The following is a 121,896-nucleotide window of genomic DNA, read 5'->3' on the forward strand; positions in this document are numbered from 1 at the left end:
GCAGAAAAAAAAAAAACAACCAAAGAAAAACACCTGTCTTGAATAAAAATAAATTCCAGGGAATTTTGTAACATCTATGGATGCTGCTCAACAATACACACCTAAATGGTCTGATTGTGTCCAAAATGTATGTACAAAAACACGCTGACTTTTGTAAGCTGATAACACAACAGTGTAAATACTCTATATAAAAAGGGCCAATCTGTTTAATTTTCCCAGTTGACTTAATCATACCAGGAAAACAATATAACTGAATGTATTTGTACCTGCTGCTTCATAAATGTTGCATATTCATTTGAATTAACAGTATAGCTATATTTCATCAAGCTTATTGGAATGAATTTCTGTTTTCAGTTAAGAGAAAAACTCTCTAAACTAATAAACAGGAGTTCCCAAATCAGTAAATGACTGTAGGAGTACAGGGGATGAAAAAAAAACCTGGTAGTAAGACATAAAAAAAAAAAATTACGTACCGGGAAAATAACTACAGGTACAGTGAGGGTTACAGCCATAAGAACAGCGAGACGCACAATAAGAAGGAGAACATCAGCACCCAGATAAGCAGAGTAGGTATGAAGCAGTTCTGGTTCGACTTTTCCTATAAAGAAAATAGTATTTTAATTAGATGTAGTTGATATACTTTTCAAACAACTGCTTCTGCTCTAAATTTTAAGTAAATTTTACAGTCACATCAATATGAATTGAAAGCCTTAAGAGCTCCTGTAAGCATGTCTCCATTTTACACAGGGAAGACTTGGAGGCATGGAATCTGTTTTAATCCAATTTTAATCCCGTGTCTCGGACCTAAGTCTACCACTGATCTCCTTTTGGGTGTGCCCTTACAGAAGCACTAAAAACACCCCCAACAAACAGTGTGTACTTAGAACCCATAGTAAATGCTTTCTTGTTCTATCTTTAAAATAATACTGTGGTTTTGCAGAACGTAAGTAATTTAACAGAAAGCAGAGTAGGCAATATTCACCATAAAATGTCAGGTATCCAAAGAGAGCAGCCAATAAATACATGAGGAACATGGCAAAAAAAGATACATAGGATACATTCATCATTCTTTTACGGCTTCGGCTGTAAGGAAAAGAAACATTGTTAGTTGTGAGAACATACTGTTTCATACTACTTTGTTTGTTTAGTGGAATTATAGATAAATCTCTAACATTTACCTTTTCAGTTCTTCATAAATAGGAAGAATTGCAGGATGGCAGACAAAAGAAAATGTTAGGATTGGGACAGCATAGACAGTCTGAAAAAAAAGTATATTTTGTAAGTATCTCAACAAACACTAAAAAATTAAGTTTAGAAATAATCATTTGTAGATTCTTCAGTTTTGACTTAGGCATTAGTTTATTTTTTGAAGAAAACTAGCTATTCTTTACACCAGAAACTTTAGAATAAATTAAAACAAGTTTGTGTTTTCTTAAACCCAGACCCTGAGGACCAAATCATCTCAAATGTCACTGAAGTCCATGCCGATCTGACTGTATCTGCATTCAAAATTATGTTCTGTAACTCACAGGCTTAAGCCACTACAGCCTGATCTTGGTATTAGGTATTACACATACTTCTCCATGTGTGGACATTCACCACTGCAATTGGGAGCATTCATGACTCAAGAATTTGTGACTGGGAACAAGTCTATCCCAAACCCTGGCAAACACTTCCTATTTGCATGCTTTTACAATTTTATTTCCTTCATCTTCTTCTGCAATCAACTTTTTAAAATGCTTCACTAGCTTACTCGACCAAGGTTGAGAAATGCCGTGCTGAAGAATGAAAGATATATTTTTTGCCACTCAAACAGGCACATCAAGCTCTGCTAATTTCTCTGTATTTGGAATGTGGAAACACCCAGTCCACATGAAGTAAACAGTGCCCAAGTCTACTGGAACAGAAAGTCTTAACACATCCCAAGTTTAGAACTGGGCAAATACTTGAAAGAAAAATGACCTAATTTATCTGCTATGTATTTAGTCTCAGTTATTTTCAACAGAGTGTTTGATTTCAGTCAGTTACCTGTGAATTGAAGATGAAATATTTTGGCTTGCACATATCATTTGTTATGTTTTCATTTACCAAAGGTGCTAGTGTTCCATTTAATAATGTCGCATTCATAATGTCACTGTCCATAGGACAAGGAATCTGAAACATCTTCCAAATTACCTAGAAATAAAGCCATGCATTTATTATTACTTTGACTAATGCAAGATGTGAAAATTTTCAGAAACTGTGTTTAATTTCACTTTGAAACACAGTTTTACAAGCACTGAATCTCAACAAGATTATACTTACAACAATCAGAAAGAAGACCATGCAAAGTAAGGAAAAGCCGCTGGTATAGCCCAAATACCCTGTGACCAAGAAAGATAAAAAAAAAAAAAATCTAAGGTACAATAAACAGAAACACCATTCAAGTCAAAACATCATGACAAAATATATTCTATCAGTGATAGTTTTAGATTGTGATTTTCTTAGCGTTACACACAGAACTACTTAATTATTCATTGACTTTCTGCTAATCTCAACCCAGATCTGAAAATTCTGAAAGACATATTAGGGTCTGTACATACAGTGAGTCTGTAGTATTAAATTTTTAATTTAACTTATAAGAAAAAAAATGCGAACTAAAAAAACCCACAGCAACAACTATATGAATTGTTTATTGTATAAGAAGAATGATTATACAGTTAATTCTTATAGCATGTGCTACTAGATAACTTAGCCTTTTCCCTTCTGTTTTCATTGATTTACTTAATTTCTAGAAATAGTAACTTGATAAATAAATTTGAGACACTCGATTATTAAGATTCTACTACAAGATTCTCTGTACAAATAAGTGTGTTAACTGAATTATTCACATATATAACTGAATTACAGCCATTTCAGAGAAAGCATCTGGTATGAATATTCTGCTGATGCTTGGGATCCAAAATGAAAAGACACTGCAATTTAACTGCCCAGGGTCATCCCTATTCTTTGGAGACTCTTATAGGACAGCTAATAACAATATTATATTATTTCACTACTGACCAAAAGAGGTCAAACTTTGTAATAAGAACAGAAAGTTACTGCTGACCTTGTTCTAAAGCCACCTATTTACTGTTCTTTCATTTTCCAAAAACGTATCTGTAATTTAGGATACTTGTATTGATTAATTTTTTTCTTTTTTTCAAGTAGACTGATAGCAATTACCTATACACTAATTAGTCCCAAGAAATGAGTTTGGGAACAGTTGTTACTTCACATAGCATGAAGACTCAAACATTGTATCAATCCACTTCCCCACAGTATTTTCAATGTTTTTTTAATTTTGATTGCACTCTCCTGCTTACCTAAATTTTTCAGTAAGGACAGGGGAAGAATGAGGATGACAGACACCAGCAGCACTAAATAGTCACCATTGAGATACCATTCTCTGTAGAAAAAAAAATAATATTTTTAAGTAATCAAGTATTTAAAAATTACATTTTCAGTTTAGTCTTCACTCATCTTTTATAACATATGGCTCCTCAAAAATATGCACTACCTGACGTCACAAAGGATTGGTGTTCAATTTCTTTTATGGGCCTAATGCTCTACAATAGCTTCTTATCTCACCCCAAACCTGCATTGTGCCTTTCCTTTAGTGTCCTTTTATAAAAATAATATGTATCTGGAAGTCAGAAGACAGAAAATTAAATGACTGATTAGAAAAAAAGTCAACTGGGATCAATCATGGAAAAAACAGTAATTTTCTTAAGTGTTGTCTCCCAACTCTCCAGATGTATTAGAATATTGGAGAGCCCCAACAGGGTTTCCACTTTAAACGGAAATAAAATTCTGTTGGGTGCCCTGCGGGAGTTAAAGAAAAACAGGTGAGGGCTGAAGGTAAGGCAGTAGCTCAAGCCCACTGGCTGAGAAAACTCCAACAAGCACTGGGAGTCTCTTGGAGGCACATTTAGTCCCTTTCAGTAGGGAAAGCATGGTAAGAACCTCAGAATTTTTTTCCTTCGGAACATTTTTGCCACTTATTCCATAAGAAGCAGCAGCTATTTTTTGACAAAACATTTTGGAGCATTAGGAGATTAACATATTTTTTGAAACACAGAAAAACAAAGTTCTACAGGGTCATCCTATATGCTTTAAGCAATTTAAGTAATATTAAGCATTTATTCCCAAATATTAATATTTTACATCCTGTTATGGTGTCATCTAACAGTATTTATTTTAAAATGCAATGTATACTATTGAGTTAAAAGAAAAATTATTTAATTGGAAATTTGTATATGCAAACATAATTGCTGAGATATAACCTTTTACATGGTAGTGGAAATACGAAATAATTAACTGACTTGCTCTGGATTTATGATGTAAATGCAAAAACAATTTGGTCATCTCTTTACTCAGTTTTATCTGGGATAACTAGATGTAGAAAGGACTATTTTAGAAACTTCAAATGTATAGGACACTAACATCATACACTTTTTTTAAATGTAGCAGTCTTGTGGTAAATTTAAAAGAAATCACAGCACAGAGACTTTGCATTTGAATTTGAATGTGAATGTCATAAGAATGTGCACTGTTATTGTGCATACCTCATAAAGAGGCTATCAGGGCTTTCAGATCAAGGACTTCAAAGATTTTCTGTGTTAAAGAGTAAGAATGGGATTGTGCAACTTTAAATACAGCTAATTATTTTAAAAGTTGCTAAACAAATTTTAATAATGGAGCTAGTATCTATGATATTGTCTCAGAATTTTCAGATCTTTTACAGTAAGCATTATTTTGGGACATTTAAACAGGTAAGTGCTTACATTTTAGGCACCAGGCTGCCAGAGTGGAATCCATGCCAATGGTAGCCACCCAGACTCCCCTAAGCAATGCATGGAGAGAGTCAGTTAAACGGGGTTCACAATTGCCAGAGCACTGAGAAAATATTTACTTTCAACCTGTGTACAGCTACCTAGTGCCAGCCAACAAGAAAACATTTAAAATACAGATCTTGATTTCTTAATTTTCTCTGCCAGATTTGCAAAGCAGCAGCTGTATCCAGTGAGATTCACAGCCTTTAACTTTCCTTCTTGAACAATTTTGAATTCTTTACTGAAGATGGGACAGTTAAAAATATTTGCCTCCAAGCCCCCTTCTAAGTACTGGTTACTCCAGGGACTTTCTTAAGAATTAAAAAATAAGGACTTGAATTCAGCCAAAGGAGAGAAATGAACCTTCCCAGCAAAGAATTTGTAAATATAACACTACTAAGTAGATGGGGTAGGTGCAGCATTTGAGTACATTTAAAAAAAAAAAAAAAAAAAAAAAAAAAAGATGGCTAGCGTTGTTACAACAGTATCTATCAGCAAGCTGTACGAACACCACCAAATGGCTTGAACAACCCTTGGGGAACACAGGCAGAAAAATGCCTACCTTCTGAACTCAGGCTTAGGTGTAAGTTGGAGTCTTGAGCTGCTCAGCCCTCTCAAGACTGGGACACTTCAGGACAAGGCACAGAAGTACAACTCTGAAGAGTGAGATTTATAGCACTTAACTCTATCCATCTGAACTCAGGCATCTTGTTTTTACACACCCTCTCAATACAGAGTGATATGATTAACTGTTCTGTGGAGATGCCCAAAACACGTGTCTAAGACAGGTACGCTGAACTGACCACTACAGAGGATCACTCTTCTCCACCGATTATACAATGACCAGAGTAATGATGAGCTCAAAATCTAACTTTCAGAGGGTATGGTTAGATAAAATTAACCTTATCTGGGGCACCTATACTTAAAGCCAAGGATGAAAGCCACTCTGGAGTTAAGGTGTCTCCAGGGCTAGATGGCAAGGCATCCACCAGTTTAGTCTTGGGCATGGAAACTCTGGTTTAGGTCCCAGATTTAGTCCCCCTGTCTTTTTGAGAACTTTTTTGTTGCTTAAGACATTCATTGCAAACTGCACCTTAATCTTATATTTAAACACTTCCCAAAATATTAACACTAGAAAACCAAATTAATCAGACCAAACCAGTTAGATGCAGTAAGAAAAAAAACAACAAAACAAAACCAAAACCAAAACGCCAACCATAACCACATTTATCTTTCCTTAGAGTATGTACTGACTGGTACATACATGAACTTACCTGATATTCTTTAGAGAACAGCTTTCTGTAATATGATGCGATACCTGTATTTTTCTACCTTTTTCCCAGGTCAGGCTGGATCTAAATAAAGTGAAGCACTCAGGGGAAGGGAAAACTTACTGTATCTCTGTCTGAGTAAGAAGCTACCCTACGGTGTACCGGTGGTCTTCATATAAAAATATATACAGTCTCCGTATTTGTTTCTCCTAATAGTTTCTCTGATGAGGAGTTCTAACACCTACCCTGTAGTCTCTTCGATGTTCATAAATGTCTTGATGACCAATGGTAACTCATATTTCACTATGAAGAGGTAGCTTGACATAGCTGTAGGTGAATAACATCATAGATCATTACAAATATAGAATATGCCACACGATGCAAGAATCACATAACATGTTTCATAACTTCACTTGAACACAAGCGGTTAATGAACACATGTTGCGTGAAAGTAAGTCTCCAAGAATAAGTAGGGAACAATTACTATTGACAGTACAGACATTTTAAGATCTTGTCCTCACCTCCAATGTTCTGCATCGTAATTGATCCAGAAGCAGCAAGTTTTCCAGCCATACCAAAAGCCTTCATTCCCAACTGTTCATACAACAAAGATCCTAAAAGAAAACAGAATATTCCATTGGAAGGGTGTGTTTCACCAAGATACCATATGAAACAAATACCATGCCTGTAATATAGTAATTTGCCATACCTCCTTCATTGGCAGTCTTCAAAAGAAGATGCACTGAATACAAAGAAAATATTGAGACAAACAGCAGGAGTATCCTGGGGAGAGAAAAACATGCAAATTTGTAATAGACATAAATGACTTATTGTAGCCCTATTAAATAAAGATGTATCAAACATAAGCATTATTCATATTAAAATATTACCTCGGAAAAAAATGTAAATTCTAAGGTCAGCTAAAAGCATTTTGAAAACCTAATTAATGCCTCATTTAGAAAGGATTTGATACTAAATTGCATTTCAGAAGCATACACAGAAATTCTAGTGCAAGATTAAACAACGCTTCTATTTAGTGTAAAGTGGCATTAGCATCGCCAAGCTGTCAGGCTATTATAATTGGCTACATTTGATATAAATAACAAAGTATCAACGGGAATGGTGGTTGGGTGGGGTTGTATCCTTGTAAGACACTGTATTTCTCCTGTCCTCCTATCCTTGTTCAACAGTGTGTCATGCACCCATTGAATACAGTTGTGACTAACTGCAAGTGAAGATTATCTCTTGTTCTTAAAAGAAACCAGCTTTTCAGCTTAAACATATTTTATGTCTTTTTTAATGTAAAGATGAAACTGCAAAAGCCTTAAAGAATTGTCTGAAAATTCAGGCACATTGAGAGCTGTGTTTTCAAATGGAAATATGTATCTATTGTCACTAAAAAAAAAATAAAAAAAAATTAAAAATTCTTTCCTCAAAAGTTAACTCTTCAGGTGTGCTTACATGGGAATTGCTAGTGGCTTATCTTTCCCACAGCTTTTACAGGCAATGCATGTTATTTCCAGAAGCACGTGTGAATCACCTAAAATGCAGATCTCTCAACAATTCTCTCCCTCAACAAATGCACCTTCTGGAGTGGCACGCTAGGGGGGACTTCTCAGCTGCTGAAGAACACAGTGGAAAATTACAATACATTCAAAAAACCCTCTGGTCCTTCTTATACCAGTACAAGCATTCTGCTTTACAAGAAACCTAAGAATCAGCATATCTGCTTAAAAATGGCAAGCTGCATTTAGCACTCCCAGAATACCCTTTACATTTCCTTTTGTGACATTTTTAATGTTGGTGAAATTAGTAAATGCAGCACAAAGAACCAGAAACCAGAAGATTTGAGAAAAACTCCACAGATCTGTACAGGGGATTCAGGAAACTTGTCTTACGGTGCTAATTCAAGACCAACACATGCACACAAATAAACCTATTTCTGACAGATAGAGGTTAACTAGGATTTTACTCAGCCATCAGCTAGGAACAGCACAGCTGAGATGCGCTGTTACTTTATTTTACTTTAATGTACTTTTACATTACTTTAAAACAGCAGAGATCCTGGACCCCTCAGTCCTAACCTGGAATGGCTGCCTACAGTGTTGACAAGATCAGTCAGCAAATTCATCCTGAAGCTCACTCTGATTCTGGCTTCCAGACCATACTATTTATTTATTTAGTGCTGACACAAGTGACAAGTCACAGCACTGACACAAGTGATTCCACAGTCTTCGAAGAATTTACCGCCTTAATCAACTGCATCTGGATCTGAATCTATAACCTAGTTATTAAAGCATGCCTGTAATGCCCTCACTGTCATCGTAAATCCTCAGTATCATCAGTGATCAACTGCTTCCCTGCCTCAGGACTATACAAACTATACTAATTTTTAAAAGGTAACAAGTTTGTCTTTGAAACAGTCCTAATGTAAGTAAATCTGAATGCAGTACCTGGACATGAAAGGCAACTGACGTCAGCACTCGATTGCTAAATTGACAGTTTTGAACATTTTTTCTGTAGAAAAAAAGGACCCATCAAGTCTGTTCAAATACCTTAAATTCTCTTTTTTCCTCTCCTCAGAGACATTCTAATGTGCATTATGCTGATTACATGTGCTGCAAAACATCTTTAGAGTATGAAACTGATGTGTTGAAATATAGAGTATCTATCTCTTCTGAATTCATGCTAAGTTGTTCATTCAGTTTATCATCATCTAAGTAAGTGAAAATCTTAGTAAAAGATCAACAAATCACCATATACTTTAAATAAAACCTTTCAGATCAGAACTTTATACCTTAGTATACCTTAGTTTCCTCAGAAAATTTGAATCCCACCCTGATACACTCTGAAACATCTGGAAGTAAATCTAAGTTACTTTCTAGAAATCTGGCAACAGAGTCAGAGAAATTTCGAACTAAACATTATTCTTCACATGTTCTTCAACATTCAGCACATTTATCCATTTCCAGGATAAAAGCACAAAGTTCCTTTAAACATATCCATGGATACTCATTTGCAGCCAAACCGCTGATGTTACATGTCATGTGTGCTGAACTGCCTTCGATACACGAAAAATGTAGTTTCCCAAGATGACTGAAAGCACTGTACATAATTTGTACAGTTTTCTCATGTAATTTCCAACTACATTACTACAGTCTATCTTACACCCGAAAGCTTTTGCCAATGTAGATATATCAATAAAGGTATGATGGTTATTCCACATTCCTCCCTGGCAGGCAGACAGCAATTTTTTGGCGTAACTGAAACCAGTTCCCCGAATTGAGTAAAAGCACAGCAGTAAAAAGGATTTCTTTATTGGTGTAAGTACATTGTAAGTCTGTAGGCACAATGATATCGGTTGAGAAGAAGGATATTACGTCCCTGACTGGGACTTGGATAACAGAACTTTCAAGGGAATTCTATCAGTTTTTCATGAAAAAACTACAACTAGTAGTAAAATATTTCTGTATAATACTGTAAAATATTTCTGTGGGTTGCAGAACTTGCAATGAAGCTGTTTAATTTTTGCAAATCCTTCTGAATGTATCACAGTCTTTAAATTTAAAACAAGTCATAAATCCTAAAATGCAATTCTGCACCTATGGAAACGACTGGATGTTTTCTAGAGCTCATATTCTTACACCAAGTATTTTTCCATTAGGAATTACACAGCAGAAAGATATTTTTTTTTTTTTTATGAACCAAAAGATACTTACACAAAAAGAGCAATTCCGGTGTTAGCCATGGCAAAAGAAAGACCAAGGATGCCACTACCCACAATAGCATTGCTCAGATTAAATACTGACATTCCAAAGGAAGTAGTACCCGGATGCTGAGAAAAGGGAGACAGGTAATAATTAATAGAAAGTTATTACTCATCTCAGAATTAAAACAAATATAATTTTGGCAATACATTTCTGTTTATTTATTTGAAACGTCATTGCTTATATACTTACATACTGAGTTTCATATTTCTTCTTTCCAAGATTGGAGTCGAGCAAGAAATTTTGATTTTCTGGATCAATATCTGCATAGTGGCTGCAAAACAACATTGCATCGTTAGTGACTGTCACGGGCAACTCGCATATTCACTTCCCATTCAGCACTTCCAATACATTTCAAAGGAAACGAGCAAACCGACGAACAGCCCCAAAAGAACCACCCCACCTGCCGCTCTGTCAGCGCACGGAGCGTCGCGCCCGTCTCCGCCCGCAGTCATTCCCGTGTTTCCGTGTGCCGACGAACACGGGGCACCACCGGGTGCCCGCCTGGGTGCCGCCCGTGGCCGGCGCCGCGGAGCCCGCTCACCTCTTCATGGCGGCCGGCTTGGTGGGGTACGGGTAGCTGAAGTCGTTGCTGTTGGAGCTGTAGCTGGAGCTGTCCTCGTCGGGGGAGATGTTGAACTTGCCCATCTCGGCGCTGCTCATGCTGGCGGGGCCGCTCTTTTGTCCTTGCCGGCGGGACTCGCCGCGCCTGCGGAGGGGGCGGGAGGCGACGTCAGTGCCGCAGCGGGCGCGCGCCCGTCACGTGGCCGCGCGGCCCCCGCCCGCCGCCGAGTGGAAAAGTACCAGGCGCGCGGGGCGGGGGGCGCGCGGACAAAGGTGAGAGCGCGCGGGGCGGGGGCGGCGCGGCCGGACCGCGCTGGGACCGGCCCGGGCAGCGGCACCGCCGCGCTGCGCTGTCCTCCTGCCCTCCCCGGAACACCCCGCCTCCCCGCCCCGACAGCGGAGCGCAGACTGATGCAACACCGACGGGTGATTGTCACATAGGCTGCCGGAGCCTCCCGCCCCGCGGCTGTCCCTGTGTTTACCTCCCTCCTCCCCGCGGCGACACCGCGCATCCCGGCGTTTTCAATGGAAAAACGCAAATCGGTCGCGGGACTGCGTCGCGCCGCAGTCGCTCTGCGGGTTTGCCACCTTTCCGGCATGCAGCGGCAGCGCGTCCCTATACTCGTCCCGGCGGAGCCCGGCGGGGTCTTGGCGACAAGCCGGGGCGCTGCCGCCGTACAAGGCGCGAAGGACGAGCCGCGCTCCGTCTGGAGAGTCCCCCCGTTCCTCCTGGCGGCCCGGTAACAGCCGGCCCCTGCCGTACCTTCTGCGCAAGAGCTTGAAAGCGAGTTTTTTCTCCCGAAGCCTCGAAATAAGGAGATGCTCTTCTCTCTGCTGCTGCTTCTTGCAAGGGAAAAAAAGCCCTTAACTATAAAACGTCAGCGAAAACAAACCCTAAATAAACAAAGGTAGAAAAAAATCACGTAAAAAACCCCAGCGGTATCAAAGGGAAAGAAAATATTGCGTCCGTGGGGCTCCGACGTCTCTCACGATCTGACGGCCCCCTCGGGGCGCCGCCGCTCTTCACGCAGGAATGTGGGCGTGTCATCCGAGGGGCGCGGCGTCCGCCCGCCGCCGCACCGCCCCCGCCCTGCCCGACTGACCCCCTGCCGCCGCCCGGGCAGGGGCTGGGGGGGGGCATCCGCGGCGGGGGGGGCGCCTCCGACTGAGGGGTGGGAGCCGGTCGCCGGTGTGTGCCCGGCGGGGGTCGGGAGCGGGGTCGTAGCACATATGAGCCGCGCAGCTCTCCCGTGTTTACACTGGGGGCACTGGTTTACACGGCGGAGACAGGACGCTGCGGTGCTTGTCAAGAGCGCCCTGCCTGAGAGGTGCTTCCACCGGCCCGGTGCAGCATCCGCAGCGTTACTGCAGCACCGGGTGGGTACCGGCTTCACCCAGGGCTGCCTCTCCGTTTCCCCCCCGCGCCTGCCTCTGGCGCGCTGCCGAGCTCCGGCGCTGGCGTTTCCCAGTGGCTGGGTGCGTGGCAGGAGACGAGGTGCTACCGACCCATCATAGTTCCTCGCTGCAGTCACTCCCTATTTTTAACACATGAGCAAGCAGCGGTGCATGTGCAAGCCTAGACCCCGGTGGCAGCCGACAGGCTTCCCGAACGTTTCCTCCGGGAATGACAGCCTCCCCCTGGTGATGCGATTTACGATATACCCCACTGTAAGGAAGAGAGGGGGTAACAACATCCTGCTTCCTCTTCCTCAGGTAACCGCTCCAGAAAACTTGGAAGGCTTTGCTACTTGGTCCTCCGTGGGCGGCGGCTCTTTACTGTCCGCCCCAGCCTCTCACACACACGCTGCAAGGCCACAGCCCCGGAGGAGTCTCGGCGCGGGTAGTGGGGGCCCATTTGGCTGCTGTCTCTAGAGGAGCCAGGAGTTGCAAGGCAGCCTCTCCCCTCCCCAGCTCCTGACCCCTCGGCAGCAATGCACTCCCACGCCAATCTGGTGCTGCCAGCCTCGAGCGTGTAGGATGTTCAGCCACTGAGTTGTTTGGCCCCTCTAGGTTATCGCCCTCCCTCCCTCCTTCGCTGCGAGAGCACGTGGAAGTTGCGTGCGGCGCTTCCTGGCTGCTGTCCCGGCGGCGGGGCGGCCGCAGGGACACGGGATCAGCTCACACCTTCGAGGGGCAGCGAGCCCTCACCACCCCTACCCGCTTCTGGCCCCACTGCAGTGCCTGCGGCTTTGCCGGGGGACAGGCGGGACCACCGGTGGCTCTGCCGCGGCCCGAGGCGGCGACACCCGCCCGTAACAGCCGCAGAACGTTCTGGAGCGCCCCCGCTGGGATGGGGGGCGGGCGGTGGAAGCGAGGAAGGGGCGGGGACCGGCGAGGGCACGCGCAGGAGATGCAGAAGCCGAAAATTTTCCATCACTGCAGTGGTACCCCCGCCCCCATCCGGCGCGGCGCGTCATGCTCCCCCCCCCGCTGCAGCCCGGCGGGGCGGAGCAGGAGCGGGCGGGATAGGTTGCGGCGCCTTCCCGCGCAGCCCCGGGGCGCGGAGGGGCGGCGGGGTCGCACCTGCTTCCGCGGTTGTCGGGGTTTGAATGACCTCGGAGCGCAGCTCGGGGCTTTCTGGGGCTGAGCTGCCTCCCGCCCTGCCCACCTGTCCTCGCAGGGCGTCCGTCTTTGCCCCGTGTGCGGGCGCGGCGGACCACGGCTTGGGGTGCCTGTGACCGTGACGGGTGGTGAAGGCGCCCCAGGAGTGCCAGGACACGGCGTTTTCGACCCTCTGAAAATCCGACTGCACAACGGGCAATTTGCCAAGGCTTCAGCACCCTGACGGGTTAAGGCGAAGGGCTGTGCCGCTACCCTTTCGCAACGCAATCACAGTGATATGTAAATAGCGCTGCTGCGGGGAAGGCAGGGCACGCTCCTTTTCCAAGGGGAACGGTGGCTTTTGCAGTCGGTCCCATTCTCCGGATGTCAGCAGTTCTGTGAAATTACAGTTTACGTGACAGAGGTCAAGGTGACCTGTTTGTTGTGGGTTTTGCCAGTGTAGCAACAACCGGAATGACGTATTCTTAACGTTTTAAGGACTGTATCATCCTTTTCAGGGCGAACACAGAGATTGGGTGCATAGTAAAGCGTCCCACATGCGTCTGATAAATACAGCAACCATCTTTATAGATGTGATCTGGTTCCCGTAGACGGTACAGCTTTTAAAAAAGTTAAAACTAGATTTTTTTAGCAAAATAAAAGTTTTACTCTACAAGTGCTTGATTTTTTTTTTTCCAGAACTGTCCTCATTTTATATGGAAAAAGATGATGAGGCTTTGTTCATCGTTTATGAGAAAAAAAATTGGTGAAATGCATTCAGGAAGAAAAATTGCTATTTTTCTAATGGCCCCATTATTGGAAGGTTCACTCTGCAACACGCTAGTGCAATCTGCACTGCTCCAGAACAGGGAGTCTTTAAAATTTTACCCATACAGTCTGTTTGCTGGTTCAAATGATCTGCTTTTTCAAGTGGTTTTAAGTAATGCCTCGCTGATTGAATTATAATTTTCCTGACTTCGCAACTGCCAAGAATGTCCTTGGCAAAACATACATACAATGTGTTTCGTCCAATTTTGAAATGTATTTTGTAATCGAAATAATAAAAGTTAATATTCATCAGTTCCTCCCACCATAGTTTCAACGATTCATCTGTTTTCATTGTCATGCTTTTCTTTCTTTTTTTAGTGTTCTTGTGTTCTTTTTTCCTTTCCTTTGTTTTCATCCTCCTTATCCCTAAGTCACCCTCATTTTTATACCTTCCATTTGTTTGCTTTTTATTTTGTTCTTTTGTGCGCCTTTACTTTTTGGAAGCTTCCTTACAAAGTCTGAGCATTTAGGATAGTTAAGAATTAACTTTTTTACTTTTAATCTGGAGATTCTGTTTCTGCTTTATATGCTCATAAGATACCCCAGTACAGTTCTGAACACTAAAGACTGCTAAAGATTATTTTTTTTAATACTGAAAAACAGGTTTCTGTGTTTTCTTTAATACATAGCTGTGGGTGATGTCTTGTTCTTAGTCAGGTTTCCCTTGCTGAAAGACTTTCTAATCATTTAGGGGGGCTTTATGCTTTCACAAGAAAACAAAACCAGACAAACAAAAAAAAAGTTATGCTGTTCTAAGGCTGTCATAAAACTATAAGTTAGTTGTTAGGTGTTGTAAAAATGGAGTTGTGTTCAGTTACACAGGTAGAAACTAGTTAGTTTTCAATATATTACATGGGAAGGTAATGGGGTTTTTGTAGCTGCAGAGCTGTCTTCTGAGTGCTTCTAAAGGTTGGTTTGGTTGGTTTGCAGCGAAGACTGCACTGTAGATTCACCCCTCCTGTAACATCGCCTGCCATTTTTCAGCCTGTGAATGGTTTCTTTTTAAATTTGATTAGTTGTTTTTATGTTTAGAAAAAGAAGTACCTGGCAAGAGCCCATGTTTTTTCTTTGCTCATGTTTTAGCAAATAAAGGTCTTTATAATATGGGAGGTTCTTGTTTCATGCTATTTCTTCCAACATACATAAACAAACCTTGTGGGATACCATAAAACTATCTGTAGCATATGCCCAGTAGAGCCATTTATGTTTATGGTATGCATGGAAAAGTTTTGTGTGCAGTAATACTGTCAAAGTCAAGTCCATCCACATGTTTTTTAGATGATACTTTCTAAATTGCCCAAAGGATATCTAATGAAATATGTAATATCTTATGTCAAAGCACTCTGTACTAATAGCTACATAACATTCATTTTGTCTGTGCCTAGTATGAATAATATAAAAATCCCAGCAGAGTAAGGATCTGCATCAGATGAAATCATCAGTACTGTCAAGAGTCTGGGGAAGGATGGTAATGTACACCTGAGAACTGTATTGTGTCCTGAATGAAACCTCTGCACAGTGATCTCCTCTGCATGACAGATGTGGTCTGTCACGAGGAAGAGCTGGAAGTGCGGATGAGTGGGAAAAATGAGGATTCCTGGTTTTGCTGTGTAGACTCAGCGGTCCACAAAGATGCAGGCAGGGCTAATGGGTTCTTACCGTTCTTCCAACCAGTTTGGTTCATGATTCTTACCTCACATGGACTGCCTGTGGCATGCAATTAATGAAATCATGGGTACTGATTATATGCTTTCTTAAACAAAACTTCCACTGAAGCCAAGAAGTATTACAAGTGCATAAGGAATGAAGGATTGCATATCCTGCCTCTTGGGCTTTGTGATGGTGCGTTGGAGTTACATATTAAACTTGGTTTAAGCCTTAATTTTTTCCCTCTGTGTTTATCCTAGTCTAGTTTCAGTTTTGCAATGTGAAAGCAACAAAATCACTATGTAAGAATATAAGCAGCAGCATTTTATCAAAAAATATTACATTCAATATAATTAGAACTTGGATTTAAGGCAAAAATAGGGAGAGATTTTGAGTCTGAGTTTTAAAGCCATCTGATTGTGCTGTTATACTGCAATAAACTCAAAACAGTGGGAGCTGCATGAGATATATAGTACTAATCATTTGCAAGAAATTGTCAGCCTTAAATGGACATTGTCAGCTGCTATAAAAATAACTTTTACTTTATATTTTGAACTCTGTAACATTTTTAGGGGTTTTAAAAATAGCATTTCTCACTAATCTTGGTTCATCTTTTCCGCTCAACAAACACTGATTTTTTTTCTCCTGTGTGAAAGTCTTTAAGGCTGGGTTTTGGTTATTTTTTTTTAATAATACAAATCTAGAAAAGCTTTGGAAATGGTATTTGTTAATTAGCTGAAACTCTTGTAGTTTTCTATAAGCCCTCCCACATATTTTTGTTTAGATCCTTACAGGAATAAGAACTATTATTTTTGTTCTTTTACCATTTGCTAGTGGCACAGAGTACAATTTAAGATATGCATTTGGATTTCCAGAGATGTTATTGCCATAATTACAGCAGTCTGTACATCAGTATCACTTATTATGTCAGCAGATCTTTGAGGATATTGTTTGTCAACTAACCTTTTAAAAGTTGCTTGCATTTTTGTGGCTCCCTTAAAAATTGTGTAAGTTTAAGAAATTAGGCTAAGTTCCCTAGTCAAGTCTCTATGCAAGAGCTCTATTCAAAAAGGGAATGAAACTGGAATAATTGTGTAGTTACCATGAGGTTTCTGTGCTTTACCAGTTAAAATAAGTGTGTGATGGGCAAAAAGGGGCAAATTAGGGCAGGAGATCAACAAGCACTATAGTTTGGTGGAAAACAAAGCCTCAGTGAACCAAGATCAGCTCCTCACTAAGTATTTCTTACCAAAAAATACCATGAAAACAGGTAGCAATAAAAAATGTATTATAATTGGATCTCCATCTATACATTTCTGGGTGTAAGTTAGTATACATTATCCAGTTTTTGGTAAAATTGCTGATATTCCTAAGCATTTTGAGGACTGGAAGACTTAAGGACTGGATCCCATTTTGTGGTAGACAACCATTATCTGCTGAACTTAAAATTCTGCTTTTCATCTCCAGTACATAAAGCACAAGAATAGCTGTCTACAGTATCACAATGATCTGATACTTTGACAGTGGCCAATAGACGATTGGTGGTACCAATTGGATTACCTCTGTGGTAAAGGATGGGAAAGAGCATAGGACCATGTATGTTTTATGTAGTTGTATGTTCGAGCAATCTGATGTTTAGGATTTACAGAACCAAAGGTTGTATCCACATGTATGTGTTTAATAGTTTCTGGTACTCATCTGCATGAAATTGTTGAATCACTTCTGAACCTGTGTTTTATCATAAGCAGTGATAAAGCTTACTGAGGCTTTTACAGAACCTTCTTCCATTTGTTAATTTTTTCCCCCAGACTTCTTTCTGATCAGTTTGAGATCTCTGTATTTTACACATCTTTTATTATACATTGTATAGTTATCTTTCTTGAAGCCAAGGAGACCTAGTCAATCTGATAGAAGTTTTTTCATATCTTTGGTTCCCCTGGATTCCTATACTAGAGAAAATGGAGATTGTTCAAGACGTTCGTTATAGGTGCTTTCTCCTTTGCTAGACAATGAAATTTAGACCTGGAGTCTCTCATAAAGTGGCAGCAAGCAGATTTTACCTTGATATTTTTTGCTGTTGTTCTGTGTTCAGGCTGATCTATGTTTATCTGCATGTTCTGAGGAAGGACTTTTCCCTCAGCTCTTTGGATTGAGTGTTTACTGTAGGTCTGAGTATTCTAAGTTGACTAGTGTCCAGTGTAGAAAACTTGTAGCCGTTTATTTTTTATTTTGGAAAGATGTTTTTTAGTTGTAAATAATTACGAGCCACATTTGTAAACTCATTGCTTGTGGGAAGAAAAATCACTCTCCTACTTTAGTGTGTATAGTTTTTAAGTGGGCAAAATGGACATCTTTAATTTAGTCAGAGAAATCTGCATGAATCAATTCCTGGAAAAATGAAGAATGGTTAAATAACCCAGTTTATACAGTCTTCCTTGTATGCAAAGAGAAGATTTGAAATAAAATAGTGAAAAAAATATTACATAAATTCAGTATAGTGGTAAGGACATTTTTGTTTATATACATACCAGAGAATTTGTGTGCTTGTAAAGACATCGCCCCTCCTGTTTATCTCCTACGTGCAGAGTACTTTTACAGAATAAGCAGCTGCTGAGTCACACTTTCACTGAATGATTGACAACCCCTGTTTCTACTAAGAATTGGTAGACTTTCTCTCCTGCATATCAGGCGAGCAGTGTTACGCCCCTTACTTAGGAAATGAAAGCATGACAGAGCATTACAGCTGACTTCACTGAAAATGCTGTAAGCAGGGGAATGGAAATGTGTTTAGGCAACCGTGTAAGGCAAATCAAAGTCTATCCACATTAAATTATTTATTGGCAGTAATGATTCGTTATTAAAGAAAATAATATAGTAGTGTTCATTTCAATGTGCTGAACTATCAGTTTTGCAGTGCAGTTATTCAGAGGAAATTTTACCTGAATATATGAGAAGTAATAGATCTGAGAGAGACATCAAGCTCTCTGTTGGCATTGTTTCCTGAACAAAGAAAGATATGTACATAACTAGAGTGATTAAGTCTAAACCTAGATAATCCACAACTTATTGTACCAATGTATAACCTATATTGAATAATTTGTGAGGCCAAAATAAATTATGAGAAGCTGTAAATGTTGTCTTCCTCTTCATAAATGTAGGAAGGTTTTATTATGGAACCATAAATATGTTCAATAAATCTATTTCCCCCTTAAATATGATATTTTAAATTGTTTTTTCCTTGAACATGTTAGTACATGCTTGGATTGTGACAAGCAGAATCCAGTTTACATTTACAGAAATATCTGCAGCTGTTACTTTCTTTAGAATCCTCTAAGTAGTTAGTTTACATTGCTATTAGAACCATAATTATTCCATAAAGAGCACAGCTCTTCGCGTTCCATTTAGCTTTTTTTTTGTTAAGTCTGTAGTTATAATCTTTGAACAGAGATAGAAATTTACCTTTGACCGATAAAGATTTTACTGTCATTTGTTGTGTAAATGCACATATTTTTGAAATTTATTGTACTCCTGTGGTATTCCATAAAAAGGTTTGTCAGTGCATTCAGCAGGGAAAGAGTGAGTGTATTTATTTGGTTGTTGCCGTGGAAGTGCTTATTACACCATTCTTCTGATGGCCTTTTTCAGATTGAAAAAAGATTATGGTATGAACTTCAGGTCATTTGGATTTTCTTGTAGCCCATGGGTACCTTGGTTGCCATAATACTGACTTCACTGTGTGGGAAAGTTACTAATCTGAATAGAGTCATATGGTCTTCATGTGCATGATTTTGTTCATGTACTAAAGCTTTTGCAGAACTGAATGTGATGGATTTCATGTCACTGTATTTCTGATGGAGTATATTGAAATAATGGCTCTGGAATTTGGTATGGGATTTTGTCATGCCATACTAAGAAACCTTATGCTCTTTGTGGTATGACATCAAAAAATAACTATAAATTGTACAACTTATCTGAAGAATTTTAAAATACAGACTGTTCTATAATTAACTAACATGTATAGAATACGTAATAATTTTTTTTAGTTTAACTCATGATTGGCACCCATGTGGAACAATATATATAACTCACAACTACCTCAGATTAAGAAACACGGAAATTCTCTATCATAAACTCTCGTTTTTATTCCACATACTGACATAAACGGGTACGCTCACACATACAAGCTTAAGAAGGTGATATTGCCTACTGTTAATGAACAAGGAAGCTACAGGAAGGATAGGATCCCTTCACCAGAAATTTAACATAATTTAAAATACAATCAGGTTAAAATTTTTTAAGTAGATTCACTAATAAATGTTAAAATAGGTAATATATTTAAAAAGAGAAACATGGTTTTAATAGAACTTTAGAGTCAATTGTGGCTAATGAATGCTGTCAGTATACACAATTTTTTCCTTTCTGTTCTGATTGCCAAGTTATTGTTACTGTCATGTTAGTTTACAGAACTCCTCAAGGTCATGATTTAGTTTGATATGATTTTCTAGTAAACAGTCTGAAATGGAAAAGTCTCACAGAGAAACCAAATTGTTGAGATAATAATATAAATTAAAATTTTGCTAGGGGATGAAGGAAACGTAGGCTAATTATTATGTCAGTGTACTAGACATACCTGTCATTTATACTTTTTCCCAAAACTTTACATTCTTTATTTTAACATTGTTGGAATTGTCTGTAACAAACACCATTTATTGTCAGATAGAAACTTGGTGACCTTGACTGTGGCCGAAGTGATCTTAGAAAGCACAACAATTTAGAAATTGTTTTTCCACTTACTGAAGATATATAGGACAGTCTCACAGTGAGAGAATAACTGACCTGGACAAAATCATGCAAACATGTAGAAAATTAATCAGAACTAACGGTCTTACTTTTCCACGCTTCTCCTTTTAGTTCCCCTAAGTGCTGGCAAGTCATCTTTTGTTCTATTTTTCTTTGTCTGCTTCACTTCTTTCTGCCTACCTCAGGTCCAGGACCCTTACTCCTCACGTCAGATTGGCACATTGTAAAACCTTAATGACACAGAAAAACTGCTCTGTAGTTTTTTATTTTTATGCAAAGTTTTGAAATGAACCTACAGGAAGGCTTGATAAAAAAAGTAAGAGAGAAGTGTAGGAAGGCTCATTAGGAGGAGTCACAAAGAGGCCAGAAAGTCATCAAGAGACCAGATCATCACTTTATTCACTAAATTTCCACTGAGATCTTCTCATGGCCCCTTACTGCAGTACTCCCTAGGTTGAGTTCTTTCCTGCATGTGTATAATTTTGTTGCCAGTCACTGATGAAAAATGATTCTACACCATGTTCCCAAACACTGAAGGACCATCGAGTGTAAGGCTATCTATGACTAGCACAGATCCCCTTTGGGCTCATTTTTCATGTATTCCCAATGTCCCTAAAGGTCTTTAACAACCCATAATGGACCATGCCTCTGCATACCCCTTGTCCTGGCAGTCTTTTGCTGTTGTAACAAAATCCTTTCAAGCTATGGGAGGAAGCACAGGGTGGGCCCTGGGTACTGACTGGCTGTGAGCTAGTGCCAGTGTTAGGATATTGGCCCTTTGCTTGAGAATTGCTCTAAGAAACCTCCCTCTGTAGGTAAATGAATGGTGAAATCTGTGTTTGTACAAGCTGTAGCTACTCTGTCCAGCCTCCCCAGACTCCCATCCACAACCTGCCCCTTTAAGCTCAGGTCTGGACATCCCGTTCTTGCTTGCGTGGTGGTGTAGTGAGCTGTGTACAGCTCTGTCTCTTGCAGTCCAGGTCTGCTGGCTGCCTTCTTGGCTGGCCCTTGAACCTACACTACAGATAACCTTGTATCCGGTCCTGTTCCCTGGATGGACCTTGAACTCACGTGGTGGTCAGCCTTGACGCTGATGCTTTCTTGCAGGAACATCTGGCTGCACCTCCTGGATCGACCATGGACCTAGTTCAATATCCATGTTTGGGTTTGTTGGTGAACTGTGACCCTACCACCACCCTGGCCCTGCTGGGCTGTGGGACTACCCTGTTGCTGGGGGTGCTGTTTGTCTCTCCCTGCCTGTCTTAGGGTTCACGTAGGCTTCTAGTTCATCCTCCCTTGTGGCAAAATGTATCTGTTTTGTTTCTTGGCACTACCTAACTTCACCAACCAGCTTGGTAAGAGCATACCTCAGACTCAGCTTCTATATACACCTTCATAGTATACTAACATTTTTCACTCCTGGAAAGATGATACAACTTCATGCAATCTAGCTATATCTCTCACGATGACTTCAATACATGCAGCAGAAATAAATGTTTTTCCAAAATATTACAGCTCTTCAAGATACCTTTTATTACTGTAGGGATTTTGTATTTACATAATATTATGTTGCTTGTAGTCGAAGACCTTCACTAAGGATTTGGCCCCAAACCCCATAGTTATTAACAGGAAGGTGTGGGAGTCTCTCTGTATAGAGTCACTACAAGCTTTTGTGGGTAAACAAAATACTTTCTTACTCAGTGCTACACCTAAAAAAAAAAATAGTTCAAGTCTGAAACTCCAGCTGCTTATGGCAAAGATGATATGGTATTAGATTATGATGATCTATTTTTGAATGCATACCTTAGTTAATAGGTTTCTATGTGAGCATCTAAATCCAGCATTCAGGGAACAGCCATTGCATTTTAAAGTATAGCATCTGAAAGTATAGGTTCATTCCTAACCAATATAAATCTACAAGCTAAGAGTATTGAAGAATAGTAGGGTCTTACATTAGTTTACGGAGTGCAAAACATGTCAGTACATTTATTGTAACATCTTCTCTCAAGGTTTTTTATTCCTCATTATTGAATGAATTAAACAGGGAGAATTCTACCCCAAAGAATTAACAGGACTATGCAAATACTTGTATTTTTAAAGCACATAGGGTTGTAGAACTTTACAACATTATCTTGTCAGGTTTCATGCTTCTGTACACACAAATACATACACAAACACTACCATACATTGATGATCATTGCTGTATGAGACTGCATAATTATTAAAAAAAATATTCCAGTGGTAGAAGTTACAAATATTCTTGCTTTTATGTGCCTGTAAAATGTATACAGCTGCAGTAACCAGTCTGTGATTCTTTTAAACATTATGAGAACTCATATGACTGATTCAGCCTTTTATCTATCTGTGGATAATCATGTAGAAGCTAGGCACATAGGAATGCCGAACAGATAATATAATTGGTAGTGTAAATCTGAGTGGGTAGGCAGCTGGATTTTCTTCAGTCAGTTCGTCCTAGCCACTGTCTTTGAAGCTGTAATCCTTCTGAGCCAAGCAGTGTCTTAGGTTCCAAACACGCATAAATGCCATGATAAGAAACTTGCTGCAGAAAGGTTGTGCTTCATTGGGATATTACTGCTCCCATGGCCAAACTGGCTGTGAAGTTTTCTCTCTTGTTTCAGTACAAAGTCAATGGCTTTCCATGATAATTTTTATGAACCCAAGCTATTTTGCATCAAATGCAAAAAGAAAGCTCACATCTTTCACCAGGTCAGCTCTGGACATAGTATCTTTCACTAAATTTGTGATCACAAGCTTCTGGTGACTGGTAACTGTTCTTGTACCTGGGCTGAGTTGGGATACGTGGTGTGTTCTGGGGTGCAGATGAAGAGCAGAGGAGAAGACACACAGGATGATGGGATCTGCTTTACTTTTGTTTATGATTTGGCTTCATTCAGTGGGGCATGTACGTCCTGGAGATCAGTGGAGATAGCAGGTTCCTCACAGGCACACAGACATTAGGATCAGGACCCTAGTTTGTATTTTTTCATGGCCAGGTTGTTTGTTTCTACTAATTTTCATTAATTTCTACAATCAGATATTGTTAATACCATGCCTAAATATACAGGCAAATAACCTCAAATCTCCTGAGATGAGCTCACATAGAGTTTCATAATGACATGTGCATTCTTAAGTGTAGTATTTCACAGTTCTCCAAGTCTAAAAATAATAAAAAAATGTGGGTAGGAAGTGATATTCTTGCTTTTCTCATTTTATAAATCTCCTATTTCCAGTGGAAATGAAGCATTAAATAAGTAACCTTTGGTATTCCTATACTTCTTCTGATCTTTATGATGTTATATTTTTAACAAAGATATTCTGTATTCCAGATGTAGTAAATATTTACTGTGAAATTTTAAATTTATTTACATTCTTCAAGTTACACAGAGGCTTGGTCAACCAGTTAGTTATATATTAATTTTTGGTTGCAAAATCTGAAATTCTAACTGTTGACTCTGTTTTTGTCCTTCCTTCCTTCCTCCCTCCCTCCTTCCCTCCCTTCTGTCTTTCCACCTGACTCTCAAATGTAGTATTTTTCATTGTATGTCTCACAGACTTTTGTTTCAATGCCTGGCTTTCTGATTTCAGTGCAAAGATAGCCACACTTGAATGTGTAGCAAAATCATATTGTAAAATTTATCCTTTGACAGTTGCAAAGCATGAAACTACTCTGATGGTGTTGTACTCTTGTCGGTGTAAGGCAACAGTCGTACGAATGAGGTGCAGATGTTGACTAATATCAAATACAAGTGCAAGGCAGAGTCCATATTGAGGCAGATTCTCTGCTAATAGACTCTTATTGCCTGGAGCTAATCACAGAATTTATTCCAGACTATCTGTACAATCGTTCCTCTAAACTAAAAAGGCCAGATTATGACTTTTTGTCTGTTTACACTTGTGAATGAAATCAGTGACAGAAATGTTATTTCTGTACAGGAGAAGTATTTGGCACAAGGCTTTACCTTCTTTTCTTCTGTCAGCTTTGACAATACCAGGAAATATGTTCCCAAGTAAAGAGATAATTCAGTTAAAAGCCCAGTTAGAATTTATCTAGATGAATTAAAAAAACAAGAGAACACCAAGCCCACCCTGGAGTCCAAAGAGCAGGTTCTGGTTAATTGGAAGCCTAAGGAGCCAGTCTCCTTCCTTTTGTGGGTGGTGGTAAAATAGTTACAATAATTAATCTATTCGAACTCTGTAGCTAAAATTCTTCTGTGGGAAAAACCATATCAAGGAAAAATATGACTTTGAAGAATGAGGTGAATATTTTATCCTAAAATGTTGTGTTTATGGAATAAATACTTATTTTGCTAAAGTTTGTTGATTCATTTTGTCGTGAAGCAAATTCTTATAATAGTCTTTAGTAACATATATAGTTGTCAGGCATTAACACACTCATGAATGTTGTGAACAATCATCTTGTTACTGTTTTTTCTTCTTCTTCTTTCTTTTTTAAAATATTTCTATTCTTTCTTTTTTCTATTTTCTACTTTTTCTCACAGTTGGTGTAGAAGACATGTTAGTCTTTTTCTTTTTTTAAATTTAGAGGTAGTGATTTTTAGCCGGGGAGTACTAGATTAACTTAAGCATACACTGAAAAAGAAGTCTCCAAATCTGCTGACATGTTTGTATTTTGCTTCTGGAGCAATTAAAAAGTTTCATTGAAGAAAAAGTTTTATTAAAGAGGTCACAGAAAACAGACAGAGTAGCTCTTAAAGTCAGCTAGTCCATCCTCTGTTCTAAAGGGATATCTAAGGATGCCTAAATCATTCTTGGTAGAGATTAGTCCAGCTCTCCCTTTGTTACAATTTACCTCCACTACTGTTTGTTCTCTCTGCAGTCACTTTTTACATATCTGAAGACCATTATCATGTCTGCCTACAGTCTTCTCATTTGTAGGTGATGAGGAACCTGGTCCCTTCAATGTTGCCCGGGCTCAGGGAGCTCTACCTGCTTCCCTCTCACCATTTGATTCCTGTCATACCTGGAAATGATGCTTTAAGCCGAAAATAATACTCCATCTAAACTGTCTTTCTATTGACCCTTTTTGAGGATATTTGCTTTTCTTGCAGCCTTGTGGCACTGCTGACACATGTTCAGTCTGTGACCCATTGTGACTTCTGATCCCGCTTGTAGAACTGCTACCCCAGTCATCCCCATCTTATATTTGTTCAGTCAATTGTTCCCAAGTGCTGTGCTTTGCATTTGTCCTTAGTGAAACACATTCTGTTTTTTTAATGACCACATGAATCTTACTCCGGTAATGCATCCTCTCTATTTCTTCAGTTCACCCTTCTGAATTCAAATCCTGTGGTCTGCATAGGTCTTACAGCTTTTCCAAGCATTGCGTTCTTTGCAAAGCTGATATGAGTGCTATTAATTCCATTGTGCAAACCATTACTGAAAATACTGAAAAGTGGTGTATCTGGGATAAGTACTGTACAGTGTAACGGGTATGGAATGTCCTGGTCAGTAACTCTTCATTCCTGCAGCTCACAGGACAGGCATGGTGTGAACAGAGGGTTATTCTACCCGTACATCACGACTTGAGAGAGTTGAAGTGAATTTGTGTAAAACCATCCAGGTCTGGGGAGCTTTGAGCATCTTCTGCAACAGGCTGATGAGGGTCCTCATAAGGTCCAAAGCCAAAAAGACAGTAGCTTGAAGCATCAATGACTCTTCTACAGAACCAGGGGAGTTATATTACCTATGGTCCCTCCCTCTTTGTGTTTATGGATGTACAAATCAGTTTTGTGAAAAATTAAATTGATTTTAGCCTAGTTTCTTTCTAAAAAAAAAAGGGTGTTCTTAAGTGGGGGAAGAAAGTTAGAAATATGAACAGGAAGTAGAAATATTGTTGGAAGGGACAAACATTCAGGAACTAGAGCTATTGTGGTGCTCAGAGTAAACCATAATGTTTAAGTTTTCCTATTCACAGAAAATCTTGTTAATTTTCACTTTTGAAAGCATAATTTTTTTTTCCTGACTTAAGTGCTATAAATAGCATGTTTCATTAGGAAATTGTATTTTTCTCAAAAACTTCTGACAAGGATTTTTTTGCTTTCATTCCTGCTTCTCCATGAAAATAACCCACCAAATATATTTGGGTTTCACATAAGTTTTTCAAAATACGATGTATTTTAAACTAAATTTCTATTACAGTTATTTTTTTTTCAATAACTTCCAATAAACAGATATTTTATAAGAATGGTCTTTTGACAATATATTTTGTTGTGGAAACTGCTTTTCTTTCTTAGAGCTTCCCGTAAAATCTTTCCTTATCTAAACTCATGATAAAGATGAATTTGCTGTTCTTGCTAACAATGATTGCACTCTTTTCCAAGGCCATTTACAAGAAAATAAATAGTTGAAGCTGCATGTGCACTTACCCTTTCTGTCTTTAGTTCAGCATATGAGAAAGTAGAGATCTACAAGGAAACATTTTAAAATGTTTTGCCTGCTCATCAACCTTGTAATTAGCTGCAAAAATAATGCACACTTACACATAGCTCCTTTGTTTAGGCATGGCAAGGCAGGATTCCTGAGACCAAACTCAGATTTTTGCAAGGGCTCTTTATGAGTGCTTGCTTATTTAATGCAAGTAAAGTTACCAAATACCACACCTTCTATGTATTACATGGTTTCTAAAGTATAGCCCTACATTTCCTTTGAAAGAAGTAAGGCATGGAAAAATTACATTAAAAAATGATGTGTCAATGAAGTAATTTTCCCTTAAGATATAAATGATTCAGAGGCTGATTCTTGCTGCTGTGTTACTCAGTGAACAACAATACTGCCTGATATAAAGCAATGTTTTGCTTTATGTTGATATTGCTCTTGACTGAGTGACACTGCATTGTATTAGAATAATAAAAACAGAATCAATCAATAGTATCTCAAACATTAGAATAATTAATAAGTGATTTTTGGCATAAAAAATATCCTGGCACAGCCACAATTTGAATGAATTGACCTGGATTTAACTCAAGGTTTTCTCAATACAAGACTTGTCTGAAAAAGAGCAAATGTAGTTACCAAATCAATGACATATGACCACAACTGAAACATATTTGATGGAAAAAGGAAATTGAGAAATCCAAGACAATAAGATAAGGCAGTGGTCTCTCCATGGTTTATTAAAGTTTGGAAATGTGTAACCTTTAAGAGACTAACTTGCCCCATAATTTTGCAACTCTCATTCAGAGCTGCTATTTTGCATTTCAAGCAGTATTGTTACTTGAAATGAAAAGTTGAAACTTAAATGGATATTTTCTTTTTTTCTACACTTTTTGATGTGTAAACAAAAGCTCAGACTTTTAAAAATTATTATTATTATTATTATTATTATTATTATTATTATTATTATTATTATTATTGTTTCAACTTTTATCCCAAAATACAGATACTGTTTGATCTAGGACATTCTTGTCTACTTGTTCTTGTGTAACAGGTGCTGTTGACTGACTGAAAGGCATCAGTTAGTAGTGACTGAAGAGTTAGGTATGGATTTGTTAGCCACTATGAGACTAGCCTACCTATATATAATGTCTGCTAACGAGGTGGAGGGACTGACTTACCCAGGCTTTTGTCACCTGCCTGACACTTTCTTCCAGCTGGAAATATTTGTCCCCTGGTCTATCTCCAGCCTTCAGCAAAACTGAATGTCTGGTTACTCATTAACTTTATTCTGTCAAAATGATTTGAGTGACTTTAAATACTTCATAGTGGGGGATCAAAAAAAACCAAACCCAACAAAAAACCTGGATCAAATTTGACAGAACTAGGCTAGAGGAGACTATGCGTGCAGTGGTGCCAGGAGATGGGAAAGTGCAGCTGTCTCACGTGGGATGGGTGGTGAGGCCTGAAAAAGCAGCTTGAGGAAGTCTGAATGGGTAACTACAGACACTGATGAGCCACAGCCAGAGAAGTTTGTCCGACTGGGCTTCCTTTAAATCTAGCCTTACCTTCAATGTACTTTTCAGTTAAGAAAAATGTGTGAGGTGACAGCACCATCAGTGAAATAGTTACATCAGAACATCTAAAGGAATAAACATGCCCAAGAAAGGGAGAACTTTTTGGCTGTAGTTTGTAGACTTGGTGAGGAGAGAGAGGAGGGAGATGAGTTTGTAATCTGTTTAATGCATGCGATTAAATTGCCTTTGGAAGTTGCAACTGATGCTATAACTTGGTGCCTTCTCCCATTCACTGAAGGCATTTGGAGTTTGCATCTCCACACAGCTGCTCCCCAGCCACAGAAAGGTATTTCTCAGGATGCCAGTCTGTGTTATGAAGATGATGCCAGTTCAAGGAGTCCTGACTTCTTGCATGTGCCTCTTCTGCTCATCTCTCATTCCTGCCCCTATACCACAATGTGTCAGCCTCTCCAGAGTTTCTCATGACCTAGATCCTTTCAGCAATTCACCTTCTCGCAGAGCCCCCCATCAATAGTTCCATGAGTATTGCTGGGGGGGGTCAGCAAACTGGTGTGGTGAGAGACCGAGGTATTAAAACTGGTTTTGATGCTGAAGCCAGTGGCAAATGACAAACATTCAGGCAATGATGTATAAAATTATTCTAGAATAAATATGTTAAAATGTTCTAGAAATTATTTGGAAGACTGAAGGAGACTGGACACTTTTTTCCCCAACTTTTCAAAGAAGAGTGGTCTGAAAATATACATATTTATTATGCTTTTCACCATGACAAAACAAGAGCATCTGAATTTTGTCTTTGACTTTAAGATCCATTGCAGTATGATACATTAAATCTGATTACTGTAGCCACTTGCATTTGAAATTTGCTACTTAGAAGCATAAGAAGTAAAGCATTGAATGAACATTTTAGCATCTATAGAAAATTGCTCTTAAAAACCAGCTGTTTTGACTCTGGCCAAGAGTGTGAAAGCCATTACAACTTTGTTCATTGATGAACTTTGAACTTTGTTCAAAGATGTGTGTCATTTCGGTTAAAGTTTTAAAACTTGTGTAATCTGGGCAACAGTGAGTTCTTTTGTGCTGTTTCTGCCTGTATTTGTGAAGCTCCTGCTGCAAAGAATCCTATTCATTTTAAAATAAGAACATTTGGGAACACCTATAACATGAGCAACAATCATAGTTCAACTGGCCAAGCACTGATTTACAGTATTTTGTGTAGGAAGATTACTAACGGGCAGGATTCCAAAATACTTCAACAACCTTAAAAATGTTTCCAAGAAAATGTTACTGATTTTAATAATGACTATGCAATACATAGGAAACATGAATGCTAGAGGTCAAGAGATCAGCAAAGACTTCTCAGCAACACGGATTTAACACAGGAAGCAATGGGGAAAGTCTAAAGTTAAACTGTTCAGCCAAGGACAGAACGGAAACTGAGGCAAGAAAAAGAAAACATAAGGTCATAAACATGATGACATCTCTGTACTAGGAATATGACTCACAATACTAGGTTGTAAAACCTAGGTACAAAAAATTCATATAGATTCTAAAAAGTAAGGTAGAGTTGGTAATCGTGTCATGTTTTCACCACAGATAAATCTATTTCCCCTTTCGATTAAAAGTTCAGGGGGATCAAATGCAATCAGATAAAGCACATGGTAAATCACATACTCAAAATACTCTCTTTAATTAGTTATGAAATATAACAATGTTTCAATGAATTCTTCTCAGGTTAGGTAGAGAAGGGATTTTCTTCAAGGTATTTAGACACACAGGAAAAAAATTGCAGAGTTTTAAGTGAAAAGAAAAGCATAATGTTCTGACTTGCTTACATCTAAAACACATCAACTAATTAAAACAGCTGAGGAAAGTGTCATGATCATCTGTACTTTCGAATGAGGAGAAATTCAAATGCTTGAGAAGTTGAGTTTTCTGGCTTTGCCTCAGGGAAGCTCTCAAGCACGTTCTTATCTTTAAGCACAGATGTTCCCATGGAAATTACTGCTGGTGCCTCAGCAACTTGCAAGATCAAGTTCTTGAAATGTTTTATGTTTGTTTTCTTTCATTACCCTGCATATATTTTGCAGGTTCTACTACAGCAAAGCAGCAAGCTGCTACATGTCTCTTGTAACTGTGGGTACAGAGGAATTTACAATGTAAGCGTTTTGTTTTATATTTTGTGAAATTTGTGCTCTTACGTCAAGCCTTTGCTGCAGATTAATTGTAGCACAGAAATGCTGCAAAACTAATAGAAATTCAATGGAGAGGGATGGGAGATATTCCTTCTTTGCTGTCAAAAGTCATTTACTTGTGGGAGAGTTTATGGAGCAAGAGCAATTTATCATGAGTTTTATTACATTGCATGTGAGGTTGGGTAATGAGTTAACAAAACTGTATTGTTTGCTAACAGGAGTCATAGCATTTTGTAAAGGAGAGGAACCTCTTATGAAGTAATACAAAAATATTCTGGCTGTCATATGTGTAAAGGAAATAATCTGCATTCATTTCTTAATAATAAAGGGGTTTGAGGTTGTGCAAGTACACCAATGCAAGATGGTCTTTAACCATTTAAGAGACAGATTACTCAATAGTGACTTCTTTCCTAGTTCTTCCTGTTTTGTTCGTAGTACTTTTACCATTTTTTTGCACTTACAGCCTACTCTTTGCTTCTAGAGAAAAAGAAAGTACTTTTATATGTAGATGGTTTACTGCTGGCAATATATAAAACTGTGCTTTCCTTACATTTTAATGCAACCTCTACCCTTATTTTGTGTTCAGTTAATATTTTGTGAAGCAAAATAGCATTCTCTTCTCCTCCATTGTTTCTGTTGATTCTGTGTCTTGGGATTTTGACAGGAAGAGAGGCTCCAATTTAAAGTCAGAGTTAGCAGCTAAGGGCTTCAAGAATACAGACTAAGCAATTACCACAGAAGTGGCCAGAACAACTAGTTTGAATGTGGGTCCAAGATTTTCCAAAATTTTCCTTTAAGCAGTCGTTCTGGTTACAGCTGACTCTAATAATCACAGTTAATACTCATTTTATTCACAATGTCCTGTTTGCAACATCTAGACAGGCATTTAGAATCCTGATTTCTGCCAAGGACTTCCAGGCAACACAGTAATAGGCAAATGCTAACACTGCTGTCAGTAACAGAAAGATTACCCCTATAATTTAAAAGACTGTAAGTGGAAAATAGATTGACCTCTATTGTCAGACTTTTCCTTAAAAATAAAACAAAAAGGTAAATTCAGATCCAAAATCTAGTTACTTGGTTTCTTGGCATAGTTTTGATGCAACAAATATTTCTAAATGTGTAAAATAAAGTATGCCCCAAATCTGTGCAAGCCTCACTTTTCTATTTTTTTTAACCTGGATATTTAATCTAGGGCAGAATGGCCAGCACTGTGATCCTTCTGATCCTATGCTGGTCAGGTAAGGCATGAGGCTCTGCACTGGGACACAAGAAAAGGTTTTTAGTTTACAGTCTGGAGAAGCAGTTGCAGTCTTTCAAAATGTGGAAATTTGAAACACTGCAGCCTATGAACTGCTCTACATTTTCTGACACAAGATAAAATGAATAAACCGCATCCTCTGTACATACCAGGTAAAACAGCACTTGCTGGTATGAGAATGCACCTTCTGTTTACTCCCCGTGTAAAAAATGTGACTTGTGAAATTTATGCCTCTGATAGCACATTATTTACTATTCTTTGGAAGTTACTTTGCTTTATAAATGTTTCAAGGTTTTGGTTTTTTTTTTTATTTCAGCTTGGAAGATGCTGTTGGACTTTGAATTACCTGTCTCTAGGGAAGGAAGCCAGTTAAAAAACAGTGGCTCTTGATTCATCTTTCACACAAATATTATGATGTTACTCCAGGGTCCTAGGATGAATAATATCAAATAAACCTCCAAGATTTTAAGATGCTTTTGTGTGAAGATAGATAAGATTTGAGGTGTGTGCCATACCTGATGATGTGCATGATGACGTGCCACGTAATAGAAGCTGGGTTTAAAGTTTCTTCTGTTGCTGGTAATCAGTGGCCCTGGAGGCTGGGCTGTTGCTTCAGAGTAGCCGAATGAGCCATTATTTCAACTCTGTCTCTTATAAAGAGAATGCTCAATATTTGTGACAAGTATTTTACTGAGATGTACTTGTGTAGATTATTAGATTTCTCTTTTCTTAAAGAAATCCCCTTCAGCTGTTTACAGCTATCTCAAATTTGTTAAAAAACTTTCTGATCTCTAGGTTCTTTCAACTATTGAATTATGTATTTAGTTAAAATTCTTAGTCTGATTGGTTCTATCATCATTTCACATATTGGCATATTCATGATAACTGAATGCAAATGGAAGCATGAAGACACCCAAACAAATTTAAATTTTTATTTGAGTGAATACTGTTTGAAGGTTTGGCCTGGTATTGTTCAAAATGCAGTGCTTCTGAATCAGAAATTATAAACTCGCAAGAGAGAGTGCTAGAAATAATCCCTGGATGTCTTGTTCGTATTAGATATAGGCTAAATCATTCTGACAGATTTCAAACCTACTGAAATATTATTCCTTAAAATGTTGATGTTGATTTCAGTGTTACTGGGAGCACATCTTACTTATACCTTTAAAGGTGACTATGAAAGAGGGGGAAGACAAGTATATATGGTGAAAAACAGGGTGAGAAAAGAAACAGAGAGCTGATTGTGTGAAAAAGAAAGAGACACCCTGGGAAAGTAGCAGAGAAAAGGGAAAGAAAAAGATCCCAGTTTTTGTAAGTATGTCTCTCTAGGACGGAGACGGTGCCAAACCTTGGACTTGGAGGCTGTTCTGTCCTTAATACATTGCACATGACTGTCTGAGCTAGAAAAACATTTTTTGTGGTTTTTAAAAAATTGAATTATACTTATATGAAATAAACTATGAGTTTAAATGATAGAGTAGAAAGAGACAAAATTCATTTTGCAAGCCCTCAGAGAATTTAAAAATCCCTTATGTTCACAAAACCTCAAAATTCATAAGGTTCCTGTATTCCCAGAGTAGGATGCACAAAGGAGTTACTTCCATCTACTTTAGTTTTCATCAGACTTTTTCTGTTCAGCTAACTGATTCTCCTCTCGAGACATCTTTGTATTAAGGGCGAGATCCAAAATATCCCACTGACACTTCCTGTGCAATCTAGATAGAAGTTTGCTAAGGAGAGAGATTATAAAACCAGGGTAAATTTCAAAGCTACAAGACCATAGGCAGTTGAGTATGACTATGAATGTTTATTTCAGCACATATGCCTTGCTCCAGGTAGGCTTATTTGCCTTTTAGGATCTGCATCTTCATCCATTGGAAGTATTCAATGTGTCTACACCACAGAGATGGTCCTTAATGTATTCCTTAAAAAAATTATCTCCTGTTGGCTGCCTGTAGGTAATTTCTCACTTAACAGGGGGTTTTAGCTTGTTCCTCAGGAATGCCATTCCCCACCCAATATGATGTCTAGGCTCTCATCTTAGTGTTTTTAAGAGACTAACAGGGTCCATTTTTCAGACATTGGACTGCCTACTGAGCAATGTGGAGTTGGCTCTATGTGTTAGCTCCAAATGGAAGCAAACGCTTGTGGCATTCAAACCTGCAAAGCCCATGTATCTTCTAGGTAAGTAATGCCTACCAAGTGGGTGCCAGAGCAGGTGTGTGTGTGTGGAGTTAGTGAAACAAGTTGATATGAATAGTCGGTATCAGTAGACTCTGATAATCAACAGAGATACCAGGGGCTGGGTGAATATAAGAAAGGCTATGCTAGGTCAAAACAAGGATTCACCCAGCCCAATAGGGATATCTGTGATACCTATCTGACAGGGAGGCATTCTGATCATGAAGGTGTTTTTTGAGAGTGAGCCTCATCACTAGCACTTCAGGTAGACTGATTTCTGCAACTTCCCCAGATCCAGGGAACTTGACAGTAAAATCTGTGATGTGGGAAACTGTTTTTGTTCTTTTTCCTGTATTAAAACATATTCCTACCTCCAAACTACCAGTAAATCTTAAGTGGATGCCCAAGGAAAAAAAATAGGAAAAGGTGATCTGGTTGCTGCTTAAGCCCATATCAACTTCTGTCATCTTTGATGTCGCTGCAAGGATTTCCACCCACTTAATGAGAACTACACCTTTTAGTTCAGTTTGAATTTTTACTTGGAGCTTCATTTGATAGTGCTCACTTTTGAATTGGTAGATGCAGTACAAAATTGGTGCCAGACTACCCTCTCCATGACACTTTTAATTTTACACACCTCTGCCACATCCCTCACTCATCTCTTTCCTTGACTGTACAGTCCTGAGTAATTTGATCATTTTCTTACATTGTTGCAGACTTCTAGTAATCTATCCTTGCTCTTTCACAATTTTTCTTTATTGTGAAGCGTGTTCTGAGCCACATTTCTTTATTCAGCTTTGGAGCTAACTCTAGATTTTAGGTTGAGCCTTCCTCTAGTCAGGAGTCTTCCTCCTTCACTATTAGTCTAAAAAATGTTGTGTAGTGACTCATTTTTCTAAGGACATATTTATATACAAGCGTGTGTGTGAGAATATGTGAATACTTGAGATCTGCTTCGCCTGCTCTTCTACCATGGATGACACAAAGCTGTTGACACATTATTCTATCTGCAGCAGGTTTGGGAACTCAGATGTCCTGGCCAGTATATGACCCTGTGACTGGAGAGTCACACAGGCTCTTTCTTACACTCAAATTACAGGATCATCACTTATGCCATATGCAGTACAACTGCTTCAGGGACACCCTTCCTGCAGGGACACCATCCTGCAGCATGGTCTTGCCTGCTACTTCAGGTCATCTCTGAGAGATGGCAGAGGTGAATTTGCACTTGCTTGGGATCTGGGAGCAGGTTTTTCTTATCTTCTGTGTTTGCTAAGCTGTTGTGTAACTGGACTCCTCCTCCAAGTGAAACAGCAGCTGATACTTCCTCCAGGACTTGCTCCTATAGGTGTAGGGAGTGTGTTCATGTGCCACACAGCACTAGGAAATACGAACAGTGGCACTGCGATATCAGAGGTCATGGATCACAGAGCAGTTGCTGGTGACTTTCGATCACGTGCAGGTGATAGTGTACTGAAGAACTCCGCTGACAAAGACATAGGTGCATGCAGGATTAGGCAACAAGAAAGACAGAATCGTAGGATTTTATTTGGGACTGAATAAGTACAAAAGGTTAACTGGATGTACATCAGGTGCTCTGTATTGCACAGAAAGCTGTTGAACAGCTATTGCATTGTCATTGTTGTTGATGTCATACAGCACTGTCAACCTGTATAAGAGGTCAATGATATCCTAGGTGCCTGATGTGGACTTACTAGGAGACAGCTATTGCACTAAGGAAATATCTCTATGGGTTCATAAAGGTGATATTACTGTTATCCCTGCATAACACATGGACTTGGGGCCCAGAAGTGACACCTGTTATCTAGAGTCCCAGTATCATAACTGGCCACCAAAGCCAGTTTGTGAAAAACTCTTTCTTCCTTCCTTCCTTCCTTCCTTCCTTCCTTCCTTCTTTTTCTTTTTCTTCTTTTTCTTTTTCTTTCTTTCTTTTCTCTTTTCTTTTCTTCTTTTTCTTTTTCTTTCTTTCTTTTCTCTTTTCTTTTCTTTTCTTTTCTTTTCTTTTCTTTTCTTTTCTTTTCTTTTCTTTTCTTTTCTTTTCTTTTCTTTTCTTTTCTTTTCTTTTCTTTTCTTTTCTTTTCTTTTCTTTCTTTTCTTTTCTTTTCTTTTCTTTTCTTTTCTTTTCTTTTCTTTTCTTTTCTTTTCTTTTCTTTTCTTTTCTTTTCTTTTCTTTTCTTTTCTTTTCTTTTCTTTTTTCTTTTCTTTTCTTTTCTTTTCTTTTTTTTTTCTTTTTCTTTTTCTTTTTCTTTTTCTTTTTCTTTTCTTTTTCTTTTCTTTTTTTTCTTTTTCTTTTTCTTTCTTTCTTTTTTTTTCTTTTCTTTTCTTTCTTTTTCTCTTTCTCTTTCTCTTTCTTTTCTTTATTTTTCTTTTCTTTTCTATTTTTATTTTTTTATTTGTCTTTTCTCTCTTTTTTTTTTTCCTAGTGGCAGTAAAATATTCCTTTGACTGATAGCAGAACTCAGAATCCATGAAGTTTCAGGCCATAAATTCCCTGTGGCAGCCAAAACCACTGAGCAAGGGAGCACATCTTCGAAGGATTTAGGGGAGAGCAGTTCTGGGAACTCAGATGTGGGATGTCTGGAAGGTGCTGGGAATGTGATGCAACTCAGTTTAGGGCTTTCAAGATGTCATGAATTATGCTTAAGAGGAGGCAAGCTGGAGAATCATTGATTGTGATAGGCAGGTGGATAAAAGCAGTCTGAGATGCAATCCTAAAGCTAAGAAATCCTGTCCTAAGATCAGTTCAGAAAGTCTTTCATATCATTAAAGTCCATCAGGTGGTTACTTTCCTCCAAGAACCGAGAACATTTCCATGGCAGTTCCACATGGTTCTGCAGGCCGCCAGACCATTCCTTGCCAATTTTCTCTGAAATTATATAGTGTCAGGCAGTGTGAACAGAGAGCAGAGAAGCCCCCATCTCTATACTGAGTGAACGGGTAGGTCATGTCTGAAAGGAACAGGATGCAACACCTGTCTTTTAAGAGCAGTTGACATAGAAGCAAAATGGATCAAAGCAGGACTGTTGAAGACCATAAGTACCTCTATCTGTCGCTGCTGACACACAGCTGCTGGAAGGAAGACAAGCTCATATGGCTTTAGGACAAAACCTCACTCACACATACCTTCTGCATGGAGTGGGAGGCCACTCAGGTGGTGGGTGTGGGTCCTTTTGGGGCTGGCCTTTGTGGGAGCAACCAGCACCAGCCTGGCCACCAGAGCCATGCCATGGGCAAACCTTGCCTCTAGCCATCCCCATATCTAGACACGGAGCTGGCACTGTGCTAAGTTCTCACACCCCTGTATGGCCCAGTGCAAAGAGACAAGTTTGGGAATAGTTGGGATATTTGGAATATTTGTACACTATGGTATCCCAAGGATTTTCTTTCTAACATTTGAAATGGCATTTTCTTTTGAAAGATTTGATAAATTATTTGAGAAACATTTGGAAACATTTTTAAAAGGTCAGAATGAAAATAAACATTTGGAAAATAGAGAATCCACTCAGTCTGAAATGTTCATTTCCTTTGGATATGCCACACATAATTTTTTATTTTCTTACAAGACTTCAACATTTCTTCTTTTCTGGTCAGAAAAGAATGTCAGATCCTGAGAATCTCTGTGGGGCTGGAGGAACCTTTCCCATTTGGCCCTTCTGTGCACACATCATTCATATGAGGAACAGGCTCTTGGACCATAAAACAGTTGAACAATTTGCTTCCAAAAGGAAACCACCACCACAGTAGAAAAAGATGCTGTGAACAAAAGTTATTTTTTAATGTGATAAAGAAAATCAGTGTTGAGAACACCTTCCATTGTATCCCATTTCCTACAGCTTGGCTATTTGAAAACAAAGATTCTACTCTCTCTCTTCCACAGGCTTGACCTAAAGCTTATCTTTCTCATAGTTATGTGTCACTTGAATTCTACCAATTTTACACTCCCTGCAGTTTCTCTGACTTTGCTTGTCAGGACCATGGGGCAGGGATACATTTGTTAGCCACTTTCCAAAGCACAGTGGGCTACTGCTTCCTGATGCAGGCACTATACTAGTACAGACAATAAACAAAGAGGAACATGCCAAGCCACACAAGAGTTAAAATTTTGAAGTTTTCTTTCTGTTTTTCTCATTGCAATTTTAATGTAGTCATTTAGAATTCAATATATTTCACCCTTACTGCTCACTAAATACTCTCAGATCCGCAGAGATGTAGAGCTGCTGAACACGTTCAAAGCAAGGAGAAATTGATGGCCAAACAGATGCACAACATTATTACTAATTTCTTGTTTTTCATCATTCCTCTCCAGTCAAGAAAAAAGATCAAATAATTGAACTCTGAAACTGGTGACAAACCTTATGGCATTTGGATTCTGAAATAAAAGAGAAAGCCTGTGTCTGCAATCATCTAGCAATTTGTCCTTCAGCCTTAATGTTTGTTGTCCTTGGCATTATTTTTAAGACATCTCAATTTCAAAAGTTATCCTCTGACAAGTGGGGATTTCTAAGGTATTGGCGGTGTCCTCTCTCTGACCCTGTGAAGGCAACAGTTTGAGATGGTTGGGATGTCTCTGGGTTTCACTTACCAGGCCATCAATAAGTACTGACATACTTACCCTACATTTATTCTCACTGTGCATCTGATATACTAAAAGTGATAAAGCCACGACAAATGCTTTGCTCCTACTATAGTGCAGGTTTCAAAATTCCCAGCGATGTTCCCTGTATGTTAGTGGTGTTGCCAGGAAGAACTTTGGCTTCTCAGATGCCACGTGGTTCACCTTCATTTGCTTGCCTAAATATAGGTGTCTAAGGATAGGCATCCTTTGGAGTTGGCAGGTACAACATCAGACCTATGGGTGACACATGATAACTTTCCACAGTCATGTCTAGGGACCACACAAGATATGCTACTGCATTCTCAGGGAACTGAATCCACCTCTAGAAAGCATCCAGGCACCTACACTCAGGTGTTTGCCTAAAGCTACATCCTTCCCCCACTTCAGGATGAGCTGAGTCTTTCCATAAAACCTTCAAAGAAATTTCTCTTCTTTGACTGTACAGCTGGGCAGGTGTCAGCATCTGTGCTGCAGATGCTGAAGACACCCTGCCTAGCAGAATGTCGTGACCACCATCAGTACATCAGGTGAACATTGAGAGATTCTTCATGTTTGTGTGAAAAAATCCTTTGGAAGCACTGACTTCTTTCCAATGAAAAGTTTTAGCCATTTAAGGTGGGGAGAACAGAGGGAAATTGTTTTATTTGTTCTAAAGTAAATACCAGGTTGACAGATTTCTTCAACGCTGACTACAGATTTCTTTAACACTGACTAGCATGCATTTCTTTCCCATTTCAGTTTTGAAGTCTACTAAAAATTTTGTGACTGCACGTTCATTCCTCACAGTGATGCTAAAGGCAAGCAGTGCTCCACGATGAAACCTTGTCCAGCCAAAAATGATGGAAAGTCTACTATGAACTTCAGTAAGGGCAAGATTTTACCCCTAATTTTTGTGGTCAAAGGATATCCATGGGCTTTATTTCTCCAACATATGATCCTTAGCTGGAGTAGATCAGGTACGACAGGGAGAATTCAGACAAATCACTCTGAGATCTTAAAATGGGGCAGAAATACCCTCAAATGTCATGCACTTGCACAGGGATGCTACAAGGGGATTTGAAAATAGTAGAGAGATGAAAAGCTGCAGGATGCTGTCAGGAGTAGAAATGGTTCTGGAGGAGGTCAGAGGAGGGCAAGATAAGACATTTCTCTGAATGCATGAAAGTGCAGCTTGAAACTTGGTAAAAGTTCAGGGCTGTGCTGCCTTTATCCAAACCAGATTTCCTAGCTTCACTCTCTGTGGGCAGGATTATTTTTCAGCTGTTATTTCTTAGCTTTCCTGTTGCTGTATGCAATTGTTTCAAGGAATGTTCAGCTATCTTCATAACTCTGTGATTAATAACCAAGGTGGATTTTAGAGGAGGCCATGACATTGTCTGCACCAACAAGCAGTGTAGCACAGTTGGAACAGGACTGTGGAATGGGTCAGTGCTAAGGACCCACCTCACACTCCTCAGCACTGTGGGGTTTTCAGCCCAGCTCCAGCCTAGTTCAGGTGCCCATGAGGAGGCAGTACAGGCTACAAGCACTCCTAGGGACCACTCTCACCCTGGTTTCATCTGTCAGCTCAGTTTGAGCTCCCTGAGACCAGTTTGCAGCATAAATCTTTGCAGGTCATGCATGGGGAAGGCAGATACATCAAAAACATGCTCCTTGCACACTCATGCAACTGAATGCTGGTGTCAGCACAGCCCCAGTGTAGAGGCAGTAGAATAATTCCCCTCTTTGCCCTCATTACAGCAGATGGAATCATGGTGCTCCTTGCTATAGCAATTCTGTTCAGGAAGAGACAGTGTAGCAGCAGAAGGGAGATGAGTCTGCAAAGCTGGACGTGACTGCTTAGACATTAGGATGTTAGACATTAAGACATTAACTATAGGCAGCTCCAACTATTTTTCCTACAAGCCACAGAACACCATGCTGATCCAACCCATCCAGAGCACCTGGGAGTACAGAAATGAGTGTGTAGGAAGTGGTTAACAATTAGTGAAACACTAACTAGCACATGGTTAAGAAAGGGAGAGGGGAAAGGCTCCTTTCCAGACACTCTCCTCAATCAGTGTTAACACGCTGGGCTAAAATGCAACAGCTCAGCTTGCACTCAGGTGCTGACAGCTACCTGTTGGGATGTGAGTAACCCCTGCTGGGCTGCCTGCAGTTCATCCAGTCTGTAAAAACATAAATCACTTAATCTCTGCTCTGAGCTTGAAGGGAGTCAGTAGTTCAGACTCATTTTAATTGCAACTTATATGACTATTCCTGGTTGGAGGAGAAGGCATCAAAAAGGGAAAGAACTAAAACCCTGTCCTCTCTGTGATCACTGACCCATCTCTAGCCCTTTAGGGATGACAGATGCAGTCAGTTAAGTGGAACACAGAGCTGTTCTGCAAGAGCACAGTGCTGCCCAGATGCAGCACTGTCAGCTCTCACGGACAAATTTGCCATCTTTGAGGGTAATTCTTGCAGTGTTTGGTGTTCTGCTTGCTCTCTAACTTCTGAAATCAAGGTAGCAGAACTGTAACAGAGGTATTCTATTTCTTGAGCCAAGCTTTTGCAATCTCACAGAAAACCTAATGAGAGCAAAATGCTCCAACTCAAGAATGGAAATAAAGAGAACTCTAAATTTGCGATTTAAAAAATGCTTAATCGGTACGACTATCGTTGGGATGAGTACTGTTGCACTCGGTGATTTTGTGGAAGTTGCAATATTTAAACAGCACACTCTAAGGCTAAGGCCTAGCTAAGCTCTTCTCTCTTTTCAATCTCTCTTCTAAATTATCATCTCCAATGTGCTTGTTGTCTCCTTGTCCAGGAATGGAGTCTCATTCCCTGACAAGAGTTCAAAATACTCATCTTGAATGACACAAAACCTTTCCCTGGCTCTGTAAGGACATAGTTCCTGCGTTTAAGTGGGAAATTTCTTGAATATAAGTATTTCATTATTTGATCCTGCAAAGGCCCATGAGTCAATAAATCATTGAATATGCTGAGTTGGAAGGAACCCATCAAGATCATCCAGTCCAACTCCTGGCCCTGCGTAGGACACCCCAAGAATCACACCATGGGCCTGAGAGCCTTGTCCAAATGCTTCTTGAGCTCAGACAGGTTTGGTGCTGTGACCACTTCCCTAGGGAGACTGTTTCAGTGCCCAACCACTCCATGAGTGAAAAACCTTTTTTTGATATCTAACCTAAACCTCCCCTGATTCAGCTTCAAGCTGAAGTTTTCTCAAGTCCTGTCACTGGTCACCAGAGAGGGAAGAGATCAGTACTTGTCCATCTCCTTCCCCTCATGAGGATGTTGAAGATCACAATGAAGTCTCCCCCCAGCCTCCTATTCTCCAGATTGAGCAAACCAAGTGATCTCAGCCACTCCTTAAAAGGCTTCCTGTCCAGACCCTTCACCATCCTTGTAGTCCTCCTTTGGATGCTCTCTAGGAGCTTAATATCTTTCTTATACTGTGGCAGCCAAAATGGCACACAATATTCCAGGTGAGGCTGCTCCAGTGCAGAGCAGAGTGGGAACAATCCCCTCCCTCAACTCACTGGCGATGCTTTGCCTGATGCCCCTCAGGACACGGTTGGCCCTCCTGGCTGCCAGGGCACTGCTGACTCATATTCAACTTGCCATCGACCAGGACCCCCAGGTCCCTTTCCACAGTGCTGCTCTCCAGCCTCCTGTTCCCTAGTCTATACATACAACAAGGGTTGCCCCATCCCAGGTGCAAAATCTGCCATTTACCCTTGTTAAACTTCATATAGTTGGTGATTGTCCATCTCTCTAATTTGTGAAGGCCTCTCTGCAGGGCCTCTCTGCCCTCGAGGGGGAGTCAACAGCTCCTACCAGTTTAGAGTCGTCAGCAAACTTACTTAGTATCCCTTCAAGCCTTGCATCCAAGTAGTTAATGAAGATGTTGAAGAGAACTGGGCAGAGGATGGAGCCCTTCAGAACCCCACTAATGACTGGATGCCAGCCTGATGTGACCCCATTTACTATAATTCTTTGGACCTGATCTGTGAGGCAGTTCTCACCCACGGTGTAACATGGGTTACACATTTTGTCCAGAAGACTACTCTGAGAGACAGTATCAAAAGCTTCGCTGAAGTCCTAAAAGAGTGTATCTGCTGGCTTTGCTTAATGAATTAGGTGGGTTACCCTGTAGTAGAAAGAAATCAAGTTCGACAAGCAGGACTTTCCTCTCATGAAGTCATGCTGGCTGTGACCAATGACTGCGTTGCCCTGCAGGTGTTGTTCAATACCTCCCAGAATAATCTTTTCCATGATTTTACCGGTCACTGAAGTGAGACTGACTGGCCTGTAGTTTCTGGGGTCCTCCTTCCTGCCCTCCTTGAAAATCGGGACAACATTCATCAGCTTCCAGTCAGTCGGGGCCTCTCTTGATTCCCAAGATAGCTAAAAAATCACCTGTGAAAGCTGTTCATGTGCATAAGTGTTTCCAAAGTGGGTTCCCAAAAAGGATCTTTTTAGTGATGATCAGCAAAATCCTAATGGTTAGGGGTCCAGTGCAGAGATTTGGATGCTTGTTATACTTATGTAAACCTTCTGGATCGACGAGGTTGGCTAAAAATATAAGTAGTAAGAAAGTGGAAAGAATTGTAACACTTCTACTATTAGTCAGACCCCCAAAGAGCAAAGAGCATCATGGGGAAGAAAAAAACACTGGAAATGAAATTAACCAAACTTTGCTGAAATGGCAATAAAAGCTTGTTGCAGATGGAAAGAATATGATACATTACCAGAAATGGCCAACCTTTCCAGGTCCATTCCAGTCTGCGGCTTTGTAACTTGAATCTTCTTGTTTTCTGAAATGCAGCCTGGTACTGCTCCAGGCCCCTGATCAAAGTAATGCCAGCGTCAGTGTCCTGCTGGCTGGCGGTATCGGTCCTCCCAGGCCTCCAGGATGCTCTAGGCAGCTGACCTTGGGCCCATGCATGTGTTTCACCGTGACCATAAGTGCAAAGTATGTGAAGAAAAAATGACAGATCTAAACAGGCAGCTCAGCTTGATGAAGGAATACCCATATTTTCCTTTGGCTCTCACTAACTTCATAAAGCCAGCATTTCACTGCATCTCTGACTTTCTTTATCAGTTTTGAGTCTTGCAGTGACTGGAGCTGGATACAGCTCCATTATAAGCAGGGGCTCTGTACAGTCATGCAGCTTGGCACATGACCCACTTGCGAGGGAGCATGGGAGCCCCACAAGGCAGAGCTTTTGAGGAACCTTCAGGGGTGGTGCAGGTCCATTAACTCCCAGAAAACTCATGGCTAATGTTTTGTGCATTAGTCTTGTGGGTGTAGGAAAATGCTGGCCAGGGAGGAGGTGCCTGACCAGCAAGGTCTTGGTGTATGGCTGGGACCTGGATTTAGCTGTGTGGATCAGATAAACAGCAGTTTCCTCTACTTTCATCCCTTGAAGTTTTAGTAGTTGTCAGTTTAAAAATTAATTGGATTTTGTGGTTCAATGTATTTTACCTATTTTTGTTTTATTTTGTTTCTGCATTCCCCTATTGCCCTCCTCCTCAGGTCAGGCTGAGGCTGAAAGCTATTTACTCTGGTCCAAATTCTACTCTCAGGTCCACCAGGATAAAATCAATGACTAGTTTAAGCATGAGCAAAATCAGGACTGTTCTCTTGCCCTTTCTGTGCAAATGCAGCAGAGAAGGGCCAGCAGATTCCTGGGATGCATGAGCAGGAGCACAACCAGCAGATCATGGGAAATGATTGCTCCTTCTACTCAGCACTCAATAGACCATATGCACAATAATGTGTCAATTTTTTGTCCCAGTACTATGAACACACCAATAAACTGGAGAAATTTCAGCGGAGGGCCACCAGTATAGTCAGGGCTAAAGCACTTGCCTTGTGAGGAGAGGCTGAGGGCACTGGGTCTGCTCAGCCTGCAGAAGAGAGTTTCAGTGAGACCTGAGAGCAGCCCATTGTCCCTGTGGGGAGGCACCCTCCATCAGGGATGAAGCCAAGCTCTTCACAGTGGTGTGGACTGGGAGGATAAGAGGCAATAGACATAAGCTGAAAAAAAAGAGGTTCAGTTTGGATAAAGGAGAAGCTCTTTTATCCTGAGGAGAGTCTGGGAGACAAACAGGATGCCCAGAGATGCTGTCCAAAGCAGGCTGAGCAGGGAGTGCATTCCACCAGTGGACCAGCAAGCCAACATATGCTGAAAGACGGGCATATTGCTAAAGGCTTGGACACAGGTGGGGTCCTTCACTCCACTCTGTACACTGAAGCAATGCCTATCTCAGGTCCAGCAGCCTTTATTAGCACTGCTTTTGTTATTACTATTGTTTGAGGGGTTGTTCTGAATTAGGCTTGACAGCTAATTAATTATCATAAAAACCCAGCTGCTTCCACTGTTCCTCTAATGATCTGCGTAAATAAGCAAGCACTATCCAGCTCTGTGTCTATACCAGTATCATGTCTGTGCAACTTCACTTAAGCTTCAACGGAAGGGGAAAATAAGGACCCATGAGCCATTTGCATTTGATCATGTGTCCGCAGTTGACATATGGCACATACATACAACACATAGATGAGTGGTTTTGCTTCTCCTTTTGCAGAGATTTTTCATCTGACACTTTCATGATACTTAACTGCTCTCTCCCATGGGAGCAAAGTTTCCTCACACAGACCTGAGCGAAGAGTAGCACAAGCTCTGGGCCAGCAAATATTTACAGCATAAGTAGAAGGTTGGTGTTGCCTTTGTTAAATAATAGTTTATTTCCCTATTAACTTAATGTAATTACATAGCAGAAAATACTTTATAGACTTAGCTCTCAAAATTAGCCTGGTCCATAGGATGCTGGGAAGCAGGGATAGGATTGATCACTAGGGGAGCAACTACAGCAGAGTCTTCTGGTTTAATTTGTGAAGCAGGATGTGGGTGATCAGGTTGGCCAGGGAACAGCTATTACCTGTGACATCATTCTTATGATCCCCAGCCATCTGACTCCCCTCCATGCCCATGCTATTACATTACTGGACATCATTAAGGGACCTGGCCTGCCAGAGTGCTTGGGCTTATTTGACTCTCAGCAAGGAACATGTTCCTCACCCCTACTCTGAAGAAAACATCAAAAGTGTTCATATAGCTCAGCATTTCCTCATCAGAAGCTGCTGAATTCAGACCATGTCTTTGGTGTAGTGAGACTTTAAACAGAGATGGGTATGTTGGGGCTCTCTTGGTGGTTGCTGCACTCCAAAAAGTTCTAACGGGTTTGTTATAGCACCTCACAGTGCCAAACAGGGTATTGAACGTGGATCTGCCTTTCAATGGCATTCTAGTTTCAGCATTGTATTTATAAAGTGGAAAATGAACTACAGTTGTAGAAACTGCTTACTACAGTGAACCTATCTGTTACTTCCAGGAGGCAAGGAAGTCCTGGACCTGGAATAGGATGTCTCAATCACAAAGGAAAGTGATCTGGCTCAAAATGCACAGGGTTAGAGATGTCCCATACCACTCTGTTGTACTGGCAGCACAGAGCAGACACAAACTCACCCTGGCCAGGCATGGTCTGGATGTAACATGTAGGTACCCACCTCAGAATGTTCTGGCTCTGCTAGGGCTTTGCACTTTCCACTCTCGGCCCATTTTCCTACTTCATATATTTGAGAGGACTGTTTAAAACATGGGTAAGGGATCAGTGTTCTGGCAGTGGCATTAGCAGGAGCTGTATATTTTGGAATGCCTTTTCAGCACAGGCTAAACAGTGAAACCACTGAAACCTCAAACCAAGCTTATGACTCTTCTTTTCTTGAGGGATTTTTGTTCCTGTCCCCAGTATCCTGGAAATGGCAAGGCTTAGGAATGTAACATTTTTTTTTCAGTTTCAGATATTAAGAACCTTTGCAGTGTTCCTTACAAAAAATATTCTGACACTTCACTGCTTTGAAGGCTTTATTGGTGGAGGAGAAAGAGTAAATATTGGCATACGAATAATGTGTGGATTACAAAAAGAATAAATATAAATTGGGTTAAGTATTTTTTCTTATCTCCAGCTCACTGCACTTTCCAGTTCAACCGAAATTTTAGCCGGCTCAGATGTTTCCTCAGAGACCCATAAAAGCTCTACAGCCTAAAGAAAGCCCCACAAAATAACTAAAACCTCCCAGTGTGAAGTTCTGCCTCCCTCCCACTCAGCAATTAACTCTTCTTCCTCCCACTTACATAGAAGTCGGCTTCCCACACAATGGATGCCAAGTTTTCTGCTATATTTTTTTCACATCAACCTCAAGAGAAGGTCAAGAGATTTGTAACCATCCTGTCCTTGGACTGTCCTGGGTTCTTCTCATCTCCAGATCTCTCCTGGGACAGCTGCAGTCTGCTATGGGCCTCTATCAATTTTATTGGCCATCAAAGGACTCTCAAATCTCCTTGATTTCAACCATTTCTCCTATGGAAACGTCCTACCCATACTTTATGTCTTCATCTCTCTTACCTCTATGCTACTAACTTACTTAGAAAGAAACACTTTGGATACTGAAAGCCAAGTTCTGGTGAAGGTCTTGGCACTTGGCGACTCTTTTACTTTGTGCCAGGCACATAGAGAGGTTACAGTAACACAGAGCCCATCGCTCTCAGGTGACTCCCACATCCCCCTGTGACACAACCCCAGCATTGTCCTAGCTCACATCCCTCCTTCTTTGTTGATGGCAGACCTGCAAAAGGTCTCTTTTAACACCCACATTCAGCTTTTTAATTTGTTTTTTGCCCCTTTTATTTTCTGGAGGATGAGAAATCACTTCTCTACCCTCATTTCCTTTTCCTGCAGCTCTAGATTATAGTTACGTACTGTCTGAGTATGTTTGCTCAGAAACTCTGGAATCACGGTGCAGTTTGTTTTAAAGACCATTTGTAAGAGGGAAATATCAAATGTTGGTAAGTGTACCAATATTTATTATATGGAGTTCCCCCTGTAGCTAGTTCATATGAAGTATTCATTGTACAACATTGCAAAAAGCATGTGACTGACTGACTGTTTACAGAAACAGTAAAGTCTGTTCTGTAGCAGGCTCCCAGCCCCTCAACAGCTGGCTAGCTTCTGCTAGTTTCATAGGGACAAACTGGATAAGCAAATACATGTGTCTGAATGAGGCCTATTTAAGCTCCATAGAAAAGCTGAAAGTTCTGCAAGACAAGACTAAGCAAGCAAGACATGCTTAGATGCGGATGCACAATTCCCTGAGATGCTTTCTGGAATTCAAGAGGAAGTTAAGCTATCCATGTCAACACAGTCAACAACTGGACCATCTGTGAGTACTCTCACAGAGAATTTAAGAGATTAAGATCCCCATTTCCTACCTAAGTGCAAGAACTGCAATTCATCTGAGGTTTAACTGTCTTTGTCAAGCCACTTCTGCATGTTCTGGCATTTATTATATCCCATCAGATCTACTCAGATCTTGAAGGAGAACCACTTTCCAGTTCAACATCATAAAACACAAAACAACATTACAGTAGACAAACAAACATTTCTCATAAAATAGGGAAACACAGCAACAATTTGCATGTAGAGAAAGCCACATTTGCTGTGCAACTAGAACAGACACCTAAAATCACTCAGGAATGGGGGAAATGGCAAACAGGCCCTTATGTGGCACTGTACACTCTTTCTAAAATATTAATTTCTCTATAGTCACTTCCAGTCTTAAAGTAATGAGCCTCTTAGGTGAAGCACAACAGAGACATCTCTGCTGACCCACCATGTGAATTCGTGGTCACAGCTGCTCTGCCCTCCTGCGTGAGGGCAGAAACTGCAATGTGAGCCCAATCATAAGCATTTAGTTTATTGCATCTGTAAACAGTTAGTTGTCCAGTTCTATATACCAACTGAAATTCAACATCACTATATGTTTTTCTGCAGAGGCTGAAAACTGAAGCAAAACCATAACTTGTCCCTAATCCAGTGCAGAGGCAACTACTGTTCATTAATCCCTTTTTTTAATAAGAAATCTGTTTTCAGAAGGCAGATATTGTATTTTCAAGAAGTGGTTTTCTACTGCAATCTAAGGAAGGAGGTGGGGATTAATCAGCTTATTTGAAGCTTCCAGCTCCAGACTGTTTCCTTGCAGCTGTTGGCAGCTGGCTAACCCACACTCTGGGTACCCAAATGATGGAGGAACTTGCATTTCCAGCTTTTGAGACACTGAAAAAGGACTACAGACCCATGTGTGTGAAATATGTGGATTCTGTACCAAAGTGCCTTTTTGTAGAGTTTTTTTATGCTCAGTGACAAACAAAAGTTAGTGGAAAAGATGCAAGATTGAAAATAAGACCCCATACTGAGGGGCTTTTCCTATAACTGGGCTTCCTAAACAATAAACAAGTATTCCTGGAGCAGTGGAACTTGGAGAAACCCATGGCCAGATTTTTACCCATGCCGAGAGATCCACAAGATATCTGAGTCCAGTCCTGTGAAGCATCAGGAGTTGGTGGGGATTCCAAAAGGTCCCTTTCATACTTCTGTAATCGCATAAAACAATATTAAGACAGGGATAATATTTATCAGGGGATATTCTCGTAGAGGAAAACCCTCAGCAACGGGTCCATTGACAATTGCAATCTTCTTTTCTGTTATTCTTTGGCAGGGTGAGATTCAAAAGGACCAAAGCAGCATTCATTTGCTGTACTGCTATTGAATGAAATGCTAGGTGTTGAACCTAAGACCACCTCAGGTTTAGTTGCATGCAAGGGAAAAACAAGGGAGACATGGCAAAGTCAGCAAAACCCCAGAGGGCAACTCACTATCATGCAGGTTCTTGCCTTTTTTTTCTGTTTGGAAAACAAATGAGTTATGTTTCATGTGGCTGGCAGCAGCTAAGAGACTAGAAAAGTGAATGCATATCGTGCAAAGGCACGCTCTCCCTCCATAATAATGGAGTCAACAAATAGAGCTTTGAATGGAGAAAGACAAGTTAGGCAATGTCACTTGTTTTACACAACAGCTATAAAAATCTCAACATTCTATATGCTGCAGAAATTAACTCACACCACGATATTTTTACCTCCCAACTGACACATTACATGATTATTTCAAGAAAATGTTTTTCACAAGCCTGAAGGTCTTCTTTGGAGCTGTGACCCCTCAGATGAACAGAATGTTTGTAAAAATGAAAAGCTGCATGACAAGAATGGGAAACTGCAGTTGGGCACCAAGATGACAGGACACTCGTCAGCATGGAGAAACTAGACACCTGTCTTCAGCATCTTGCTTTTGCTCATGAGAGAGCAAAGATCCACGAACTACGCATGTTTCCATTGGCAAACTGTGGTTGAACCCTTTTTGCAAAGGAGGCCAAGGTCTGGGAATCCCAGAAGTCTGAAGGATCACAAGAAGTGCATCACATTTTGAACACAAGCTGTTTGGAGTAACTGGCAGTACCAAGGGACATTCGGCCTCTTCAGAGTGCCACGTAAGGTGGACCAGTGAAAGATTTCCAAATATTTTCAGAATTTTCCAAGTTCTTGCAAATTATATGCAGGTTTCACATGCACTAAGTCAGTTTTCCACTGTTGATATTTAGTGCATCTTTCCCTTGTCAAAGGAGGATGTTTTTCCTCCTGCTGCTGAGATTCTAAAGCAGGTCCAATAGCCTTGCAGTGTGCAGAAGTGTGGTGCAGTAGAGCTTTAGCATGACAGGAAGCCCTCACTCTGTCCTGGGAGAAAAACTCAGTCTCGATCAAAATGTATAAGCATCGGAACTCTTCCAATACCTACTAAATCCACTTGTTAGAAGCATTAGCATATTGCTAAAACTCACTAATAATTTGCTATATGTTTTTCATCTGTTATATCCTTCAGTGCCATACATTTTTCTCCTCAGATGCAACTCAAACAATCCTTATAAAGCTTTTTGTCTCTATATCTTATATGATGGCTCTTAAAAGCAATTCTGTTTTCAGTACAGGTTTCTCAAATGTGACGTAATATACTGATTGATGTATACAATATTATAAAAATGTGACGTGATATATCGATTGATGTACACAATATTATAATGTACTCCATAATATACACAAGAATTCACTAATTAATAATTCACTGTATGAATAAATGGAATTTCAGCTACTCTAAGCAACATGTTTTTTTCTTGTTTCTGGACCTTTGAGCTTTTAAAGAAAAACAGCCCAAGCAGATTTCTCAGCACACGATTCCAGAATAATTTTCAAAAGAAAATTTCAAAAGGAAGAAACCAAAGCAGAGTTTTCTTTGTAACAAAGGATCTCAAAGCATATTTCTAGTAGGGGAGCTGAAAATCCAGAAAAATATTATAACCTTAAAGTGTAAAATAAGAGCTACAGCAGCAGCAAAGGTAACAGGAAATGGCCAGTCAGCTCTGACCTAACCTAAAACATTCCTGTGCAAAAAGCCAGCAGTAAATCTGGGAATCACCAGCCTTCCCATCAGAGGAAGATTCCCATCACCTCGAAAGTCATGCCATGTTTGTCAGCAAGACCAGTTTTGAGCCTTTGCAGACTGAGGACTAGCAGAGTACCTGGCAGAAGAGCAAATGGGCTGCAGCACGATCGTGGCCACTCTGTGCAGGAGCCCAGGGCAATGCAGTACAGTGGACGAGCCTATCAGTGTGCGGTTTTGCAAGGTAAACATTCAGAGCCGGACAGTACCCAAAAATGAACAGTAGAGGTAATAATAGCAGTACTTGAAATTAATGGATGAGTCCTCATTCTGGTTAGTTACTTCTCTGTTTTGTTTAGGTTCTACTGGCTAAAGCTGGTGTGGACAATATTATTCATTTTGTAGGTCTTGTTTTTTCTCACATTCAAGGAAAGGAAATGATAACATACTCACAGCTTGGAACTGTTTTCTCTTGTTTATTCACTGCTTATTAGCAGTATAAACTAAACAGAACCTCAGCTGACTTCTATTTACATTCTCTGCTGTTTCAGTAGAGAACATAGTGTATCTGCTCTGGGCAGCCTCTCCTCTGTATGCTCTTGCCTTTAGGCAGTTTTATCTATATGGGTCACCATGTCACACAGGTTTGGCCTCTAACCCTGCCCTTCCCTGAGGGATAGGACTCCCAGCACCTGCCCAAGGACGTCGGCGGGATGAGGGGTGCAGATCTGCAGATGGCCTTTGCCTTTCTCAAGGCTGTTCCAACCAAAAGGCAGGGCAGCTAAAACACTCTGAGGAGCCATTTCAAGCTCCTTCCCTCTTCTCCACAGTTGATCTTTGAACACTGATATTACAATGCTGGCCAAAATGATCGTCAATCCAGTGTGATGGCACATGTAGTCTGGGAGAAGGAGGTGACTCACTAGTGACTGAGTCCCACTCATGAGCTTGCCACAAGCAAGAGCTGCCATGCCAGAATTCCTGCTCAGTAGGGACACACATGGGCAGCACAAGAAGGGCTCACATAGGAGAAGTTTTGCAGCCAGGCAGGACAGGGACCAGCATGAAAACAGAGATGCTGGTCAGCTGGAGGATGATGCTACTGACCAGAGAGAAGGGGGAAATGCTGCTATTGGGTTTTTGTGAGGGACTTAAAGTTGTGGCATTAACATCTGCTATGTTTATGCAGGAGAGAAATGCGTGTGCAAGGCAGGTTAAACATCTGTTTGAAGACACTGAGTGGGACAATACAGATCATGCACATGGGTGCCAGGGAGGAACACCAACCTCTGAGTGATACACTGTGAAATATTTTTGGATATACCTTAGATCGTACTTTCAAGACATAGCCAGTGCTTCACTCAGCTCCAAGAAAAAATATCCAATTACCAAAGGAAGAAGGTCAATGAAAGGGAAAAACAGAGCTTAATGGTGGAGAATCAACAAAAGCTCATGGGTATTTTATTAGCAGTTTAAATAAACACAGCCCACATTTTTAATGAAGAGGATCTGCAGCTCACATAGCAAAGACTGTCAGAAGGATGAAGTGCGGAAAGCAATAGGGCAGGCAGAAACACTATTGCTATTACATTTGAGTTTGAAAGCCTCCTGGAAATAGTCTGTAATGCTTTTACTCCTATTGCAAGATAAACTGGTTCTTGTTGCCCACAGTACTCTAGGGGAAATCACAATTTTAGGAGAAGTATCTCCCGTGAAAGCCCAGCAGGAGCACATTGTGTATTCGCATCTGTTTCTAATTATAACCTTTCAAAGCTTTAGACAGAACAGCTTGCAAGTTTTGCCTTGTGAGGGACGGACTTCTTAGAGATTCTCTCTAAGACCTGAAATTGGATTTTGCTGCTCCTGAACCAAACCTGTGCTCTCATTAAAAGAATTTTCACACAGTGTGTGTGAAGTGATGAGTGCACATAGAATAGAATCACAGTATCATAGAATATACTGAGTTGGAAGGGACCCATCAGGATTGAGTCCAAGTCCTGGTCCTATGCAGGACAGCCCAAGAATCACACCATGTGCCTGAGAGTGTTGTCCAAATGCTTCTTGAACTCAGGCTTGGTGCTGTGACCACTTCCCTGGGGAGCCTGTTCCAGTTCTCAATCACCCTCCAGGTGAAAAACTTCTTCCATATATTTAACCTAAATCTCCACTCCTGCCACTCATCCCCTGCAGCAGAGACCTGCTACAAGACCTGGCCAAACAGCACCTCCTGCCATCTAGAGGCTTTCTGCATAACCATGAGGGAGGGTACCACCCACATTCACATGTGACCTGATCCTCAGGCTCAGCTGAGAGCTTCCACAACTCCCATCTGGAAAGCACGTGCAGAACTACTCACAATGAGAAACCAAGGTCAGAAATTCTTCATGGGAGTCTAGGAGACTACATGTCTTCCCTTCTCTTGCCTTCAGAGCCTCCCTCACTTCCTCGCAAATGATCACGTTTTATTTGGGAGCCAGCTTGCAACTTCCATTTAGAAAAGAAAAAGGTTTTTTTTTTTTTTTTTTTATAATTGAAGATGTTTCTTTCCAAAAAGGTGATCCTCCCCCTTTATTCAGTATTCCACACCTGGAGTCCACTGTGTTCAGTTCTGCGCTCTCCAGTACAAGAGATATGGACATAATGGAGAGAGTCTAATGAAATGCCATGAAGGCAATGAAGGAACAGGAGCACTTCTGGCATGATGAAAGGCTGAGAGACCTGAGACTTTTCAGACTGGAGGAGAGAACACTCAATGGAATCATACCCCTGATGCAGGGAGTAATAAATATGGAGCCAAGCTCTTCTCAGTGGTGTCCAGTGACAGACAGAAGTCAGTGGGCACAAACTTAAATACAGAAAAACCCATTTAAACCAAAGAAAAATATTCTTTTATTGTGGGATGATGGTTAAACATTGACCCAGGTTGCCGAGAGAAACTGTGGAGTTTCCATCATCAGAGATTTTTAAAATGCAAGAGGACAAGGTCTTGCTGTAGCTGACCCTGCTTTCAGCAGAAGCAATCCGACTAGATGATCCTCAGTGGTCCCTTCCCGCCTCAGTCATTCTGTGAGTCTATGACCATTTTTGTCCAATAAATAAATCCACTGTGGAAAATGCTGGAGATTGCACTTTGTTTTTGTAAAATTTTGGTTCTGTTTTTGTCTGGCTGCATAACGCAGTAGTTGGTATCATTCATAGACTTGTACACTTCTTCAGGTTAGAGGGAACCTTTGGAAGTCAGGACCAAGACACTTCTCAAAGCAAGGCCAACATCAAAGCTAAATCAGGTTACTCATGGCCCTCTCCAGGCCAGTTATGAGCACTCTCAGGGATGGAGTTTTCCCTGCCTCTCTAGGCAGTCCCTGTACTTGATCAGCTTGATGCTATAAACATTTTCGTAATACTTCCTTGGAATTACTCGTGTTGCAGTAATTGTGTCCATTGCCCTTCAACCTTTCACTGTGTGTATCTCTCAGAAAAGTGTGGGTTCATCTTTACGATCCCATTAGGCCACTGAAGATATCAACTAGATCCATCACTGCCAGCCAAGCCTTCCTTCCCCAAGGCTGAACAAACCCAGTGCTTGTCCTTTCCTTGTATGTCCTGTGCACCAGTACCTTAACCATTGTGGTCACCCTCTTGTTGATCCACTCGTTTGCCTTGTACAGGAGGGCAGGTGGTACTCCATGTATAGGCTCACCTGTGCTAAAGAGAGAAGTGCCTCACTGAGCCCACTGACTGTGTCATTGCTAATGCAGCTTGGCCTGTCGGTGAGCTTCATTGTCACAAGTATGTGCTTCCTTGGCATGTGCCATGTGGAGGTTCCCCAGCTCTTTTTCTGCTGATCAGGTCATGTTTGGAGTTGGGTGACACTGGCACTGAGGAGTTATGGCAACTGCTGGCACCTGAGGACCTGGTCCCTGTGAATTTTCTTGACACTGTGATTATTGCACTCAGCTACAATCCTGATGGTGTTCTCCTTCAGGTGCTACTTCTCACTAGGGTCATATTTTTCACTGACTGTTGTGCTGCAGTTGGCAGAGTCCTGCGGGAGTGCTTCCTGCTTTATGAGACACACAAGCATGACAAGAAAAGGAGCAGCAGTACAAGATATGGCTTTGTTTTCAAATGTTACCAGCTGAGGGCCCTCAGGCAGGCTGGCAGGGCTCCATGGGTGGGACTTTTTCAACATTCATGGATGCCAGTTTTGCCTTAGGAAGCAGAGCTGGGCTGCTGCAGCATTGACCTTATTCCCTTCTGCATTTACCTTATTCTCTTCTGCCAGAGGAAGACAGCTCTTCACATGAATAACATCTATCTGCCTGGTGAGAAAATAGGACATGGGTTTTGTGGAGAGAAAACTGTAGGGAGGAACCACAAGCATCATTTCACATTGTTCAGAGGGTTGGGTTACCTCCCACGAAGGCCTTCTATTATCTTTCCAAGTGACACCCAGTGCCTCCTTCATCACCAAAGAGCTCTTCTGTTCACATGCCGGGTCCACATGCTGGGCTTTGGCTGCCCCCAAGAACCCTTGGCATCTGTCACATGTTGGCAATTGTTCCTGATGCCTTTGAGGCAGAAATCCCAATTCTCACAAAAATATGGTACAGTGATCAGAGATTAGCATCTGGAGTTGACCAGGGCCAGACAATGCTTTGAGCAGCTTCTTTGCTTGTCTTTTCCTCCCCACCCCTTCCTCCGTTGTGTTTTTCTCCTTTTTTTTTTAAACACTGTACAATTCCCCACCAGGCAGGGCCCTGGCATCCCTCCACCCTTGAGAGACTTGGATCAGAGGCAATGCAGGCCAAGCTGTATGAATTTTCTCTCTGTGGGGATCCTCCCTCTCCTCCATCCTGTTCCCTCAAGAATCATTTCGACAAGAAGGCAGGGGTAGTACAACACCCCTCAGAGCCTCTGAAGGGACATGGTATTCTCTAAGCTGGCGCCAAGAGGTTGAAGACCAGATGTAGATGTGGCTTTGCCAGTAAGAGGGGCATGGGAGGAGAGCTGACAGAGGAAAAGACCCATCCCTCTCCCATTAGCACCATCTGGAGCTGTACAACATTCCCTGATACACAGGGCAGTCACAAAGCTGTACAGCTATTTCAATTGAGATGAGATTTACCTCCAAGCGGGTGTGCTGCTTCTCCTATGGTGGCAGAGCAGGACCAGTGTGTCATGGGGACAGCAGGGAAGTAGGGAAGGAAAGGGGAGGGCAGCTCACAGCTCAGGACACTGACAGGGCCTTGGAGAGAGGATCTGGATGGGACATGTCCTTCCTGACCCATACGGTCTTTAGACACCTCTGTAATCCCACCACCTCTTAGGTGAACATTGACCAAGACAAGTACCATCTCTTCAAGAAACTAGCTAGTATCACAATAATATGTTTACCCTACACATGGGGAAAAGGATGCAAATGTGTCAATCAGATCACCTCATACTGCACGGAGGATTTACCTAGACCTCAAAGTGAAGGGAACAGACTGCATACCATTGCACTTCATGTGTTTCCCTGCTGTGCCCCACTGCTGACTCTGCCCCGGCTGGTTTAGTCCCATAGAAGATTTACACCGGAAGGGAAGAGTGCCCTTCCATCCCTGCCCCAGCACCCTCCAGTTCCTCCCCTCCATGAGGCTGCAGAAAAAACAACGATCTCAGCTCTTCACCCATAATGACATACCTGAATGGGACTGTCCCACCCCAAGAGTATTTCCAGAAGGGAATGAAGGAGCCGTGTCTTTGCAGATGAACGAAACAAAATCTACTTGCGGTCTCTGAAGGTGAAATGCAGCTCTTCTGCAAAGCTGCTCTCTGGACAGTCACCCCAGCCTGTATTGCTGCAAGGACCAACATGTGGGACTTTTCACTTTCCTTTGCTGAACTGCATCAGTTTCCTGACATCTCATTTCTCAAGCGCATAAAAGTCACTCTGATTAGCAGCTCTGCCCTCTGCCCTCTAGCACATAAACCACTCCCCAGCCTCAGTTTAGTATCAGCAGCAAGCTTGCTGATGGTGCACTCCACCTATTCACTCCATCCTATTGTCCAGGTCATTAGACTGTACTGGATCCAGCACTGGGGGCCCCGGCAGTGGCACTTGCAACCAGCGGTCATTTGGACTTTGCACTTTGAGCCTCAAAACGCAGCCAATTTCATATCCACCCTAAAGTCTAACTATCCAAGCCATACTCCACCAATTTTGCTACAGACAGTGGGAGACCATGCCAAGCACCTTACACAAGTCAAAGTCTATGACATTCACTGTTCTCCCCTCTGCACAGAGGCACTCATCTCAACAAAGAATATGATCAGGCAGGTCAGGCATGATTTTCCATTGGTAACTCCATGATAACTGCTAACCATCTTCAAAACGGAACAACACGTTCACATACTTCCAGTCCCTTAGAAAAAGTTGACACTTACTCCTCTCCCAAGGAGGACTTTTCAAAAGCTAACAATTTGTCACTTTGTCAGATTACATGACACAGATGACCAGAAAGGATGAAACAGAAGTGGAACCATGTATCATAGGTTTATTAGGGAAAAAAGTTATACTTCAAGACCATATATTTTGCACTGTACTGAAGAAAAAGTATGTGAGAATAATTAAAATGTTAAAACCCAAATCACCATAAAAAAGAGAATGCTCTTTTAATCACTTTAGTACCTTTTTTGTCCCCATACAATTTAAAATAACTACAGGAAGAAACTCAAAAGCTGTTAGAACTACACTACATCTAAGCTGGAACAAGAGTGAGAGATGAACCAGAGAATGGATCAGTCCCCCAGGTATACCTTTTATTCATGTCAGCTTTTGCTTTATGGTTTGGTTGGAAGAAATTTCAGTAGTATTGCAAAGGAAGTGTATCCCAATTGTCCTTAGGCTGGACCATAGTCAAATGAGCTTCCTGCTAGTTGACTCCTGTGTTGGTGACTTGGGCTTCTTTTTGGAGGGCAAATAAGTTAAAAGCAGTTTCTAATTTGCAACTTACTCATCCTATGCCTCTGCACAGTAACGTGAAAGATACTGACAAGGAATAAATAACATACAAAATAAGATGAGAATGGATTGAAGAAAAGTTGCACTACAACTTTTAAACAGCAAAGGATAGAAAGTTTAACTGATGCTGATAAACTGCTGTGTATGTGTTTTTGCTGGACTAACAGTGCCACTCTAACATGGATAGAGGGGTAGATTCCCATTGAATGTCCAGTCCAAAGGCTGCCAAGGAAGTGAGACACACGTCTTTGATCAGTAATTCAAATGTTACATCAACAGTACTCACAAGAAGAATATAGCTCTTTCCTTGGTTAATATATTGTGCATAGCAATATCTCAAAGAATTAACAGCACCTTTTACATAAAAATTCCAAACATATTTATCTAGTGAACAAGAAAATCTCAGCATCTCTAAACAGTACTTTTGCAGATGTACAGTACTGTATTTATATAGATATAGATACACATATATCTCACAGTGAATTTACACTGTGAATGACCTGGTGATTAGTCCAGCAGTGGGTGAACCCACAGGGTAAGTCTTCAGGAGAATAAATTGCCTTTGGTGGGTGGCCAGTTACATGGCATGATTGCATAGGGGAGACCCGCTGGGAGGAAAGGACAGTTTAGCATCCCATTAAGCAAGCACAGCATGCTTAGGTCGTTCCCGTAAGATATAAGAAACTTTCAAATTTTCATGGCTAATATAGTTCTGGTTTTCACAGGCTGCACATATTGCAAACTTCTCTCTGTGCCTTAAAGACACAGAAGGAAGGTAGGACACCAAACTTATATCCTATCCCTGCTTCCAAGTAGAAGTCAAGCAGCACCACAGATACAGGCTGGTAAAGGATGTTCATGTTTGGCTTCACGAGGGTTTCTTGAGCAGCTGGTTTTCACTGGTTTGCCTCATTTACCTTTCTTTTTTTTTTCTTTTCCAAATCAGTTGCTCACAGTCCTCTGGTAGAAATAATTTGAAAAGCATGGTCTGCCTAGGACAGGAAAACAGACTGCTACCATTTTCCTGGGATGGGCACACCACACTCATACCAGCCCACATAGTAGTAGGGTGTTGTGTATCCAATGCGTCCAAACGATACAGGTTCCTGGCGGTACTGGCGGTAGTACCCTGTCAGGAGAAAAACACCAATTTGTATTCCACAACAAAGACACAGTAATTTAACAAGAGTAACAGATGCAGTGAGAGTCAATCTCACAACTCAAATGAAAACTTAAAAATGGTCTGGTAGGCAATTATGTCAAAAGGGTATTGGCTAGCCCTGGTATTTGGTCTAGATCTTTCCTGAATGATCTAATTCTGGTCCTTCATATTTCTTGCAGCTTTGACTGGTTTTACTGTTCAAAATCTCTTTAACTATTGTGTAATGCTATGGTCTGCCAAAGAGCTTCTGCCTTTAACCCCAAAAGGTGGGCATATTTCAGTTGTGTTTATGAAGTTTCTAAGTCAGTTTAAATACATAAAGGACTCTGGGGCAAAAAAATACCATCAAATCATATTATCTCACAGGGCTTCAGGAAGTGTCAGCTTTTCAAAAAACAAAAAGGTATCATTTCATGCAGTAAATATTGAGTTAAGCCCTCCCTTCCCCTTTTTCTTCATCTGCAGAAAGAATGTGACTGCTTAAAGCATTAGAAGAGGTGCAGCATTCTTGTTCACATAGCTCGTGCATTGGAACATCTGAAATATTCATGGCTTGTGCCAATAATATAACTTTTGCGTGCTCTCTATCTCTGTCTCCTAGACCTAGTTATACACATCTGGATTAATCATCCTTCTTCTGAACTGAGAAATACACTACTTCCCAGTGATATATTATATCAGTGGCTTTTTCAGTTTCTTCCTGGTAACGCCACCATCAAAAGAATATCAACAAATAATTTAACATAGAAACCATTAACGCTAACTGAATAACTTAAACCAACAGACTTACTGAAAAGATTAGCTGACTTTCATGATTGGTTTCATTTTGTGACGCAAGTTGTCACCTTCCTGGCTACGTGAGCTGAGCAGTTTACTCAGAGGAACTCCTTCAAGGTAAGAATTTTCACTCAGAGAGAGTTATCTACCAGGCCAGAATAAAACTACTGACCTTAAGTCACTAGACATACTCATTCGTGTTTTGCATTGAGTGAACTGGTTAGAAACCATTCACAAAAGCCATATTTGCAAAGATGTTGCTGGTTCTTCTTGGCACATGGAAGAGTTTTTGTACCTCAATTCAATGAGGCAGGTCTTATCATAAGAGAAACATTTCACAGACCTATATGATTGTTTCCTTCTGTCTTTGCATTTTGTTCCTGTAAAGTATTTGCCTTACACGCCTCTCTCTTTCTGTCTGTCTCTCTTTCTCCACCCTCAAGCCGTCTGGGACTTTTATAACCTGTTTTCACCTACTGCATCAGCTGGACTATTCAAGAGAGCTGCCAGCAGCTGTCAACAGCGCTCCACTCTGTGCTCTGTTCCTTACCCCTTAATCCTACAGATGGGATGACTGGCACCTGGCCAGCATCCCACTCCCCCATTGCTGTACCTCGGATGGTGGGCAGGGCTTCAATGTACGACTGAGGTCCTGTTCTTCCATCCAGGTGTGAATCCACAAATTGGCAGTGGTCCTCACCCCTTCCCCAGCTATCCCCAATGCTGTAGAAGGTGTCTGAAGGGTGATACAGACAGATTACTTAACTCAGCAATACTTTTGTTTGGGATGCTCTTTGCCACCAGGAAAATAGATGTGGAAGAAAGCAGGAGGAATGTTACAGTGAAAAACACAGTATTACCAATAAGCAAACAGTGGCTGGAAAGAGAGAGAATGCTACCTTCAGAGTATTGAAGAAGAAATTATGGAAAATAAATGGATTACAGCTCCATAAGGAGTAGACCCTATTTTGCAAGTCCATGGGCCCTGCACCATAGGTGATGGGTGGAGAGAATTTCAATGATACTAGTCATTTGAATATATCATGTGAAAGTAAATACACCCATATAAGCATTAGCATTAATTCTTCTCAAGAGAAGGACTCCCACAGAGCCGTCATGCAATTCTTTCACATATAAAATGAAGAAAGTGAGAAGACAGAGATGGCAAGTAATCATATATCAAGAAATTAATCTTGGTGCCTACCTTTCAGATCATCACTGAGGTAAATTTTATACCTTAAGGAGTTGCAAAGAACCACTCCTACAAACTTGCGGTACCAAGTTCGTTTCACATACTGCTTGCCAGTGCAGTCTGAGTAGGTGGGGTCATATTTAAAAGTGAATGGGATCCAGATAGGCTCACCGCCTTGGGGAAAATAATAAATTCCACATTAGAGACAGACTTCAGCATTTCAATCTGAGTTTTGCTGAGGTTAACATTTAATAATATGTTTTACAAGACACACTGCAGCAGATTAATGCATAACTTTTCTATATCCAGAAATACTACTTCAAGAACAAATACTGTTAAAAAAAGAGAAGAGAGGGACTTGACTAAATCCCTTCTAGGCAGTAGACAACTGTTACATTGATTAAAAAACATGATTTCATGTACTGAACATGCTTTAAGTAAACAGTCTCATTCGTTTTAATAAGAATTCTTCTTTACCTAGTATTACAGTTTCTTTCCTCAACATGGCCTGATCTCAGGTCTGACAGTGACTTGCATTTTAAGACTAAGTACAAAACTTAACCCTATTACTGAAGAACAGATGTTAAGAATTCTGTGGTAACAGCCTGAGATGTGATTCTTGCTATCTGGTTAAAAAGATCATATCACAAATGTACTTTTCTGTTTTGTTTCTCAAATTACATCAAAATAGATGAGTTTTCAACAACAAACAAGCGAGATCTTTCCTGGGGAACTCTGTTCAAACACTGCTGCAGAGGAGAATGCTTAATTGTATTGCAAAAGACTAAATATTCCTACTGCCTTACCTAAATGTTTGTTTTATACTAGACAAGACAATATAATTTAATTTGAAATTGCTGTTGTAGTAATGTATACAGAATGATACAGAAAGTTTCCAATGTGATAATTGGTATTTTTGTCTCTAGCTACAGCACAAAGCCCTGATTTTACTGTGCTATTTTGAGGTGGTTTACAAATGAGATTGAAAGTTTTTTTCTGTTAGTCATTCTTCCTCCCTCTCACTAGGCACATAGTCCAAATCCTGCAAACACTATCATGTGATCAGCAATCCTTAAAACTCCACTGGTGTGAATAGAAATGTTAACTGTACTGATTTTACTCAACCACACAGTGAAGGGATTACAGGATTTTAGCCACAGATTTATCTTTAGAATAAAACAGTAAACTATTTCTTGAATGCAATTTTGTTGCTGTGAATAATCTGCTTTTGTCCATCACTTTTGCCCACCTCCAAAAATCCTGAAGGATAAACTTAGCATGACCTGTAAGAGTTGCATTGGATGTTCAGAATGTCTTAATTTCCACAAGTTCCCAGAGCTCTGCCATCTCTTTTTGGTCTGTCTTTACTACTGCGGCCACACAAAGTATTTTCTCTTTGTCCAGTTGGAGAAGAAACTACAAGTGCAAAAGCCATCACCTTCCAAAGCCTCCATTCTTTGAACAGACCAACAAAGTAATGGATAGCAAAAAAGCTGAAGGTGTCTGGAAAGGTCACCACTCTCAGAGGCCTCTCACACTGACTGCCAGAGACATAGCGTGCTCTGCAATACCTGTGCATCATCAGAGACTTCTGAGAGGACACAGAAAAAAAACCCCAAGTAAAATAAAACAGAGAAGGAAGGGAAATGCTGGACACTATTTTCATAAACACTGTAGCAAAAAAGCCCCAGAACTAAGCATTTTAATTGCTTAGGAAAGCTGACAGAGTATAGTGTATAATAAGTATGAGGGTTTCTTTTCCTGCATCTCTTCTGAGGGCATGTACTGCCTGGGGTTACCCTACCAATGTTCACATCAGCAAGGTTAGTCCCAGCACCAGGAAATCAGATCTTCTGATTAGGGGCTGAACTAGCTTACTGCAAATTTGGAAACAGCTCAACAATCTGGAAAGCTCATCAGCTTTGTAGCATATCATTTGGGTCAGTAGCAAATCCGAGTTTTTTAGCATTTATAAGGGCATGATGATTTGTATAGATGAGCATAAGAACTAGAGAGACAAAAACCTGATGCTGTTATTCAAGCTATGCTTAGGCAACTGAAGGACACAGATACAGAAGCAATAGAGTTTAATGCTTAATACTAAGCAATTTAAGCCTTTGTACCAGGCAGAAAGATGGTCTAAAATCAAATGCTTATTTGAACATAGCTTTACAAGATTTCTTTTCAGAAAACAGAATAAGGGGTCCTAAGACAAAAAATGTTTTGTGAATTAGTCCCATGAATTACTACCTGCTTAAAACTGTAACTAAAACTGCATGTTTAAATGTTTCTAACTTCTATATTCTAACTGTTTTGCACAAATTTTGCACTTCATGAAAGAAACAACAGAGTAAGACTTACCAGGTGGTCTGACAATGAGAAGAGGATTGTCTAGAAGAATAAAACAAATAAAAAATTTAGTATTTTTTTTCCAAATCTGATTTTATAATATGAAACATACAGTCACTCAAGAGGATGACAGTACAGCACACATAACTACATTATGAATGTGGGACTTAGATTGTCTTTTCAATTTGCAGACCTAATGTGTGTTTGTTATTCTGCTGTTTCCTCAGTTAATGAAATTTGCCACAGGATTGTATATTTATTTTGATACTGTAAAAACTCTATTGAGATTAGTATCAAAGTCCAAAACCAGCTTTGAAACATTTCCTCTTCTCAGAAGGTCCTCAGAGCAGGAAGACATTTTCACTGTACACTTCTGAACTAATACTGGGCCTGTCCTCCAACAGGAAATATAACCTAACTCTTGCATGCAAACCTCGGTCGCAGACATCCATCATGTTCAGCACAGTTCTTCAGTGCTATTCATAAATACGTGAAATTTATAATTTTAATCCTTTTTATCATAGTGGCAGAAATTTTTGAGGAGCTCCCTGGGCAGTGCAATGTGCAGTGTCCACTCCCTCAGGAGCTTCTTGCTTGAAATACTCTTTAAATAAAGAAAGATGGAGTAAAGATAACAAAATAACATGATCTAATGCATTAGCTTCTCTGTATTCATTACACTGCAGTTTCTATCATCTCTTACTGTACACAAAATACCCAAAGAAAAAGCATGGTGGTTGTCTACTAATGGGGAAGAAAAATTCTAGGAAGTTTTAAAAGTTTGATAAAAGAGAACAATGGGTTTCTGCTCTCTTCAATGTGTTACTAGGGGTGAGATTGAACATTTTCAATAAGCTGCTTGATCCTATGATGGCATTCTTTACTGAATATTCCCATCAGCTCAAACCTTATGGTTGCATTAGAAGAGGACTCTGAATTAGCAATTACTTTCTCTTATGATCTATTCCATCACTGTAACTATACTACTTGGCTTTGCGTTTAGCAACTGTTTTTGTACTTATGCCACCTTATGGAGAGCCACCTTTGACTACATGACAAACAAAAGATCAGTGCTGCAAACAAAACTTTAAATTTGGTGTACTTAACATGTTAAAGCTCATTGATTTTGGATGGGAAAACTAGGCATTCAGACCCATAGACTGGTAGCCAGCTAATCAGGAAAACAATCTGCAAGATACAGCACAGAATCAAAGAATCATAGAATCGTTTAGGTTTGAAAAGACCTTTAAGGATCACTGAGTCCAACCGTTAACTCAGCAGTGCCAAGTACTCCACTAAACCATATCCCTAAGTGCCATATCTACACGTCTTTTAAATACCTCCAGGGATGGGCATTCCACCACTTCCCTGGGCAGCCTGTTCTAGGTTCCAGCCTGTTGACAGCCCTTCTCTGGACATGCTTCAGCACCTCAAAGTCTTCCCTGCAGTGAGGGGCCCAGAACTGGACACAGCACTTGAGGTGCAGCCTCACCAGTGCCGAATAGGGGGGCACAATCACCTCCCTGGTCCTGCTGGCCACACTATTGCTGATACAAACCAGCATGCCATTGACCTTCTTGGCCACCCAGGCAATATTAAATATTATGCTTGGATTTATACTTGAGCTTCTTACTCCTTTAATGAAAATCTGAACATGTTACCCAGGACCATTTTCTTATCTTGCATTTTTGTCTCCCTTCTTGGATGACTTACTTGCACAGTTCTTAGTGGAGCTTCTGAAGTGAGCACTACAGAGTGAAGTCAAATGAGCAAAGGCAGAGACTGTAGAAGCCCCATGTCGTTAAAAGGGTAAAATTTGCAAGAAACAACAGACCTTTCACTGAAGTAAAGACTGAAAAATTTGTCCTTTATTATTTAGTGAAGTCATTGGCCTCTGGCTTGATGGAAGTAGAAGAAGAAATGGGCAAAAATAGCTCATTTAACATACTATTTTTAGAAGAGGGTGTTGCTCTTGAATGTACTATTAGCCCTGTGAAAGAGCAGCATGCCTTGTCAAAAAAAAAAGAGCAGAGAATTTTGTCTGTCCAATGGAACTGTTGCCTTCTATATTTCTTCCAGAGACAACTGCTTCCAACTGTTTAGCTGTCCACAGTTAGGAAACTACTTTACTAAATGTTGGTCAATCTATCAAAGATATTAAGCTTCCCATTGCTTCTGTATTGTTGAACATTAGTATTCTTGTGTATTTGAAATTCAGCCTCCTGTTCGTCCAGAGTTCACTTTATTGTCATTTACATTTTAATAGTGGCGTTAGGAGTGCATATTATTTTCCTGGCTTAACTGAAAACAAATAATTAAAGTAAAAAAAAATTCAAAGCAGCAAGATCAGGATAATCACCATTATTAGCATGCTGGTTTCAGTCATTGCCTTGCTACGTCTCTTATTAAAAATTCAATTTTGAGATGAAAATAAAAAGCAAACCATACCAGATTCTGTGATAAATGAGACAGAAGAGCTAACAGGTCCATAACCAAAGGGATTCTTTGCCTGGACTTTAAAATAATACCTGAAACAAAAAGAGAAGGGAAATAAGATGAAAACAGATCCCAGTGCAATGGCTAAATTATAAGTAATTTAAAACAGAGTAAGAATCAAAACAGCAGAACAGCACCGAGTGTCCTTTTTGTTAAATGGAGTTGGATACTGAGCCAGGGTATGAGCTGGCTGTTACAGACAAATGTCTTCTTTTTGCAGTTGCTCCCATGCATATTTTTGGATCATTTATTTATATATCATCCCCCTTCCAAAAACCACATACAACTATATCCCACTTTCTCTGAAACAACTGGTAGCAAAAGACTAAAAGAAAAAGTTGCAAGGAAATCAAATTCTGATCTCAGGAACAGTTTTAAACCAGACCAACTCCTAGGAAAGCAGTGATGTAAACTGCAAACTGAAACTGGATCAGATTTATATGCGATCAGAAACTAAGCTTTTGACCTTTGTCTCAAAGGTCCAGCAGCAGCATTAAGATCACAATACTTGAGTAATACAAGGCAGCATCACATGTTGCCTTATTGATTCTCCCAAAGTTTTTAAATCACATGCTTAAGTCAAAGCACATGACTCACCACTAGAACTCCATTCTTTGCTCGACAGAAGCAAAATTATCCTCACCCTTAGAGAAGAATATGTGTAAGCACAGTTTAATTCATTTCCAAATACAATGATTTTTAGTTGATGCCTGCCCTGTCATTTTTTCCCCAGAATAATGTTTTCTTCTTTTCCTTTTATATTTGTACCAGTCCAGCAGAAACCAGTTAGAATGAAAGATTACTGTAAAAATTTCCAGCACAGCATTTTTTAAATTCCTGAGTTTAGGTTTTCCTTTCTTTCCCCCTTGCTCAAGTTCATTCTTGTAAAGAAATTAATAAAACATAAAAAATTACTGTGCCTCTGTAATATCCACATCTCATTCGGATCTTAATTTAGACTCTCACCCAAAAGCAGACATCTTCAAAAGATCTATATATGACCCACATAACAGGTCAAGTGATTACTTGCATGGATGGTTGCCACCAATGGCTGGATTACCTTACATGAAGATATCCCGAGTGGCTGGCCTGATGCACCTCAGTTTGGGAAAGGGAGTCTGCTTCATTAAATATATCAGGCTGCTCTTGGTGGTGAAAAAACTGCCAGTGCTGGTTCTCTTGTATGGGCCACACTGGGCTGAGACATGATGCTTATACTTTACAGTCTCCCATGCATTAGGAAGATCCAATACAATTCTGTTGCAAGAACTTTGCTGGTTTTAGTCTGCCACTCAATTTTTACGATGTGCACTTTCCTTTACCATCAGTTGTATCTTAGCCACAGAACAGAGCCTGGAGGTCACTCCTGAAAGGGCCCTCTCTGGCCTAAGCACCAGCTAAGCACATAGGAAATTATTCATAACAATAAACCGGAGGTGACATGGTTGAACCAGCCCTTTGGCAAAGGTGACTGCCTTTTTTTCACAGAATCACAGAATCAACCAGGTTGGAAAAGACCTCTGAGATCATCGAGTCCAACCTATGACCTAACACCACCCTGTCAACTAGACCATGACACTGAGTGCCACATCCAGTCTCTTCTTGAATACCTCCATGGACGGTGACTCCACCACCTCCCTGGGCAGCCCATTCCAATGTCTGATCACTCTCTCCGTAAAAAATTTCTTCCTAATATCCAACCTAAACCTCCCCTGGCACAGCTTAAGCCCGTGGCCTCTTGTCCTACTGCTGGTTGCCTGGGAAAAGAGACTGACCTCCATCTCACTCCAGCCTCCTTTCAGGTAGTTGTAGAGAGTGATGAGGTCTCCCCTGAGCCTCCTCTTCTCCAGGCTAAACAGCCCCAGCTCCCTCAGCCTCTCTTCATAGGGCCTGTGTTCCACTCCCTTCACCAGCCTCGCTTTCCTCTGGACACTCTCCAGCACGTCAGTGCCCTTCCTAAACTGAGGGGCCCAGAACTGGACACAGTACTCAAGGTGCGGCCTAACTAGTGCTGAGTACAGGGGCAGAATCACTGCCCTGGTCCTGCTGGCCACACTATTCCTGATATCAAGTAAGGTGAACTGCTTTGCCTCGAAATCAAACTGATCTTTATGAAAAGGCTGAAAAGACGTGCAAGTAACACCCTTCTGTCTTCATCAGAAGGGTGGTAGTCACATGAACACTGAGTTTTGCCATGAAGCAAGATGGTTATCTCCAGGATATGGGCCAGAACATCTTCTTGTTTACTCCTTAAAAATTACAGGTGGCTTGTCTAGGTGAAATCAATGCAGGAATTGAAATATTCTCAACTTCATCCATGGCACCAGATTTACCTTGCACCTAAGTCAGACCTGGAGCACATGCATGGTCAGACTCTCTGTGGGACAAGTTCCCATGTCTGCACGGGGGACATGTCCCCTGCCCCTACTGTGTCCTGCAGCTGATACCAGAAAACTACTCCATTTCTGCTTTCTTCAGACAGTTCTGCCTTTAATGAATGACTATATGATGTTCACAAACAACTCATAGCTTTCTTTAAAAGAGAACGCATGATGAGGTAAAAAGAAAACAAAAGAATTTAGCAGAATAAATAGCAGAATTTAGCAGTTAAATAGCAAAATTTAGTAAGGCTGTGCTTTTTGCTCATGCCTAGCACAATCCTCTTGCTGGCAGAAAAATTTCCCCCTGGTTTTAACTACTGACCTTGCTTTTTGTATAAAAGAGTGTTTAGCATGGCTGGGGAAAGAGGACAGGGAAGGCAGAAAACCTCCCATGTGCTCCCCCACTTCTGGACACCTGAGCAGAGCATGGCAGCCTGTGCTCTGCTTTAATCCAACATTGCCAGTGTTCTCATGGGGCACCTGCACCCATCCATACCTCCCTCACCCACTAGCACTTTTTCCACCCGGACTGGGACAGGAGTGAGCAGCACAAGCAAGACCACGGGAATGGGACACAGCACAGTGATTCCTCATGCTGGCTCACGAAACAGCCACAACACAGCACCAAGCTTAACTGACTTAACTCAGTACCTGCTCTAAATACTTCAGAAGAGCAGGAGAAAAATGTTTTCCAGCTTACACCTCTTCCATGATGCTTCAAAACATAGTGGAAACATCTATATGTATGTCTGATGTCCCACTGCTTCCAAAGTAGTATAATTACATACCACCTTTGCAACACGGTGGCACCTTCTGAGCAACCCTTTCAATGCACTTAATTTATGTGTATTAATGGCAGCTTCAAACCATTCCCATCAGATATATGAGTGTGATGATCCACCTCTGAAACTGGAGAGAGAGCAGCCCAAGAACCTTGTGCTCCTATTTAAGTAGAGAAAAACATGCAGTTTTGTATCCAATGTGTAATGCAGGAACTGATTACCTATGGAGTCGGGACAACTGTGCATTCAGCTGTCCTGTTACATACAGAGAAGCCCATTTGGGACACAGAATTGTTCAAGCTCCTGCCTGACTGTCTAAAAAAAAAATCGGCAATGAAGTTATGAGCACATTTTTCTTCACAAATTGGAAAACTGGTTTCTAAGCCTTTATATACACAAGAAGCCTCTAGTCGTGCCAGAAAGAGAGCCAGGTCTCATGACTTACTGACCTGTGATTTAGACATAGACATTGCTATGATTGCTGTATTAAGAACATCAATAAAATAATGCAGTCAGGATACATTTCTTTCTCAGACATGACAAATAATAAAGAAATTGCCAAAGCCTTTCTAGGTCCAGGAATCTGACATTTGCATTAGTCAGAATCCTTCAGCTGATGACTTTGCCAGGAAATCTCAAATCAGTATAACTCCACTGGTTTTCATCACATAAATACACGAACAAAATTTATAATATATAATTTGACTGAGCTTTGTTTACACTTTGCTTAGGCAGAACTGCAATTAATTGTTACCAATAGGCACAGAAGAATCACAACTGCCACAGATGGAGTACCATTTGTTGTTCATTTTCAAAACAGACCAGAAAAAAGCTTTTCCTCCTAAGAGTAAAGTTCCTTTGAGATTTTATTTACCAGTTCTACTGATATGTCAAGAAAGGACACAGTAAACTGTAACGGGGCAATGAATTTGTAATATTTTTATTCATTTAGACTATATGATTAATTGTTCACCAAACCTGTCACTTGGAGCAAAATTATTTTATGACTTAATTCAAGATGCCTGGGAGTTAAACAGTTGGCACTCACAGAACAAAGTGAGATAGTCACTTAGCATGATAATTAGAGAAGCAGCTTTTAAAAAAAAAATTAATTAGCTGTAAATTCCTTTTTCCAGAGGCATGCCTGCATGGATCGCCAGCCCTGCACTCCATCCAGCGGCAGGCTGAGATGCCAGCCAGGGATGTCAGCCAGCCATGGTGTGCACAGTGGCACTGTCCACACATGCTGCAGGTGGCAGGGCAGGAGCCATAGCACCATGACCATGTGCCAGCCACGAGGATGGTGGAATGGCTGCTGCTGGACCTCCAGCAGTGCTGGGTGATAGCCAGGGTGGATGCACAGAGGGTACGCAGGCAGAGCAGGTGGCTTCTACCTGCGTGAGGGAAACTGGTATGCCCAACTCAGTGACTGGGAGGGACAGACATGTGCTGCTACCCAGGAAGGGCAGGGGACAAGCCAATGTGACAGCACCCCATAGATCCACTGTCCAGCAGGAGCAGTGGATGAGGGGAAAAAGAGGCTGGGAGGGAATCAGGAAGGACAGCTTTCTCCCCATGGCAGAGGCTAAAATCCTCCTCCTACAACTGCACCATCCCTTTCAGATGAAAGATACTTAAATCAGCTGCCTGCAGGTTCACAGGATAGTGCAAAGTGTCTCCCTACATAAAAAATGGCCCAGCATTACATCTCTCATGAATAGTTACAACAAATATTATAATAAGACAGTAGAGTCGAGGTGGAACAGGACCTTCCAACACAGCAGGTGTGAGGCATGTATGTGCCACACAGGTCTACCACTTGCACAGGACAAGGGTTTCATTGACATCTTAGCTCTTCTGTGCTGCCCTGGTGGCACACAGCAGCCAGCTGTGGTTGATGATGCTTGTTGGTTGATGAAGCTTGTGGCTTTGCTTTAACAGAGATACAGAAAGGAAACAGAAATTTCTGGTGCGTCTGGACAGAAGATCCAGGCTCTGTTTGCAGTTGTGAGCCCTGAGTAAATGCTTGAGAACCTCCTATGTACAACACCGGAATTGGTAGCAGGCACTATGAGATCAAAGTGTTCCCAGATGAAACACAAGCCAAGTGGACAGGGAAAAAGATTTCATGAGACATGGAGATATGGTGGTAAACGACAGTATTTTAAATCATGACACTCCCATCAGGCAGTGACACAGGTTTCCTGAAAAAAAGGCACGAAAAAGTCTAAACATGCTCAAGAAGGAGACTGAAATGTTCATGGCAGGGATTATAATGTTTGTGAGTGTGGATTTAGTGGTTGAGCAGATGCTGTCCAGCCCTTTGCACCATCTTCTGTGACAGCTGAGAATTAAGGTTAGGGAAGAGACATTATCAAAACTGCTGTTTTAAAGATTTATTAAGGTTTAAAGTAATTTTAGTGCTTACAATCACACATCACAAGGAAGCAGCTCCTGTGCCCACTGAAGCTGACCAGAGTTTCACTAATGGAAAAACTTCCACTTCTCAAATGGGGTCAGACCAGTCCTCAGAAGAAAACTTATGACACGGATTAAACAGAGATTTCCGTTTTGTTTGTAAAACCTAAACACCAGGCAGATGTTTTCCAGGATATGGTGACAGCTTCAAATCTTCTCTGGGGCTGACTTCAGCCAAGATGCCAACTCGTTTCTCATACGCTGCACATGCCATAAAATTGCACCACCCATAGGCCCTTGTGGGATGCCCAGCAGCCAATAGCATCTTACAGTAAATCTGACTGAATCTGAGATTTCTCACAAAATACACTAACAATGCAAACACAAAATTTTTAGACTAACCTCAGCTTCCATCCCATATTTTCTTAATTAGGCATGGGGTCTTTTTGCAGTGGTTAGGGAGTTATTTTTAAGATAGAAAGTATTCAATCAATTCAGTATGTGGATTTGGAGAATGTAAATGAGATTGGCTGATACACACAATTTCTCTGTTATAAAGATCCCTCCTTCTCCACCACAGATCCCACATGAAGCCTTTATTGCCTTTCAAGAGCATGTAACAGGGACCAATGGATTATACCATTTTCAGGAAGGTGCTGGGGAAACAATATGCCTAAATAAATAGCACTTGCTTGAACCTCCCTACACTGAAACAGAACCTTAATATTCAACAGGGCAGTCACTATGTTCATGGAGAAGCATGAACATATAACCTTGCTGTTCCTATAAAACTCCATTCAAATACAGAAAAATTGTGAACTTCTGAAGCCTGGAGTTAATGTACATCTCATCAAATGAGTCACAGGTTGGCAGCTCAACTCCCACCAATTCCCCTGCATTGAGCGTTGCCAGGACAGAAGCTGCAGAACTCCTGTGAGCTTTCGCTGCAACCACTCCTTCCGGTGACCTGGAGCCCTTTAAGTGTTGGGTATGAAAAGCAGAGAGTTATCTCTGGCCTTCAACACTGTCCTTGGGGCATCAGGAGAGGGAGATTTGACTGAGAGTCTGAAGAGGTGAGGAACTACAGCTGGAAAGGGGGAAATGGCACAGAAGCAAGAGATGGAGGGTCCACCAGGAGAAGCTGGGGTGTCAAAGCAATGCCTCCCTGGCCTGCATGGGGGACAAGGTGAGAGTGAAGGAGTGTATACTGATGAAGGGGAAAAGGGCTGGGGATATAGAGGAGTCTGGGATGTGGAGGGAGGAACTAGCAGCAAGAGGAGAGTCGTTTAGGGAAAGGGTGTCTTCAAGTCACAAGTACATGGATGTACAAAGGCAGGAACTGCAACTGCTTCCACCACTACCTAGGAACAGTGTTTAGGAGATCTCAAACCTCTTCCATCTTGTTATAACAGGTGAAAACCACAGATAAACTGTGTCCAATACCACCTTCCATACATTTGTAGCTACAATGTTTTGTAATGAGAGCACTAGCAGATGTAGAGCATATAAGTGGAGCTCTCTACTGTGAAATATTTTGCCTTAACACACCATGAACGACCCTAAAAGGCTTTCATTAAGCTCTAGATTATTAATCTTCAGAGTAAGTGGTCTTTTTTTATCTCTTGGATATGTAAGAATAGGCCTCATGAAGCATATGACTGACAGTATGATAGACAAAACAGGAAAGGATAAGAGGGCACAGTTTTTCCTGAATTTCAGACTCAGAATTTGAAAGAAAAGTCTGAAAGACACCAAGCATCTCTCAAAAGAAGTAATTTTAAAGCAGTCCCTCTGTGGCCATTTACTTCCCACCCAATTCCCACGAATTATTCCAATATCAGGCAAAGCATGCGTTCTTGTTCTGCCGTTTCATTGAGATTTTTTGCAAGATGCAGACGTAAATCTCCTGCCAAACTGACTTCTGATCAATCACCACAGCCTCACTATAACCACCAAGCCTTCTCTTCCAGCACAGCTCATGTGAACAAAAAGTGAAAACAGACCAGTGGGCAGCACTTCCTCACCAGTCCTCAGGTATCAAATCTTGACCAGACCAGTATGTGGGAAAGGCCACATCACATCAAGAATATATTTTAGTATACTCTTCCCCCCCCAAATTTGATTCAGTTATGCAAAAGACTGTAAAATGCATTTTAAAATAAGATTTTCTCTGTTACTGATATGTGGTTTTATACACACAAATACATATCCATGTACACACAGTCATCTGCTCCAAGGTTAATATGGTAAAGATATCATGTAAGTAGTTGTGCAGTTTATAGAGCAATTTGCTGTCAAACAGATTGATTAAAATCTAAATCACGTGTAAATATTTATACTAAGACCAAGAAAAACAACTGACAATTCTCAAAATTCGTTTTACTTCCTTAATAGAGCTAAAAAGGAGTGGGTCAAATCCTTACCGTGTGTTGGGCTTCAGGTTCTCAATCGGCAAATGAGTAGACCCTGCAGTCCTGGTTGACCACTTATTTTTTAAAAAATCATCATAGGATGCACTGTATACCAGATAGCCTGTAAACAGGAAAGACAAATAGTTGTGAGGATTCTAAATAAATTTTAAGTAAATGATATCTCTAGGTGTTATGGTGAATTCTGTGGGTTAAAAGGAGTAGAAACATCTTTGAATATGGAAGTGATTCAATGCCTAACTCTTCTGGAAAACTCCAGGCTGTAAGAATTTCCTGTCATTAGCTAATGATGTAGCATTACATCAGAGGTTGGATATCAGGAAGAAATTTTTTACAGAGAGAGCAATCAGACATTGGAATGGGCTGCCCAGGGAGGTGGTGGAGTCACCATCCATGGAGGTATTCAAGATGAGACTGGATGTGGCACTTAGTGCCACAGTTTAGTAAACACGGTGGTGTCGGACCAAGGGTTGGACCTGATGATCTCGGAGGTCTTTTCCAACATGGTCGGTTCTATAATTCTCCATTACACCACTAGGAGAGCAACCTTGGGAGAGTACCTGTTACCATGTCTCCTCGAGCAGGTTTAGCCCAGTCCACAATGACAAAGGAATGACAGCCTTCAACTGCCACAACAGTGATGTTGTGAGGGGCTTTCAGGGGATGCTGATCTTTCTCTCTGAAGTCATTAGGGATGATTTCATCAAGGCTGTCCACTTGGAAGTGCTCCAGGGCCTCTGTCAAGGAACATGGGGCTGCTGGATCTTTACTGAGATAGGTCACATAAGGAGCTGGAAAAGACAAGGAAGGGTGGCATTTAGTTAACAGTTTGTTAGGTACCATAGAGTAGCACACAGGCTGTCTGTCGATTTCTTGTAAAGAAGAGAGTCAAGTTTTGTGATGCATTTTAAAATTCCTCCCCTTCCAGCCCAGAGACTGCTGCCAACAAAGCATGGCTCAGTCAATTTGATTGATGAGCAGGGGGAATGGGATGCCAATATTCAGGTCTACCCCACACTCACAATTGTACAAAATTACGCAAAGACAGAAGGATTGTCTTTGCTAGAAGAAGCAGAAGAGAGCAGACTGACTGCAGGACTCTCTACACGCTACCTCCAGCTGCTCTGGAAGGTAGGATGAAAATGTCACCCAAACTCTGCTTTTCCACACATGGGAACAGACAGGGCCTTTGATCATCTAAGACTTTACAGGTGGGCTGGTTCTTACACAAACAATTTGAAGCTGGAGTGAAAACAAAGGCAATATGAAGACTAATTCCAAGGTGAAGTCCAACCAGTTTAAATGTATTGTTGTTGTGGTCCCCTGGGTACTAAGGGACCAGGAGTCATGAGTCTCTATCTTCCAGGCACGTGCTCCCAACCTGTAACTTCTATTTTTAAAAGCTTTATTCTGACTGGAATTGCACTTCAGTTCAGGAAAAGATTAAATCATCTTTTTATTGCCTTGAAAGTCACCGTAACATTCAAAGTAAGGACTATAAAACTTACTTTGGAAATGTTTATACAGTTGCAATAATACAATTCATTGAAATGGTAATATTATTTCCCTAGTGCCTTGAAATGTTCATAAACCAACGTTTCTTGGTTTATCTTATTGGATTTCATGCCCTAAAGGAATTTTTTCCAGATCTTGCAATGAAGTTAAATTTAGCCAAACGAATCAAGAAGCACTGTCAGTGAGAGAGAGGAATAGAAACATCATGAAATTGTTTGCATGGGGAAACTGAAGATGCACTGGAAAAAGTCTTGGCAAATATAAAACCAAATTTTTACTGCAGCAGCAGAGTTCCACTCTAAGCTGCATGAAGCTTGTGGATATTGGAAGGGAAGGCAATGCATGGATTAAAGATGATTCTCCATCCCCTGAACTCCCATCTGAAATGCCAGGTGAGTCAGCAGCTGATCTGACCTCAGTTCAAGTTCCAGAGGTATGTAAAGGGCTGGAGGGGGTGTCACCAGTCTGGGGTGTAGGCTGGAATGCAGTGCCTTACAATCTCCAAATGCCTCTGTTCTGGCCCCCAGCTGCTTCTCTGACAAAGGAGAGCAGCTCTGAAGTCAGTCCTGCAACAACAACCTACACACTGGAATATCTCGTGTACACAGGAGACAGCCTCGTGGCTCATGTAATGTATCGAGGGTTCCTTCACCAAATTCCTTCTATGCAGCAAACATACAAATAGCAAAATCAAATTCATCTCTATTGGATCTATTTTTTGGAAAGTTCACATTCAAAATGCCCTTCATTACTTGACTTTGAAGCACACCTTTGACATACGTGCTTGTGCAAGGTGGATGAAATCACTGGGGTTGCATGGGTCAGTGGAAAAGAATTAAGTCCCCCAGAGGAAGACTCACATCTACATGGAGACTTGCACTGTTTGAACTACTGGTGTGAAGTTTGATGCAGTTAAGCTGAACAAAGAACTGGAATAGACACTTGCTCTCTTACTGACTTCATCTAGATTGAATACGATGCAAATCACAAAGCAGAGCATTCACACTGAAAGAGTACAAAGAGGTTTGAACAAAAGTGGTCCCCACACGTAGACATCCAAGCACAGAAGCAAGGAACAAGGTACTGCTCTTTGGGCTTCTGAAGTGGCAGTCCTTAAAAGGACCACACACAAGTCTGATGGATGTGTTTGCACAATGGTCTCAGCTTAAGGGCTGACCTTGCTAGAACAAGAATTCTTTGCAGTACAAGTAGTAAGCTACATAAACCAAAGGGCATCCTTACCAGTGAACCGCTTCTTTCCAGCAATATCATATTCTGACACAGGGCCAGTGCCAACAACACTAGTCTCCGGATAGACAACTTCCAATTCTGTTGTCGTAGAAGCAGTGGTGGTGGTTATAGTGGTGGTGGTTGGTGGCAAAGTGCTCTCAAAAAACTCGTAGTCTTCAGAGGAAACGTAAAATGAAAATGTTAGCATACTTCATCTTATTTTGGCTTAAGTATGAGAAAGGAAACAGTTCTGTCACCAGCCACAGTCTCAAAGGAGTGCAACATACACTGCTCTAGCTGCTGCACACTCCTTACGGGCCTCCAAGTGGAGGTTGGTTGCACCTCAGCCTTGCAATGGCTTCTATCAAACTAATGGACGGAGCACAAAGTCTTTGCCTTTGAATAATAGTGTTGTTGCTGATTTAGACCTCACTCACAAATTTAAATAGAATGGCAGCAAACAAATGTATTCATACAACATCCTGAATGAGTATCTGCTACCTCCCTTCACAACCCCCAAGAGAAGATGGCATAGTAACTGAATCCCTGGCCAAAACCCTCAGATGCCAAATGAAGGAGATAAGGGGGTGAAAAAATGGCTCTTTAAGAAAACTCTTAACTCTGTGTTGTTATTTTAAACCACTACAGGTGGTTCATACTGCTCTTAAACCCTCCTGCAACTTGAGACGTGGAGTCTGGTACTTGTCATTTGTGGTCCCACTTAGGGCCATTAAGGAAGGCTAACTGGCCCACATGAATCCTGATAATCAGTTCCATTAAATTCAGTGCTCTTTGAAAAGCTACTGTGCTACCTGATTGACACACAAAATGAAGGGAAAGTAGCATCTGGCATCCTTGCCATGACCTCATGCAGGCTGGGGGACTTGGCTCATGGCTTTGAGTATTTTGTGCTAAACTGCTAAAGCATATGTTTTCTGCAGGTGACCTGTACCTAAGAGGAAGCCTGGCAAAAGACCTGTGCACTGAGGATATTCTGCATTCATGGGGATGTAAGGAACATGCGATGTAGGTCTTGTGCAGTTTTTAATTCTTTCTCTCTTCCTCATATTCTAAATGTCAGACTCAGTATGAAGTGATCAGAATTAAAAGCTCAAACGTCTATGATATCTTCCGCTCAGCTGCTGCACTCCCTTTTTAAGTGCTTTTCTGCTGTTGGTTTGACTTAAGATTCGGCACTACAACCACAAAGAAAAAAACTTTCATTATTCTAGAGCCATAAATTCTATTAAAAGAGCTTTTTGTTTAAGTGAGGTCTGTACTTACATGCGGGTAGAAGCACAAGTCTGAGGACTAAAAGGGATAGAACATTAGATAGCACTGGTGACAGAAAGTGAATGCTATTTCCAGTAATTGAGAATTTGCATTCCCTGTGTAAACTTATAATTAAATGCTGGCACTTGAGGCTTCATCTTCAGCTGAGTTTTGTGTGTCCTGGATTATAATATCAAGATGGTATGAGTATAACTGCAAAAATATTTCCTTCTTCTTTCATCTAACTTCAAATCTCTTTGATTGAAATTCTACATGAATTTAGCAGATTAATTATTTTATATGTAGGTGATCTTATTCAGTATGAGCATATTTAATTGTCTAAATACAGACTACACATTAAAAAAAAAAGACAAAACAATATTCATAGTGCTGTAGAGTGCTAGAAACTCACTAAGGTATTTCAAGTTTCCAGGGCTCAGATACTATTTGGATTTTCAATTTCAGGAGAGTTCATTGACTTTGACTGGGCTGGAGTTATAAGTTGTACCAGAGGAAGTGAATTCAGGATTGAAGCAGTGTCTGTATGACCCAGCTCTGAATATAATTTATTTCCTCAACAGGTTCCTGTTAGATTGCTGGACCAATAGAAAGGGACTTTCATATCCAGAAACAGGTGTCTTTGCACCCTTTCTCTTCACATGTGATGCAGGACTCTTCCAGCTCACCACCCCTTGCTTAAGCTCCCAATCACCAATCTGCCCCCTTGAACCCAATTCCAGAGAAAGAAGACAGAAAACCCCCCAGTACCATCATCATATATCACATATGCCTCTGGAGTTGCTGTCATATCTGAATCCAGTCCCGAGAATGTATCTACTGAAGGAGAAAGAAAAAAACGCTTTAAGAATTCAATAAAATACTTCTGGAATAAAGTTTAATATAAAAATATTTAGCCAGTTAATTTGTGAAGAAATAAGATAACCGCCTAGTTTCCAAATAACACAGTGACAGTCTGCTCTGCATATTTAGAATAACAGATGAGCAGCTAAACGCAGTAGCCAGAAGTTTTGCTGGGGGAAAATGGGTTCAAGGCTACTACTCAAAATCAAGAGTAATGCACCTGCCAGGAGCTCTGCCCCAGGCCACAGTGGCTCTGGACCAAAGGTAGGCTGCCAACAAATATGTAACACTCATGTCAGGATTTGAAAATATTTTATAGTCTCAAGAACAGCAAATGTGAAAACATTATATAACAAGAAAACAACCAAGCAATTAAAATACTTCTGTCTAAATATTTTTGTGGAGGTATAAAAAACAAACAACCCACAGGGCCGTGACATTTACAGACTGTGTCAATGCTTGCAATTAATGAAGCCCAAAAGAAATTAATGTGTAGAATGAAGTACTTGGTGCTGGATTTTCTGGGGTTTTACTTCGCACTAGCTCTAGTCTGATCCTGCAGAATGAAGGCCCATTACAGGTTGGGCCACATACATATAATCCTGAAGCACTGCTTCTGCTTTAGTTTAATCCAATAGCAATTCAGTTTGTGCACACAAAGATTGCTCCATGATGCAAATGAAAGCATAGCAAGAATGGATGATTATGAGGTGCACATCAATAACACACTCCTAATCCACCCCAAAAATAATGCAAATGCACAAAAAGACTTCTCAGACGCCTATTCCTTCATATTATCTCAGTATCTCTTCAGGTCATAGATCCAGCACCAGATATATCAACCATCAAGTACCTCATCTGTTGAATCCTGGAGGCTTTCCTGCACACTCTGAGAGACAGATTTCTCCACATATTATTCAGGGAAGTCAAAGAATACGCAAAGCTCAGAATAGTCATAAAAAGCCACGCAAACAAAGCAAAAGTACTGTGGTGGAACCCACTGCAGGCACCATCAGAAGTCTTCAACGAAATGCTGGGAGTGGCCAGTGTGTGAACAAAGACAAGTGAGAGACAGCTTTGACCTGAGGACACTTCACATAAATTGGTAATGTAACACTCAATATGAAAGTAATAGTGTTATTTTCACCAAGCCAGTAATACACACAGTGCAAAATTTCAACTGCCAATGTTAAGGATTTCACAAATGTAATCTGAATTACACATTTTCATTTTGCAGATTTTTTTTTTGTTTAGAATAAACAATAATTGTATAAGACTGGTTTTTTTCTCCTACAATAATTTTCTTTTAAATCTGTAGTGTGATTTCAATGCCAAAATAAGCTTTGAAAACACAGGAAATGGGTTAATCCTTGTCAGACTTTCATATATCAGAAACTGACATTTTCTTATGGTAGACTTCTGCAGCCACTCTTCAGAAGATGATCTCCTTGGAAGTCACTTGAATTCTCTGAGGGTAGTCAGTCACAAAGTAGTTCTGCAGATCTCATCACAATTGACCAGCATCAACCAACAGCTATAATGTACGTGCTCAGCTTTGTCTGACTAAATCCAAGTAAACAAGAGGATCAGATATGCAGAAATTTGAAATCTTTCATGGGCAGATTTCAGCTCATTCACACGTATTAGCTAGTCAGTCTTCCACCTACCTACAATCCAGCAAAGCCAAATTTGATTTTCTATTTTTGTACTCAACTTCACTGTCTGTGCTTGTTTAGCATTAGCTGTGCAATGGTGACGATAGGAGTATTTCCCAAAAGACCTCTCATTTTATTATTTTCTGTACATTCACCAGATGCAGTTCTGCAGCTTGCTCCATCACCCTTCACTGAAGCTCTTGAGTGAACCCTGCCTGTAACAAACGAGGCTAAGTCTTCCTATGGTCACTTGTCATAGCCTTTTGACATCTATAAGGACAGCAGACTGTGCATCCATCCCTTGATTTTATCACATGTAGCATGTGGTGAAGTTTCCATCAGTTTTTTTCTTTGTGAGTTTATGAATAAGGTTTAGCTGATTGATTTCACGGGCAAATCGTGCTTGTGTGGCCAAACTCCTCCCTGAAGTTAGAGACTGCTGAATCTAGTGAAACATTGACAATAAATTCTGCTGGGTTGAGCAGAAGAGTAAGAGAATAAGAGCATTTGCCAAAGCTCGAATAGAATATTTGGCGGTGGGTTTTGGCACTTGCAGCCCCTGGCTGTTTGTGAGTAAAGCACTTAGCAACAAATATCAAGCTTTGGCAGAAAGAGTATTTCACTAAATGATCTGGAATAATTTCTAGACTCAGATTAAAGGGAAAGACAAGATAAAAACATAATTTGGAAATGGTCAAGTAAAAACTGCAATAATTGTTTTGATAATTCAAAGTAGTAGTTGTTTATCGCTCCTGAAATATACACTTCACTTGTTAAACAAAAACAGCCATCATTAAATAAATACGACAACAATGATTTCTTTTCAAGCAAGTTCCTCTGTGGAACAGACAGGTTGTTTTGCTATGTTTACCAAATCTTGAGGCAGGTCACTAGGATTAAAAAAAAACTAAAAAGATTAGACTCTTCAGAGAAGCTTTCAAAATTGCCAGGTAAAGACTAATACTGCTCCAACTATATACCAGGCGAGAAGCAGAAATCCAGTACCATCTTGTCCTTTTAGTCTTCCACTGTGAGGCATTTGCAGACATATGTCAAAATGCCAGGCAGTTTATAAGTGACTTAAGGGCCATTCTCACTGAACACACAGCCTGAGTAAAAACTTAGTTTTTATTCATGCCTCTACAAAGTTCAAGGATTCAGCAAGCTCATCTGGCAGAAGGCAAAAAACCCAAGCAGAATGTTTTTAAATGTTCATAAAATCACATGAAAGTTCCCCAGACCACAGCCCACGATTCTGCTAAAAGTAATACTGCAAAGCTTTTTGTTGTTCAGCTTCTGGAGCCTACATTCAGCTTAACCCCAGCCATAATGCACGAATTCTTACTGTTCTTATAATTTGTATTCTCAGAAGAGGTCCTCCAGGTAACAAACAGCGCAGACCAAAGAGAGGAAACATTACATGATATAATCAATATTTAAGATAAGCAAAAGGAGCTGGGGTGTGGGAGGGACTCTACCAAAAATCAAGGCTCCCTTTAGGCAAATATGAAATTACGAGAGTGAGGATATAAAATAATATTTGTAACACTTTTGTAAATACAATTAAGAACTATGAAAGCACCAAAGGGAAGAGAAAAAATCTTCACAGAAATATGTAGCAATGATGGTCATTTTTATATACATACATCTGTGTGCTTACACATCCATGCGTATGTGCACATGCAAGTAGACTTCTGTAAATACATACTGTCAAATATGGGGCTAATGCTTACATAAATATTAACACCATAACTCATTGTAATTCCACAGGCACAAGGAATTGACATCTCTGACTCGTTACCCAGGGCAGCTGGTAAGGGAATTTTGTTTTCTGCTTCTGAGACCCTCTCCAAAGATTCCATCCTTAGACCCACTGTGAGTTGCTGAAACCACATCTTTCCATATTGCTGCACTCTTCAAAGTGATCATTCAGCTTCCTAGGCCATGGTTACAAGGACCTACTTGTAAATCTATTTTGGCTTAAGAGACACAGGTGTATGGGGGAAAGGTAAAGGGAGTTCACTACACATTACAACTGGCTACTGCCGTTGGCAGATGCCTGATGGTCAACATGCTGTTTAAATTATGACTGTGCTGCTGCTTCTGCCCATTAGTAGACTGAGCTGGGGATTACCTACAAACGGGAAGGGTAAGAATATGAGGCTCCCTGATCTGGTTTTGCAAAATAAGCATCTAACTGGTTTGCAGTGCAACATTCAGGTGGGGAAATCATAAATCATAGTGGGGAACAGGCTCAACACCCAAAGACTAGTACATTTATATGTATTTACTCTGGATTTCAGTTTGGCACCACATCTTAAGCTTGTATAACTGCAACAGGGAAAAAGTGACATGCACTGACACTGGTTTGTATTTTCATATTCTAAAGAAATTAGTGTACAATTCTCTGTCTTATCCGTGCAGAGCCAAGGTTGACTTTCACCAGCTTCATTTGTGCTGTGCTGCATTCCTGCTAGACAATCTTTATCTCCAAGGGCTGGCAAGAGAACAAGAATCTCATTTTGCAAATGCTGGTTCCACCACAGCTCAAAAGAAAGACTTTTCAGAATTAATTGTGATAAATGAACACAAAATAGACAAAATGTATGGTGCCTCCAGGTCCTTCCCTGGCCTGAAATGGACTGAGAAAACCTCATATGTGACTGCTTTGTCCACAAAACTACTGTCTACATTTGTGCTCCTGTAAGTGAATACATGCATTAGGAGTGGATCTAACACAAGGTACGAAATCTGCTGAAAACATATTTCCACAGAAAAATTCAGCTTTAGGGAAAGTTGGAATTTTCCAATGAAAAAACATTTAACACCCAAACCCATCTTTATATCCTCTAATCTCGGCTCCTACGTTATCAAATGGACCAAAGTCTTCAGAGGCAGATTCTTTCCCGTTTTACATCTGTGTAACTCCGCTGTACAAATAGCACAGACAAGGAAATTAAAACAGCACAAAAGGAAATTACCTTCTGCATTGCACTCTGGCAGGCCATTGGACCCCAACAGCAAGTTGCCTTCATCATCATACTGTCCATAAGTGCCTGGAGGACAGGTTGGGATTGGTTTCTCAGTGGGTGGGTCAGTGGTGGTTGGTTCGGGAGTGGTGGTGGTTGTTGTAGCAACAGTTGTTGTAGTGGTTGTAGTAGTTGTTGTGGTAGTTGTCTTAGGTATTGTTGTAGTAGTAGTTGAGGGAGTGGTTGTTTTCTTAACCATTTCAAGACCAATCAGAGGCTTTCCTCCAAGGCTTATTATTGGTTTATCTTGCGCACTCGCTAGAGGTTTACTGAATCTGCCATGTCCAAACAAAGGTAACCCATCAGGACTCACCATTGGGGCCCCGTTTTCATCTAGGAGAAAAGAACAAAGCTGAAAAATCTCATCATTAATCCATTTCGGTCTTATAGCAGGGTGTTTTATCACAGTAGATACCACAAGAGTACTGACAGTGTGAATACAGCTTCCTGCAAGTAAACTGACAGAGAAGAAGGGTGTTATCTAGGAAACAGCCATGGCTAAGGAAGCTGGAAAATGGTTCAGAAGAACCTCAGATAAACCACAGTGGTGTTCACTTTTTTTCCGCTGTTTGATAAACACTCTAGGGAGGTTTCACTTCAAATCACAATGTGTAGACAGTTAATTTAATGTAAGTCACTCTCATAACTGTTGATGAAAGGTATAATGAATCCATATTCTGCTCCCTAATGTCAAACGTGCAAGGAAAAACTGGGATGAGCTGGTGAGATACTGTCACTGCAGATAAACTTGTGTGCCAGATTCTGGATACTGCAAATATTCATGATAAGCAGTTTAAGAATAGCCACTGAATTTGTATTCAAGAGATCTATACAGATGGACTGACATGCAAACAGCAGTGTTTTCAGAGATCACACACAGGGTGTGAGGTCAGTTTCAGAGGGAAAAAATGAAATAAACACATACATATGGCTGGTACAGTGCTAGCAGTGGGAAATAATTATTTTTATATATACAAAGATATAAACAATCATCAATCCTTATTCTGGCTAAGTTCTTCATTTCTTTATAATGCTGATACAAGTAAGATGGACTCGAGAGATTCTTTCTGCCTCATACTCTGAAACCCCACAGAACGCCTCAAAGCCTTCCCAGGTCCTGCAATGTGCTGACTGTGTGATGGAGATCTGAGTACAAGCAACTCCAAACGGTTTGCATGAGACTTGAAGCAGTCAACAGTTTAAAGACTTGTACTATGGGTACAAAAACTGTAAATGTTTTTTCTGTAAGAAGGAAGTTGTAACTTACCAACAATCGTACGTCCATCTCCTCCTAATTTCACTCGGAGAGGGTTGCCTTGGGAATCTTGGAGGTATTTTCCTTCACCATTTAACACTAGCCCTCGGTCAAGATCTACAATCTAAAAGCAATAGATGGACTCAATTTTAGCTAGCACAAGAGGAGGTGAAATGAAATGTCACAGCAACAGAAATCCTGGGGAAATTTATACACTAAATGTGATGTTCAGGAATAGCTACAACACACAGGGCCTTTTGAGGGCCTAATTGATAGCAATCACTGAAAAATCATGGCTGAAGAAAGTAAATCCCCAGAAAATCTCTGGGCTCCAGAGCTGCACAATCATATTCATATCATCTAATGTAGCTCTCATGTGCAAAAGAGCAATTCCCTTGATTTTCTTGGGCTGCATGACTCCTAAGGTGGATTCCTGTAATACTTATTTCAGTATGACCCTGAATCCTTTTGAAGATGGGATTTAAAAGTATGTCTACTAACCAAAGAAAATGGAAAAATTAAACTAGTAAATTTATATTGAAATGGAAGTGAAAACAAAGTAGCTCAGGTTTTAATTTGGTCAGCTGACTGAAGAAAAGCCTCTGTCTCATAAAACAAATGTGTCTGAGAGATTGGATTGAATTCAAGAGCTAGTTGCAGTTAAAATCCAGTCCGTGTTGCTATTTCAACCCAAAAGAGCTTAATTGTATGCTATTTTAACCTGAGGTAACAGATGCTGAGCCACAAAACACAAGAATGCAAAAGGTGTTAAGTGCTGAAAGGAAAATGGGAAGAGGACATGACAAACAGTTCCAGGCTGGCAAGCCAGACTTACATCTGGTGTTGAGGAAAAGACTGCAGCAGGAAGGACATCAGATCATGAGCTCAGTCTCTGAAGCCCTCTAGGCCATAGGTTTGGCATAGATCCTCTTGTTTTACAAGGTGTTTGCCCTGCTTGCAGCAATGCCTTCCTCTCAAGAAGCATAGAGAGATGCCCCATGGCCACTCAAGGACCTTTCTTGCCTACTTTCTGGAGTCTATTTAAAGGGCTTTGGGCATGTTTTTCAAAATGCCTCCTCTTGAATGTGACAAAGTTGATGCATTTTTATGTTCCTCTATGCAAACGGTGAGATTGAAGTGGCCATAAAATAAATGTCTTTATGTGTCATGCCGTGTGCGAGCAGCTCTGCTAATGCCAGGGAGGCTGACCACAGTCTCCTACTGCTCAGCATGTGGGTTAACATGCAGGAAGCACCAGTTTCTTCCCTGCTTTCCTTGGTTATAAATTCATTGGAAAGGATTTTAAAAGACAAGGTCTGGCTGGGCATGTAGGCAGCTCGTGGGGCTTTCCTATCAATGGCATCTGAGCTCTTCTGCAAATATCTCTGGAAAGAGGTATTTGAATGTCTGTAAGAATGGCAAAATACTTAAAAGATATCTACATATGTGCATTTAAAGCATCGTGACACTTACGGAGTAACTTTAATATTTCAATACTCTTGCTCACAAGCTTCCACCTGAGGCACAAGTCTGGGAGAAGCACTGCTGAACATATCTTTCACAGTAGTTATCCTGGACAGTCCTCACTCACACTGCACAGCAGACAAGCCCTGAGTCACTGGGGAGTGTAAGTCCCACTGACTTCGAAGAAAAAATGTTTCACTAAATCAGTAAATTTATGGGAGTAATGTTATAGTTGAAAATTTGAGCCATTATGCTTTAAATCAGACATTTAAAATGTTAATATAACAAAATCCAGAATCTGTCATTAGATTTCAGTGGAACACTGGAAACTAGACCAGTAAGTATAACTTCACTTTACAGCTTCATTGACTGATGGCACTGTTCGCCTGTCTTTTCTTAATGAAAATGTAAATACTATAAAAGGCCAAAGCATCTTGAATTTGGAGAGAAGGTCACCCTACCCACTTTGTTCCTTGAGGGCCATTGATTACTTTCTGTCCACTTGGTTTTCCACTATTACCAGGGATTATTTTTCCATTTCCATTTTTCGTTGTAAGATTTGGTCTGCCATTGTAACCTGAAACATAGAAGAAAACACACTATTCTGAAGAAAGCTGTGCCACTTACAAACCGCATTTTAAATTGCAAGTAAAGGCATTTTCTGACTGACCTGAACATAAACGAGAGCAGAAAGAGCTCTCACCACACTCTGCACACCAGGCACTCCATTTCTGCTTGGAGCAACTGTTGTGACACCGTCAGATCCCTGTAGCTGACACAAGCATCTGGAATTATTTCTTCTTAAAGAGTTTAAACACCCATGGTTTGTTTCTACCATGTTTATTTGGTCTCTTTATTCCCTCTTTTCTTTTTTTTTTTTAAGAAAGCAGGTCAATATTTCTCAATGACACTACAGTCATTAAAATGTTTGCGATATTTGTAAATATTTGAAGTGGGATGAGGGAAGAAATCATTATTAAATGCAAACACTTGTTCAATCCTATCCTTATACCATATCCTGTAGCGACAAGCTGAAAGGAGAGGGGATGGCAATTTTCTCTACACCTATTTTTTTAACCTGTAAAAGGAAGGACTCTCCTCTAGCTGAAAAACCATTGCTAAACAGAAGCACACTCAGGTCAGAGGTGGAGAAGCAGTGGCACTGAGCTGCAGGTCCCCCAGCTCTGAAACAGCAGCAATTTTCACAGCCTAGCTCAGAGACTTGCCTCCAGAAAAACACAATGAAAATACATACATATATTGACTGGAAAAAGATATATTAACAAAAATATTAACTGAACACTTGTTGGCTATAACTCCGCAACTGCATTGCTAGTAGTAAGTTTATACAACCTCCAAACAGAAATGTGTTATTTTTTCGTGCTATACATTTTATCTTCCTCAGCATTATTTCAGGTTTACTTCCATGTTAAAGCTCTTTAAGCTGGTGAACCTCTACACAATACTGAGTCTGATTAAAGCATATCAAATACAATAGCCCAGCTGCATGGTCCTCATTGTGTAACAGTGAGGCCACATTGAACAAGACGTTGTTACTAAAACACTGAGGTCACTCAATATTACTTTAGGTGTCTAAACATGGGAGGAAGAAAAACTATTTCTACTTAGCAAAGTTACTGAAACTGTCTGGGATTCTCCATATGTCACATGAGGAATCAACAGGTGACACACCTTGATGTGTAGTGGACCCTCTGTTCTACTATCCTGGGTCATCAGATATTCTGCCAGAAAGCAAGTCCCTAATTTGGGGTAAATCAGTCATAAAGGTGTTAGATGGCCTGACTGTGATGTGCAGAGTCCTCAACAGATATGGGCAACCCTGAGCTGTCATTTAGAAAAAAGAGGAAAGTGGTTTAAAAATTCATTAAAGAAAACACAGAATGCCAGGACATCATGAGGAAACACCTAACTGCATAGACATGGGCAACGTAGTACTACAGAACTACAGAACAGGCCTTTTAGCAATCCCCGTCATGAAGAACTATGCACCTGAGGGGTTGTCATACTCTGAGTACAAATGTTCTTTCCATAAGCATTCAGTGAATTCATTGCTCAATAAGGAACACAGCCCTTTTTCCAATTTAGTACCTAACTCTGTCATCTCCTCTGTGGATCATGGGATCCTGTGCAGATCAGACCACAGGACAAAAGGTCTGGGGCACCACATTACACCAATCAGACAATGTCCTCAAGAACTGAGCTCCCTGAGAACCATCAAAATAAAAAGTAATATGTTATACTAAATAGCTGAACTTGCATTCTGATGGAGGAGTTTTCAGCTAACTGCTGACCTTAGGAAAAACACAATTAGTGAGAGTAGTACAATAAAGACAAGATACCTGGTCTATAAGGAGGTCTGACAACTTGCCGTTGGGAAGGGCTCCGTAGCCTGGAGTTCAGTAGTCGCTGACGAGGAGACAAAGTGGAAGAAGAAACTGTTGGAGAAACAGTGTGTGTGGTGGTAGTTCCAGGAGAATGCAGCCAGACAAAGCTTGGTTTAGATGGGGTATGCTTGTTAGAGGACTGAGTAATATGTGATGCTATGGCAGAGCTTCCTGGTGATTCAGGAGAAGCCGCTTTTAATGTTGAAGCTTTTTCCATCTCTTCCTCTTCAGAACTTACTTTGTGAGGTAGAAGAGTGTCCATAGATTTTCTTTTATTGCTAGTAGTGTCATCGTATGTGTTTTTGTTACCTCTAGAAACAGCAGGGGACCGTTTTGCTGCCAAAGATGTGGGTTTCTCTTCCACTTCTTTCTGATCATATTCACTGTAATAATCACTCTCTTCATTAGAAACTGACTGATGAGATTTAGATGAAGAAGATGAAGGAACTTTTTGAGGAAGTTCAGTGTTGGATATTTTTGAGGGCAATAGACCATATTTTTTCTCTGTTTGGGATGCTGTTCTCATAGCAACCCTTGAGCGAGTAGGTAATGAAGGACGAGCTTGTCTCGAAGTGGATGACAACCTTGGATTGTACTGGTTGTCTTTTGCTGTATCACTGGCAGAACTGGAGTCTGGCTGAATATGCTTTGGTTTGTAAGAAGGTACCTGAGAACCTGGCTGCTGCTGCTTTGATTGAGATGAACTTGAACTTCCCTGAGAGAAAGATGAAGGTAATTCCCTAGAAGAGGACACCTCTTTAGGAAACACAGAGTGGCTGCTTGCTCTGTCACTGCCCTCTGTTACATCCTCATCATCATCTTCCTGCAACTCTTCATTACTCTGGGAATAGATGTGAGATGGGAGGCGCCGGCCCCTTGAATGCAGTAACGAAGGACTGGTTTGTGCCCTCTGTGAAGGCTCTGAGTGGGAGGTCTTCTCCACTGGAAGATGAGAGGAGAATATCTTTCTAGACAATGACACACTTGGTTTTGATCGAACAAGAGTTTCTTTTACCTCTCGACTGTCCTGCTCTTCAGGCTTGTGTTTGGAAAGAGAAGACTGCAAAAGAGAATGCTTTTCTGGAGCAGTTGTTCGACTTTGCTGTTCTTCTGAGTCAAAGTGGGGTGATTTTTCACCATGTGTCTCTCTGAGCTGAGAATCAGAATCAACCTGAGGATTTCTTCTCTTTGAATAGCTTGCTGAAGAGGACTGTCTGGAAGAGGGTAGAGAAGGAAATAAGGGATTTTGATCTTGTGAGTCCTCCCTATGATTCTTATCAACATCTTTTCCATTGGATTTGGAACGGGTAGAGGAGTGAGAGTGAGTTGAAGTGTGATCAGAAATAGCAGATCTAGATGAGACTGCCACTGCAGCCAATTTTGAATCCTTCCGCATGCGAGAACCGGAGCCTGAGGATAGCCTTATTTGCTGTGACCTGGAACTGGGTTGTCCTGCTCTGTCCTCTGCTTCTTCACTGTCAAACTTGTTATGGCTATCACGAGCGTGGGAACTTGCTGATTTGGACAGACCTAGAGAGCCAGACCCACTGCGATGACCTAAGACAACCTCATGAGAGACAGCAGATTGCCGACTCAGTGGCAAAGCCAGGCGACTAGGCTCTGAAGTTTTAGAAGACAGTTTCACCAGCATGGGGTCTGGCTTCTCTTCCTCATTACCCACAAGATCATTATTTTTGGTAGGCAGAGGATGGGAAGAGGTTTTAGAAGGCACATTATTGTTGCTTTGCCTCTGTTGCTTTGTTTCGTTATCCGTGTATTTGGGAACAGATGAGGCAGAAGAATGTTGTGCTGAGGATGGCAACACCGCTGGTGGCTCACGTTTCTCTGTGCTCGTCTGGCGTGACACTTCTGATGCGTGGGTTCGAACAGAGGTCCTCCCTGAGGAAAGGACAGGGTGAACTGGACGACCAGGGGACAAGGGTCTAACATTCCGCCTCTGGTCCTGCACTTTTGGTGGTGATGTTGGAGCTTCTTGGGAAGAATCGTGATCATCTGTCACCTCAGTGGACTGGAGATCAGGTTCCGGCTCTCCTGTCTTTCTAGAAGGTAACTGAGATTTACTCAAGACCCCTCGAGTCAAGATTTTATTCTTATATTCAGAAAGAAGATTCTTTTTATCACTAACATTAGGTGAATGAACAGACAATTGCTTAGAAGAAGGTGATGGCTGGGCTTTTGAAGAAACAGAAGAAGACTGAGAAGATGAGCCAGCATTCCCAGTTTTTTTAGCCTCTGAATTATCTTGAATATTTGTCTTTTGCTGAGCAACTGAATCCTCATGAGCATCTAGGGAGGAAAATAGTGTTTATTCACAATAGAAGATGCACAAAAAACTGACCAAGAGAAGAAACCGCTCAGGAAGCAAGAACAAAACAACTTACGAGAATATGAGACAACAATTGTTTCTGTATTAACCAGGTTGTGCAGTACGGCTAAGTTAAATTCTGGATTGTAGAAAGGTACCTATACGGAATTATTGTATCTTGGGTAAAACCTCTTTCAGTGAAACCAAATCTTCAGCAGAGTTTAGTCATGTTGATGGCATGGTGCTGTATTATCCCATGTAGGGCTGTAGACCCCATTTTTAGTTAACCCAGCAAATATTCTGAGTAAAACACTCTAACTGACTTTTGAGACTTTCAAGCAGGAGTTCTCAGGAATAGGGCAGCCAAAGACCCAAAGCATTGCAAAGACCCAAAGCCTTTGGACAGCAAGAGTACATAGTGTTGCCATGAAGGAAATGGAATAAGGCATGCATTTATTTAAGATGTTAAAATGTTCATAAGATGTCCTTTTACCTGCTGCAGAGTGACAAACACTTATTTGGACAATATAGTAATAATAAGAACTAATAAAAACAGTACTAAGGAAGTAAAATCCCACAAGTTAGATAGAGTGTAGAGGAGTTAAGTCAGTAAGAATTAACACAGCCAGGACCAAGGCAAGAATGGGTGAACACGCAACTGGTTCCTGGCTTGGTGCTCACCTGCTGGGATGGCGACACTGAAGGCTTTAGACTGAGGACCTGGTCCCCTCCTGTTTGCTGCACGAATTTTGAAAATATAGCGCTCCCCGGCCTGAAGACCATCTATTATGGCTGATGTTGTAGCTCCAGAGTAGGTGATGGACTTTGCTCCAAATGGCTTGAGAGCCGGGGCGTATGAAAGAATGTATTCTGAAATGATTTGGCAGACGGTTGGAAGGAGGAAACTGAAAACAGTCCTGTTTCCAGCGGACAGACTGTATGGGTAGGATGAATTAGAACGTGCATTACTAAAATTAATACACTAGCAATGCACGCCGAGTCAACAGCTGGAGTATAAAGACATGAGAGAGAGATATATACATATATATGTAGGTAAGTTGAACATTTGTTCATCTTAATAGACAAAACCAAATCACATCAATGACCTAATCACTGAGACAATATGTGAGCTATACCTTTGTAAAAATACATAAGCAACAATGCCCATCGGGGTGAACTGTCATCAAGAGGAGCTGGATGACATCCGTGCGCACTTCCAGAGAAGGTGTGGGGGACATGAGAAAATTATAGCAACAACTCCTGCGCCGTTTGGTGTGCTGCACCAGGAGACCTTGTTTTTTGGTTTTGGACACCAACTAATAAAGGGAAAAAAAATGAGTTCTGAAAAATATAAGTGCTCTAAATCAGAAATAGCAGAGGAAATCTATGAAGAGAAAATGCACTGGAGGCAAAAAACATGTATGAACATTGCTGTGAAAATATGCACTATCCTACTACTTGTGGAAATCTAGTCTGAAAGACTGTGCGAACGCTAGGTAGTGCAGATCGCTATGATCAGAATACCTGTTTTGTTATGGCTCACTGACTATGACCACATTGTATACTTCCCAAAAAATAGAGAAATTTTGAACTTACTGACTAGCTACTAAGGTATTTGCAATGAATAACACGTGATCCAGAGAATATTCTTCTAAAACATAACTCGCTCACAATGTGGACAACACACAACTGCATTGCTGATGGTAGCTATATTCACCACCAAATAAGAATGTTAATTTTTTTTTTTTCCCACAGAAATTATTTGGAAGAAGAATAAAACTGTGTATTCACATAACTATCATTCAAAACATCAGTATTAAAATCAGATTACATCATTCATTGCTATTAATTACTTTCTAATCCTAATTTCCAACACAGTCTTGACACAGCTATAATTGCACTCTATTGTAAGACCCTAGTCATGCAAAAGTAGTTCTTCCAGTCCACTGTGGTGAAATTCTACCAGTTCCAAAGGCCATATACTCATTTCTCAGCAGTGTTGGAGCCTGAAGGACATCCCCATGAAAACACTGAAAAACTTACTTTAATCTTGGAAACAATATTACTGCAGTCAAATATAAATATTTCCAGCAGAGTCTTTGCTTAAAGGAGTTTTAGCTGTAACCTACAGGTAAAAGTCATGCCTGGATGACTGAGGTTCTTATTCAGAAAAGATACTTCTACCAGAAAATGACATCACTGTGGATTTATTTGCCAAATGGGAGCAATATCATATCTGTACAACAAAGTCAAAATCTGATATACTGTGCTTAACTATAGCGAGGGTCAAACACCAAAGCAAGGTTTTGTTGTTGCTTAAGAAACTCGTCCTGCTCTCACCTTTGTTTCGTATTACTGTGATACCTGTGCCCTTTCTTAGCTTTCTGTATTAAAAGAAATTTCACCCCTATAGGAATAATTGCGGGCATGAAGAGGAATCTTCCCATTATACCCCCAAAAACTGCAGGTAAGATCTCAGACATCTGCAGGCTTCATTTTCTTTTCAAATCCTCTGTAAGATGTATTGGACAAAACCAGGGTTTTGATAATAAATTTCAAGGGCTGCCAGCTTGAAACACAAAAACTTCACACAAAAAACCCCAACAACACATGAGCAATCACAGTACCATGAGGAAAAAACACTGGAACATAATGGCATCTTTAAAAAGAAGAAACGTGGTTTTTCTGAAAATGAGCCCATATTCCTTGTTTTAAGAAATAAGCCAGGCATAGTTCATCAAAATAAAGAAAAAAAATTCATCAGTATTTTATATGCAAATACATTTAATGCTCTCAGTTGAAAAATAAATCAATGTATTAGAAGACATGGTAAGCTTTGAATCTTTTTTCTTTTCTTCTAGGATACAGGTGTTACTTTAATTGCAGAGACACTTGTGTACCTTCTGATAACTCTCAGATAGCTACTGAAGGACATTTTCTCCCACAATTTTAATATGTGGCATAAATATATAAGGACAGGGTTGAAAACCAAAAGACTTAAAAGACAAAAATTCCTGATTACTACGTGCCATCAAAATGACCATGAAGTGCTAATTCAGTGATTTTATTTAGCCAGTAAAAATATCTTGTCATTTATTTAGTTTAAAAATTGGGCCTTTCCTGTAACACTTCATACTCAAGAAAAACCACAATGTATTAAACACATACAAGCATTCAGCCCTTGAATATTAGGTATCTTTAAAATTATTGTCTTGAATGAATCATCTAATGATTAGCAGACAAAAATGCGCAAAGGCCTACAGACTGCTCAAAATTAGGAGCAGATCTCAAATTTGAGATAATGTCCCTGCATGACCCTACTTTAAGAAATAATAATTCTTGGACATTATTGCAGGTCCATTGAAGTAACTGGCAAGACTTCTACTGACTTCAAAAAGGAATGAATTCCATCACCGCCTTGGAAAACACATGGAGTAGGTCTTATATGCAGACACAGTATATTTCCCTCCAGGCCAATGGTTTTTAAATCCTGAGATGCTACGGTGTTGATAAGGCACCTCCAAAAACTTGTGTAATTTGAGAACACAATCCTGTCAACCACTGAAGAACAGGAGAGGCCAAAAAATCAGCCTGTTCATGTTCAGAGGGAAACAGGAAAAAAAATCCCAGAAAGCTTTTTTTTTAATACTATGCAAAAACATAACCACTGGCAAATTATCATTATGACTACGTACAGTAATGCTGCAGTACACAAAACTTACGCACGATATCTGCTGAAAATACAATTTGTGCTTGCTTTTAAAGCTGAGGCTTTCCTTCCATGATAAACTAGAAATAAATCACAACATAAGCCCACCCACTTTCTTGGCAACTACCCAACTTTTCCTTCTTCACCTAATTCTTACAAATCCTTCCAGAAACTTCCTTCTTGAGTTCCATTTCAACTTGTTTATTAATGGAAGAAGAGGTAAAATGTACATGCATGATACCCCAGAAAGCTCTCTGACATCCCAGGCACAATGGGAGGTCACAGAGTAACAATGGCTTCTCAGTGGTGCTGTGGAGACTCAGGGCTAGAAGCATGAAAATCTTACTTGGGTATAAGCCATTAACAAGTGAAAAAATCCTGGCACACCAAATGTTCCAGCTTACTGTGGGGCAGCAGTCTGGCTTTGAGAAGATCAGTTCCTTGAGGGAGTTAGAAACCAATACTGATAACTCACCTTTGACTTTTCCTTCACTCTCTGGGAGAGCATCCCAGGATGCTGCTACAGAGGTTGGTTTCCCCTTTAGTGGCCAAACATCCAAATTTTCAGGTGCACTGGTAGGAGCTGTGAAACAGCCAAACGCAGAAGAGGCAATTAAGAAAGGTAAACGAACACAGCACACATCGTTTGCTCCATCTTCTCATAGCAGAGATTACTATATGGCCATTTCAAAGATAAATGTGAAGCACACACATGACTCAGGCCCATGCATGCCTCTGTTTACATCTCTCTCTCAGACTACCATAGTGAAATTTTATTCCATATTTTTAGGAACAGGATGTCTGCACAAGACTGCTACTGTGGCTCAGCTGGAATGACACGGTAATTTGGTTGTTAGGGACCACTTCCCTGTACCAAAGGGGTCTGACAGCTTCTCCGTGGTGGACAGAGGATTTAAATTTGCTGCCCACAGAGTGGGAAGGAAGACATGTTGCTCTTCCCACTGAAGGGGCTCATCCAGCTTCAGGGGTGCAAAGTGCTGACTCATTCCACAGAAATACCCCCTGTTCTTGTCATACCGCAAGAGCAGTCTGGTGTGCTCTCCAGGGCACTACTGCAGGGATTCAGGCAGCAGCACTGAGGTTTTTCCCATATTCCCAACCCTCTGCTGCCCCTGGCAACCACTTATTCTGACTTTCCCTCAAGTCAGCCCTATTCCACAGCTCAAATCCTAAGACCTGTGTTACCCCACAGACCTTTTGAATACATACCCGCCTCTGGGGTCCGTTGGTAAACAGACACACTCCATTTGCCTTCCTTTTCTCCTTCCAAGATTTGAATGGCAAACTCGTACATAGTGTCTGGCACTAGATTTTCCACCAGTGCCCGCCGGTTGGACACCTGCTTATAATCCCACCTTGCCGATTCCCCCTTTTCCCGATAGCGAACATTATATTGCCTGGGATCAGAAACACAGGAAAATAAAAATTCACCTGCGGAAACCTAGCATTAGCAGAACCACAGAGGGATGGCGATGCTTTGCCCTCAGCTAGTCCGCTGGGGTTTACTGAGGAACCTACCAAATTGCAAAAAATAAAGTACCACCACCACGAAAACCCAACATCTTTTAAATAAACACATTTGTCTTCTTCTAATGGACCGTGATCCCTTCCACCCTAAAGGACGGACCACTCTTTCAAGACTCTTACTCAAAATACCCTCTTCCCCCAGGAGAAGTCACAGAGGGCTCCACACCACCATCTCACGGCCGTGAGCACGGCTGGATGGCTGGGAGCCCTTTGCTCCCAGAGCAGCACCGGCTTGGTTCCCACATGTCTGCCTAGACAGTTGCTTCCACAAGGAAACAGAGAATATCTGAAATTATCAGTTTTCCTGCTGTGACCCTCAGGGTATTTCCACACCAGGTTGCACAGCTCTTTGGCGTTCCCAAGCTGAGCAACACAATCCAGTGCTTTCAGACCTCTGGCAGTTTCCAGCCCATTTCTCTGTTTGTTGTGGTCTCCATCTGCTGTGGTATGCTGCTGTGAGTCAAGCTCTCTCACCCACAGGAGCCCCTGACCTGCTCAGCCTCAGCGGCATGGGCCTTCTGGAAGGTTAGAGGATGCAGAGTGCCGTGATGGGTGTCTTTCCCATTGCAGTGATGTTTCCTTCATCCACAGTATGATTGTCTCAAAGCTGTAGTCTGTTTTGCCAATCCAACTCAAGACCTCACCTCTGTGGGCTGTGCCCTGTCCCCCACTTCTTCTTTCCCCATGGACACGCGGGGATTTGCTGACCATGGTGACATACCAGCATTTGAACTGCAAAATACCCACAGCTGGGGCTGGCAACATTTCAGCACTTACTCAGATTTCTAAATACTAACAGTGCTGGGAGGCAAGCTAAATTATTCTCATAACCAACAGTAATTAAATAAATGCAAAAGCATTCAGTAGTGTGTTAGCAGCAGTTCCCCTTCAGTATTCATTTAAAAAACACAGGGCTAACTACCTATTTGCTGCAACCTTCTGTTTTTCATACAGTGGGTCTGTCCAAGCAACGAGCACAGATTGAGAGGACATAACTCGAACGGTTATGTCGTGTGCCACCTCCACCTCTTCCTCCTCTGAAATGGCAAAACAGAATAGCATATCAATAACAACATTAGATTTCTCATAAAAATCAGTAAATGTCTTCAACTGACACTATAATACTCACACAGCACAGCTGAATTACAAGTACAAGTAGGAGTGGGAAACCAAGTAGATTGATTACCGATGGTATCCCACGGAAACATCATTTCTTTTGTTAGTTGTCTGCCTAAAAGACCAGAGTACTAATATATTCTACAGTCTTTCAATATTCTATCGGCGCCCAAACTATCACTTTCAGCAAAAGTTTTATTAACATACTGATATTCATCATCTCTGGCAAACTCACTGCCAGAGCTGCCTGGAGAGTAGAAATTTTGACTTATGAAAAATTTCGAGATTTTAAAATTTGGTTTCATTTTGAAGAGCAATAAAACCTTCTCCAAAAAATTCTTCACAAGGGAGAATTCCTGCATCTTTTATGCTTCAAACAGGTTGTTTGAATTCGACATTTAATTTTTTATGGTATACAAGGCAAAAAAAAAAAGTGAATGAAAAAATCATTACTTTATCAATCCTGCTTGAATTAAAGAAGCAATTGGAGACATCCATAAAGCTCTGTAGCACACAGAGAAAAACCTAGCAGCTCCAGCACCAAAAGACTTGCAGTCTAAAAATCACAAAGTTATCTCTTTGTATCCAATTGTCTTCATTCATGGACAGCAGATGTGAAAGAAACATACCTGTGACTTTTCTTTTAGTTAAAGATGACCTATAGACAGGTTGGCTCCGTCCCTGAGAGCTCCTTGATGGCAGCGAAACCACATGAACTGACTCAGAGGCTGTACATGCAGGGGAAAAACAGAGGCTTTCCTGTCACCCTTTTCGTTGAAAAGAAATAATGGATTTTAGAGTGGTCCCACCACATGCAAGGAGAATCTGGGATATGGCTCTTCTCTCCACCCTTTCCCTCTGCTGTTAATGAGTAACTAACACTCATGTCTCTTTAACACAGCATCAAGTTCTTCTACAATTTCTACCCTATTCTTTAGGTAATATCCTACTGTCTGTTAAAAACACATTATAGAATACAATCGTAGGGAGCATTTTCATTTATAGAAAGAAAGCTGTTTGATGGCTAGAACAACATGTGATCTGTGATTACCTAGCAGCCACAGAGGACTACAGAAGTGTGCTAGCTAAACTGGGTGCTATCAGGGAATTCTAACTCACCTAGTTTTCTTGCTTCCTGGTTTTGTCGCTCTTGCGGCATTGGAGCATAGCTCATCCTTCGGCTGCTCTCTCCATACCCACGGGGATAACCTTGGGATCTGCTGCGTGGACTTCTGAAGCCTGCTCCATAAGGTGGCTTCCACCGAAAAGGTAACTTGCTATCTGGAGACTGGGCACGCACTCTCAGAGGTCTGCTTGGCATGTCCTTCTCTTTAAAAAATAAGCAAACACACACACAAACCCCACTATAGTTATTATGAAGCACGTGACATATATAGCAGTCCATGCATGTCTGTCACAAGCACATCTATTAACATCAGAATAAAGAGCATAATTTTATAGCTTTTTATTTTCTTCTATACAACTAAATTTCAGTAACAGCAAGTTTCCAAACTGGATATACAATACTCAGTGTCTTTCCCAGGCCCTTCAGACAGACTCCTGCAAGACACCAAAAGTGAAAACATACCGTAACACAAGGACTCCTTCCAAAAATTGCTTTCCTGTTTAATCTTTTCCTTTTCCTTTTTTTTAATCCCCTTTCCCTAGTTCAAGCACAGCAGTACCTTATTTTTTTGGCAAACGTTAAAGTGTAAAATGAAGCACAGAACTGTTTTACTATTTTTAAACTTTCTTTTAGAAAGTAATCCACATTAAAAGCAGGTTCCTTTCCCCTAAACGCATCACTAATGGTTCTGCTCCCCAACAGACTCATATTTAAAGGTCTGTTCTGCATTGCTTCAACTCCTGACTTCCCAAACTCTCAATATAGGATCCTTTGAGCATCCAGCACTTTAACAGGTACCGTATGCAAGTCAGGTGTTGTTTTTACATTTGCTGGCAAGTTGGCAGCATTCTTTTAAGTGACACTGATGCAAGGATTACTCAAGTATCCAGTTTGGTTCTCTGAACAGCATCTCCAGTCTTCACGACATTCTCCATTGCATATGACCTGCACTGTGTTACTGTGCAGGCTGAAAGCAGATCTGATAGCAGGAAGAAAAGGGCTGACAGCACCACCCAGGACTGAGATCTTTCATACTTGGAGCTATTTTTGCCTCTTATTTTTTACATTTTGCACTCACAGCAGGTTTTTCTGTCTTTTCTAGCAATGCAGTTACACTAAGCACAGAGGTTACACACTGTATTCACACCCCCTCACTCACCGGTTATGTCAAACATTGATAACATAGCAACATCAAGAGAATAAGGCACTGGGGCAGAGACCCGCCAGAGACATGGACAGACAAAGAAAGACAATGCACCAAAGTACCTGTTCAGGAGCTCATATTTATTCATTACATCACTTAAACATTTTACTTTAAGTATGTATTGATGGCTGCATGTCCCTGTATATGCCAGAAGTAGGTATTTTTCCAATATTTCTGCTCAGTAACACCTTCTATAACCAAAATGCTCACTGATCTTGATCTGTTGACAAGTTTGCATCTTCTTAGACACTCCTAACACACATTCTTCTATTAAATTACCATATGGAAAGAATCATAGCAACTCTCAGAGCTATTTGCAGAGCTTCTCTTGAAACCCTGTGAGAAATACAAGGCTTCAGTGTTGATGAGGTGTGTAACATATGCAGGGAACCGCACAGTTGCAGGGAACTCTGCTTTTCTACTGAAATACTGGGCAGCAGCTCAGCATGGTAAACCATGCCTTTTTGTTTTGCCTACAAAGACATGGATCATCAGTTTAAACACATGGACAGACTTCAGCAGCTTGTCTCTTTTGGTAGTGTTCCTCACCATCTCAGCAAAATGAAGCAGCTATAAAAGCAGATTAATCAGCCAATTAAGCTTATTTTACAGACCTTTTTTTGTTGCCAGAGCAGGGTATATTAGCTGGATCACAGCAGTGGAACTGGTCCCAGGTGTTTAACAAATAATAAATGCCCTTTTCTTGACAATAAATATAGTTGCTTTCATGAGGGTCTCTGACCACTTTCCAAGGAACATTCTCAGTCATGTACTCTATTAAAAGAAAACACCTGCTCCTAAGTGGTTTCTTGTTTTGGCTTTCCTGAGGAGTTGCATAACACGGATTTCAAAAGCCCATGAGTCAGTGATTATACAGTCACAGATCCTTCATTCACAGTACCACCATGGAGAACTGAAAGAGGGCAAAATCCAAGTTGGAACAGACAGCTAGACATCTCTTCTCAACCTCCTGTTCAAAGACAAACTATCTCCAACACTGCGTGAGGCCAGACCTGGCTTTCCCTAGCTCAGTCTTCAAAATCTCTCAGGATGAATATGTCACAGCCTCCCTGTGGACCTGCTCCAGTGCTGCACCACCTGCCTATGCTGAAAGTTTTTATCATAGAATTGTTTAGGCTGAAAAACCTGTTTAGGTTAGTTCAACCTGTAATCCAGCACTGCCAAGTCCACCACTAAACCATGTTCCTAAGTGCCATATCTGCATGTCTTTTAAATACCTCTGGGGGTGGTAACTCACCCATTTCCCTAGGCAGTCTGTTCCACTGCTTGCCCACCCTCTCAGAGAAAAAAATTTCCTAGTATCCAATTTAAGCCTCCCCTGGCACAACTTGAGACCATTTCCTCTTGTCCTGTCACTTGCCACTTGGGAGAAGAGTCCGACCCCCACCTTGCTATAGTCTCCCTTCAGGTAGTTGCAGAGAGCAATAAGGTCTCCCCTTCTCCAGGCTAAACCACCCCACCACTCTCAGCTGCTCCTCACAAGACCTGGGCTCCAGACCCTTCACCATCTCTGTTGCTCTCCTCTTCCAGCACCTCAATGTCCTTCTTGTAGTGAGGGGCCCGAAACTGTATACAGTATTTGACGTGTGGCCTCACAAGTGCCAAGTACAGGGGCTGACCCCTTCCCTGGTCCTGCTGGCCACACTACTTTTGACACATTTCCCTAATGTCCAACCCAAACCTCCCAAACTGCTACTTGCAGCTGCTGCCCAGCATTAGAATAATACATGGGCCCTGTCACCAAGAAGAAGTGGCTCTCTTGCATCCTCCTGTTAAGTAGTGGCTGCTGAGGCACGCTGCTCTGTCCTCCTGTTTGTCAGATTACCCGCCCCACTCCATTGTTGTAGCCCATGTGCCCATGTGCCATAGGCAGCCACCACCTCCACAGACCTCAACATCTCTCCTGAGTGTGCCAGCCTTGGCCAGAGGGAAGGAACATATCCTCTCGACCAGCCACACTTTCCCAGGTGCCTGTAGTTTTTGCCAGGCTGCAGTGCAAGCACACCATGTTGGTTTCCTCTCAGCAGCCCCATAGGCTCACTGGCCCAGGGTAGCTGGAAGGAACACTGCAGCCCATCAGCTCTGCTTCCCCAGTGAAAGCTGCAGCTTTCATCTGGAACTAAAATATAGAGTTGTAAGGGACAAAGGTACAAAAGGAATCAGCCCAGCCAGGGAGCCATATGGAAAGCAGTCAATCCAAAACAAATGTGGTTTTAGGCAAAGGGAAGTTTATCGGCTCTAAAGCTGAATGCAGGGATCAGCTGAGATTTTAAAACCAGGGCTTTCCAAGGCTTCCATTACTTTTCTCATGGTAGCACCACACTCTACTGCTCATTTCTGTTCCCATTTCACTAGTTAGTTCCAGTTTCTGTTTATCTTTCCTTGACACAGTTTGACCAGCAGGAATCTGAAGGCATCCAGAACGGAACAATCAGAAATGGTTTAAATGGCTTTGCTGATAACTGCTGATCCATCAAAACCAGCATTTTTGTGTGAAGTCTGTGTCAGACTTCACAAGACAGGGATTTCTCATTAAAAATTAAGAGCTGCCACAAGACCTTGCCACAGCCATCAGTCTGGTCTGGGATAAGGGCCTGAAAGTCAGGACCTTCAGCCACACAGAGGAAGAAGATGCAGCTGGGCTCACACCTCCTCCTATGAGCACCTGCTGGGCTTCTGTCCTGCCAGGCTTAGCCATGCCAAAAAGACAGTGCTTCCCAGTCAGGACATTTCCCACTCCTTAAGTTCCCCACAGGACATAAAGTCCCTGTCTTCTGCAGTCACAGCCCTCGCACATCATCATTCTCTTGCCCTGGTCTCCTGCTCTTGTCTTGGCTCCAGGAAAGAGTCTGGATTTCCACAAAGAGGATAACCCTGGGACTGTAGAGACTAAGCAACAAAAAAAGCTCACTGTGTACTAAAGACCAGAGTTTGGTCCTCCTGGCCAGGCTCATTCATCTTCAAAAAAACCCAAACCAAACCAACAACAATAACAACAACAAAAAAACCCCCACCCACATACACAGAATTGTCCTAAACAAGCTACACTCATCAAGGAAGGGATGGGAAGGGGAAGAAATAAATCCCATGCATCATTTAAGTCATTCAATTTCCAATGTAGCCCCTTCCTGTGAGGATACTGAACTCACCAGGAACAACAGCCTTGAACAGTCTTAAAAGAATTAGAAGAGGCTGCCACCACAGGTCAAGCACTATGAGGACACATCCCATCACCTTCCTGCATCACTAGGATACCATTCACTGTACATCTAGGTGCTGGATGTAAACCTGGAGATGGCATGACCTGAACCCGCTCAAAAGACTATGCAGTGGATTTTTGTCACACTGGGCTAAAGAAAGCAAAACCTCTTGAAAAATCAAAGCATCATTTCAATCCTAGACCAAGGGAGACAAGAACAGGTCCAAGAAAAGGAAAAGCAAAATGTCATTTTACCATAACTGACAGATGGGGGAAAGAAAACATCCCATCTTTCTCATTCAGCAATCCACAGAGGAACGGCTGTTCTCCTCACCTTTACATATTCTCACTGTTAACTGTTGCCATACAGCTATCTGCAAGCCACATCAGCAGAAAAGAAGAAAGAGGACAGATATAATATCACAGGAAAATACTTGCTTTCCACCCAAAAATTAATGCACTGTGTCACTTTGGCAAAGCATTACAGGATATTTTTTTTTAAGTTGATGGTTTGATGCAAGTTCTGTTGAGAAAATGTGAACAATTCTACCAGTTTCAATGAGGACTGGACTGGGGCCATCCCAAGAAGCATTCACTCTGCAGAGATATTTCCTGCAGTCAGTGAGCCAGCTCAAACAGTGCTGATGTGGCCCTCTGAATTGAGATGTGCTAACTGCTCCAATTCCACAAGACCCTGGACTCAATAATTTACTTCAGACCTGCCATGGCACAGAGCAGAGCACTAGCTCTAGTGGGGATCTTCACTAACATGTATAAATGCCTAAGTATATGACCAGAGAAAGTAGGACAGAAATGGGACGACAAATACACCATCAGACTTACTGCATCAGTAGGTCCCCTAGCATTTTAAAACACACTGTTAGCCTTGTCCTTATGTGGGCTGATCAACTTTTTTAATGCCTCTAATTTATACTCTCAGTATCATATCTCCACCTGGAAATAAGCTAATCAGTTAAAGCAGTGGAAGTGACATAAATACTTTGTTTCTTGTAGGAAAAAAAATCATTTGGCACATTTTCACACACTTCTGCTTGGTGCAGAAACTGGAGACTGGAACGCTTTAGTTCCTGCAAAGTACAATGGAATGTGTGCAATAATTCATCAGGCTCCAGTCAGGAGTTTTGGGCAGAGGATCAGTATCCAATGGTAATGTCTGATTCAAGGAAACCAGTTCATTATACATCTGTAGAGGAGTCACCTGGCATCCTCACCTGGAGGACATTCTTTAAATTGACAGCGTCAACAGAAATTTCCAGTGCTTCCTTTGAAGAACCTTCTGAATGCTAAGCACAGTGGACCAGGGCATTTTCCAAACTCAGCAATGCATTTCTGCACGATTAATACACGCATTATGACTTAAGAACAACCAACAGTGAGTTATTGAAGGCTTCACGTTCTCCCACTGATGCCCATGCACAGGTTTGCTTCTGCACCAGCAACCTCTGAAGGGAGCCCTCTAAGGCTGTAGCTCAGCCTCTCTAGCACACCCACTGACTTTGGATACCTCATGTCTGGGCTTCTCCAGTGACCAAACTACTGCAGTGGCAAAAGCCCCCAGAAACACCAAAGGGGCTGTCAGAGCCCACTGCAGCCATGGCCCTGGTCTGCAAACACCCATTCAGCATGTTGTGGAGCACCTGCCTCCGCAGAGAGTTGGAGAAAAGGTGATATTGGACTGACAACAGCTTTGGGGGTTCCTTGTGGAGACAGAGCATGTGAAAACAGCTGGCAAAGGTATGGGGTTGCCCTGACCATTTCTGACCACCCCCAGGCTGAGCTGGGTGACTAAGAAGCACTTATGCTATGAGAGCAGGAGGATAAAGGAGTCATAACAAGTGTAATTCAAAATACTTTCCCATTCAGATCCCCTTCTCCTATCCTGACCCTGGACATTACCTCCATTCATTGCATACATGGCAGAGCAATCATGTTCAAAGTCATAACTAGTCTGTGTCCTCCTCTGCAAGCATCATCTCTCCATTATCAAACACATGCCCTAAACCAAGATGTTTTTCTAACAGCTCAACATCATTAAGCTTGGAGGGCAGCTCGTGGCTTGACCAGGGGTTTTACAAGGCAGAACACCAAGAGCAGTACGGCTCTGTGGGATGCCACAGCATCTGTACCAACAACAGCTTCATCCCTGCCTTTCCTGACGCATCCAAACTGATCTATGTACATACTTTTACTATGATAGTATCTGGTAGCAAAAAGCATTCCAAATACTATTCCAGACCATGAAAAAGAGCCTGGTAGCTGGTCCATAAATCATAACAACAATTTAACATTTACCCTCAACTGACTTTTTGCTTAACTTACCAACCATATGAACAGCCTTCCATGAGCTCTGTGTGTATTGCTCCCTCTAATACAGGCAGAGGATTCAGCATTCCCAGTTCCTCTGGGGCATACTCTAGCACTGCCACAGGGACAAAACTGCAACTTTAATCTGGACTTTATTGATTTTCTACTGTTTAAGGCTTTTTAACACTAAAATTTGTGAAAAATGAGATATATATATAATAATAAAGATATTTTAGTAATAAGCATACACATGGAGCCTTCACAACGAGAAAAAGACAAAAAACCCCAATAGTCCAGAAGAATTAAGAAGGTGGTTTGTGAGCTCTCCTGGCTGCACAGCTCAGCCCTTGGGGCTCCTTGTTGCCACCCACATAACATGCATGGTCCAGGCTGCAAAACACATGGTTTACATCAAGCCACTGTTTTAGTTCCTGGAGAACTACAGCCCACTGCTCAGCTCAGCAGCTACTTCTGGGAGAGTAAAACATGAAACCCATTCCAGTAGCAGGCCTCCTGAAAGCTTCCAAGCATAAGGCAGTGAGATGGATATGGATGGATATAGCATAGACTGTAAAATCAGGTATGGTATGTAAGGCTATAACCCCTCTAAAATAAAATCTTCAGTTGCTAAGAGAAAAGGAAGCAACGTTTAATGAAGAATGTACTTTGTATGTCATAAAAACTTCAACTACTCCCCACTCCCTAATAAGCAAAAAAATGGAAAAAGCCGAACATCTGGCAGACCCAGTTCGGAAGTGTTTTTAAAACCAGCTATTCCAAAAGCAGCATTGGAAAAGTCCTTTTAAATCTGCTACTCAAACTATCCCTTTGTCTAGATACGTCTCCACCTGGCTGTCTAATACTAACTCACATTGATATTACTCTGTTTCTCTTTGGGATTCTCTTTGATGCATCTTTCAAGGTCCTGATAGTATTAGCTTGCTTACATTTGAAGTATTTGAAGTTCTTCATCTGGTGGAAATAATTTTGTTTCTGGGGGATTGTTCTCTTTGACATGGTTCAACTGTATCAGCCAGAGATACTGTGAAAACGACTGACAACATAATGATTTTCCTTTCTATGCAGGACAGAGCCACAATTCTGACTCCAGCTGTTCCTTCAGAGTCCAGAAAACAGAGGACAAGAGCACAGCTGGATTAGGTGGTATCATCAGCAGAATAAGGCTTCCAGTCTTTAGGTTTTTTGTAACAAATAAAAGTCAAATCTATAATATTTGAGTAAGTTTCAAGTGTATATACAGGTAGCCTCTTAATCTTCGTTTACTGACTTCAAGCCTAACCTATTCCAAGCTTAAAAATGGAAGGGTGTAAGGAGGGACTCGACCTCCGTGGTACTTCAATTTGACCCAAAGCTTCCTGGCTTCAGTGGGAAACTTGACTTTATCATGCCTGTCACTGGAAATTTGGTTTGCAAGAATGGGAACTTACTGATTTTACAGAAAATCAAGTTTATAGTAAAGCTCATCTATTTCTTTTACATCAACAAAGAGGCATGGTGTGAGGTGTCAATGGACCTAATAAAGCCACTGATTCCAAACAATTCTGTGCATATGCCTTCAACCCGTCATCCTCAGGATAGAGGGGATATTAGTGCTTTTCCCCTGCTGACACTGTACTACCTCACAGGACTCCTGGTTGTCTCAGCTGGTAGCTCCTGTGACACTCAGACTCTTCGTAGTGCACAAGAAACCCACATTTCTTGGCTTCAGTGGATATTCAATTGCAGAAATAGCACAAATATCAACTTACAACATCTTAAGCCCTGTTTCAGAGATAAATCAGAGACTAAGGGCGCTTTAAGTTGTGCCCTCTGAATTTAATCTGACTGCAATCACAAACACAACAAAAATACAGGATAAAGTTAAAACCGAGATTGTTTTCCTCTACATAATCCTTGTACAGACTGCTCTCTAGCTTTAGTCAGAAGTTCAGTAAGTGGAAAGAAACCTGCCTGAGAAAATCAGAACATGAACCCACAGCAAGCAACTCCTGCCATGGCAAGACACTGTATGGAATACAACACACCCCTTCAAAGAATGTGTCTTTCCACACTGTGTTCATGACTGTAGCCATCACATCCTTTTCACCTCCAATTTGTTCTTGCATCCATATTCATGTTCTTTTTTTACTCTAAATTGAGGTAACTTTTGTCTTTCTGACAGTCTAAGATGAAGCACATATATTACCTCAAAACCACGTTAGGAAAGTAAAGAGCAAACATAGCATTGCCACAAAGCTAAGAGTCCTACAATTTTGGTTACTCTCCTCTTTAAAGTAAGGGACACCTGACTCCTACTGCTTTTTTATGTATATTTTTGCTGTCAAAACAGCTATAGAAAATACACTGTCCATTGAAGAGGTGGACAGAACAGAAGAGAAACCTACCACATAGTTCTGAATATTTGAAAGTCACGTTTTCCCTGGGACATCCCTGACTTCCACCTGCATGCATGTGCCATCCTCACACTCTCCTCACAGCCACCACTACAAAGCCTGGGGCCTTTAACAGCATTGGCCCTGGATGCACTCTTTAATCAATGTCAAATCAGCTTGTTGGTGTCACAAGAGGTAATAACACTCTCCCTACCGTAGAGAACTACGCTTTAAGCCCAGTTCACATTGCTTTCTCTAAGTGCAGGAGAAAGTAGGAGAAGAAATATCCCCTGAGAGATTCACAAGGCAGCAGGATCCCCCTGAGCAACTCCCTGGCTCTTCAGGGCAGACCTAAGGGCACCCATGCATCCATGTGTCACAGGTGCCCAGGGTAAACTCATGGGTTTCAACAGGCCCTTCCACTGCAAGGTCCTGGAAAGCAGGGCTCCCCTTTGCTCTCCACTACCCCAGTCTGCTTGTCCCTCAAACATTTTGAAGACTGTCAGGGGTGTGGAGATACTGTAAGTGCCCCTTGGAACCCAGGCAGGATTTTGGCTGCAGGAGCCATATGGATTTTGGCTGCACAAGCCACATGAGCAGCAACAGTTTCATTCTCCTCTTAAAACTTGGCAATTTTATCTACAACAACAGAAGTCATGAAGATAATACAAAGCTTGCACCAGGATGGATATTATCCCTCTCATAAAGTACACCGACTTCCACACTGCGAGTAGACACTTCTGAGATATAATGTGTTTCTATATAATGTATTTCTATATAACGTGTTTCTAATATACATGTGTTTCTACAAGAAAGAATTGACCCCTGGTGCAAATGCACATGGTAAAATCCACCATGGCAATAGGAAGAAATTACATCAGCTGCTAGCACTGCTCCATTTAACTGAAATTTCTGATGGTTTCATGAAAACGTGGAATAAGACAAAATATTTGCTCAGACTGACTTAATCTCAGTGGCGCGCTCATATACTGAGAAGCTGCCACTAAGGAAATGTTTTCTTTAGAGATTTCCACAAGAGGCATGATATGCAGAGCTTTTTTTAAGTTGAACATGAAACTAATACTTCTCCACCCAGAGCTGATGTCCACACAGGTACAGCTAGGTGGGAAGAATGACCCAGCTGTACAGGATTACAGGCCCACAAATGTCCTTCTCTCCAGCACTGACACCAGCATGGAACTTGCACAATGCCACTCTGCCCAGACTGGACACGGATCCTGGTTCTGCAGCCTACCTATACTTATTCTCACCTCCATGCAGGCTTACAGATGAGCCAGCTTATTCCCTCCTAGCTGAACTTCAAAGGATGCCCACAGGTGAAGTAGTAAAAAAAGAGTGAGTATTGTTTCTAGGCTGTCATGCATCCCCTCCACCATTGCTCCCCTCCCCACAGCCTGAGCGAGCTTTGAAGTGGGTTGGCAGGGGACACAAGACAGAGCAAGAGCATGGGCTTCTGTGAGCCAACCTCTGTCCTGCTTCCCACAGGTATGGCCATAGGTCTCCGGTAAGGAAAACACACCTACTAAAATTGCACTGCTCGTTAGGAGGCTAACTAAACCGTGGCGGCATCTTTATTCTGTGCACCTGGATTACTTCTTGTGAACCTAAATCTTCACTCCATTGCTCGCCTTTTACATCAGTGGAATCTTATGAAAGTCAGTGGCATGTTACAGAAGCAGTCAAGTGAAGAGCGAGGCCCTGCTCACTCAAAGGCTGAAGAAAATGTTGTGTATCATTTTCCTGATGGGAGATATGGTCTAAGCCTATGGAAAGTCACAGCAGGCAGCATAGTTCTCTTTCCGCACTAGCCTTCACTCCAACCTCACCACACAGTGGTTACCCACATCCAGAAGGCACAAAGCTTCACATGCTTAGTTCATATTATTCACTTTATATGAGAATTTTATTTTTAATTAAATACTCCTATTCAAACACCCAATTTCCATCCAAACTTCTCTCAACTATTGGCTGCTGGACCTTCATCCTCAAAGCTGGAGAGAAATGATAGCTTACTCTGTATTGGTTTGTGATGGGTTGTGGGAGGAAACTGACAACTCTCAGACACCTTCACCTTTACATCCCTGCTCTGAAAAACCTGTCTTGGGTGCTTTAACAGTCAGCAAATGGATTACATCAGTCATTTGTGGACACAGCAACAAGTGATAACCAAGCCACAACTAGTAAAAAACTCACGGCTTCAACTGTTATTTAGATACCTAGGGGGGGGGAAAGATGATCAGTAAGGTATTTCTGAAATGAAGATTGGGTTTGAATTCAGAGTGTTGGCAGTCTGGATGTTGTGGCTCTGCTTTTAGTTCATTGTTTTATGCATATCACAGACTTCATCAAAATCATCCTCAAGCATCATACTTGCCTGAGGGGAGGTTGGTTAACACGTCTTTTTAAAACCAGCTCAATATATCTAAATTTTCTCCCTTAGCTGGTAAAGTAGCACAGATTTTTTAATCTACTGGAGATTCACATGTTTATGTAAAGTCTTTCCATTCCATCTCTAGTTGAAGTGCACGTTCAAATTTCCACTAGAAACTGCCAAAAATGCCTCAGACGCACAAAGTCAGAGAGTAGGAATTCAGGCTTCATCGTGAATTGAAGGGAAAAAAAAGTTAAAACACTTAATTTTTATTTCACATTGCAAACCTTTCATAAATCAGAAAAGTTAGTTTCCCAAGGTAAAGGTTTGCTGAGAACAAAACACAGGCTCAATATTAACCTCTGCTCTTTCATTAATAACTCTCAAAGATTAAGTTTCTTCACAGAGATGTACATTGGAAAATGTACATCCTAAAATAACAGTGTCTTTGTTTCTTCCTCTCCATGGAAAATGCAAATAAAACCACTAAGATGTTATTTATCTACCTATAATATAAAACTGTTCACAATTCATGTCTTGAAATCATACTAGTCCTGATTCTTCTAAATAACTTTATTCCACATTATTTATTGTAAAATATCTTTCAAAAAGTATATACGTAGCTTTGTACCCTAAAAGGGAAGCTGGTGGTACACACTCCAAGGCTCCTGAAGTGCAAAACTCACACATACTAGGTAAAGTGCATGCTAAGGAAATGGCCAGAATAGTACTATTGCTATTCTTAGGAGCTCTGCATTAGGTTGGGCTCAGATAGGCACAGATCTTCATTACTGATAAATGACTTTCTTTTTTCATTTCGCTTCCAAAAAGTAACCTTCTGCAGCCATATTCAGAGCAATGCCTTCATGCAAAGCCCTGGGCTGTTTTACACATTATAGATAGTTCTTTCATAGCTGAGCAGACATGACTGAGACACATGGCAGCAGCCACCTGAATTCACCACACTGTGGTTTGTCGACTACTAGCTCAGATAGTTGGCAAAGATTTTACCCAATTAGTACCCTTGAAGAGCATCTGAACATAAGCACTCACACTGAAGATGCACTCACAGCTCTGCAGATTTGTAAAAGAGAATCTATGTCATCTTCCTTGGTTTAGCCCAGGGATATCTAGAACTGAAAATACACATATCTACAAAGCAACTGATGTTTTGGTCTCCAATGCTGAGGTGCAAAACTTGTGGCTTCTCCCCACACAGCACAGAATGTCCCTGACCAGCGGGATATACAGCAAGAAGAACCTCTGGGGAAGAAAATCAACTCTTCAGGTTAACAAAGCCTCTGCAAAAATCAGGAGAGCAAGTCTCAGGAAGGACTTCCAGAATCTTTAACATGCCACAGCTAGCAGAGTGCTAGAGCCATACGTTACCAATGTACGTGGACTCCTATTTTATGTTATTCATGTATGAATAACTGTTTGAACACCCAAAGTAGGAGATTTGGAAGGAGGGATGGAGTGAAAAGGTGTACTCTCGCTGACTGCTGCCAAGTGACCCTCTGACACTAAGCTGGTGCTGGTGCAGTTTAGAGGAGTGAAGCTTTCAAATACCAAAACATCTACCCGGCATTTCCCACTTTGCTTGTGAGCTCTGAACCACCCATCACCAACACTGGTGACCTACAATGAGGTGGTGACAAACAATAATTCCCCCTCTCCTCAACCCTACAACAAGCTCTTGATGAAAACCAATCCTTAGTTCTATGGTACTAATATCTTCTACTGTCATGGAGCTTTGGCTAGATCTGCATGGCATGTAAGGAAATGTTACTCATCAGAGTTATGGGCAGCCTGGATCTGGGTGTGCTGTGTGATCAGTGCTGGGGAAGCAGCCCTGCAGTGACAGCAGAGACAAATTCCTAGTTTGGATCTCTCAAACCAAGGTTGGCTACTTGGACCAAGGCAAAAAAATTTGCACCATTTTACAAGTAGTTTAAGCAACTTGCTACCATTTTCTGGGATGGCTATCTGCTACCATGAAGTATCATAAACATTTTGTTAAAGCCGCAAAGCTTCCTGAAACACAGTGATTTCTTGCCATACGAAAGGGTCCCAAATTACTCAAAAGCTCCTACAGAACATTTCAGTTTCACTATTTGCTTTCTCAGTTTTTATAGGGATTGCTTGTAACTATAACAAAATTTTGAGATTTTTAAAAATATATTTATACAGCACAAGCAGCAAAAATATATATTTGCAAAAAGCCAAATGGTTCCTTTCACATATGTCTAATTTCATGGAGGTTCCTATGCTTGGATTCATAGGGTCTGTTTCTGCCACCCTTACTGCAATTATAAATAATACCCCCTCTCTTCAGGCATACTACCTTCTTTCAGAAACATCCATATTAACTCATCAGACTCTCTGATGCTTACCTCCACCGGACCCTGAGGTCCATCAGTTATCTGAGCTCTCACTTCATTCTCCATGAAGGTGAATCCTTCCTCTCTTCCTGCTGGTGTCAGAAAAAAATCTTGTTTTCTCTTTTATTTCCTTCTCCCTTTCCTCCATCAACATATACATGGATGGTTCCTTTCCTCCACTCCCAACTAGGAGTGTGGACACCATTCCATCCCAGACACACTCCCATTGCACCGCTGTCAAGGCACGGCTGTGCCCACACCAGCCTGCCTGTGACTGCCCTGTGCTAGCACAATGTGGGACAACTGGTTTGTCACCACCACAAGGAAAGACTTAAGTCAATGCAAAGCCATTTCTCTTTTAACTTTGCTAAAGAGGTGGTCTGAAATCTACTTCTATACTTCCAAGGTTTCACACTCATCCCCATGTGACATCATCAGCTGCAGGTTTCCAGCCCAACCTGCATAGCATTATACCAAACATGACCAGAATTCCACAATGTCTCATACCACTCATCCCTCCCTGAGGGTAATGACTGTTTGCAGAGGTGTCTGGCCCTCAGCAATTGGCACTTCCAAGATGCATGGCACTGGGACCTGCTAGGAGGGCAGATGAGGAGCATGTATGGTCTCAGACATCTTGTGGCAATAAACTTGCACTCAGCAACTGAAACCCAGCAGTTCTGACCTGAACAGGAAGGGCTTTCATGAAAACGTACACAGTTTGCCTGCTGAGCGGTCAGACCCCTGCCTCCCATTTAAGCATCTACTCATGCTCTTGGAGGACTGACTTAACTTACAGTCAAGTCAGAAGAGTCAAGAGTCAAGAGTCAAGAGCGAAGAACAGGAACTCAATGCCCTAGCACAGCAATCATCACATTGCAAACAAAAAAGTACATTACTATACACATCTAACATGAAAATTTGCCTTGCTAATATTTCTGTTAAAGGTTTAGACTTTCTAGGTTTTCAATACTGTTGCTGTGTCATCTCAGAAGAGCTTTTTTTTCTGTTTTATTTCATTTTCTGTTGGCCTTTTTTCTTTGGAAAGACAGCAATATTGCATCTGTATACATTCAGCTTTGGGCAACTGACAGAAGATATCAGTCATTACTTCTTATTTGGAAAATTTTAAGTAGAAGAGAGCAGTGGCTTAGGTTGGGCAGTTCTTCAGCATGACAGCATGGAAAACACATTCAACTAATTTTTAAAATGCCCAATGGAGCTTGGGAAAGGTGAGATGTCACTTTGCAAGTCTGTCTCAGACCCATGAACGAAACCAGGCCTTGTGATCCACAGTCCTCCCCAGTAATATGACTTCAGACACTTATCAAATACATACATAAAAGATATATGTAACTTGAAATCAGCTTGAAGACTCAGTCCAACCAAGCCAAGTGGAGCCTTTCCATCACTCCCATTTGTTTTTAAATCGTTTATAGTACCTCTGCTTTGGGAGACCAGAAACATCAAACCAATAGCACAGCTGGGACAGAGGCTGACGCAAAGCTTAGCTGACACAGATAGTTAGGCTGCAAACACATAACCCAGAGCACTCACTCCTGCAAAGTGCAGCAAGCCTTCAGCCAAGTCACCAGATCGCTGTCAGCTTCGCACTGCTACAGCCTCTTGGTGCATGAGCTGCAGGGTCATCTGCAATGTATCTGATGCTGCAGACCACACAATTATGTCACCAAACTCGGCATGGCTTCAAAAGGTGATGAAAGGGAAAGACATGCAGGCTGTGTGAAAGTGCAGCTCAATTGCTCATGCAGGACTAGATTCTGATGCCGTTAGGTATTTCAGCAGGGCTGCCATGTGAAGCAAGACACTATCCAGCAGGAGTAACAGCATCTAAATCCAGCTCTCCATCTATCTGGCTACAGCCTGAATCCTGCAGTGCTCTCAGAGCTGCCCCAAGATCTCAGCAGCAAAGGTAAAATTAAACACTGGTTTCCCAAGGCTGAGGACACAAGGCCTGGCTATTTCTCAGGCTGCCAGAGAGGTGGTAGGGGTGAGCACTGGGTGCTGCTCCCGCACTCCTCTCCCTCGGCAGCAGGAGCATCCAGAGGCTCTGCAAGGGCTGGCCAGTCAGGTGGCAGGGCTCAGGCTGGTCACTGGGTATCATGAGCCTCCAGCCATGGCAGCACCTTTTGTCAGTTACATCTGCTGCTTTCCATTGCAAGAATTTTAAGGCAAACTCAGTAGTCATTCCCTGTTACCAACTAAGCCCTTCTGTACCTTCCAAGAACGCCATTCTGAAAGAAGGGATTAAGCACCTCATAACAGAATACCAAAACAAATTATGTTGACTATTCAATTTCTCTTATTCCTGTCTTCTTTTTAAAGACCAAGAAACATCAGCATTCCAGCTCCAGTAGTCCTGCACTTTTTCCCATAAAAAGTTTCAACCAAAGTATTGCAGTCACCAATACAGTAAACATGATGACAAATAACCATTTAAAGAGCTGCCTCTTATTTTACAGCAGATGTATATATTAAGAATGACTGACTCCTCCAGTGGAAAAATAATCAGTTTAACGCCAGACGAATACAACGGTCGGAAAGATTTGCTGGAACCAGAACTGTTGTAAGATGCCCAAGAGGACTTAATAACTATGTAATAGTGAAATAGCTGCACTGGAACAGTGAAATATGAACACACTCCACAGTCCTCAAAGAGTAATTTGCTCTGTTTAATGAAGAACTGATTTGATGACTGAGTTACTCACTAAAGAGGGGTGATTTAAAATGCACACTTCTCCAGACCACTTTTTAACATGTACATAGTTAAATCTGGATGTACCTTTTATGTTTTCTTCCAGGATGAAGAGAATCTTGGACTGCCTTCCTTACCATGGGATTTCAGTATTTCATCTGATGTAACTAACAATTTCTCTTTGCTTAGCAAAAGCTCTCTGTTTAGAGTACACAAATTCTACATGACTTGTGTCTTTCTTCCACCTTTTCTTGCATCTCTATTGCTTGGGACTATTTGCTTTAAATATAGACCTGCCAAATGCAAGCACCTACACCGAAAAGGTGACACACATGCTGGCTGATTTCAGAGGCACTGAAGAGTGCTCAGCTCTGGTCACAGCACAGGGACATAACACAGTCAGGGTACACAACCCAACTTGGCACGCGGGAAAAGCTGCTGCATCCCACCACACAGACGTAATTTATGAAGAGCTAACAGCGGGCCAGAGGTTACAAGTTCCACAAGAGTGAGGTGTAGTGACTGCTGCTTGAGAAATGTACAATTTAACCCAGAGAGATTTTAACCATCCTGAAAATGCTGTGAGCAGTACAAAACATGCTGAAGTTTAAAGATACGTTTGCAGAAACTCTGAGGAGAAGATCTTATATTACATCCCAAACATCAGTTCCAGGGAACTGGGGAGGAGGAACTGGCATCTGTAGAGTTACGTGACGCAGAAGCCATGTGCCTTAGGAGGGCAAGACATGGGACAAGAGGTCTGGAGAGAGGTGAGTACCAGGACCCCCTCAAGGATGAAGGAGGTGGAGGGAGCTCAGCCGCCTGCACAGGTCTTGCTGGAGACCAGAAGCACATGAGCTGTCAGTAAAATCTCTGGTCTCCCCAGGCAAATGAAGAGCACTCAATGAAGGAAACACTGTGTAAACACTGATGTTGCTCTTGTTAACTCTGCTACCGGTATGGTAGTTAAGCACTTAACCATGTGGTCCACTGTGGAAAAAGTTCCTTTTCATTACAAGTTGGTCTGAAGTTTAAAGAGGAACCAGGGAAACAGGACACTTTCCGAGTGCTTGTACATTACCCAAAGGAAATAAATCCAACTATTCATTGGATGTACTGCAGGCAAATGCTGCTGGTGCCTTAAGTAAGAACAAAAGTGAGAGCTGGGATCAGAGCGTCAGTAGTCCATATAGCCAGGTACACGGGCAGGGCAAAATCCTACTGGTCTAAATGCCTCTTTGGTAAGAGGCAGGCAGTGGAGATGCAGGACTAAACTACATTGTCCCTCGAAATCCCTAGATATCCAGGGTGTGGAGGAAACCTTAGAAACATGTGTCCTGAGACTCAGAGAACAGACAGCAAAGCAAAAGATCTCAGTAGTTCTTGTTTTTTTAAAATCTTGTGCTATTTAAGCCACTGTCTTGATCTTGGCAGTGCTTATTTTGGCACTGCAGTTTGTGAACATTCAACACAGACTGTAGGTTTTGCAGCCAACAGTGCAGCAGAATAAGCAGCAGTATAGCAAACACATATAAGAAAACATAAACGTGATTTCAAAGGCTTTATATTGGGTTGTGCATAGTGAAGGATGTTCCAGACGACCTCCCATTTCCTCAAGACACCCATCACACCTCTACTGCCCTGAAAACATAAGCCATACCAGTCCTCAGGGACTATGGTGTTGGTGTGAACAGAGTCAAAATGCAAGTTCTCAACACACATGAAGTAAAATACTTGGGTTCCTCATGAGACAGACGGAAAGGATCTCCCCAGCTTCAGTATCTGCTGCTCACTTCTGGATTTCACTGCCTTACAACTCAGCAGTTCATCCCTGTCTCTCATGCTGGGCACAGGTACAGACTGCAGAGGCGAAGCCATGTCTCTCATCTTGAGGAATAATGAAAATACTCATAGTTCCAAATGAATTAAATTTCAGCTGCATTCAAAGGAATAAAAGCAATCATGCAGGTACAGTACACCAGTGAAAACACTGCTGCTTTAGGGAACTCTAAAACAGAAAAGACACATGGTGATTTTGGGGGTAGAAAAACACAGCAGAGAGTGCTGATATCTGCCTGAGTGAACAGTGCAGAGACTGCAAGGCTGGGAGAGCCCTCTCCAGGTTGCACAAAAGTGTGATACACCTGCAGCTTGGGGGGGAAAATAGCAGCATGGAGCTTCCCAAGAAGGTGGCACATCAATGTCCACGTCATTCCCTCCATAGAAGTGACCACTTCACCTGTTTAGTGCATTAGTTGTCTGCAGGAGGCATAGCTAACATCTGTGCTCCCTCCTCTTTCCCAGCAGAAATCTCAATGCAACAAATGGTAAATGTTCCCATGATACATGTATGCACCTAGCTATGGTTCACTTGGGCAGGAGAAAGGGAGAGTTAAGGAATACTAATTTATGAAGACAGGTAACTCAAGTAAAACAAGATAAGCAGATCCTGACACTTCAAACCTAAGGGGGGGAAAAAAGGGTTGATTTGGCTTCAGGTTTTAGCATTTTTGGGATCACATCCAGGCTGCTAAACACTGGTTCACTCTAGAGGTCCTTGGTCAGGGAAAGGTTCCAGTCATGATTATACCTGAGCTGCAGCAGTAAAAATTTAAGAGACGCAATGCCTCATGCCAGCACATCCAAATGCCACCTTAGCCACACTCCTGAGTACTTTCCCAGTGACAGAGAGAGATGAGTGACATAACTCCCAGCTAGACAAACCATGGGATTCAGATGTGCATCAGAAACTGTGCCTGGTGGAAATATTGCTGTGCTTCATTGATGGGAAGACAACAGCACACCTGCAGCCAGAGGCAGACAACCTGAAGCAGACATAAAGTCCAAACTAAATTATCTTGAGACTTAGAAGCCACATGTGAGTGTCGTGTATGAGAAATATGTCACGTGAGCACTGAATGTGTCTGAGCTATATTAACTCATTGACAATACAGACAAAATCCCATTCCCCCTGCTAGCATGTCTTTGTCTTGCTGCATGATCTACTCAGCCCTCCTCTAATTTCTTTCTGCATAGATCAGCTTCTGAAAGCATCTTCTTAACCATATGTACAGCCAAAATCAGTCCGTGTGCTGTCTGAAAAGCTGGAATTACAGATTTGGACAGCACAAGAGCTTTCATACATCTGACACACCCAGAGGCTGGTACAGAGCTATACAGTTAAGACCATTACAGCACTGTCCTAAATAACTGAGAAGATACATTCCTTAGAGCTAAGTGAAGTGGAAAATTTCCTTGGAGACCCTTCTGCTTTCTCTGTTTATGTTAGACAGTCTAGACAAAGAAGGAAAATGAGAGTTAGTGCTGTTGTCAAAAAGGCTCTTGCTCCGAGCATAGCCCTTTCAATGTTCCTCCCAAATTTCTCCCACTGGCCACAGGTGGTGCTTGAATATTGTTTGTCTAAGCAACACAGGTGGGTTTCTACAGGAGGACTGTTTTCTGCAGTCACTATCCATCCTTCCAGACATGGGATCTGGCAGCAAGCAACAAATCTCTCGGCAATACACAAATGGGATCTGCCCTCTAAGCTGGCTACTGCACAGCACCCTTTTCTCTTATGCTTCTTTGGCCCAAGGGACAGCCCACAGCAAGCCTGGGCACAAGCCTCACACTGATTTTCCACTGTGATAAACAGAACAGAGTCAGTAACAGCACCAGCTCAGTGCCAGATCCTTACTGAAAGAAAAATCTTTCCTTTCTCTCCGCAGACAAAAACTGAAGGGCTTTTTCACTTCACTGGAGCCCCTCTGCTGAGCCAAGGTAGCCTCCCCGTCTCCCAGACATGGCACTTGGACAAAGGCTCCTAAGTGCAGAGTGGCTTTGCGACAGGTCACCTAGACAGAGCACATGGTGGAAAGGCAGGCAGGAAGGGGTCATTTCAAACAGAGCTAGAAGATGAGAAAGCAGGGCCAGGGGCAGCAAAGGCACTCAGCAATAGCTTTTACCTCTTGAGAAAGGACTCTGGAACCCACCAGCCCTCCTGCCTGAGACTGCACTTGTTCAGGGCACAGTTTGTGTCTGGTGGCTTATAAAGTACTCTCTAGATTGGAGAAGGAAAGTGGTGCCCACTCAATGTGGCCAGCACACCACCAAGGGCAGGGAGCATACATGCAGCCCACATTCAGTCCTGTACAGCCACTCTGGGGTTAACAGTGCAGTATTCCCACTCCAGCAGGTTTTGGTGTGCTCCAGAGCTCCATAGCTGGGAAGCACACAGGGCTCTGCATAACACTACGCCAAGACATTTGGGTTTGTTCAGAAATTGGCTTGTTTTTTACAGCACATTGGTGTGGGACTGCAAACAAGGAAAGACTATATGGAAAGACATGCAAAATTTTCAGCGAAGTATCAGAAACCCCAATAATCACTTTAGACATTACACAGTCAGGGAAGCAAGAGCCTGCCCGCCCTCAACAGCTAATACTTTTTCTCAGAGACCATGACATTTCCTATGGATGTTTCCCTCGCTAGCAGAACACAAACTCCCCTACTCCCTTCCTTCCTTCTCCTCTGACTTGCCTGCAGGCAGCCCCAGAGATCCAGTTTCCCCTCCATTTACCACTGCCACAGAGAAGCGCTATTATAAATCCACTTCCACGACTGTGATCCTAGGCTTAACCTGGACGGGCACAGGAAGTTATGGGAAGAGAAATATCAGTTCCAGGTTAAGCAGATCTTTCCAGTTTGTTTAGCTGCACACTAAAACTCACCAGGAACCACGAGTGACACGAGGTCCTGGGCTCTGTTGTGCAGCCCAGAGCTGCGGGGCGGGGTGGGGAGCAGGGAATGGGAGATGCTACCGTCCTTGGCTGGCTCCCCTGCAACTACAGCACGGGGCTGTAGAAGGGACAGCCACCACATCCAGAGCCTGAGAGCAGGTGTCCCTCTATCTCCCTGGCTACTGTGACACCAGCAGATACAGTCGAGTGCTGTAATCCCTCCGTATGTCCATCTATACCGTCTTTACCCCTGCTCTGGTGCAAACCCTGCGGGCACAAGCTGAGGAGATTCGGGGTTCAGCACTGCCTGCGGTGCAAACGGTGCCGCGGGGGCTGCAGTGAACGTACTCTGCTTTCACGAGGAAACGGACGGGGCAGATATGCCACTGCTCCCCACAACCCCAGTTTCAGAGCAGCTTAAACCAGAGACTGCGAGCCCGGGGAACTCTGACAGCAGCGGCAGCGTCGCCCAGGTTGATAAAGGGTCCGATCCACAGGACTCTGGCGGCGGGAACGAAGAAAAGAGGGATTTCTCCTGGCTTCCAGGGGAGTTGCAGCGCTGGTCTGCCCGGTGTCAGTGCCGTTAACCGCGCAACCGGGGCTCCTCCGCAGAGCCCAAACGGGACGATGGAACCAGCACGCGGTGCCAGCGGGAAAAAGGCGTCAACGGGCTAAAGGCAAGCGAGAGGCTGCCGCCCTCCGGTGCCCTCTGCTCATGGTTGTTTGCGAGCGTCCCTGCAGGCTGCAGCCCTGCGCCCAGCAGCTGCCCCGGGTGCAGCCAAGCCGTAGCGGGATAACACGCGCAGGGTCCCGGCCGGTCTCCGAGAGCCGCCAGGGTCCTGTAACCCCTCGGTGCCGGCGCCTGCCCCGCTTTGCAACCTCCCTCCCCTCTCGGGTCTCTCTCCCCGTCTGCGCGGGGCAGTGGCGGAAGGGCCCGCACAAACAGGGGGCAGCGGCAGGTGCCTCTGCCGCGGAGCAGGGGAACAGAGGCGGCCCGGCTCGGTCGGGGTGACCCCGCGGTGCCGCCGCGGCGCCTGTCCCCGGATCGGGTGGGAGCAGAGAGCGGCGCCGCCGGGCGTCCCGGGTCTGCCGTCAGCGCAGCGCCCCGAGCAGTCCCCCGCGCCGGGCACACCTCCCCATCCCACACCGCCGGGCAGCGACACGAGTGGGACGGGCAGCTCCCGCGTACCTGTGAGGGCGGCGGGCAGCAGGGCGGCCAGGAGCAGCAGGGCGGCCCAGGGGGCGGCGGGCCCCGCCATGGGGCCGGGGGCGCGGGCGCAGGCAGCGGGAGCGGGAGCGGCGGGGCGCGGAGCTGCCGCCCGCCCGGCGAACGTCTCGGCGGGGCTGCCCCGCTGCTGCTGCGCGCCCCGCCGTCTCCTCCTCCCGGGCTGCCGGGACACTGCAGCGGGGCGGCCCCGCGGAGGCGGGCGCCGGCCCTCCGCCCCCCACGGCGCCCCGGCACGGCCGCCCCGGCCGCCGGACCTCGCAGCATCGCCCGCTTTTGGTGCGCGCACCTGGCTCCTGCAGGAAACATCTCCCCGGGGAGATGACGAGCTCCGAGTCTGCCCTTCGGCACCTAGGGGGGTTTCAGCTGGCCCACGCCTGTTACACACTCTCCGTGCTCCCTTCTGTCTTGTCCCCTGTCGCGCTGCGCCCTCCCAGCTGGGGTGGGCATTCAGCCCTGCGGGGGCACAGAAATTCACATACAATACAGATCTTTCTACACAGGGTTGTCTTTCCTGTGGAAACTAAGCAAAAAAACCCATATAAACAAAAAAACCCTAAATATGCATTACAGTTCTTGCCTGCTATGAAGGGAGAGGTAAGATACAAGAGTTTCTGCAAGTACTGGGAAAAATAAACATCATCTTTTCTGAGGAAAACAAACAAACAAGCAAAAACACAATTCAAAGAAAGGCAAATAACACAGGCAGGCTTTGCATGGGAACCTGGCGGGTGCTAGCTCTTCACCTGCTTCTGCCCATACACCTGCCCTGGCATGCTGCTGCACAGTCCCGCAGCTGAGCACGTGAGGGACATGTACCTCCTCCAAAATCTACATTTCTGCTGCTGGACATACCTGCTCCCGGGACTCTGGCCCTACACGCTCCTCTTGCCCTCATGTCCAAGC

The 121,896-nt window shown here is 41.8% G+C and overlaps 2 protein-coding genes and 1 non-coding gene across 7 annotated transcripts in view; 1 reads left to right on the forward strand and 2 right to left on the reverse strand.

Moving 5' to 3' along the window:
• Positions 1–11,448, reverse strand: part of SLC38A2 (solute carrier family 38 member 2) — a 13,487-nt gene extending 2,039 nt beyond the window's left edge. Inside the window, exons 1-13 of the mRNA XM_027730735.2 lie at positions 11,219–11,448; positions 10,436–10,600; positions 10,084–10,165; positions 9,844–9,959; positions 6,834–6,907; positions 6,646–6,738; positions 6,370–6,451; positions 3,345–3,427; positions 2,305–2,363; positions 2,029–2,175; positions 1,179–1,258; positions 983–1,083; positions 474–598 (exon numbers count right to left, since the gene is read on the reverse strand). Of these exons, the coding sequence (XP_027586536.1) occupies positions 474–598; positions 983–1,083; positions 1,179–1,258; positions 2,029–2,175; positions 2,305–2,363; positions 3,345–3,427; positions 6,370–6,451; positions 6,646–6,738; positions 6,834–6,907; positions 9,844–9,959; positions 10,084–10,165; positions 10,436–10,554 (1,161 nt within the window). The 5' untranslated portion in view covers positions 10,555–10,600; positions 11,219–11,448. The remainder of the gene's footprint in view (positions 1–473; positions 599–982; positions 1,084–1,178; positions 1,259–2,028; positions 2,176–2,304; positions 2,364–3,344; positions 3,428–6,369; positions 6,452–6,645; positions 6,739–6,833; positions 6,908–9,843; positions 9,960–10,083; positions 10,166–10,435; positions 10,601–11,218) is intronic.
• Positions 11,449–34,051: 22,603 nt separating this feature from the next.
• On the forward strand, positions 34,052–34,212 carry LOC113992975. Its single transcript, XR_003542432.1, has one exon. It is a non-coding gene; the product is annotated as a U1 spliceosomal RNA (small nuclear RNA).
• A 23,188-nt stretch (positions 34,213–57,400) lies between these two features.
• FNDC1 (fibronectin type III domain containing 1) lies at positions 57,401–121,002 on the reverse strand. Of its 5 annotated transcripts, none has more exons than XM_039382618.1 (20): positions 120,955–121,002; positions 98,389–98,598; positions 97,899–97,997; positions 97,076–97,190; positions 95,836–96,023; positions 95,081–95,188; positions 91,578–91,766; positions 88,526–90,877; positions 86,627–86,742; positions 84,714–84,825; positions 83,399–83,779; positions 78,670–78,735; positions 76,642–76,803; positions 74,445–74,675; positions 73,879–73,987; positions 65,827–65,906; positions 63,391–63,420; positions 61,042–61,203; positions 60,451–60,573; positions 57,401–59,027 (listed from the first exon to the last, which is right to left on the reverse strand). In XM_039382618.1, the coding sequence occupies exons 2-20, from the start codon at positions 98,588–98,590 to the stop codon at positions 58,912–58,914; spliced, it is 4,941 nt and encodes a 1,646-aa protein (XP_039238552.1). In that variant the 5' UTR covers positions 98,591–98,598; positions 120,955–121,002; the 3' UTR covers positions 57,401–58,911. The 5 variants fall into 5 exon arrangements, with proteins under 5 accessions (XP_039238552.1, XP_039238549.1, XP_039238551.1 ...); XM_039382615.1 differs by having other exon boundaries at positions 78,670–78,738; XM_039382617.1 differs by lacking the exon at positions 120,955–121,002 and adding an exon at positions 120,114–120,220 and having other exon boundaries at positions 78,670–78,738.
• Between the last annotated feature and the right edge of the window lie 894 nt (positions 121,003–121,896).

The sequence above is a fragment of the Pipra filicauda genome, unplaced genomic scaffold (genome assembly GCF_003945595.2).
Source record: "Pipra filicauda isolate LSUMZ 115617 unplaced genomic scaffold, ASM394559v2 scaffold277_size1012519_pilon, whole genome shotgun sequence".
NCBI lineage: Eukaryota > Metazoa > Chordata > Aves > Passeriformes > Pipridae > Pipra > Pipra filicauda.

Bases quoted from the DNA above. Each gene is read 5' to 3' on its own strand.
- FNDC1 (XM_039382615.1), bottom strand. From the start codon at position 98,590: ATGCCAAGCAGACCTCTGAGAGTGCGTGCCCAGTCTCCAGATAGCAAG. The intron at 96,024-97,075 runs GTAGTTAGCCCT...TTCTGATCCCAG, and splicing joins CAGAAGGTTGCAGCAAATAG to GCAATATAATGTTCGCTATC. The intron at 76,804-78,669 runs GTACTGGGGGGT...TTTCCTCTGAAG, and splicing joins ATATGTGATATATGATGATG to ACTACGAGTTTTTTGAGAGC.